Genomic DNA, 134,534 nt, shown 5'->3' with positions numbered 1-134,534 from the left:
AGATTCCAGCTTCATACATGACGTACGACTGGTTTCTCTGTTCCTCTGAGGACAAGCTAGTAGAAGAAAAAACAAAAATGGTGCTCCATAGTTCAGCAAGTCTAAGGATAGGTTCAGGAATTGTCCTCTCTCCATAAGGATAAATACTCATCCTGACTGGTTATGCCGGAATAGGCACAATGCTGTTGTAGGCATGTATGGTCCAATAAAAGCTAACCAGGGCCACTATGGCAGAAGAAGAATAAAACACTGGTCAAGAAGTCATGCGGATGAACTTTATTTGCTAACATTTGCATGTATGCTGTTTATTCAGGACCATTGCTATGCATTACAGGCACCTTCTTCAGGCATTTACTAATGCTAGAGTTCACGCTCTTCATCATTGGCACTTCTTGACCCCTGTTTTTTATTTTAATTATATAGTAATGTTTCTACACACCAGTGGAGATATATAAATTAGACTATAGGCTTTTGACCTATACATTAGCATGCATGCAGGAAAGTAAATATATTACTGGTGGGAGCCATCTAATGCGTTTACCTCCTTGTAGCAGTGGAGGCCGTCCACACAGACTAGCAACCTTTGTAGTTACAATATAGACTATATGGAGAGGAAAATTAAAACATTATTCTTTGCATGTATAGTGCATTTCATTAAAGGGGTTGTCCACTACTCGGCAACCTTTTTTTTTCTAAATCCCTGTTTCCCCCTTGTAAAATAATATCTATACTCTCCTCCGGCGTTATTCCAGCGTTGTTGGCACTTGCTCTCCCCAGGATCGCGTGACATAACAATGTTAGCGCTGCTTAGCTGCAAGGGTTAACTTCACTCTCCTCTCCTATGAACGAATCGGCAGCTCTCTCTTCCTCCGCATGTATGTGATTCGTACGTAGGAAAGGAGAGAGAAGCCAGTGCTGATTGTTATGACATGCAATCACTGTGACCAATGTCACGCAATCCCCGGGAGAGCCAGTGTTGATACTGCTGGAATGGTATTAGAGGTGAGTATTGGTGGTGTTTTACAAATGGGAAATATAGAAATTGAGAAGGGGATATCTGAGTAGTGGACACCCCTTTAATCTCACTATAATGACATTTAGTAAATATATCCCGATCTGTTCCCTAGAAGTAGAGCACTGCCGCTATGCTTAGTCTAGTTTCCTTCATACATTAGTGCTGTGGGTGATATGATTTATACATGTAGCTTGGTATGCAATATATTGTAATCTCACTGGTGTAGCTAAAACACATTACTTTGTGTAGAGGATACATAATGTTTTCGTTGTGACCATGCAGTGAAGCTGTGCCCAGTCAGTTGTGGTGGTTCTGCAGGCATTCACTTATATATTTTCCCTTCAGCTACTCTTTTTATCTCCCCTGCCAGGTATCTTGGAGAGACCCTCCAGCATTTCCACAACTGTATATTGCTTTGTTATAATAAAACTTAGAGTAGCCTGCATGGACGCTTGTACACAAATATTTTATGCATGTGTCATTACCATTTGGCTTGGTTTGGTTTTGCTGTATTTTTTATTTTATTGTAGGAACAGACAATATGCAGTCTTTTTAAACATTTATAACCGTTTATGTGAAATTCCCTTAACTGGTCACTAATAAGAATTAGTAATGTAATCTTGCACAAAATTATCAAATCACATTTTATGTTCATATTCCTTGTTTATATGCAAAACGTAATCATGAACAATGTCTCATGATTTCAGCTCTTTTTCTTTTATTCCCCCTTCGCCAGCCCTCTATTGTGTTGTCATTAGTCCACACATAAATCACCCTGTGTATGGCTTGTTTTATACAAGGCCAAGAGTAGGGCTGCACACCGAGCTGCAAGCTCTTCTTAGAATTCGGCTACGTTCACACCAGTATAAAAAAAAAAAAAAATCGATTTTATATATATATATATATATATATATATATATATATATATATATATATATATATATATATATATATATATATATATATATATATATATATATATATATATATATATATATATATATATATATATATATATATATATATATATATATATATATTACAGTACAGACCAAAAGTTTGGACACACTTTCTCATTTAAAGATTTTTCTGTATTTTCATGACTATGAAAATTGTACATTCACACTGAAGGCATCAAAACTATGGATTAACACATGTGGAATTATATACTTAACAAAAAGTGTGAAACAACTGAAATTATGTCTTATAATCTAGGTTCTTCAAAGTAGCCACCTTTTGCTTTGATGACTGCTTTGCACACTCTTGGCATTCTCTTGATGAGCTTCAAGAGGTAGTCTCCGGAAATGGTTTTCACTTCACAGGTGTGCCCTGTCAGGTTTAATAAGTAGGATTTTTTGCCTTATAAATGGGGTTGGGACCATCAGTTGTGTTGTGCAGAAGTCAGGTGGATGCACAGCTGATAGTCCTACTGAATAGACTGTTAGAATTTGTATTATGGCAAGAAAGAAGCAGCTAAGTAAAGAAAAACGAGTGGCCATCATTACTTTAAGAAATGAAGGTCAGTCAGTCCGAAAAATTGGGAAAACTTTGAAAGTGTCCCCAAGTGCAGTTGCAAAAAACATCAAGCGCTACAAAGAAAATGGCTCACATGGGGATCGCCCCAGGAAAGGAAGACCAAGAGTCACCTCTGCTTCTGAGGATAAGTTTATCCGAGTCACCAGCCTCAGAAATCGCAGGTTCACAGCAGCTCAGATTAGAGACCAGGTCAATGCCACACAGAGTTCTAGCAGCAGACACATCTCTACAACAATTGTTAAGAGGAGACTTTGTGCAGCAGGCCTTCATGGTAAAATAGCTGCTAGGAAACCATTGCTAAGGACAGGCAACAAGCAGAAGAGACTTGTTTGGGCTAAAGAACACAAGGAATGGACATTAGACCAGTGGAAATCTGTGCTTTGGTCTGATGAGTCCACATTTGAGATCTTTGGTTCCAACCACCTGGTCTTTGTGCGACGCAGAAAAGGTGAACGGATGGACTCTACATGCCTGGTTCCCACCGTGAAGCATGGAGGAGGAGGTGTGATGGTGTGGGGGTGCTTTGCTGGTGACACTGTTTGGGATTTATTCAAAATTGAAGGCATACTGGACCAGCATGGCTACCACAGCATCTTGCAACGGCATGCTATTCCATCCGGTTTGCGTTTAGTTGGACCATCATTTTATTTTTAAACAGGACCATGACCTCAAATACACCTCCAGGCTGTGTAAGGGCTATTTGACCAAGAAGGAGAGTGATGGGGTGGTACGCCAGATGACCTGGCCTCCACAGTCACCAGACCTGAACCCAATCGAGATGGTTTGGGGTGAGCTGGACCACAGAGTGAAGGCAAAAGGGCCAACAAGTGCTAAGCATCTCTGGGAACTCCTTCAAGATTGTTGGGAGACCATTTCCGGTGAATACCACTTGAAGCTCATCAAGAGAATGCCAAGAGTGTGCAAGCAGTCATGAGAGCAAAAGGTGGCTATTTTGAAGAACCTAGAATATAAGACATATTTTCAATTGTTTCACACTTTTTTGTTAAGTATATAATTCCACATGTTTTGATGCCTTCAGCGTGAATGTACAATTTTCATAGTAATGAAAATACAGAAAAAAAATTTTAAATGAGAAGGTGTGTCCAAACTTTTGGTCTGTACTATATATATATATATATATATATATATATATATATATATATATATATATATATATATATATATATATATATATATATATATATATATATATATATATATATATATATATATATAATATTCTCATTTGTCACTAGTGTTAAAAAACAAGTTGTGTTTTGTTTTTTTTGCGCAGCAGCGATTAATAGTTTACAAGACCTCTTACAGCTTCCTATGTTAAAGAATTGCAGTGCATCTGCTGTATGTATGTTTTTGTTTTTTTTGCACACCCATAGATTTAAATGGGCAAATCTCATCCAATTCATGGAAAAAAAAACTAGTGCATGCTGCATTTTTTTTTTTTTTTTTTCTTCTCACACTGATTTGGTCCGTGGAAAAAAAGAATCACTCGTCTGCACTACCCCATTGAATAACCTTGGTCCTAGTGTGATCCAATTTTTTCTTCTGACTGAGCCCTTTTAGAAGTGCTTTAAATCTCCTTGTGATAATTTGATCTCTAAAATGTTGGTGCGAGTACTTCTCCCCAACTATGGGTGTTTGGTTAAATGGGTTGTCTGATAGTTTAAAAAAACATGCAACTAGCAAAAGTTTTGAAATAAACCTAAAACGTACTGCTCCTGTGCCTCCTGACAGTTTTTGTTTTCTTTGATTGGCAGTTTGGTATACCAGCATATATTTCTTGCATACAAGCACTAATGTTAGCTGACTTGTGTGCAACATGTTATCATAGCTGATGACAGTGATCTTTTTTGCAGTGGTCCTGTGCTAGGACAGCAAACACTGAGTTGTACGAGTTAGACACTGGAGCAATAACACTAAAGCAATGCGGTAATAAAGCAGCACTTCCAGCAAAAAAAAAAAAAAAAAAAAAAAATGTATTCCCTGTGTGTGTATATACAATGCTCAAAAAAAATAAAGGTAACACTCAAATAACACATCCTAGATCTGAATGAATGAAATATTCTCATTGAATACTTTGTTCTGTACAAAGTGGAATGTGCTGACAACAAAATCACACAAGAATCAATGGAAATCAAATTTATTAACCAATGGAGGCCTGGATTTGGAGTCACCCCCAAAATTAAAGTGGAAAAACACACTACATACTGATCCAACTTTGATGTAATGTCCTTAAAACAAGTCAAAATGAGGCTCAATATTGTGTGTGGCCTCCACATGCCTTTATGACCTCCCTACAACACCTGGGCATGCCCCTGATGAGGTGGCGGATGGTCTCCTGTGGGATCTCCTCCCAGACCTGGACTAAAGCATCCACCAACTCCTGGACAGTCTGTGGGGCAACGTGACGTTGGTGGATGGCGCGAGACATGATGTCCCAGATGTGTTCAATCGGATTCAGGTCTGGGGAACGGGCGGGCCAGTCCATAGCTTCAATGCCTTCATCTTGCAGGAACTGCTGACACACTCCAGCCACATGAGGTCTGGCATTGTCCTGCATTAGGAGGAACCCAGGGCCAACCGCACCAGCTTATGGTCTCACAAGGGGTCTGAGGATCTCATCTCGGTACCTAATGGCAGTCAGGCTACCTCTGGTGAGCACATGAAGGGCTGTGCGGCCCTCCAAAGAAATGCCATAGAACACCTGGATTGGCAAAGTCTCCACTGGCGCCCTGTGCTCTTCACAGATGAAAGCAGGTTCACACTGAGCACATGTGACAGAGTCTGGAGACGCCGTGGAGAGCGATCTGCTGCCTGCAACATCCTTCAGCATGACAGGTTTGGCAGTGGGTCAGTATTGGTGCGGGGTGGCATTTCTTTGGAGGGCCGCACAGCCCTCCATGTGCTCGCCAGAGGTAGCCTGACTGCCATTAGGTACCGAGATGAGATCCTCAGACCCCTTGTGAGACCATATGCTGGTGTGGTTGGCCCTGGGTTCCTCCTAATGCAGGATAATGCCAGACCTCATGTGGCTGGAGTGTATCAGCAGTTCCTGCAAGATGAAGGCATTGAAGCTATGGCCTGGCCCGCCCGTTCCCCAGACCTGAATCCGATTTGAGCACATCTGGGACATCATGTCTCGCTCCATCCACCAACGTCACGTTGCACCACAGACTGTCTGGGAGGAGATCCCACAGGAGACCATCCGCAACCTCATCAGGAGCATGCTCAGGTGTTGTAGGGAGGTCATACAGGCACGTGGAGGCCACACACAATACTGAGCCTCATTTTGACTTGGTTTAAGGACATTACATCAAAGTTGGATCAGCCTGTAGTGTGTTTTTCCACTTTAATTTTGGGGGTGACTCCAAATCCAGGCCTCCATTGGTTAATAAATTTGATTTCCATTGATGATTTTTGTGTGATTTTGTTGTCAGCACACTCAACTTTGAAATATTCTCATTGAATACTTTGTTCTGTACATTCATTCAGACCTAGGATGTCTTATTTGAGTGTTCCCTTTATTTTTTTGAGCAGTGTATAATACATGTATCTGTGGAATACATGTGTGTAGATTTGTTTAAATACTGATCGATGTCTTCTCTAATTCTTCAGCACTGTTCCAATCTTCTTCTCCATCACTGACCTCATTTGAGAATAGCTGTCTTGCACAACGTCCTAAAATAAGTGTTTCATCAGAAAATGACCTATTTGTTCAAATTGAGTTTTTGTTACATGTAATTTAATATTTTCATGTGGTTGTTTGTTTTTTTTCTTTTATAATTTTTATTCAAAACCAAATTAGTAATCTTCCCACTGGGGCTATTCTAGAATTATACGTCTTGTCTTTTTAGTAAAGCCCCCATCACACAAAGCGAGATCGCTAGCGAGATCGCTGCTGAGTCACAAGTTTTGTGACGCAACAGCGACCTCAGCAGCGATCTCGTTACGTTTGACACTTATCAGCGACCAGGCCCCTGCTGTGAGATCGCTGGTCGTGTCGGAATGGTCTGGACATTTCTTTGATCATTGAGGCCCCGCTGGGTAGCATGCATCGGTGTGTTTGACACCTTACCAACGACCTTGTTAACGACTCAGACACAGAAACACATAGGCGTGCATCGTTATACAGATCGTTATACAGATCGTTACGGGTCGCCGCATCGCTGCTGCGTCGTTGGGAAGATCTGACTGTTTGACATCTCACCAGCGACCACATAGCGACGCAGCAACGATCCCTGACAGGTCGTATCGTTGTCGGGATCCCTGCAGCGTCGCTTAGTGTGACGGGGCCTTAAGAGTTTTCAGCAAGGCACCTTATCAGAGGCAGGATTACAATACAGGTAACTCCTCTATACTGAGCTGATAACACAAGATCCTCCAATCCCAATAGGCAATGTCATAGCTGACCCTGCTCCCACTTTCTTTACAATGACCTTTAGTGCATACTGACTACATGCTGCAGTACAAAAGAGATGATCTGAGTCAGTCTATTTGTAGCTAATGTACTTGTGGATTTCCTTAAAGAACAGAAAGGAGGGGATTGAGATATGGAAAAGGAAAATAAATTACAAATGTCAATTACATTTTATTTTTTTTTAACAAAAAAACTATTTTAAACAATGGGTCATTTTCTTAGACTTCAAGGGAATGTGTCATATCAGTCTCGATATGAGTCTCATAGACTTGCATTGAGAAGGCAACTACTGGTCAACAGCGATGTGTTAAGAAGATCAGAACATCTCTGGAAACTGAAGACTGCCATCGGTAAGTATTTAAATATGTCCACAATATACTAAATAAATATTGAATAGGGAATACGATTTTGCTGGGAGTGCTTCTTTAAAGCACCACTCAAGCTTTTTTTTTTTTTGCTTTTATTGCAGTGCTCCCACTAATAAAGTTCCCTGACCCAAGTACTATACTTAACCAACGATGACAGCAGCTGGTATCGGTGCAGCTGCGGTTAGTCTTCTGCAGGTTGGAGCAATCTGGCAGGACACAATGTTTGCTGGGCGATCTGGAAGTCACTACTCATTGTAAGTCTATGAGAGCCAGAACAAGGTTCTCATAGACTTATATTGAGAGCTTGTGATTAGCTGACTTCCGGTCAGTCAGAAGTTGCGATCACAAGATGGCAGATCGGGACCGGAGCAGCACCAGGAAGAACTGAAGACAGCGGCTGGACTAAGGGCTATATGACTAGGGGAAGGGAACTTCAATTAGTAGCACCACTCCAGCACTGAAATAGAAGAAACCCAGCTGTAGTGGAGCTTTAATGGAGGAGTAATGCTTTTCTTTTATATTTCCTGCAGGTAGTTTGTTTCTTAATTTTATTGAACCTTCTTTAAACTTGTATTCACCAGACAACCTCTTATCACTTGTACACAAAATAGGTGTTAACTTGTTGATCAGTGTAGTTCTGATGGTGAGACCAGGAAACTTTTAACCTCATTAGAATGGGACGGAAGTTCACATTCTCGACCATGCTTTCATTAATTTCCTATGGGGCTGCTGAGCGCTGCACTCTCTGGCAGCCCCGTAGGGAACGATTGGAGTGACTGTTGGGTATCTGACCTGCTCCTCCATTTTGTAATGGTGATGACTGTTCCCTGTCGAGAATTAAAAAAGGAAAAAAAAAATTCCCCTGCCGATCCGTGCAGGTCCCAGTGGTTGGACACTCACCGATCAGCAAGTTATCACCTATCCCCCTTCACCTTCAAAGGATTTTTTAGTTCTCTGTGTAATACCATTAATTTTATGTTCACACAGTGCTCTTTTGCATTGGGTTTTTCTTCAGCAAAATAAAACAGTGGGAATGTGATATATATATATATATATATATATATATATATATATATATATATATATATATATATATATATATATATTACATGCAGTGGTGGCCAAAAGTATTGGCACCCCTGCAATTCTGTCAGATAATACTCAGTTTCTTCCTGAAAATGATTGCAATCACAAATTCTTTAGTATTATTATCTTCATTTAATTTGTCTTCAATGAAAAAACACAAAAAGAATTGTCCTAAAGCCAAATTGGATATAATTCCACACCAAACCTAAAAAAGGGGGTGGACAAAAGTATTGGCACTGTTTGAAAAATCATGTGATGCTTCTCTAATTCGTGTAATTAACAGCACCTGTAACTTACCTGTGGCACCTAACAGGTGTTGGCAATAACTAAATCACACTTGCAGCCAGTTAACATGGATTAAAGTTGACTCAACCGCTGTCCTGTGTCCTTGTGTGTACCACATTGAGCATGGAAAAAAGAAAGAAGACCAAAGAACTGTCTGAGGACTTGAGAAACCAAATTGTGAGGAAGCATGAGCAATCTCAAGGCTACAAGTCTATCTCCAAAGACGTGAATGTTCCTGTGTCTTCCGTGCGCAGTGTCATCAAGAAGTTTAAAGCCCATGGCACTGTGGCTAACCTCCCTAGATGTGGACGGAAAAGAAAAATTGACGAGAGATTTCAACGCAACATTGTGCGGATAGTGGATAAAGAACCTTGACTAACATCCAAACAAGTTCAAGCTGCCCTGCTGTCCGAGGGTACAACAGTGTCAACCCGTGCTATCCGTCGGCGTCTGAATGAAAAGGGACTGTATGGTAGGATACCCAGGAAGACCCCACTTCTTACCCCGAGACATAAAAAAGCCAGGCTGGAGTTTGCCAAAACTTACCTGAGAGCCTAAAACGTTTTGGAAGAATGTTCTCTGGTCAGATGAGACAAAAGTAGAGCTTTTTGGGAAAAAGCATCAACATAGAGTGTACAGGAAAAAAAAAGAGGCATTCAAAGAAAAGAACACGGTCCCTACAGTCAAACATGGCGGAGGTTCCCTGATGTTTTGGGGTTGCTTTGCTGCCTCTGGCACTGGACTGCTTGACCGTGTGCATGGCATTATGAAGTCTGAAGACTACCAACAAATTTTGCAGCATAATGTAGGGTCCAGTGTGAGAAAGCTGGGTCTCCCTCAGAGGTCTTGGGTCTTTCAGCAGGACAATGACCCAAAACCCACTTCCAAAAGCACTATAAAATGGTTTGAGAGAAAGCACTGGAGACTTCTAAGGTGGCCAGCAATGAGTCCAGACCTGAATCCCATAGAACACCTGTGGAGAGATCTCAAAATGGCAGTTTGGAGAAGGCACCCTTCAAATATCAGGGACCTGGAGCAGTTTGCCAAAGAAGAATGGTCTACAATTCCAGCAGAGCATTGTAAGAAACTCATTGATGGTTACCGGAAGCGGTTGTTATTAGTTATTTTGGCTAAAGGTTGTGCAACCAAGTATTAGGCTGAGGGTGCCAATACTTTTATCTGGCCCATTTTTGGAGTTTTGTGTGAAATGATCAATGATTTGATTTTTGCTTCATTCTCTTTTGTGTTTTTTCTTTGCAAGCAAATTAAATGAAGATAATACCAAAGAATTTGTGATTGCAATCATTTTCAAGAAGAAACTGAGTATTATCTGACAGAATTGCAGGGGTGCCAATACTTTTGGCCACCACTGTATATATAATATATATAATTAGTGTGTGTGTGTGTGTGTGTGTGTATATGTCATTTGAATTGGTAAAAAAAAAACACCTGTTTGACATTCTGTGGTTAGAAAAAAAAAATGCACAGCAGCTGAAAAAAAATGTACTATGAGATTTTAGAAATGTCACTTATTTTGCGGCTGCTGGAAAACACTTTGTTTTTTCCCCCATTCAAAAAAACACCGCAAAAAAAAAACGCTACATGTAAACAATCGCTAATCAATGTATAATGAAAGTTTTTTCAGCTTTCTATTACCCTTCACTTTTCATGGCTGTATTACTATGCCTATAGACTGCTATGGTCCATTCTCACCACATCATGTATGCCTATGAGTTTGTCAAGTTCACATTAGTAAACCGCGGCCGGTCCATTCATCACGGTTAGAGCATAGAATGCGGAACATGGATGAGAAAAGTCTCCCTCTCGGTTCAGTGCATATTTTTTTCAGTGGGGAGAGTGGAGTAAGCCACTTATCTCCAATGGAAACCAAGGACTGGGTGTTGTAATTCAACATGTCAGATTTTTCTCTTGCTCGACAGATTTGAGGAACATTTGGGAGGTCTTGCCAAAATCTGTGAGTTTGGTCAACATTAATATAATGTGTACAGGAGCTTTTATACGTTTGGTATGTTCATATGCTTGGTTTTTGTAGCAGAAAAATCTGCTGCAAATAATAAAGTGTGGGCAGGAAAAACTCTGCATTAGATAAGTTGATTTTTGCGCATATTTTTTTTTTTCCATTCATTTGCATGGGGGGGGATGCAGAAAGAATTGACATGCTGCAGATTTTAAAAAAAAAATGCTTTGAAGGTTCATATCTAAGAAACAAAATAAATCTCATGCACATGTTTCTTCACTTTACTGGTACTGTAAAACAATTTTGCCACTTTTTTTCCCCAAAAAATACACCAATGTGTGAACAACCCCTTTTTGTCTTTGCATTCTTCACCATTTTCACTATTTGCCGTCCGTTATTGATCACATTATTTATTTTCTGCAACCTTGTCATTTGTTTGCAGCTGGGATACAGTTGTATCCAAGCTACTGTAGGTAGCTCTATGTGAGCGACTGATACATTTCATGAACACAAGTCATCATAACAGCAGTGAGATTTTTCCTGATGGTATGGTGATGTATTCCTAAATAAGAATGATGAAAATGGTGACGAATTGAAACAAAAAGTATATCTGAAAGCAGTATAACTTGTTATTATTTACAGGACTGAGGAGTCTGTGTCCATTTTCGTGGAGTCGGAGTTGATGTAAAATGGACCGACTCCAACTCCTAAAATATATAATAAATTGGTACAGTAGTTCAATGCAGTTTGTGGGGAATATTTTTTTCATAAGAATTTGGGAAAGTTATGAAATGTCCTATTCCTGATCGAAGGGTCTAGACTTTTAGCTGAGATGAATCTGTGCTACAGTAAATTTATCACTTAAACATGAGCCATGTATGAAGGAGTCAGAGGTTTGGCTTACCAACTCCACAGCCCTGATTATTTGCATCAAACAGGAGCCCCTTTCACCAAACAAACCTACAGACTTGAAAATTCAACACATTAAACGTGGTGTTAACCATCTCTGAGACGCATTTCAATGTCCTTCAGGGTAAAATCGTACTGGAACTGGACATCCTATACATTTCTCTTTTAGCCAACAGAGAAAATTCTTTATGGTGCTTTTGATCCAAGGAGATAGAAAATGACATCTGGTTTCCTTCTTTTTGTTCAAGTAATGTTTTACTGCATTTTATGTTGTATATTTAGAAATAATGATGTAATAAAATGTTAATGATTTACGGAATGTTACATGGTCAGTCATGTCTTTGGTTTGCAACATCTCGTATACAAAACGGCAGTCACACAACCAACTGAAGAATGAATATATTTACTTCGTAATTTTGTAGCGCCCCGAGGGTTCGGCCGCTACAGGGGTATTGCACCTCTGCCAGAGGTGTGATATTCCACTCCCAGGTAAGGATGGAGTATGGACCAGGGCTCAGTTAGCTGCATACAGCACACACACCCCATTTCCGAGGGACCGCTCAACGGTGCTCCCACTAGACAGAAGTGCAGGCACGACCGACTATGTCCCTGTCTGGAGTGGGGAGGGGGGTGGAACACCCAGTGCTGTAGGGGCAGATAGGGGTTGGTTCCTGAGCGTAGGTAGGAGCCCATTGGTTGCTGGTCACCTGGGCTCATGGCTAGAGGGAAGTATAAAAGGGAGGCACCATCTTAGATCTAGGTTCAGTCTGTGAGGAGAAGTTGAGAGGATAGCTGACAGGGAGCAGCAGCTCAGGCTGAGTGCTGCTCCAGAGGCAGGCCTAGAGAAGAGGCCGAGGAAGGAGGAGAAGTGGGAGCAGGAGGAGAAGGAACAAGAAAGGAACAGAAGGGCTCAGGAACAAGAAGGTGGAAGGGACCCTAAGAACCCACGAGAATCCAGGGTGAAGGGTCAGGCAGATTAAGGGTACCGGATCCCAAGTTGGTGGAGGAGAAACAACCCTCAGCCAAAGACCGGACGTCGTGATCATTTATTGGTGCGACACCTCATCAAACCTGCTAGGAAGGCACCATATAGGACAGCGGGGAACGGGGCCCACGTTTACCTGCGCAGGTCCGCGGCAGCTGGGACAAAAGTGGGTCACTGGTGAGGCAGGCCAGAGAAAGGAAAGAAGGGGGTCCTGTGCCATATTCCTGAACTGCCTGGGAGTTGACCGAGCCCCACACCTGGTGGACGCAGCACGGCTTGGGCAGTCATTGCCAGCTGAAGTGACTTGGATATTAACCGTGAGTAAAGACCCTGGACTGCAGTACGTTGTCTGTGTGCTTTTTCGCTCCTCCGGCCCTACCGGTACTGGGACTCTCACCACCATCACTCCCACCATCCACTACACTGCCCTGGGGCCGCACTCTTCCCGTGGGGAGTCACACTACCCCAGCTGCACACCTCATCAGCCCCAGCGGTCTGCATGCAGCGGCGGTTCCTAATAACCGCAATCCACGGGTGGCGTAGTCTGACATTATCTAAAGTACGGTAGCAGACTACCATTTGTCTGACCACCCTGAGCCGCGGGACCGGGCCGCCACTACTACTCCCAGCGTCTCCCTATTGCCCGGTTCCGCGTGCCCCACGGCCCAGATGGCGAGTCAATTTCATATTACAATCATGAACCATTTCATAATAAAATTACACAAGAAAGGAGGAATGTTTAGTGTACAATGGAAAAATATCAACATATAGCAATGCCTTAGAGAAAACCGTTCACCAGTTTTGTCTGTTATAAACTGAATATTCTTGTACATATTAACAAGAATGTACATAAAAAAAAAAAAAAAACTTTGATACGGGACACAGAATTTGCTGGTGCCTAATGTTTTCATTAATTTTTTTATTCAACTATGTGGTCCATTTTGTTCAGCTCTGTGGGTGTATGCTTTAATGCCACTATGACCCTGCCTAATCATAAAAAGGTAGGAAAAAGTAGTCGCCCACAGATCTGACCTGGATGAAACGTCCTTTGAGGTCTGGAACCGTTCCAGTCTGGTCAAGTGAGACTTTGTCATGTGACCGTGCTGACAGCGACCCCTGCCCTAGCAGTTACTGTGTGAAAATCAAGACGATATTTTATATGCTAGTCTGAATCCAGCCTTAAAGGGATCATACAGGACTATTTTTTTTTTTTTCTTATAGACATAAGCACTTACATGAACCAGATAGTTGCTAACTACCTGCCTGTTGTGCCCGGTGCCAATCTCTGCCAGCTGAGAGCGGTCACAGACTGCGCCTGCCGGTGATACTGCAGCTTCCACTGACGGTCATGTCGACAGAGCAGCGACTTCTCTTCTGCTCTATTGACTGGGCTTGACTACTGATTGACAACTGGCTTTCCGCTACATTACTGCATGACGTTGGCAGTCATGCCCTGTTGACAGAGCAGACCAGAACAGGAAGAGATGATCCATTGACGTGAAGCAGTAGAATAGTCAGCAGGAGCAGTATATGATCACTCTGCGTCAGTTATCAATTACCTTACTGCCCGTTCTTAGCCCAATGAAACCATGATAAAATAGTCCCAGATAACTCCCTTTACACTCAGAACTCAAATGTGCTGTCAAAATGTAAACTGCACACTGGGCTTTCTGCACAAAAATTGTTGTAGTAAACTCTTATGAGAAGCAGATTATGTTCCGACCCCGAGTAATCAAGACTGGTGATTTTCTTGCTGGCCTTGATGAGAGGGCATGATGGAGCCAGAAGATCCCAATTCATGAACAGGTGCACGCCTCTTCATGAATCAGGAGCGTCTGAAGAGTGGCGTGCGCCACGCCAGACCTCTCACTTCAGTCCCTTTATGTGCCGATTTTCTTTGCTCATAGAATTGCATTAGATGCAGAAAATTCGCAGGTAAAAAGAGCATGTAAGGTAAAACTGCAGAGTCAAAAAATGCAATGAAAAAAAAAATAATCTAATTTACATAATGGGTGCAAAAATGCTGCAGAAATTCTGCAACATCAAATACTCATGGTGGAAACCTAGCCTAAAAGGTTATTCTCAAAATCTCAAGTTATCCCCTAAGCATAGGCTAGGTACTAGGGCAAAACTTACTGATTGCTGGGGATCCAACTGCTGTGACTCCCAGCGATACAGAGATCGGGCCTCTGCAGTCACAAATACAGTGGCAGAAAAGTGCACAATGCTCATTTTTGCCTCCATTCATTGTCAATGAGACTGCCATGAATATCCAAATACTGCATTCAGCTTTCTCTAGCAGTCTTGTAGATGATGAATGGAGCATCTGCTCTATTCAAAACTGGAGTCCCTATGCATAGGGGATTCATTCTGCTTTTGAGAATAACCCTTTAATTTTTCCCAGAGGAGATTTTAAAATAAAGTGATCTTATCTAATTACTATGGTCAATTTCAGTTCTTAGATATTGACTGCACTAGGATATGCCTGTACATTTACAACTTTTTTCTGGTGGGAGGGCCACATTCTCAGATTCTGCCACTCCCAAGGGCTACAATAAAGCTTAAAAAGATACTTCCATCCAAGACATTTGAAGGGTTTGCCCACTTTACCGTAAACAATCAGGAAAAAATCATTACACTGTGACATTGTGCCTTCTTGTTACACCCCAACTGGGCCAATAAAAGCCCCTTTGTTCCATATTTGCACTGTGTAAATGATGGATATGGAGATTTACAAATCTATACAAAAAAAATAGTGGTCACCACTCCACGATAATAGTCCTCTATGCATCTGGCACTAACAGTCCCTGCTCCAACGCTGCTGATTTTGAACACACGACAAGGTTTACAAGTATCTTCCAAGACCTGCACTGATATCAAGAATCAGTATTAGGCTGTGTGCCCACTATGCGTTTTCCAAGCGTTTATGCTGCGGAATTTCCGCAGCAGAAACGCTTGGTAATCCGTCCCCCATGGTCCCAAATGACATCCGCAATGTCAATGCCCATGCTGCGGATTTTTCCGCAGCGTTTACGCTGCACTCAAAAATCTGCAGCATGTCCATTAATTTTGCGGAAGCACGGCGTAATCGCCGCCATTGACTTGCATTGAGACGCATATAATCCGTGTCTGTACATTTGTACACACGGATATTATGCATTTCTATGTGCGGATGGTACCCAAGTCTGGAGGAGAGGAGACTCTCATCCAGACCTGGGTACCATAGAAACTGTGAAAAAAAAGAATTTAAAATAAAAAATAAAGTTTATACTCACCTTCTGATGTCCTCCCGGTGTTTTGTCTGCTCCGTCCGGTCTCTTGCAATGCTCACGCTGTTGTGAAGGACCTGCCATGACGTCACTGAGTCATGTGACCCATCACATGGCTCAATGACATCACTGCAGGTCCTTCACAGCAGCGCGAGCCGCCCAACACACCGGACACAGCGGAGAGAACACCGGGAGGACAACGGAAGGTGAGTATAAACTTTATTTTTTTATTTTTTACCATTCTTATTCTTTTTTTTTTTTTTTTTTAAGTAACTTGGTCACACTACTATAAATCCATGCCTGTTGCATCTATTTATATAGTGTGAACAAGTTGTCAAGCTCTTTTCCAAGTGATGCTAAAATCACTTGGAAAAGCGCTTGATAACCCGCATGCGGAAATGCATGCAAAGACGCTTGACAAACGCTTCTATCTGGCGGGAAAAACACATGTAAAACTTTCCTGCCAGGGAGAAGCGTAAAAAATATGCAGCATTTCTGCATCGTGGGCACACAGCCTTAGAAAGAGAGAATGGATCTGCTGTCTAATGATGTGCTCTCTTCTCTAAAGAGGTAGACAGCCATGCCTTTATGGACTGTGGCTCAAACAAGCATTTCTGCATTGTGATGATTGAGGACATGCAGAATGGCACGATGTACATTGCCCCCAGAAAGTTGAATTTAAATATTTTGAATATATTTATAAATGCAATGTACTCCTATTTATGGAGAAACTGCAGTGAAAAGTATAGTGTTCTTGATTGAATTCTGACTTAGAGGGTTGTCCTTTTTCAACAAACTGTTGCTCATAGGCTCAGATATAGCTAAAAAAAACAAACAAACTGAGCGTTACTTACCCTTCCTAGGTCCAGTGCTATACAGTTAGGTCCATATATATTTGGACAGAGACAACATTTTTCTAATTTTGGTTCTAGACATTACCACAATGAATTTTAAACAAAACAATTCAGATGCAGTTGAAGTTCAGACTTTCAGATTTCATTTGAGGGTATCCACATTACAATTGGATGAAGGGTTTAGTAGTTTCAGCTTCTTAACATGTGCCACCCTATTTTTAAAGGGACCAAAAGTAATTGGACAATTGACTCCAAGGCTATTTCATGGACAGGTGTGGGCAATCCCTTTGTTATGTCATTCTTAATTAAGCAGATAAAAGGCCTGGAGTTGATTTCAGGTGTGGTGCTTGCATTTGGAAGGTTTTCCTGTGAAGTAAACATGCGGTCAAATGAGCTCTCCATGCAGGTGAAACAAGCCATCCTTAAGTTGCAAAAACAGAAAAAACCCATCCGAGAAATTGCTACAATATTAGGAGTGGCAAAAGCTACAGTTCGGTACATCCTGAGAAAGAAAGAAAGCACTGGTGAACTCATCAATACAAAAAGACCTGTGCGCCCACGGAAGACAACAGTGGTGGATGATCGCAGAATAATCTCCATGGTGAAGAGAAACCCCTTCACAACAGCCAACCAAGTGAACAACACTCTCCAGGAGGTAGGCGTATCAATATCCAAATCTACCATAAAGAGAAGACTGCATGAAAGTAAATACAGAGGGTTCACTGCACGGTGCAAGCCACTCATAAGCATCAAGAATAAAAAGGCTAGACTGGACTTTGCTAAAAAAACATCTAAAAAAGCCAGCACAGTTCTGGAAGAACATTCTTTGGACAGATGAAACCAAGATCAACCTCTACCAGAATGATAGAAAGAGAAAAGTATGGCGAGGGCGTGGTACAGCTCATGATCCAAAGCATACCACATCATCTCTAAAACACGGCGGAGGTAGTGTGATGGCTTGGGCATGCATGGCTGCCAGTGGCACTGGGTCACTAGTGTTTATTGATGATGTGACACTGGACAGAAGCAGCCAAATGAATTCTGATGTATTCAGAGCCATACTGTGTGCTCAGATCCAGCCAAATGCAGCCAAACTGATTGGTCGTCGTTTCATACTACAGATGGACAATGACCCAAAACATTAAGCCAAAGCAACCCAGGAGTTTATTAAAGCAAAGAAGTGGAATATTCTTGAATGGCCAAGTCAGTCACCTGATCTCAACCCAATTGAGCATGCATTTCACTTATTAAAGACTAAACTTCAGACAGAAAGGCCCACAAACAAACAGCAACTGAAAACCACCGCAGTGAAGGCCTGGCAGAGCATCAAAAAGGAGGAAACACAGCGTCTGGTGATGTCCATGAGTTCAAGACTTCAGGCAGTCATTGGTTTTCAACCAAGTACTAGAAATGAACATTTTATTTACAATTATTTAATCTGTCCAATTACTTTTGGTCCCTTTAAAAACAGGGTGGCACATGTTAAGGAGCTGAAATTCATAAACCCTTCATCCAATTTTAATGTGGATACCCTCAAATGAAAGCTGAAAGTCTGAACTTCAACTGCATCTGAATTGTTTTGTTTAAAATTCATTGTGGTAATGTCTAGAACCAAAATTCGAAAAATGTTGTCTCTGTCCAAATATATATGGACCTAACTGTATATGTGTTGCTGCAAAAGCCTTTGATCGACAGCAGGGGTGACGTAATGTTGACAGTGCTGCAGCTAATCACTGAGCTCAATGCCTTGTGTTATCTACATCTGCTGAGTCACTAAGCTGAGTGACTAGCTGCAGTGTTCTACATATGACTGTTGCCAATCAATAGAGACTGGGTCAGTGGTGAAGAACGCAGTGCTGGACGTGGAGAGGGTAAATTAAACTCTTGTTTTTTTTAGCGTGGACCTGAGCCTATGGGTAAAAGTTTTAGGAAAGCGTACAACCCCTTTAAATTTATTACTTGGCAGTAGCAATCAGAGAAACTAAAATGTGAAATCAAAGCTGAGAAATTTTGTTGTTCAATGCGCAGTTGAAATATACTGAATCTGAGAATACAAAAAGTATACTGAAACACTACAACACCCATCAATATGTATATACATTGCATTCCAAATTATTATACAAATTGGATTTGTGTCATAAACATGTAATTTATTTTTTCAAATAAACTTATACATGGTCTTGTGTCTCAGGGCTCTATGGATCATTGAAGTCCATCTCAAACACATATGATAATTAGTTTGCCAGGTGAGCCCAATTAAAGGAAAACTACTTAAGAAGGATGTTCCACATTACTAAGCATGCCACAAGTTTCATGCAATATGGGAAAGAAAAAGTATCACGCTGCTGCAGAAAAGTGTCAAATAGTGCAATGCCTTGGTATGAAAACATTAGATATTTCACGAAAACTTAAGCGTGATAATTGTACTGTGAAGAGATTTGTGGCTGAAATTTGGTACAGGTTTTACACAGACACCCCCTATTCACACGGGCCCAGGAAAGCACAGGGAGTGAGAGTCACTGATGTGGCACCACACTCGCTCATACCCCTGACAGGCTGAGAGGCCCCTTTCACTAGCCCCAGTGAAACAGAACCTTATCAGAGACGCCACCAGTTCCTAGTTCGATATAAGCCTGGTCCGTTAATGGGTATTACATTGGGCCAGAAACCAGCCCCAATAGCATGGAAAATTAAACCGAGCAATGGACGTTTGGATTCGTGGACCGAGATAAAAGAGCAGCCCCAAGGTTAAATTATATATTTAATCGCCTTAAGGGCACACTAAACAATACTCTGTATACACAAAGGTTATAAATATATAATGGTCAGATACATATCAAACACAATAGTGGTAGGTTACCGGTGCGATGTATGACTATGTGTGTGCTGGGCCTCATGGGGGCCTGAGCTTCCAGCGGACTCCTAGGTCCCTCACAGCACGTTATTTGACGTGAGCCCCCCTGTTCGAAGTGGACTGCATGCATCAGACATATCTGTCACTCAGTCTTTTGACTCTTGTTCCCCCCCTTCCCGCTGCTGCTAGCTGTTCTGGTACAACTGCACAATGAAGGGGTTTTTATAATAACATGCTAAATAGGACACCAATGATTGACGTGGAATTATATCTCCAATATTCTTCGCACCCCCAATGTTGGGCCTCCTTCACACATCTGTGTTTCCAGTACGTGTCATCAGTTTTTTTCACGGGTACCGCACATACCCATTATAATCTATGGGCTATGCACATGTCAGTATTTTTCCAAGGACCATGTGTCCGTGCAAAACACACGGAGACATGTCCTTTTTTTTCTGGCAGCACAGATGACAAGGGTCCATACAAATGCAAAAGAAATGAACTGGAGTATAAGTTGGTATACATGTGACGCGCCCCCTGGGCCGTGGGGTACCTGGTGCCGGGCCGGTTGATGCTGGGGAATGTCACAGTGGCGGTGACCCAGTCCGTGACCCAGGGCGGTCAATAAAAGGGGTTATGGATAGGGGATTTATAGCGTTTTTATAGAGTTTGTGACGCCACCTGTGGAATGCGGCTAAAGGGAGCCGCCGCTGCAAAGCAGTCCTCTGAAGCTGATGTTACTGCAGCAGGGATGGTGTGGCTCTCCACAGGAAGAGCTAGCTCCAGGGCAGTGTAGATGTTGCAGGTTGTGCTGAGCATTGTAGTGCAGGGGTTGATGGCGCAGCAAGAAACACAGAGACAAGATAGTGCAGTCCCAGGGTCTTTACTCACAGTTGTTGCAGTCCAGATTACAGGGATCCATGTAACTGCCCTTGTCGTCCTGTGTTTACTCAGGGAGGGGTTCAGTCTACCCCAAGATAAGTCTTGAGTACTTAGCAGGACCCCCTTCTGTGTGTCTTCGCTCTCTGGCCTTCTTCCTGCACCTCACACCTAGTGTCTCCAATCCGGTACCCGCGGGCCTTGGCGGGCGACGTCTGTTCCGTCCCCTGGGTCCTATATGGCTACCTTCTCGGTGAGACTGGCGTGGACTTGTGGCTACAGGACATAAAGTGCTGCAGCCTCTGGTTTCTAGTTGGGCATAAAGTCCTCTGCTAGTTGAGGGACCGGTTCCCTTTGTGTGGCCTGACCCCTCCACCGCCTGGCAGATGCGGGCGTACGGGTGGCCTTCTGCACGGCCCGTACTCCTAGGCTCCAGGATTCAAGAAAGGACCCTTTCTCCTGCTCCCTCTCCTCTCTTCTCTCCTTCTCCTCAGCCTTGGGCCTCACTGGCTAGGCCCGCCTCTGGAGCAGAGCTCCTGCAGAGCCTCTGCTCCCCTCACTTTCCTCCTCTGACTGAACACCCTGATCTAAGATGACTCCTCCTTTTATACCTTCCTTCTCATGTGCTCCCCTAAGTTACTTCCTCCACCCACACCCACTACATGGTTCCCCCTCTCTAGGTTCCCCTCCACTCCAGCCAGGAACCAGGGACTGTGCTCTCCCTTAGGAGCAATCTCGCCCTGCCCTGCTGAAGTGGACGTGTTGGATGCAGGTGTTAGGGTCCTGAGCTGTACTCCTTCCTTACCTGAGAGTGAGATGCCACATCTCTGGCTGAGATGCAACACCTCTGTGGTGACCGAACCCTCAGGGGCGCCAAACATGCAATGTGTAAGAGTATGTTCACCTACTCCATTTTCCTGAAACCCGCTACAAGATCAATCGGCGTAAGTGCTGACCGCAGCTAGGACAGCGCTAGAGCAAAACTTAAATCAGGAAGAAGATAAAGATACCAGAGGCAGCGGAGGCTATGGTAGAGCCGAAGAATCTACCCACAGTTCCGCCCCGATGCACGAAGAGAATAGGAAGCTAAATCTTCTAATGATGATTTAAATAGGCTCCATATTTCTACACTGGAGGTATCTATTATCCCTTTAACTCCTTTGATCTGAAGCCTGTTTTCACCTTCCTGATCCTGATCAGTCTAAATTTTCCAGTTCTGACCACTGTCACGTTATGTGGTAATAACTCTGGAATGCTTCAACGTATCGCACTGATTCTGAGACTGCTTTTTCATGACACATTGTACTTTATGGTAGTGGAAAAAATAGGCCAATATTTTTTGTGTACATTTGTGAAAATATTGGAAATTTGGCGAAAATTTTGCAATTTTCAAACTTTTAGTTTTAATGCCCTTCAATCAGAGAATTATTTCACACAAAATAGATAACATTTACCAAATGTCTACTTGACATCAGCAAATTTTTTTTTGTTAGGAGCTCAGAAGGGTTAAAAGTTGATCAGCATTTTCTCATTTTTCCAACAAAATTCACAAACCCATTTTTTTAGGGACCACATCACGTTTGATGTGCCAGAAAATGCCCAAAAGTGACACCATTTTAAAAACTGCACCCCTGAAACTGCTTAAAACCACATTCAAGAAGTTTATTAACCCTTTAGGTGCTTCATAGGAATTGAAGCAATGTGGAAGGAAAAACATGAAAATATTACATTTTCCCACAAAAATGTTGTTTTAGCCTCAAATTCTTAATTTTCACAAGGATAACTGGAGAAAATGGACCCCAAGCTTTGTTGTGCAATTTCTCCTGAGTACGCCGATAGCCCATATGTGGTGGAAAACTACTGTTTGGGTACATGGCAGGGCTCAGAAGAGAAGGAGCACTATTTGACTTTAGAAGCGAAAAAATGGCTGGAATAGATATCGGATGCCATGTCACATTTGAAGAGCCCCTGATGTGCGTAAACAGTAGAAAACCCCAACGAAATGATTACATTTTGGAAACTACACCTCGAGGTGTGGTGAGCACTTTGAACCTACAGGTGCTTCACAGAATTTGATATTGTTGAGCCGTGAAAATGAAAAATACATTTTTCCCACAAAGATGTTGTTTTAGACCCACATGTTCACAAGGGTAACAGGAGAAAATGGACTGCCCAGTTTGTTGTGCAATTTCTCCCGAGTACGCTGATACCCCATATGTGGAGGAAAACTCCTGTTTGGGCGCATGGCAGAGCTCAGAAGGGAAGGAGCACCATTTGACTTTGTGAGCGCAAAATTGTCTGGAATAGATAGCGGATACTATTTCGTGTTTGTAGAGCCCATGATGTGCCTAAACAGTGGAAACCCCCCACAAATTACCCCATTTTGGAAACTACACCCCTCAGGGAATTTATCTAGAGGTGTGGCGAGAACCTTGAACCCCCAGGTGCTTCACATAATTTGAGAACGTTGAGCCATGAAAATGAAAATTAAGATTTTTGCCACAAAAAAGTTGCTCTAGCCCCAAATTTAAAATTTTCACAATGGATAACAGGAGAACATGGGCCACCCAATTTGTTGTGCAATTTCTCCTGAGTACGCCGATAGCCCATATGTGGTGGAAAACTACTTTTTGGGTACATGGCAGGGCTCGGAAAGGAAGGAGCACTAATTGACTTTAGAAGCGCAAAAATGGCTGGAATAAATAGCGGACACCATGTCGCATTTGCAGGGCCCCTGATGTGCCTAAAAATTAGAAACCCCAACAAGTGACCCCATTTTGGAAACTAAACCTCTCGAAGAATTCCTGTAGGGGTGTAGTGAGCATTTTAAACCCGCAGGTATTTCACAGAATTGTTTAACATTGGGCTGTGAAAATGAAAAATTAAATTTTTCCACTAAACTGTTTTAGCCCCAAGTTTTTAATTGTCAAAAGGGCTAATAGGAGAAAATGGACATTAACATTTGTTACTCAATTTCTCCTGAGTACAGCAATATCCCATATGTGGGAGGATACTACTTTTCAGGCACAGTGATAAGCGCAGAAGGGAAAGAGAGCCATATTGCCTGGAATGGTTTGCAGGTGCTATCACATTGGCAGAGCCTCTGAAGTGTCAGGACCAGCAGGACCCCCATAAGTGACCCCTTTACAAATTTCACTTCTTAATGAAATAAGCTAGAGTGCAGTAAATCATATTGGCACCACATGTGTTTCACAAAATGTTATACCATTGGGCAGTGAAGAAAAAATAATTAAATTTTTACCACTAAAATGTTGGTTTAGCCCCAGATTTTACATTTTCGCAAGGGAAAATAGGTAAAAATGACCAAATAATTTGTTACACAATTTCTTGTGAAAGTGGCAATACCCCATATGTGGCTGTACAGTACTGTTTGGCTACACAACGAGACTCGAGAGGGAAGGAGCTCTATTTGACTTTTGGAGCGCAGATTTTCCTAGAATAGTTTGCAGACTCCATTTGCAGTGCCCCTAAGTGCTAGTAGAGCAGAAACCTCCCTTAGTTTACCCCAATTTGGGAATTACACCCCTCTGGGAATTCATGTATGGGTGTAGTGGTGATTTTGACTCCATGGGTGTTTTCCAGAAACGAGCAGCAATAGATGTTGCAGAGTGAAAATGCAAATATGCCATTGTGTGCCTAGTACATTGTAGTGCCCAGCTCGTGCTTCTGGAGACATGCGCACCCCATGAATTAAGTGGACTCTCATCACTACTATAATGCCAAACATTTGGACGCTAACTGTGGTTTAGGCACACTGTGGGGCTCAGGAGGAGGGGGCTTTTGGATTTGGAAGCGCAGATTTCTCTGGATTTGTTTTGGTGGGAGTCATGTCACTTATCCAGAGCCTTTGTGCTACCAGTAATGTGGACACCCCCTATATTTCTGTTAACAGGTGACAGACATGAGTGGGGACTTGTTTTTTTGTGGGTAGAGTAGAAGTCTTTAATGGTGACACTATGGATTCCAAAACATTTTGGATCAGTTCACATTTATCCTGTGTTCAAAGCTGAGCACTTACATTGGGCTTTCCATCTAAATCTAAAAATTATGTGATTCGGATGAAACCCCGAGGGATACATTCACTAATGAGAAGGCAGAGTTACTCTAGACGCTGTGTGGCTTCTATCTGAAAATAAGCTGTGTACTTCTTTTCTGAGGTGCACAAAACTGTGGTTGACCTCGCTTTTATGCACTCCTAAATAGACACTGCTAGATCACAGGGCAGACTGCATCCATAGTGCCTCCATCTATCTCATTATAGGGAATCTTGCACCATATGTACCGTCTGAATCACGGAAATTCAGAGATTAACACGGAAACCCCAATGTAAGCACTCAGCGCAGGATAAATGTTCGCCGAGCCATACTGCGATCTTTGGGAGGCAGAATGAACAAATCAACAGCAGGTCAATAATTGGTTTTATTTTATTTTATTTTTTACGCGGTTTTTCGTGCAGTATAAGTGATTAGACGACTTTATTCTTCAGGTCGGAGTGATTACAGCGATGCCAGATTTCTATCGAGTTTTTATGTTTGGCTGCTATCACACACTAAAAAACACTTTGTTTTGCAACAAAAATTTGTTTTACATTGCCATATTTTTTTAGAGCTATAATTTTTCTATATTTCGGCCGACAGAGTCATGTGAGGGCTTGTTTTTTGCAGGATGAGTTGGAGTTTTTATTGGTACCATTTTTGGGGCACATAACATTTTTGATCGCTTTCTATTTTGATTTTTAGAAGGCAGAATGACCAAAAAACAGCAATTTAGAAAAAAAATTTGGGGTGTTTTTACTGTTCACCATGTGGTAAAATTGATAAGGTAGTAATATTCTTCCGGTCAGTACGATTACAGTGATATCACATTTATATATTTGTTTTTTATGTTTTGCTGCTTCTACAAAATAAAAACAATTTTATTTAAAAAAATATTGTTTTTGCATCGCTGTATTCTAAGAGCTATAACTTTTTTTATTTTTCCGCTCATGGAGCTGTATTGTTTTTTTGCAGGACAAGATGCCATACATTCGTCTTTTTGGTTGCGTTTTATTCCACTTTTTTTTCAGTAGTTTGATGAAAAAGTTTTTTATTTTTGTACGGTGCTCACTGTAGGGGTTAAAAAGTGTGAGTTTTATAGATCAGATTGTTCTGTAATCGGCAATACCTATGTGCACTGACGCGCCCCCTGGGCCAGTGTTGTTAGGGATACCCGGAGCCGGATCAGATGGGGGTTGTAGTCTCCGAGTGGCTGTGACCCGGTCCGTGCCCAGGGTGTCAAGCTCAGTGTGTGGCAGTCCTTACTGATGTTACTAAAGTTCTTTATGTCGACTACGCCACCCGTTGAATTGCGGTCACTACGGCCGCCGCTGCAGCAGGGTCCGCTGAGGCTGATGGTGTTTGTGCAGCCCAGGTAGTATAACCCCCAACGGGAGGGGTATAGCCTCAGGGGGTCAGGTGCAGAGGATGGTGGTTGTGGAGGTGCAGTGAGGATGGTAATGAGAGTCAGAGTCGGGCTGTGCAGTTCAGGGTTTGTTTACTTACTGCTGTTCTTGTACCGGTCACTCCGGCCTTAAGTGACCACCCGAGCCGTGCTGCGTCCACCAGGTCCTGGACTCGGCCAACCCCCAAGTAGTTCTGGAGCGTGGTTCTGAGCTCCCTTTCTGTCCTGTCCTCGTCTCTGGCCTTCCCCACCAGGGATCCACCTAAGTCCGGCTCCCTCGGGCCTCTTGTTGGTGAACCCTTGTCTCTGGGTTCCCTGACCCTATGCGTGGTCTGCCTTCCGGGTGGATATAGTGGGTGGCCGTGGCAGATTCTGCCCACGGCCTCCGGTTCCTGGCTAAGGTGTGCTGTAGCCTCTGCCAGCTTGGGATCCGGTACCCTGTTGCCAACTCTTCACCCTCTGGTCTAATTTGGGCTCTTGGAGTTCCTTCTTTCTCCCCCTCTGGGTCTTTCTTTCTCCTCTCTCACTCTTGGCCTTGGGGCTGCTCTGCTCCTCTGCTTTCCTCCACTGCTCTGCAAAAGACTGACAGACTGACCAGCCTTCTGCAAAAGACTCCTCTGCAAAGACCCTGATCTAAGATGGTGCCCACCTTATATACTCCCTCTATGTGTGAGCTCAGGTGACCAGCACCCAATGAGCTCCTAGCACTACCCAGACTGCTCCCCCTATCTGCCCCTACACTACTGGGATGTTCCACCCCCCTCCCACTCCAGCCAGGAACAGACACTGTCGTACCTGCACATTTCTCTAGTGGGAGTACCGTCGGTCTGTTCCTCGGAAATGGGATGTGTGTAGTGCATGCAGCTAACTGAGCTCAGTTCCACACTCCATCCTTACCCGGGAGTGGAATACCACACCTCTGGCTTGAGGTGTAATACCCCTGTAGCAGCCGAATCCTCAGGGTGCTACAGCACTTTATTAGCTTATTTTTGTTTTTACATAAATGTGTATATTTATTGGTGTAATATTTTTTGTTCTTTATTTTTGGGGGTGGGGTTGTTAAATAATTTTTTTAATTGTTTTCTTTACTTTTTTACAACCAGAGGAAAAGTATAATAGACAGACGTGCACCACTTCTGCATGTTTCACCCACTCCTGGTTTTGGCCTTAGAAAAGGTGTATACTTGTTTTCACAGGAGAACCTCTGTAAGTGCATATTTGCTACTGTGTAATAGTCACATGACAGGGAGGGGTTAAACATCCAAATATTTAATTAACCCCTTTACCCCTGGCCCATTTTCCGTTTTTGCGGCTTTCGTTTTTTTGCTCCCCTTCTTCCCAGAGCCATCACTTTTTTATTTCTCATTCAATATGGCCATGTGAGGGCTTATTTTTTTGTGGGACAAGTTGTACGTTTAAACGCCATCATTGGTTTTACCACATAGTGTACTGGAAAATGGGGAAAAAATTCCAAGTGCGGTGATATTGCAAAAAAAGTGCAATTCCACAGTTGTTGTTTTTTTTGTACCATGTTCACTAAATGCTACAACTGACCTGCCATTATTATTATTCTCCAGGGCATTACGAGTTTGTATATACCAAACATGTATAGGTTCGTTTTTATTTAAGTGGTGAAAAAAAATTCCAAAGTTTGTTTAAAAAAAAAAAAAAAAGGTGCCATTTTCCGAGACCCATAGCGTCTCCATTTTTCTAGATCTGGGGCCGGGTGAGGGCTTTTTTTGTATGCGCTGAGCTGACGTTTTTATTGATACCATTTTAGGGTAAGTACAATATTTTGATAGCCTGTTATTGCATTTTATTGCAATGTTGCGGCGACCAAAAAAAATTAATTCTGGCGTTTTGATTTTTTTCTCATTACGCCGTTTATCAATCGGATCAATTCTTATTATATATTGATAGATTCTTAATGCGGTGATACCAAATGTGTATATTTGATTTTATTTTGAATGGGGCGAAAGGGGGGTGATTTAAACTTTTATATTTTTTAAATATTTTTAAAAACATTTTTTTTACTTTACACTAGCTTCAATAGTCTCCATGAGAGACTAGAAGCTGCGATAATCAGATCGCCTGTGTGTAGCAGAAATGCTCACTGCACACCTCCGGCAATGACAACCGCAAGGGTCTCCTGCAGAACTCGGGTTGTCATGCCAACCCATCGTCGACCAGCGGTCATGTGACACGGGCGCCATGTTAAATGCCGCCGTCTGTTAACAGACATGTTAACAGGTGCGGGTGGATCGTGATTCCACCCGCGGCTGTTAGGGGCACATGACAGCTAATCAGATCAGCTGTCATGTTCCTGGAAAGGTGCAGGCTCCGGCGCTGAAAGCGAGAGACCCGATATGTGCCGTACATGTACCAATAATATCACATACAAGGGAGAAATAAAGCCACAATGTCACCAGACCACATATCACCACCACATAATGATTGAATAATACCACATACAAGGGAGAAATAAAGCCACAATGTCACCAGACCACATATCACCACCACATAATGATTGAATAATACCACATACAAGGGAGAAATACCACCACACCATCACCGGACAATATATTATCACCACATAGCGACCGAATAATACCACATACAAGGGAAAATACCACCACACCATGACTGGAGTACATATTACCACCAAATGGTGACCAAATAATACCACATGCAAGGAACAAATACCATCACACCATGGCCGGACCACATATTACCACCACATAGTGACCGAAAAATGCCACATACAAGGGAGAAATACCACATCACCATGACCAGACCACATATTACCCAAACGTGGTGACTGAATAATACCACACACAAGGGACAAATACCGCCACACCATAACCACACCACATTGCAACTGAATAATACTACAATAATCGCGATCGCTATAGATCGTGGCATCTGGAGGGTTAATCAGCCTTGGTTGTTAGCTGTCAGCTAAGCTGAGCTCCCAGCTTTGATCGTGCAGGGAAGTGTTGTGATTGATTAGTCAGATTGACTGAGCAATCACCGCGATCAGAGAGCAGGGACCACTGTAATTGGTCTCCGCTTCTCTAGTCGTGTCAGTCAGCTGTCGGAGACTGCTGCCGGCATGGAGCTGTCACTATTGTGTTTTCACAATAGTGACAGTTTAAATCCATGATGGGATGCGGGAACTGACACCTTCTCATTATATCATTGGTCGTTAAGGGGTTAAATCAGTATGACAGCCTCAGTATGGCCATATCTTAAGTTTAACATGGATAATCCTGATGACAGGTTCTCTTTCAGATCAATATTGGATATGCCTTCACGATTTTGCATGGACCATGAAAAATCTGCGAAAAATCATGATCATGTCTGTGAAAAATCATGAACATGTGAACTGCCTCATTTCCAATTATAGGTAAGAGTGATAGCCATGAAAAATACAAATAACACAAGAAACCAACAGGTGAATGAGCCCTAAAGGCGAATTCAGGTGTCCATGAAACATGGACCGTCTAGCAATATATGAGAACCTCATTCAGACAGCTGTTCTTCAGGTTACGTGTTCGATCTGTCATTTTCACAGATGAAATATGTGCCAATTGTAGACTATGGGGCAGTTCACATGTCCTTGTTTTTTTAACTCGGTCCGCAATAAAAAAAAGACATGCCTGTTTTTGATCCAAGTCAAGGAACCAAATCACCCATACAAGTCTGAGGGTCCGTGAATAATCACTGACAGCTAACAATGTCAGCCAGGGTGCTGTCTGTGATTAACATTGTAATAGATAGACGTTTTGTCATTTATTTTTTTATACGAGAAAATCAGTGATGAAACACTGATGGTAAAAGCTGACACTGAGCAAACACTGATGAAACACTGATGGTAAAAACTGACACTGAGCAAACACTGATGAAACACTAATGGTAAAAGCTGACACTGAGCAAACACTGATGAAACACTGATGGTAAAAGCTGACACTGAGCAAACACTGATGAAACACTGATGGTAAAAGCTGACACTGAGCAAACACTGATGGTAAAAGCTCACACTGACCGAACACTGATGAAACACTGATCAAAAATGCTGATGATTAACGGTATTTTTATGTGGAAGAAAAATGATGGACGCCTGGGAATGAGGCCTAACGCCACCTGCTAATCCACCCACCAATCTGGCCTGTTTTCCCAACTATGCCCAGGTGAGACCCCCTGCGCCCACCTCTACGCAGCCATTGCTTATTAAGGGTCGGACCCTCATCACTACATATGGAAATACTGTGAACGTCACACTGTCCTACATTTTTTTTTTCTTATTTGGTGTTTTTAACAAACTAATAGGTTTGTCTTGTGGGTGACTTCTTGTCTTCCTGAATAATGCAGCTGCACTGGAGGCTGATTCCAGGTTATATGGTGTCTTCAGTACAAATAGCTCCTGCCACACTGCGGTCAACGTGTCCGAGGCATTGCTAGTGACATCTCTGGGAGAGAATAAGACTGGGCTAGTGGCCGGTGTGGCTTAGTGGCCCCCAGTGACCTCGCAATGTCAGTCACCTCACGATAGATAACTATGGCCAGCTACTGCTGTTCTGGGCACACGGTCCGCTCCTGTTGTGTGGACAACGTCGTCATGAGTGACAGTTCCCACTCGTGTGCCCTCATGAGTGTCAGTTCCCACTCGGGGGCCTCGTTAGTGACAGTTCCCACTCTTTGGCCTCATTAGTGACAGCTCCCACTCGGGGGCCCCCGGTATAGCGCTGTGCCGGTCACTAGTCACCCTCCTCCTCCTCAGCGCTGTGTTAGGCGTCTCATAGCAACAAGCCCCAGACTAGTCTGGACGGCAGCTCTGCCCCATCCTGCAGCGTACACAGGGCTTCCCGCACAAAACCGCAGGTACGTGTATGAACGGCTCCGTACCGGAGCGTCACCGAGTGAGGGAGCGTTATGTGCCATACTGACATCCTCCCATAGCTCGTTTATTACAGGTAACGAGGGACGGCGGCACAAAGCAGGGACTTCCCGAGTGTGGTGGGGGGAAGCCGTGCTGTCTCTGTATTTTGGACCTGATTAATGAGTCTGGAAATTGGGATTATTTTTAGGTTTGCCCTATGATATATTTGGGGTGGCTCTCTAAATACATGCTTGGCATCCAAGGTGGCCACTGACCGGCGCGTGCTTGCCACCATAGACCTCCACACTGCCGCAGATGGTATACATGTCAAAAAGACCCATAAGCGACGTTAAATGTATTCATAGGCCCCAATTAGCCATCATGTTCTTCATTGCTGTACATTTTTTTGCTATGTGGAATAGGCAGAGGTAGAGGGCTCCTATTTTTTACAGTGGGTGTGTGGGCGATAGATGCCCAACAGATTCACTAAAATTTATACCAGAAAGGGCCTTAAATTATTGCACAAATGATTCTGACTCATTCAGAAAGCTGCTCGAGCGGACTTTTAATCAAGACTGGCACATTAAGCCCTAGTCTCGATGCTTTACCACATTATGCTTTTATGTGTCATTTTTTGAAAACTAGCTTGCACTTTTCCAAATGTATTTTGTTTTTCAAAATTAGCACATCTTAGTTAAATGCTGCCCCCCAAAAATCTCTTTTATAACTTGCACCATATATATTACATCTTTTTGCCACTTTCTGCACCTTATCCAACAAAGGGGGGCTTAGTGAAAAGGGCACATGGCCTAACATGCAACACCATGCAGAAAAAAATGCTCCAAAATTTGGGTGCAAATTTTTGCCAAGAAGTAAACTTAGCCCAGACAGTCTAAAGATACACCACATTTATCAAACAGTATGAACTACTATGATAAATTGGTGCATTTTAAGAGTTTAAGGACACACATCCATATAAATGCACAAACCTTAATCCATACCTTTAGACACCCATACAAAAGCAGACACTGGCATATTTACAATCAACTCCTTTCTCTGTGGTTCAAAATCTTGGAGTCGCCATTATCTTCATCACTCCCATGGCTTACCTTGTACAGGAGGACAGAGCGATGAGGGTTTCTCAGGCTATCTCCACACTTTGCTATAACATTGCGTATTGGCCAAAATTTTTGGAAAATTAATTAAGATATGTGGAGATAGCCTAACTTGACGCTGGGTGCCTTCCGCACTCCTGTACCAGTGACAAGTGCCCCTTAGATCAGGAGTGGACACAGACAATAGAAGAAATACATGGGCCCTTTACAGTTACAATAGCTTATCATAATGCACAATCCCACTTGCTTTGGAGGTAGAAGTGGTCCTCTTTACCTATTGGGCCCCTGTGCGCCTGAACAGGTTGCACAATGCTATGTCAGCCCCTGCCTTAGATCCAGGGACCATAGGTTTCCAAACACTGCTATACAGGTCTTAAAGGTCAGAAAAGTGCCAATTCTGGTGTAAGTATACAAAAAGTCACAACACGTTTGTAGCTATTATCTATCGGAAAACTAGAGCAAAGACTTTGATGACTTTCAATCTAAGTATATTACATATCAATGTTCAGTTGACTTAAAAAAAAAAAAAAGTAAAAAAAAAATCAAACTCTTTTCTATGTTAAGAATGATAATGCCATGCAGTCATTGTAGGTATGTTTACACAGAAGAGGCAAAAGGCCTTGATATATTGAGAATTATTCTGTGTTGTACATAGGTCTGTAAGATGGTAAAGGATGCAGGAAATCTCAGATCTGTATGGACGAAGCCAAAAGACAGCTCAAACACACATGAGAACCTCGACAGCAAGAAACTGTATCAGCTATACAATGACGCCCTGCAGCCTCTCTCTATATTCTCCAGCCCCACAGAGCAGGGGGTATCGGAGCAGAAAGGTTAGTACTAAGACATTTTACTACTATGTAATTTATGTTTCTATAATACACATATGCCCCACCATTCCTTTACAATCTGCTCTTTTTTTTTTTTCATTTGCATTAACACCAGACATATTGCTGAGTGTCATTATAGTGTTACATTTCCCTTTATACAATCATTTATATGATTATTTAAGGTAAATTGCTTATTGCTTGAGTTTATATGTATACCGTGTATATATATATATATATATATATATATATACAGTACAGACCAAAAGTTTGGACACACCTTTTCATTTAAAGATTTTTCTGTATTTTCATGACTATGAAAATTGTACATTCACACTGAAGACATCAAAACTATGAATTAACACATGTGGAATTATATGCTTAACCAAAAAGTGTGAAACAAATGAAAATATGTCTTATATTCTAGGCTCTTCAAAGTAGCCACCTTTTGCTTTGATGACTGCTTTGCACACTCTTGGCATTCTCTTGATGAGCTTCAAGAGGTAGTCACCGGAAATGGTCTTCCAACAATCTTGAAGGAGTTCCCAGAGATGCTTAGCACTTGTTCGCCCTTTTGCCTTCACTCTGCGGTCCAGCTCACCCCAAACCATCTCGATTGGGTTCAGGTCTGGTGACTGTGGAGGCCTTGTCATCTAGCGTAGCACCCCATCACTCTCCCTCTTGGTCAAATAGCCCTTACACAGCCTGGAGGTGTGTTTGGGGTTATTGTCCTGTTGAAAAATAAATGATGGTCTAACTAAACGCAAACCGGATGGAATAGCATGCCGCTGCAAGATGCTGCGGTAGCCTTGCTGGTTCAGTATGCCTTCAATTTTGAATAAATCCCCAACAGTGTCACCAGAAAAGCACCCCCACACCATCACACCTCCTCCTCCATGCTTCACGGTGGGAACCAGGCATGTAGAGTCCATCCGTTCACCTTTTCTGCATCGCACAAAGACAAAGTGGTTGGAACCAAAGATCTCAAATTTTGACTCATCAGACCAAAGCACAGATTTCCACTGGTCTAATGTCCATTCTTTGTGTTCTTTAGGCCAAACAAGTCTCTTCTGCTTGCTGCCTGTCCTTAGCAGTGGTTTCCTAGCAGCTATTTTACCATGAAGGCCTGCTGCACAAAGTCTCCTCTTAACAGTTGTTGTAGAGATGTGTCTGCTGCTAGAATTCTGTGTGACATTGACCTGGTCTCTAATCTGAGCTGCTGTTAACCTGCGATTTCTGAGGCTGATGACTTAGATAAACTTATCCTCAGAAACAGAGGTGACTCTTGGTCTTCCTTTCCTGGGGAAGTCCTCATGTGAGCCAGTTTCTTGGTAGCTCTTGATGGTTTTTGCAACTGCACTTGGGAACAATTTCAAAGTTTGCCCAATTTTTCGGACTGACTGACCTTCATTTCTTAAAGTAATGATGGCCATTCATTTTTCTTTACTTAGCTGTTTTTTTCTTGCCATAATACAAATTCTAACATTCTATTCAGTAGGACTATCAGCTGTGTATCCACCTGACTTCTGCACAACACAACTGATGGTCCCAACCCCATTTATAAGGCAAGAAATCCCACTTATTAAACCTGACAGGGCACACCTGTGAAGTGAAAACCATTTCCGGTGACTACCTCTTGAAGCTCATCAAGAGAATGCCAAGAGTGTGCAAAGCAGTCATCAAAGCAAAAGGTGGGTACTTTGAAGAACCTAGAATACAAGACATATTTTCAGTTGTTTCACACTTTATTGTTAAGTATATAATTCCACATGTGTTAATTCATAGTTTTGATGCCTTCAGCGTGAATGTACAATTTTCAAAGTCATGAAAATACAGAAAAATCTTTAAATGAGAAGGTGTGTCCAAACTTTTGGTCTGTACTGTATATATATATATAATATTCATAAAATATACGGTACCTTGAAAAAGTATCAAAACACAGTGAACTTTTCCACATTTTTTCACATTACCCCCACAAACTTAAATGTATTTTAAGTGATATACCGACACAAAGTAGCAAGTATTCGTGAAGTGTAAAGGTAATGATACATGGTTTTCTAATTATTTAAAAAATCTAAGTCTGAAAACTGTGACTTGCATTTGTATTCAGCCCCCACCCCCCACCCCCATCCCCCACTGAGTCAATACTTTGTAGGACCACTTTCCGCTGCAATTACTGCTTCAAATCTACCTATCTCCCAGTCTCAAGTCTTTTGCAGCCTTTAACAGGTTTTCCTCCAAGATTGCCCTGTATTTAGCTCCATCCATCTTCCCAACAACTCTGACCAGCAGGGCTGCCATCACTACCTGGCACACATGGGCAAGTGCTGGGGCCCTGGACGAATGGAGGGGCCCTCTCGCCGTCGGGGACTCCCTCTTGCTATGGGGCCTGTAAGTCGGGGGTTCCCTGCTGCTCCGGTCTCTTCAGCGTCTTCTTACTCTCTATGACATTTCAGGGCAGAGGGTGCAATGACATCACTACAGTGCTCCCTCTGCTGAGCAGTACAGAGAGTCAGAAGATGCTGAGGAGACCGGAGCAGTGGGGAACAAGAAGAGGTGAGTATTTGATTATTATTATTTTTTTCAATGTATGGAGCATTATATAAGGTCTATTATACTTTATGGAGCAATATAGGGGGAATTATACTATGTGGAGCATTATATGGGGCCCATTATACTTCATGGAGCATTATATGGGGCCATTATACTGTGTGGAGCAATATATGGGGCCATTGTCTACTATATAGAGCAATATATGGGGCCATTATATACTGTATGGAGCAATATATTGGGCCATTATATACTGTATGGAGCAATATATTGGGCCATTATATACTGTATGGAGCAATATATGGGGCCATTATATACTGTATGGAGCAATATATGGGGCCATCTTACTGTATGGAGCAATATATTGGGCCATTATATACTATATGGAGCAATATATGGGGCCATTATATACTGTATGAAGCAATATACTGGCCATTAAGTACATGTGGAGCAATATATGAGGCCATTATATACTGTACTGAGCATTATATGGGGCTTATTATACTGTATGGAGGGCTATGTTGTGCCCATAATGCTGTATGGAGGGCTGTGTGGGGCCCATAATATTGTATGGAGGACTATGTAGTGCCCATAATACTGTATGGAGGGATATGTGGAGCCCATAATACTGTATGGAGGGCTATGTGGGGCCCATAATATTGTATGGAGGGCTATGTAGTGCCCATAATACTGTATGGAGGGCTATGTGGGGCCCATAATACTGTATGGAGGGCTATGTAGGGCCCATAATACTGTATAGAGCGCTATGTGGTGCCCATAATACAGTTTGGAGGACTAAGTGGTGCCCATAATACTGTATGGAGGACTATGTGGTGCCCATTATACTGTATGGAGGACTATGCGGTGCCCATAATACTGTATGGAGCAATTTATGGGACCCATTATACTGTATGGAGGACTATGTGGTGCCCATAATACTGTATGGTGGACTATACTTTCCGATGTAAAAAGAAAGTCTGCAGTCAATCTGTGTGACTGCAGACTTTTGAATCCCCCCAGGGCATGCACTGTGCGCTGCGGGGATTCGCCAGTTTCTGAGCTATTGTAGAATTTACAATAGATATCACTCATGTAATGAAGGAGTAAGTGAAATCTTTGCATTGTACTATACCTATATTTCTCTGCGGTATCTGTGCATCATGAATCGTGGTATGTGTTAAAGGGGCCCACTGAGACTCTTTCGCCTGGGGCCCACAAAAACCTAGAGCCGGTCCTGCTGACCAGCTTCCCTGTTTCTGATGAAGAAAAGCATTCCCACAGTATGATGCTGCCACCACCATGTTTGATGTTGGGGGAATGGTGTTTTGAGGGTCATGGGCATTGTTAGTCCATCATGTAACGTTTTGCATTTAATCCGAAAAAGTTCTACTTTGGTCTCATTTGACCAGAGACCGTCTTCCACATGGTAGCTGTGTCCCCTGTATGGCTTTTTGCAAACAAGACTTCTTATAGCTTGCTTTCAAAAATGTTACTCTTCCAAAAAGGCCAGATTTGTGGAGTATTCGACTAAGGGTACACTCACAGTAGCGTATATTCTCTCATTCGAGAGAATCGGGCTGATTAGGCTAATGACACTCGACTCAAACTCTGTCAGAGTTTGAGCTGAGTGTAATCTTACTGTGATCTGATTCTCTCGAATGAGAGATGCCATCCGAGTGCAGTCCGATGTTTTACACGTATCCATAGACTTGTATGAGTGCACGTGGTCCGATTATCAGAGGCACTCGCAGCATGCTGCGATTGTTTTTTCATGCCGAATCAGCATGAGAAAAAAACTGCTGATCTGCACTGCCCCGGAGAATAACATTGGGCCTAGTGCTATCTGATAAAACATCGGAGAGCACTCGTACAAGTTATATGCTAGTGTGAGCGAGCCCAAATAGTTGTCTTGTGGAAAGATTCTTTCATTTGAGCTGTGGATCTCAGCAGCTCCTCCAGAGTGTCTCTTGGGCACTTGGCTGCTTCTGTAATAAGTGGTCTCCTTGCGTAAGATGTCAGTTTAGGTGGACAGCCATGTCTCGTTAGGTTTGCATTTGTGCCATACGCCTGCCATTTTTTGATCATGGATTTTACAGGTTGAACTCGATGGACTTAAGTCTGCCTTCAACCTTTAAACCCTTAGTGACCGGACCAATTTTTTTAAATCTGACCATTGTCACTTTATGTAGTAATAACTCTGGAACGCTTCAACACATGGGCGTACCCAGGATCAAAACTACGGGGGACAAGCCATGGTTGTTCAGGTTGTAAAATTTTAAAACGAAAAAGGTGCAACGCTGGATACAGATAAGACACCGGAGGGTGAGTATAAGATGGAGCAGGAGAATTACATTTAGAGCACCAATCCAGGTAATCACATATAGAGGCCTCCCCGTAGTGTAATTACATATAGCCTAGAATAATGACGCTGACACTCGGGGTACAGGATAATGACACCGACATTGGGGGTACAGGATAATGACACCAACACTCGGGGTACGGATTAATGGCGCTGACACTCTGGGTACAAGATAATGGCGCTGACACTCGGGGTACGGATTAATGATGCTGACACTCGGGGTACAGGATAATGACACCGACATTGGGGGTACAGGATGACACCGACACTAGGGGTACAGGATAATGACACCAACACTCGGGGTACGGATTAATGGCGCTGACACTCGGGGTACGGATTAATGGCGCTGACACTCGGGGTACAGGATAATGGCGCTGACACTCGGGGTACGGATTAATTGCGCTGACACTCGGGGTACAGGATAATGACACCGAAACTGGGGGTACAGGATGACACCGACACTGGGGGTACAGGATAATGGCGCCGTCATTGGGGGTACAGGATAAAGACGCCGACACTCGGGGTGCAGGATAATGGCGCCGACACTGGGGGTACGGGATAATGGCGCTGACACTTGGGGTACGGGATTTTATTTATATTTTATTTATTTATATATAATAGTGCTATTGCTATAATAATTAACGTCCCCCCAGCTGGCCCAGCATTAACCACCTGTCCTTTCTCCAGGTCCGGTTCCTACTCCCAAGGCCCAGGCCCCAGGCCCTTCCAAATTTCAATAATTACACAGTGAGTGAGTGTATTGTGTAATTTACACTGGCTGGCTGCCACAGTCACTGGCAGCCGGCCCACAGTAACAGGACAAGCGCTCCGCTCCGGCGGGATTCTCAGAGGCAGGCAGCGTGCTACGTCAGCAAGCCTCAGGAGTCAGGACCCTGATCAGGTGACATGCGGCATTGTGGCGTGCTGTGTCACTCAGCGTGCGTTAAAGGTAATCCCGGCCGGACCCCATGCAGTGACACTGCGCAGTTCCGGCCGCCGGGTGCAGAGCAGAGCAGTCACCTGCGGCCGGCCGCAGAGGGAACTTTCGCCGGCCGCGACCGCCGGTGATCTAAGTGTGTGTGCGGCGTGCAGGGGTGGATTAAGAGTAGCAAGGGCCCTGCAGTTTAGAAGGCGCGGGCCCCCCCCCACACACACACCTGATGTATCACATGTCACATGATCCCCTGTGATAGATCATGTGATAGTTCACCTGAAATTAATTTGGCACAATATTAATTATAATAATTTTTTTTAGGCTGTGTGCCCACTATGCGTTTTTTTAGCGTTTCCGCAGCGGCAATTCAGCTGCAGAAACGCTTAAAAAACGCTATGTAGAAGGTCTGCCATGTTCCCCAATGATAATCCGCATGTGCTGTGCACATGCTGCGGAAATTTCCGCTGCGGATTATCATTGCGGAGAAATCTGCAGCATTACCAATAATTTTGCGGAAGCGCGGCGTTTTCGCCGCCATTGACTGGCATTGGAACGCATGGAATCCGCATCACTGCATCTGTACATGCGGATTCCATACGTTTCAATGTGCTGATGGTACCCGGGTTTGGAGAAGAGGAGGTACCATAGAACCTGTAAAAAAAGAATAAAATAAAAAATAAATATTATACTTACCTTCTGATGGCCCCTGGTGTCTTTATCCGATGCATCCTGGCTTGCCGGCAGCTCGCGATGGTCTGAAAAGGACCTGCCGTGACGTCATTTAGTCATGTGACGGGTCACGCGACCGCTGACATCGGCAGCCATCAGAAGGTAAGTATATATTTATTTTTTATTTTTTACCATTCTTTTACGGTCACACTATATAAATCCATGCTGGTTGCATGGATTTATATATTGTGACCAAGTTGTCAAGCACTTTCCAAGTGATGCTAAAATCGCTTGGAAAGCGCTTGTCAACCCGCATGCAGAAATGCATGTGAAGAACGCTTCACTTCCGCTTGTCCCTGGCAGGAAAAACGCATGTAAAATCCGCATTCATTTTTTCTGCCAGGGAGATGCAGAAACGCTCAGGAAAAATCCGAAGCATTTCCGCATCGTGGGCACATAGCCTTACATTAATTGTATGACTCAATATTGAGCACGCGTAGCCATCTATACACAGCAGCAGGGCGCACGTAGCCATCTATACACAGCAGAAGGCCGCACGGTGCCATCTATACACAGCGGGAGGCCGCACGGCGCCATCTATACACAGCGGGAGGCCGCACGGCGCCATCTCTACACAGCGGGAGGCTGCACGTAGCAATCTATACACAGCAGGAGGCCACGCGTAGCCATCAATGCACAGCAGGAGGCCGCACGTAGCCATCTATACACAGCAGCAGGGCGCACGTAGCCATCTATACACAGCAGAAGGCCGCACGGTGCCATCTATACACAGCGGGAGGCCGCACGGCGCCATCTATACACAGCGGGAGGCCGCACGGCGCCATCTCTACACAGCGGGAGGCTGCACGTAGCAATCTATACACAGCAGGAGGCCACGCGTAGCCATCAATGCACAGCAGGAGGCCGCACGTAGCCATCAATGCACAGCAGGAGGCCGCACGTAGCCATCTATACACAGCAGCAGGGCGCACGTAGCCATCTATACACAGCAGAAGGCCGCACGGTGCCATCTATACACAGCGGGAGGCCGCACGGCGCCATCTATACACAGCGGGAGGCCGCACGGCGCCATCTCTACACAGCGGGAGGCTGCACGTAGCAATCTATACACAGCAGGAGACCACGCGTAGCCATCAATGCACAGCAGGAGGCCGCACGTAGCCATCTATACACAGCGGGAGGCCGCACGTAGCCATCAATACACAGCAGGAGGCCGCACGTAGCCATCTATACACAGCAGGAGGCCGCACGTAGCCATCTATACACAGCGGGAGGCCGCATAGTGCCATCTATACACAGCAGGAGGCCTCACGGTGCCATCAATACACAGCAGGAGGCCGCACGTAGCCATCTATAGACAGCAGGAGGCTGCTCTCAGCCATCTATAGACAGCAGGAGGCCACATGTAGCCATCAATACACAGCAGGAGGCCGCACATAGCCATCTATACACAGCGGGATGCCGCACGTAGCCATCAATACACAGCAGGAGGCCGCACATAGCCATCTATACACAGCGGGAGGCCGCACGTAGCCATCTATACACAGCAGGAGGCCGCACGTAGCCATCTATACACAGCAGGAGGCCGCACGTAGCCATCTATACACGGCGGGAGGCCGCACGTAGCCATCTATACACGGCGGGAGGCCGCACGTAGCCATCTATACACGGCGGGAGGCCGCACGGCGCCCCCCCCAGAGACAGCAGGAGGCCGCACGCAGTCACGCACACACAAACATATACAGACATATACATACACGCATAAACACATATGAAACACAAAAATACATATAAACAGACATCACACAATGATATCTGCCTGCACACACACACACTCACACACACACACTCTCACACTCACACACACACACTCACCATCCCCCGGCTCCTGTTCTCCTGCTCCTCTCCGGTGCAGCAGTGCAGGCCGGGCGCGCACTGCGTGACGTCACAGCTAGGAGACACGGCCGCACACAGGGCCGTGTCTCCTAGCTGTGACGTGGCCGGGCCAGCACAGGGAAGTTAACAGCTGCAGTGCTGGCCCGGCCGAAGAAGAAGTAGCGGCCGTGCGCCGCTGCTGGGGGAGCGGTCCGGGGGCCCCGCCTTTCTGCCGGTATGTGCCGCGGCGCTGCACATATAATGAGGGCAATCTGGGCATAGACACCCCGGAGCCCCGGGCGGTAGCCCAGATTGCCCTCATTATAATCCGCCTATGGCGGCGTGCGTCCCTGCTTCTCCCCCGCCCCACTGTGGGTACGCCCATGCTTCAACATATCCGATTGATTTTGAGAATGTTTTTTTGTGACACATGATACTTTCTAATAATGGTAAATTAGGTTGATATGTTTTGCTTTTATTTATAAAAATATCAGAAATTTGATAAAAATGTTTTAAAAATTTCAATTTTCAAACTTTGAATGAATATCCCTTTAATCCCAATAGTCACACCACACAAAAACAGTAATAAGTAACGTTTCCCTTATGTCTGCTTTACATCAGCACCATTTGTAAAGTGTTTTATTTTGTTAACATTTTAGAAGGTTTAAAAATGTAGCAGTAATTTTTCATTTTTTCAAGGAAATTTACAAAACTTATTTTTCTAGGGACCTGTTCAGTTTTGAAGTGACTTTGGGGTCCTGTATGTTGGAAACCACCCTAAAGTGATACCATTTTAAAAACAGCGCCCCACAACGTATTCAAAATGGCTTTCAGGTAGTTTATTAACCCTTCTGGTTCTTTTCAGGAAGTAATGGAAAGTGGCATGGCAAGAATGAAAAAGTTTATTTTTACCACCAAAATTTTGATAACTTCTGAACAGGCCGCTATAGCCAGCAGACTCTAAGGTCGTTATTTGGCAGTTACCTGCCATGGCAAACATCAGGACCACACAATCAAGATCTCAGGGTGCCGATGAGATTAAAGAGGGAGCCCCCACACTCTGTTATCTATTTAGATTCTGTATTAACTATTGACAGCAGAATCTAAGGGGTTAACCGTCCATGGTCAGTGCCAACTCTGATCGTGGCTGATGCAGCAAGTTGTCAGCGACAGTGTACAGGTGACAGTTACAGGATTGTCAACTGTCGGGGAACGAAAGGTATCTTACATCACAGGACAGTAAAAAGATGTCTATTAGTCACTAAGGGGTTAAAACTTTAAACAGTGCTCTCTGAGATGTTCAGAGCTTGGGCTATTTTTTTTTTAGAACTTAACCCTGCTTTACTCTTCTCCACAGCTTTATCCCTGACTTGTCTGGTGTGTTCCTTGGTTGTCATGATGCAGTTTGATCCCTAATGTTCTCAAACAAATCTCTGAGGCCTTCACAGAACAGCTGTAGTTATACTGAGAATAAATTACACACAGGTGGACCCAAATTAGTAATTATATGACTTCTGGAGGCAATTGTTTTTTTTTTCACACACTGCCAATGATTCGTACACTGTCATGATTCTCCGCTATCCCCAGAGAGAGCAGGTGGTCAATTGATCAGTATGTGATTTTTATAGTTGCAGTCAAATGCCGACTAGATTCTCATCTGCTTCTCTCATTGTTCTACTGAGAGAAGAGCCTGAGACTCTAGTTGGGATGTGAACGTAACTATAAAAATCGCACACTTGTGTTCACTATGCCGGGAATAGAGGGGACTCATGACAGTGTGTGTATACAGAAGAGGAGTGGAACAACACTGGATACTGGAGAAGACAGTGGAAGGTGAGTATATTAACACACTGACACTACACTATATAACACCTGTAGGGTCACAATGATCTCCGTCACCAAGAGTGCGACCACGACCAGGCCTGTGGAGTCAAGGGGCCGCCTACACCTGCCCTGTCTGCAACTGAATGTGCTCTAGTGACCACTGGCCTATCAGAGGCGGCAGGTGACGTCGGGATGCCTGTTGTGTACGGTTCTTGACGTCACTGCCATGTGCCGCTCGTCCCCCCTACAACAGCTATGTAGGAGAAAGAAGACGCTTCTTGCCCCGGGAGCGAAGAAAGATGAGAGGAAGGCTGTGTGCCCACGTAGCGTTTTTCAAGCGTATATGCTGCGGAATTTCCGCAGCGTAAACGCTTGAAAAACGCATGTATATCCGCACCCCATGGTCCCCAATGGCATTCCGCAATGTCAATGCCCATGCTGCGGATTTTTCCGCAGCGTATATGCTGCGGTCAAAAATCCGCAGCATGTTCATTAATTTTGCGGAAGCGCAGCGGAATCAATGTGCGGATGGTACCCAAGTCTGGAGGAGAGGAGACTCTCATCCAGACCTGGGTACCATAGAAACTGTAAAAAAAAGAATAAAATAAAGTTTATACTTATCTTCTGATGTTTTCCCTCCGTCGCGCTGTTGTCTGAAGGACCTGCCACGTCATTGAGTCATGTGACCCACCACATGACTCAATGACGTCACCGCAGGTCCTGCACACAACAGTGTGAGCCGCTCAAGCCTCCGGACGGGGCAGAGAATGCATCAGAAGGTGAGTATAAAGTTTATTTTTTTATTTTTTACCATTCTGAACAAGTTGTCAAGCACTTTTCCAAGTGATGCTTGGAGAAGTGCTTGATAACCCGCATGCGGAAATGCATGCAAAGACGCCTCACAAACGCTTCTACCTGGCGGGAAAACCGCATGTAATATCCGCATGCGATTTTCCCGCCAGGGAGAAGCGTAAAAAATATGCTTCAGGTCCGCAACGTGGGCACATAGCCGAAATGTTTATTTTTTTGTGTTTAAATGTGTATGAAGAAAGTGCCAGGACGGGGCCATTATTACAGGACAGGGCCATTATTACAGGACGGGGACATTCTTACTTACAGGACCCAGGACTGGGATGTTATTACAGGACAGGGCCCAGAGCAGGGATATTATTACAGGATATGGCCAGGACAGGGGACATTGTTTCAAAGGCCCATAGATCTCATCAACATGCTGGTGGGGGCCCCAGTCTAAATTTTGCATCAGGGGCCATAGGACTCTGGTTACACCACTGACCATCTGACGTCTGTGCACACAGTACAGCACAGCCAGTATACAGATTAGTATATACTATACTGTAGCTACAGACATCAAATGGTATATAGTAATGTGTACACTGGATGGGTTATTCTGTGCACATATACAATGTTATATGCACTGACTGATCCTGGCTACAGGACCTCACATGCTATAATATATGGTTATAAAAATATGTGATGTCCTGTAGTCTGAGGATCAGTCAGTGCAGAGTGCTGTATACTCCTGTTTGCAGTTGCTTTATGTGACCCTCACTGTAAGTTGTTGCTGCACACTGAACTTCCATACAGATCGGGCGACGCTGGAGCCGATGACCCCATTGACAGCGCAACCTGATCTGTGTGAAATTTCAGGCTGCTGCTATAAATCAGACAGTGCCTCAGAGCGACTGCAGATAGACCAGATGACACAGTGAACATACCAAGAGATGAGCCTCCTCCTCTTAGCTCCTCACTGGGGGATATCAAAGATCTCCTGCCTCTGCTTGGGCCTGTGCTACTGACCTCCTGTATCCTGCTCACAGACTCCTCTCATCTCCTGCCGGCTGGAGGCGTGCTAAAGAGGTGAATTCTGCAGACAGTGTGGGTGTGTCTGCAGTGCAGGGATGCGGCCTCCAGCTGGCACTTGGCAAGTTTAAATGCCCGAATCAGCTGCTGAGGGACCGGCCCGGGGGCATTTGCCCTTCTGCCCCCCGGCCCAGCCCGCCCCTGCATACAGTGCTTAGCATAAATGAGTACAACTCAAAAGATTTATCAGAAAACCTTTAGTTTAGAGTCAACATTTTCTGTGGGATACCATACTATAAAATACTCCCACAAATGTATTTATTTTACTAACTTATATAGCGCCTTAAATTCCACCGCAGCTTTACCGATAATATCATAACTGTCCCAATTGGGCTGGAGTGTGGAGGAAACTGGAGAACCCGGAGGAAACCGACGCAAACACGGGGAGAACATACAAACTCCTTGCAGATGTTGTCCTTGGTGGGATTTGAACACAGGATCCCAGTGCTGCAGGGCTGTAGTGCTAACCACAATACTACAAACAAGATTTGTTATTTTGCACACCCAAAAAAAGTACCACTACCCTTGCTCCTCCTCAGCATGCTCACTGTCACTCACAGAAGCACGGGTCCCAGAGCGCCTGTGGTGAAATCAGACAGTCTGTAGCGGCTGTAGCATGCTCTCTTCTATACAATGGTGTATAGGGAAGAACACACTGCAGTTACAGTGAGAACACTGTGTGGACCCAGCACCTACACTGCGCTCCCTGTGGCTGCTATATACTGACTGCGCACAGCATGAAGACAGCTCTTCACCCACAGTTATAGTCAGAAGATCCGTACTCAAAATCCGTACTTTTGTCTGCATGAAAGCAACAAAATAAGGTATTCAAACCTATTACAAAATGTATCCAAATTACATTTCTAGTTTAAAAAATTAAAATAAAAAATATACAGTGGTTACCCTTTAAGAACAACCTGACATTTTAATATAATCCAAATACAAGTCAAACTTTTTAATAAGCCAACATGTATTTTTTACTTACAGTAGCTTGTATAATTGGTTATATCAAATAAATGTAATAATTTGTTATTTTTATTACAGACAGCAATCAGGAGAAGAAATATATCATAGAAAAGGAGATTAACCTAAAGGAGAAAATTGAAAAAAATGTTTTCAGTGGTAAGTTTTATATAGATGCCTGAGAGCAGCTAAACCCATCTAAGGGTATGTGCACACTATGTTTTTTCGATGGATTCCACCTGGAAAAAAAGCACTAAAAACAACGACAAAAAGAATGAACATATGCACAGTAATGTCAAAACGATTTGCTGTTCATATGTTCCGTCCCTTATTTTAACCGTTTCATTCAGGTGGCTTCCACTTGAAAGTTGCTGTTATCTTATATATAATTTTAAAAAAAGCCACCGCAAAGATGATGCAAAAAACATCAATAACAGATGCTTCAGGTAAAACACTGCCAGCAGAATAATGAAGATTTTTCTGCTTACAAAACGATGTACACTGGCATCTGAAAGACGTCATATGCACATGACCAAACTCTTTAACAAAAACAGCAATTAAATAAACATTAAATTACTGGATATCATGCATCAAAAACCACTGGCATCCTGCTCTGCATACTGAGGCATTAATGATAATGGCTCATTACGTGATCTCAGAACAAGGCATCCTCAGCTGGGTCACAATTGTCAGGATATTATTAGTTGGATCATTAGAAGCAAGGATTAGCACAATACTGCAGCTCAGGATCTATCGTTACAACCATAGTATGAGTATATCCACATGTACCCTTGAAATATATGAAACCTATACAGAAACTGTACACTTACAAATATGTATCCTATAGCCTATGGAGCTGTTCACATGTCTGTGCATCCGCAAAAAGATAAAGGAGACACATCCATTTTTATAGGAGTCATGCATCAAAATTACGCATACAAGTCTATGGGTCCGTGAGAATCACTGACAGCACAAGGATGGCTTCAGTGTCCAGTCCGTGATTAACGTAATAGGAGAAGCTATGTCATTCATTTATTTATTTTCATACATGAAAATCACTGTTGAAAAAATGATGGTAAAAACTGATACACTGACCAAGCTCTGATAAAGAAACTGATGACATTCAAACCATTTTTTTTCACACCTAAAAAATCCCGGATGTGTGAATGAGGCTTTAGTCCAGGGACTGACAGGGACTTGGCATACCAATGCATGTTTTGATGCCGAAAGCTGCGTCCGGGTGAACTACTTCATTTACCAGTTGCACAGGAGTTTACGATTTATTGGACTTTTATCTCATTGTATAGTATTATTTTATCTGTATTTATTATACTGACAATAGTGATTGTCTGAATACTACCACACTGTGCCAACACTATCCTACAATGTCACAGTAAAATGAACAATATCCTAGAATCGCCAGAAACTGTATAGCTGGATAAGAACATATTGTCTTGTCACAGAGACTGCAGAAAAATGATTAGACCAGTAACCAAATATAATAAACTCCTTAGGGGATTTAGACGCTGCAAAAATTATATACCAGTGGCCTACCAATAACTCAGCTTGGCTGTCAGGGATTTGCAAACTGATAATCTACTGTAGGGGTGCACAACCTTTTCTGGTATAAATGTTACATATTCCCATCTAAAATATTCAGTATATACAATAAATCTCTGATAGGTGGGAGTCTCACTTCTGGGACTTCCATTTATGTGAGAATGGGGATCTTCTGCTCCCTTGAAGAGGAAATGATGTGGCCGCACATTCGCCCTTCTATCTCCAGTTTTTCTAGGGCTCCAAACTAATTAGACATTTATGGTGTACCGGTACTTTGCGGAAATGCTAGAAATAGCTCAGTAGGGAATACCCCTTTAAAGAAGCAATCTGGGTAAAACTGATGCATTGTGTTATACAAAAAAAATCTAAAGAAATGAACTGGAATGTGAATTGGTGTGCATGCAGCATGTAAGTGCATGTTCACACATGGCCACTAAACAGATAAAAACAAAGATAGAAGCATAATAAGTAAATACCCTGCAGTAAATAAATAAACGGCAATAGTGCATGAAAATATTGTACAATACTTAGTTAACAGAATTTTGATTAAAAAAATGCAAAAGCCATCCCACCACTTCACGGTGACTTTAATCGGGACAGTCCTAACTGTAATATTTAAAACTTTACCGTTTGTCAAGTGACATAGTGCTGGGCCAGAGGGGATGCTGCATTACACACATAGTCAAAGAGCAGCAAGGAGACCAGTCGTGGTCTGCATCACATCTAACTCTATAGCACTTTTGCCCGAACGCTTGGTCTAATGGGTCACTGTAAATTCAGTGTATTGTCAATGAACTATCTAAAGGCATGAATTCACCGCCACTAGAAAACCTTGTCAAATGAAATTAGAATTAAAGGGAATCTGTCACCAGGTTTCTGCTACCCCATCTGAGAGCTGCATGATATAGGGGCAGAGTCCCTGATTTCAGAGTTATGTCACTTAGTGAGCTGCTTTCTGCAGCTGTGATAATATAACAGTTTTATCTGCTGCAGATCTAACAGTTAGCTGAACGTCGAGCTCTGTATAACATCACTGATTGGCAGCTTTCTGTGTACACTGTACACAGAGCAGCAGGACTACCTGGCACAAGGCAAATAGTCCTCCAGTGATAATCTTCTGCAGATGAAACAGTGATTTTATTGAAACTGCAGCAAGCAGCCTAGTAAGTGACACTTCGCTGGAATCAGGGTTTCTTCCCATACATCATGCTACTCTGTGATTAAATAGCAAAAATCTGCTGAGAGATTCCATTTAGATACAGGAGCACTGTACCTGTATGTATAGCTTAGTAGTATTAATACCAGCTTATTTAAGTATCCGGTTTCTTGAATATATATAATTAATGATATTTATATTTCTGTAGATGAGATATATGGACCCTCAGTTGCTCCATTTATGAAGGATGTGTGTACCGTTTCTGCAGATGTTCTGTGCGAAATTATTAGAAGGAGGCTACATCATATCTCAGCAGTGAATGCTATCTCCACAGAGATGCAGCAGATATTTGTATGTATTGTACTATGTAATCAGAATTAGTCTGATGTGATTGCATGCTGTTATAGCTCTGCACATATCAACAAATTTGGGTACAAATCACTTATCCCCCACCACACATAATAAATGGGAGAAATCATTAGCACATATACGTGTTGTCCTCTCATGTCAAACTGATACATGTTTGACAAGTTACATTTTGAAACAACCGTCATAATGAATTGACCCCTACTTGTGTCCATTTGACAAACGTCTATCAGGTTTTCTATTTTTTTTTTATTGTACTGATAAGTGTTGGATGCTGGGTCTTTTAAAACAAATCAATCAACGTTAAATGGATCCAAATGTATGCATATATATTAGCAGATTATTTTATAAACTGCACACTGAAGATTTACTGCTCTATGAGATTGCTATAAGGCAGATAAATACAAGATTATTAGTAAATATACTGATAAAAACGTTAGTTTTAAAATTAATCTGCCACCAGGATTTTGCTTCTCCATCTGAGACCCTGATTCCAGCAATGTATCACTTTCTGGGCTTGTTGCTGCAGATCTACCAGTTCTCGGAATTCTGAGCTCTGTATAGGCCCGCTAACATCACTGACAGTTGTGTGTGTACTGTGCATAGGTAGAAAGCTGGCAGTTAGTGAAGGGGCGGAGTTATACGAAGCTCATGAATATAGAGAACTAAATTGCAGCAGGATTGCTAGTCCTCTAGTGATAATCTCCTGCTGATAAAATGTCGTTTTATCAAATCTTCAGCAAGCAGCCCAGTAAGTGACAATTCACTGGAATCAAGTTTAAGTCTCTACATTATGCTGTTCTCAGATTAGGTGGCACAAACCTGGTGATGGATTCCCTTTAAACACTACAGGTCCCACATTGTCTCTTGAAGATCACACTGCTCCCCAGCCAGTCAACGTCCTGATTTCTAGAGGGTAGGCGCTCCTTTTTGATTGACAGTTCAGAGGTGTAGCATTGTTACGCCACTGGCCAAAACTGTGCACTCCCAAAGTTGCTATAAGAGGCAGCAGGATTAGAAGAACAGAAGCCGCTTAAGAGCAGTGCTTACAAGCTTAATAGAAAAGAGCTTGAAAGCACTGCACATGTTCTGCTACTGCTGTAGGCCATAAGAGTGGCCACTTCTTCTGGCAGTAGGCTGTAAACAAGAAAATATAAAATTGTAATTATCAGGGGAACGGAGGGAAATTTTAATAAATAGTACATTACAAAAGTTTTTACAAGCACTTTGCAACAATAGCCATCAATGAAGATGTGACGAACCCTCTGACTATGTGCTCCCTTTTCATCACTTACAGGAGGAGGTCATTCTCAGTGAGGTAAAGGTGGCCTGGGTCAGCATTCCACATGTACTGTGCACCGGAATAATTACAAAAAACGAGAAGCGACGACTTCACAAGCGTCTCATCACTCATATCATGATTGTCTCAGAGGAGCTGTTCTTGTACTACTTGCACAAGATGGAGAAGAACAAATCTTCCTCTGTGTTTTCTGCAGAAGCCAATCTTACGCGGTTTAAAGCCCAACTGTTACTTGACTGCTCCAAATTGTACGTCCCATCAGCCATCTATTTCCTATAGTAAAATGAAAGAATATTATTGAATTAAGTATTCGAAGAGTTCTGTTTACTTAACTGATGATGTTATCTATTAAGATGGTTCAGTCAGTACGTACAGGCAACCTAAAGGTATTCATACACATTAGATGGATGTGGGCCGACAGAACAACAATCTGATGTGTATGGAGATATCCAGCCTTTCAATTCCTGGACACTTCCACATCTGCTATCGTGGAAAAGAAGGATGAGGCATGTTGACTATGAACATTTCTGATCCAGTGTACTCAATGGGGAGTAGAGCCGTTTTCTGAGGTGTCTGGTAGTGCCAATGTAATGATTTTAATCTAACATTTTTAATCTAGCATATACTTTTCAGTTTAGAGATCTAAAATTATTCACCCAGATAGTGTTTTATTTATTCCCATTCTCTTTAGAGAAAAACTTTCAGAAATCATGTAAACAAGTGATGGTCCCTTAGTTGTTCCTAAAATGAGTCAATAAATCCTGTCTTTTTTGCTACAGTGTTCCGATGACTGCAGCAGCTGAATAATCTATGGGCATTTATTGGAGTTGTGACATACACAACCCATACACAACCCAATCAAGCGAGCAACCCCTTCACTTTTAAAATACTTTATTATCCTATGTACGCTTGTCTTCCTTTTCCACATTTTTGCCTTAGTATAGGCTGCTTGTCAGAATCTTATCTAATGTATATGGGTTACTGAAATTAAAAGTCTAAGGCTGCACTACTGCCCAGCTATGAAGATAGCATTTCAGTTCAGATTTCTATCAGGTTTAGTGTTGTCATGGAGATATTATGTGGATTCATTGTACTATATGTGCCATCTATGGACCTGTATCTGTAAAGCCTCCTATAGCTGTTGGTTGAACAAAGGTTTGGTCGGCATCTGTCTCACCCAACTTTTCCATAATCTGCCAAACACTCACGTGTTCTCTATGAGAGAGCCGATGTCAGACATATCTGGCAGTGGTTTATCTCTTAGAGAACAAAAGGATCAACAGTCCGAAATCAGACATGCTGGATCCTTCTGTCTCCCAACATCAGTATTGGGGGGAGAATCAGGATGTCCCTATACTCATGTCACGGGTGTGTTAGAAGGGACAGACAGTCACCCTGCAGTTGGTTGCAGGAGATCTCTACGTTTGGCATTACAGACATCTTCTTAGAAGCTGGCTGTCTCTAGGACCCAGCGGCTGCCTCTCTGGCTAATTAGCTCCCTGGCCTGGGTGTATAAATACCTGGTGTGTCTGAGAGGGAGGTGCGGGCGATATTCATTACTACTTGTGAGGCTTTAGCAAGAGCAGTACTTCGGCCTCTCTGGAGCTTGAGGCCGTGTGCGCATTTGGCTGGAGTCGTCTAAAGCGAAGCAATTTCCCCCTGTTTGTCTACCCTTGTTGTCTATAGAGTTTAGTGGAGATCGACTAGTGCTGATCTCCTCCCTTCCCTAGCCTTAGTCATACGCCAGGGAAAGACAGAGCGAAGCATGCGTGTGGTGATTGGGGAAGAGCCAATATAAGGACCGTAGTTGAGATAGGGTGACACTAGACCAGACTAGGAGATCTCCACTCCCCCCTTTCCCTTGAGTCTGGGCTCCCTTTCCCTCTTCCCTCTGTGTTGCACTAAGTCTTTCCCACACCCTGCGTGACAACTCATTATACTGTCGACCGAGCCTGTCAATATTAACGGGTTAGTCTAATGTGCATGGGGGCCTTAAGTCTTTAACGGTCATTAGTTCAAGTGACCACTAAAATCCTTATACACATTTAATTTTCTTTTAGTATGAATGTGTTTTCAGTGAGACATTTCCTGATTACTGAGATAAAGGAACTAGAGGAGAAACAGTTATTGCACATTGACACCAAAGAGGCTTTCTACAATCATGAAAGAAATATGAAGAAAGATCAAAATAAAAAGTGCACACCAAATTTTACTATGGAATATTTCATAAAACTGGGCAGACCTGAGATTACAGTGCACAAAGAAAAAAGAGAAACAGGCCTGATGCAGGTAACATCATATCTATCTATCTATCTGGTTATCCGTCCGTCTACATCAGATCTATCTTCTGACAGAGCTTTTAATGATTTTAGGCACCATCTCATGTAATCGTTTATTCTGTGAAACCTTTTTTTTTTTAAACTTGTTTTATTGAACATTTTACAACATAAAAAGATTACATCATAGAACAAAAGAACAAACCGTATTTCTCATTGCTCATTAATGCTGTCCGGCAACGTTAACCTTGCCCTTAACATACCATGGGTCCAATATCTTAACTAATAGCATAAGACACCCATGTCAGGCACCAAATGTCACATACTTTATCATGAGAGAATACTCCTCATCGCCTGGGAACTAATGTGAGTTCAAGGGGAATGGAAAACCTTTTTGTAATGTGTGTGATCCACCAGAGCCTGGGACATTCATGAATTTCAGTGACCACCAATCAATAATATACGTGTAGTTCAATAACATGATATTTGTTGATGAATTTTGGAATGAAGAAACTATACTGAAACCTCATTCAAATGCCTGATTTTTTTTTCCTAGTCCATAACCACCGTTCTTCAGTGTTTGGTCACTTTGTCCCTTCTAACCATCAATGTGTCATCAGTGATTTTGTCGTATGATAGGAAAAATTACAAAGCTTCTCCTACCCAGTACAATGTTAAAAACGGATGGCATCCATGTGCTGCCAATGATTTTCACAGATCCGCAGACTTGCATCGATGAGTTTGATCCGTGACCCTGATCAAAAATGGATATACAGCAGGTGAAATAAATATCGAACACCTCACCAATTTTCTAAGTAAATATATTTCTAAAGGTGCTATTGACATGAAATTCTCACCAGATGTCAGTAACAACCCATCCAATCCACATAGGGAAAGAAATCAACCATAGATGTCCATGAATTATGTAAGCGTGTTCAATACCTTTTCCCTGTGTAATTTCTCATTATTGCACATAACTTAATTTATGGACATCTATGGTTGATTGCTTTGCCTGTGTGGATTGGATGGCTCCTTACCAACATCTGGTGAGAATTTCATGTCAATAGCAGCTTTAGAAATATATTTACTTAGAAAATTGGTGAACATGTTCAATACTTATTTCCCCCGCTATATCTCTTTTCATTTTTTTTGCAGACAAAAACTTTGCAAAACACATGGACATTTGAACAGTTCCATAGATTATAATAGGTACATGGTCTGTCCCTGAAAACCATGAACAGAAAAAACGGAGGTCTGAATGAGGCCAAACACAGATATTGTCATTTGTCCGCAACGGTTACGAGTTTCAGCATTCGCTTCTGAGTAACTGACTTAAAAGCAAACTTAATTCCTCAATGCCGGCTGCTGCTTTACCTTTAGATATTCTAATACATAGCCAACTTTTCATTTTAATTTATAAATCCTAAAAGTATAACGTCAGTAAAAATGTAATTTACAAATATGATTGAATCTTTACAGCTTAGAAACATAAAGCGACTGGATTTAGAAAAGGTGCAAATGCTGATTCCCAAACAAGATGACTGCAGATTTCTTAAAAATATCCAATGTGAGTAACTGTAATGTAACCTACACTGTACCGTGTGCATTATTTCCATAGTGTTATAGGGTGGGATCACTATTATTTATGGAATGTTTAGTCTTGGCTTTTGGTAGCCCAATAAGCTAGCATACATTTCAATTCCTCCATTTCTTACATATTTATACTGGAGCAATGTACAATAATAACTTTTCAAACATCATTGTAATGGAAAAATGTGCATTATGGCCGATGGTAACATCACCTTGTCTGCTGATTTCCACACAGGTGAAGCAGTAACCACCCCATGTCCATTTCTACACGAAGAAGACCATGAGACAAAACCAAGCAGCAGTCATACAACGCTAAAGGTGGTTCTGTTGTTTCCTTTGGTTTGTTCCCCTGTGTTTTACATTATATTTCTCAGATGCCTAAGATGACTTTTTATAGAATCCCTGGATGTTTCACATTTTGGGAGATTACACCCTTGCTTAGATTTAGGCTTTGTACACAATGCAGAGCTGCATACATGAAGGCCGTACAGAGGCACATAGAGCCAATCCATGTGAAGAGAATAACTCCGCAATATGGGATATGATGTAGTCAGACCAGACATATATGGATATACACTAGGCCCCATATACTTCTGTTTGTGCTGTATCATTGTACTGTACTCACAGGTTGTACAGTACCATAATGCTAATATGCCCTTATTTCTACAGCTAAATAGCGAGTGTGACATTGTAAGAGTTTGTATTAATATAGAAGTCGATATCCTGCCCTAATTTGAGGACTGGTGACCTCCTGGTTGATGAATTGAGGATAACCTTTAAACATCGTGCAGCTGAATGCCCAGGGATTATTATTGCAGCAGAAGAAGCAGAAGTCAAGGGCAATCACTTAAAAGAAGATCTCCAAAGGTACCAACATTTTTGTGCAAGTGATCGTCCCAAAGATAAAGAGGGTTGTACTCATCAAGTCTTGAACTTATAGGACACTGGAGTAAGGTATGCCAAATTTATTAAGGGGTGCATGCCATGAGCCATCAGTGTATGCTAGCTTTCTGGTTTACGTTATAGTAAATTTGTAACACTGTGTTAGACCACAACCTCTATTTGCCCCTTTTAGAAAAGTGCTGCACATGTTGCAAAAGCGCAAAAAGTTGCAAAAGCTTATTATTTTATTTATGTCTGGCTGAATGCTAAAGCGTTATATTATAATTGCTGATACTCATGTCTTTAAGGTTAATAGAAGACTCCGTATTGGAGATGCCTTACCAAGAAAAAAGCTCCTGTACTGAAGAGGAGATTCCTCCCTTAATTAGAGCGACAGCTCCTGGATACACAAATGCAGCGAAACGACAGAAGATGGAAGCTTTACTACAGGTGGATCCACAATTTTCACTCATTTTTATAATATAATTAAGAGCTATATACTTTGTTTTATGGTACTATTCCCACTTTGGTATTCATTGGGGCAGTGCAGATAAGCGATTTTTTTTTCACTGACGTAATTCGCATGTGAAAAAAAAAAATCGATGCATGCACTAGTTTCTTCCGTAGTTTCTTCAAATATATGGGTGAGTAAAAAAAATCAGGTGCCCGACTTTTTACGGATACATTCCAGCTCTGTAAATGGTCTTGTAAATGATTAATAGATCCTGTGTAAAAGACATACTATATATAAACTGCACACGGCTAAAAAGTGAGATCAAAATCATCCCAAAAAATGTGTAATTTTTATTGAAGATTTTAACATACAAAAGGGAAAATCAGCAACTTCACAAATATATTTAAGTCCATTGACACAACAAGAGGCCCAACAAAATCAAACTTCCCAGAGTATACCAATATCAATACGTAGTCCAGAAATGGATGTACAGTGGTGTGAAAAAGTGTTTGCCCCCTTCCTTATTTCTAATTCTTTTGCATGTTTGTCACACTTAAATCTGTTTTGTGATCTGAAACATTTAAATATTAGACAAACATAACACAAGTAAACAAAAAATGTGTTTTTAAATGAAGGTTTTTATTATTAAGGAATAAATCCCCATGTGTGAAGAAGTTACCCCCCCCCCCCCTTAAAACATAAATTAACTGTGGCTTATCACATCTTTGGAGAGCTGAGTTCAATTTCCCTCCCTAGTCGCACACAGGCCTGGTTACTGCCACATCTCTTCTCAATCAAGAAATCACTTAAATAAAACCTGCCTGACAAAGTGAAGGAGAACAAAATATCCTCAAAAGCTAGACATCATGCTGCGATCCAAAGAAATTCAGAAACAAATAAGAAACAAAGTAATTGATATCTATCTGTCTGGAAAAGGTTATAAAGCCATTTCTAAAGCTTTGGGACTCCGGCGAACCACAGTGAGAGCCATTATCCACAAATGGCAAATACAGAACAGTGGTGAACCTTTCCAGGAGTGGTCGGTGGACCAAAATTACCCCAAGAGCGCAGCGACGACTCATCCAAGAGGTTAGAAAAGAGAACAACATTCAAAGAACCGCAGGCCTCACTTGCCTCAGTTAAGGTCAGTGTTCATGACTCCACCAAAAGAAAGAGACTGGGCAAAAATGGCATGCATGGCAGAGTTCCAAAATTAAAACCACTGCTGAGCAAAAAGAACATAAAAGCTCGTTTCCGTTTTGCCAGAAAACATTTTGATGATCGCCAAGACTTTTGGGAGAATACTCTGCGGAGTGATGAGAAAAAGGTTGAACTTTTTGGAAGGTGTATGTCCCATTACATCTGGCGTAGAAGTAACAAAGCATTTCGGAAAAGGAACATCATACCAACAGTAAAATATGGTGGTGGTAGTGTGATGTTCTGGGGCTGTTTTGCTGCTTCAAAACCTGCAAGACTTGCTGTACTAAATGGAACCATGAATTCTGCTAAAAAATTCTTCAAAAAATCCTGAAGGAGAATGTCCGGCCATCTGATCGTGACCTCAAACTGAAGCACTCTTGGGTTATGCAGCAGGACAATGATCCAAAACACACCAGCAAGTCCATCTCTGAATGGCTTAAGAAAAACAAAATTAAGACTTTGGAGTGGCCTGACATCTGGCCTTCTATACACCTGGGTTCTGGCAGATTCATATATGGTATTGCTTAAACTCTCTATATATTGTTGCTTGCTATTCATCTTCAGGCACATGCCTTTGTACTATGCACTTTATATTGTAAGCAACACTGTCATGATTTGGATATTGATAAGCTATGTTGTGTCTTAGCTTTAGATGTCAGCTGATGTATCTATATTACCGAATGCAACTAGGCAGTTTTTGTCAGTCTTTGGCTGTGTGCCCACGATGCTTTTTTTTAAGCGTTTCCGCAGCTGCAAAAACGCTGCAGAAACGCTTAAAAAACGCATGGTAGAAGGCCTGCCATGTTCCCCAATGATAATCCGCATGTGCTGTGCACATGCTGCAGAAATTTCCGCTGCGGGTTATCATTGCGGAAAAAAACGCAGCACTACCAATTATTTTGCGGAAGTGCTGCGTTTTCGCCACCATTGACTTGCATTGAATCGCTTGGATTCCGCATCACTGCATCTGTAGATGCGGAATCCAAGCGTTTCAATGTGTGGATGGTACCCGAGTCTGGAGGAAAGAGACTCTCCTCCGGACCCGGGTACCATAGAACCTGTAAAAAAAAGAATAAAATAAAAAATAAATATTATATTTACCTTCTGATGGCCCCCGGTCTCCTTGTCTTCCCTTGCCGGCAGCTCGCGGTGGACTGAAGGACCTACTCTGACATCATAGTCATGTGACGGCAGGTCCTTCAGTGTAGTGTACCGCGAGCTGCCGGCAGCCAGGATGGAGTGAAGCAAGACTGCAGAGGCCATCAGAAGGTAAGCATAGATTTATTTTTTTATTTTTAACCATTCTCTCGGGTCACACTATATAAATCCATGCCGGTTGCATGGATTTATATAGTGTGACCAAGTTGACAAGCACTTTCCAAGTGATGCTAAAATCGCATGTGGAAATGCATGTGAAGAACGCTTCACTTCCGCTTGTCCCTGGCAGGAAAAACGCATGTACAATCCGCATGTACAATCCGCATGTACAATCCGCATGTACAATCCGCATGTACAATCCACATGCGTTTTTTTCTGCCAGGGAGATGCAGAAACACTCAGGAAAAAATCCGGAGCATTTCTGCATCGTGGGCACATAGCCTTTGATGGATTTCTTTTCAGAAACTATTCTAATTCAATAGATACTAGTATATTATCTTAGTCAATTAACCCTTGTTGTCCCTCACAGTGTGAGTTTTTTTTATTGCTTATTTTTTCTTTTTATTGTATTATGTGATTACTAATAAATAATTTATAATTTTTATGAATGCTGTGGTTGCCTGGTAGTAATTTATTACAGTAGCCAGGCCTATTGATCTATATATCTTAATTTAAAAACTGCACTTTTTGTTTACTTGTGTTCTCTTTGTCTTATATTTAAATTTGTTTTGTGATCTGAAACATTTGTGTGACAAACATGCAAAAGAATAAGAAATCAGGAAGGGGGCAAAGACTTTTTCACACCACTGTATAGCAAGTAGTTGAACATAACCAACTGAGGGTTGCATCAAGACTGAGAGGGAAGGCTGAGGGGGAGTATTATTCTATAGAAGAAATAGAGGCAAAGAGTAGAAGAAGAATGGTACATAAATGGTAGGGTTGACACACTGGAAAAACGGAAACCAATGAGGCACAGGAGAAACCATTTGTTAGCAATTTAAATTCTTTCTTCCTGTGAGTGAGTCACCAACATTTCCATGCGCTGGGTAGTAGCAACTTCTAAAGACGGAGTATCTGGTAATTTCCAGTCATGGGGATGATCGTTTTGGCTGCCTGGGGCAGATGTTTTTAGAAGAGATTTTTTAAAGCTAGGTCCAGACGTAGGAAATATAAAAAATAAGGTTGCTTCAGTTTTTTGGGGAATAGCTACTCTGGTGACTTCCATAATTACTTTAAGAACTCCCCCCCTCCCCCCCAAAACATCTCTGAAAATGACCACCAAATGTGGGATAGTGTGCCTTTGCATGACCCACAACGCCAACATAAAGTTGAGGTACCAGGATACCATTTGTGCAAAACCGAGGGAACTCGATACCACCTGTAGACTATTTTATAGTTTGTTTCCTGGGCTTCAATTGCGATGAGCGATTTATGAGAGATAAAAGCATTTACTCAATTCCTCATCTGAAAATTTCAATTGTAATTCAGTTTCCCAGGACATGTAAAAATGGGGGGAGAGATTCTAGATCAGGTGATACACGCAACTTATATAAAGCCAAAATTGCATGGTCAGTGTTTGATGGGAAGTGCACAATGTTTCGAACGGGAAAAGAGGGCATGCACATTTTTGTCTATCTACTAGGGAAAGATAAAAATTCTGGAGTTGGATATATTCGAAGTTTTGATGCAACGAGGGAGGTCTACCGTATAAAATGGCTTTGAGGGGATGGAGGGTTCCTTGGGGGGGGGGGGATTGGTTGAGTATAGAATTATAAGAGTGTGACCAACACTAAATAACAATGGGACATTCCTGCGTCGAGCAATAGATGGCCAAATCCATGGTAGGGAGGGGATGGAATAGGAGGAAGTGTCCTGGGCAATAATGACCCAAAGCTTAGAATGTGAGCATTGTACTAAATTGAGGATTCAAGAATGGGCAGCTGTCAGTTAGTATCTACAGCAGTCAGGCATTCCTGTACCACCGGTGTCTTTACACCTAGTTAAAATATTGGCTCTGATCCTTGGATGGCCCGAGGAACACCCAAAGCGGTTGAGAATGCGCTGAATCTTATTCCAAAAAGGGGAGGGGATATGTATTGGGATGGTCTGGAAAAGGTATAGCAACCTAGAAAGGATTGTCATTTTGAGGATGTTAATCCTTCCAAACCAAGAAAATTCGGTACGGTTCCAAGAAATAAGTTCCCCTTCCAGTCTGGATAAGAATGGTAGAAAATTCATAGTGAATAGCCTGGAAATGTCCAAAGAAATACAAATGTCTAAGTAATTTATGGCATCGTCTGCGTCATCTAAAGGGGAAATTACGTTTCTGAGTTTTAATTGTCTGTGGAAGTAAAGAGATGTTGAGGCCTTCGGATTTGTCAATGTTTATTTGAAAATTGGACCATTTCCCAAACTGCAACAATTCCACCATTGGCGAAGGCAGAGATATATGTGGGTTAGAGAGATAGACCAAAAGGTCCTCTGCAAATACAGAACATTGGCGTTCCTGACCTTTAATCACAATACCACGAATGTCGGGGTTGGTTCGAATGGTGCCTGTAAGATTCTTCATAACCAACACCTATAAAAGAGGTGACAATGGACAACCCTGATGACTGTCATTATTAAGAGTGGGTCAAAGAGAGAGCCATTAATTTTAAGTCTTCCAGAGGAAGATTGATACAGAGCACATATTTTCGATTTTAGAGTTGGGCCTAAGCCTTTATGGTCTAAAGTTTGGCACAGGGTATGCCACGAGACCCTTTCAGAAGTAAAGAACAGTGGTGATGTTTGCCCTATGCATACTCCCAGGCAGAAGCCATCTAGTAGGCGTGTATGGAGCGAGAGCGTGGCCGTCCAGTGGGAGCAGCCTTCTAGTGGGCCCAGCCTCGCTCAATACACTTGTATGGAGGCAGGTGCCTGAACTTCTCCATCACCGGGGACGATGAAGTCTTTGCGCTTGCTCACACGAGCGTATAACATGGCAGAGTGCTCTCTGATGTTTTATTGCATAGCACTCGGCCCCATGTTATACTATGGGGCGGTGCAGATCTGTGATTTTTTCCTCATGCTGATTCGGCAAGAGAAAAATTGCAGCATGCTGCGAGTGGCTCCGCCATTCGGTTCATCACACTCAGATGTCACTTGGTTCAAATTCTGACAGATTTCGAGCCAAGTGTCATTAATGTGACGCGCCCCCTGGGCCTGTGCTGTGCAGGGGAACCCGGAACCGGGCCTGTTGTAAGATGCTGGGGGTTGTAGTCTCCGTGTGGCGGTGACCCGGTCCGTGCCCAGGGTGGTCAAACCAGTGGCAGTCTATTGGTGTTATAATAAGTGTCCGACTACGCCACCCATAGATTGCGGTCAGTGGGGACCGCCGCTGCGCTGCAGACCGCTGAGGCTGATGTAGTTTGCGCAGCCGAGTATGGGATAACTCCCCACGGGAGAAGTATTGCCTCAGGGCAGCTAATGTGGATGATGGGAGTGATGGTGTGAGCGTCCCAGTAGTAATGGTGCTGGTGCGGCGATGAACCACAGAGACATGCAGTTGCAGTTTTCAATGCTTTACTCACAGTTCTTTATCAGGTCACTTGTGCGCAGTTAGGACCGCCCGAGTCATGCTGCGTCCACCAGGTGAGGGGCTCGGTCAACTCCCAGGCAATTCCAGAGCGTGGCACAGGGCTCCCTTCCTTTCCTTTCTCTGGCTGTCCCCACCAGTGACCCACCTTTGTCCAGCTCCCTCGGGCCTTCTCTGGGCATGCTGATCTCTGCGTCCCTGACCCTATGTGGTATGCCTTCCTGGTGGATGTAGTGAGGGGTCGCACCAAGATGTGGTAACAACCTCCGGTTTTGGCTGAGGATTAGTCGCCTCCACCAATTTGGGTTCCGGTACCCTGCTCTGCCAACCCTTCACCCTGTATCTCCTGGGCATATGGGGTTCCTTCTGTCCTCGTGTCTCTGGGCCTTTCTCTGTGTTCCTTGCTTCCTTTCTCCTCTGTTCCAGTTCCTTTCTTACTTTCCTCTCCGTTCCTCCTCCTCTCTCTTTCTGCTGTTTCTGGCCTCCACTCCAGGCCTGCCTCTGGAGCTGGGCCCAGACTGAGCCACAGCACCCTGTCAGCCCTCTCTGGCTGAGCTCCTGTCTTCTTCTCCTCCTCTCTGAACTGAACCCTGTCCTAAGATGGTGCCCACCTTATATACCTCGCTCTATGTGTGAGCCCAGGTGACTAGCACCCAATGGGCTCCTATCTATGCCCAGAGACCCACCCCTATCTGCTCCTACACCACTGGGTTTTCCTCCCCCTCCCCACTCCAGCCAGGAACAGATGCTGTCATGCCTGCACTTCTGTCTAGTGGGAGCACCGTTGAGCTGTCCCCCGGAAATGGGGTGTGTGTGCTGTATGCAGCTAACTGAGTCCTGGTCCACACTCCATCCTTATCCGGGAGTGGAATATCACACCTCTGGTTTGAGGTGCAATACCCCTGTAGCAGCCGAGCCCTCGGGGTGCTACAAATGTAATTGGCCCGATTTCTCTCACATGAGAGAATATACGACCTTCTGACCGCAGCCTTACTCAATATACATTTTATATTGTAAAAAAAAAAAGGGTGATCTTTTTTTCCTCTGTAATAAAATATATGTATTTGTCTTCCCATTAGGATTTAAACAAGTGCTCAGAACAACATAAAGAGAAAAAAACAGAAGCTTGTGTCCATCCGCAGCCTTTCACAATTGATGTGCAGATTGGTAACAGGCCACTAGTCAGAAAAGCAGATGTTCGGGCCTCCGACAGAATATATACAGATTTAACTGAAATTCAGAAATACCCTCCACTGTACAATGATTTTGCTTCAGAGGTAAGTATTCTAAAGAGAAGATCAGTAGTGCGTAATATATTGGACAGCTAAACAACATTAAAACTTGTAAGGCATTTTCCAATTTGATTTTCTTGATACAAATCTTGATAAAAATGTATATTTGTTTTCACCATATAATATTTATGTGATTTAAACTTCGGACACAGTGGTCTCAAGCCGTGTCTTAGTGTGGGGGGCTACAGTCGTGATTGCTCTGGGAGCAAAATTCGTAAGGTCTAGTACTCATTTTTTTTATTATTATTTTTTTTAAATTTTCAACCTCTAAGAAATGGCATCACTAGCACAGAAGATCTGGGACAGTGCACATGCCCAAGACTTCTGCCCAGGTGCCCTGGATGAAGCAAATACAGTAAAATACTTTTGGTAGAGCAGGGAGTCTTGGGATCTCTACCCCACCACTCTCCATCATCTAGGGCTATAGGCTATAAGGTGTTAGGCAGTACGCAGGTGGTGCATCACTGCATTGTGCCAGCTGTGCAGGCCCTCTCTGTGTATAGGGGAGAAGAAGACTCAGTTGCTCAGATTAGTATAAACTTATTCTGTGACATCCAAGCTATTCAGTTTATCACTGGGAAGAAGACACAGGACTGGAGCTCCAGATCAGTTTCTGCACTAAAAAATTTTTGTTGTTATTTTATTAATCTTCTTTTTTTTCCCCACAGAAAGGACAACAGAGCTGGTTGGGCTTTATTACATTTGGAGGGGGCACTCAAAGGGGCATCATTACTTTTTAAAGGAGCACTAAGGGGACATTATTTTCTAAAGAGAGCACATAGGAGGCATTTGCAATTTAAGAGGACACTCAGGGGGCTTTAGTTCTTTTAAGAAATCACTCAGGTAGTGTTATTACTAGTTTAGGGAATATGATACTTAACTTTCCCCGGACCCTGGCAACTCATGCTACGTCACTAGCATAATTGTTCTGTTTTGTGGCACATCAGACCCTATTGTACCTCTGTGTGCCTCCAAGTTTTTTCTGTTAAATATTGTATAAATTTGACAGAAAATAAATCATTGCAAGGTATATTGTCCCCTAGTAGCAATGCAGATTGTAATTGTTGCAAAAAATATGGCTTTTGTTTGCAGTAGTGAGTGGAGCAATGTTTTGCATCTCCAAATTGAAAGTGTTATATTATTGATTATATGATTGAAGAAATAATGTTCCACTACTAGACCGAATTAGAAAACAAATTAGAAATATTTCCACTTTCAAAAGAAAAACAATTACAGAGAAGGACCTTGCACTACAATCATTTGTCTAAATCACTCTATTTGCAGTTTTTGCTATTAGCTCTCCGCATGGACTGCCTCAGGTTGTACTGCCAGTTGCACTAAACTATGCAGTGTCCTGTATGTCATTCTAAGGCTAGGTTCACATGTCCAGTAATCAGAACGGATCCAGCAGAAATCTGTTGGCAAAATAGTTGTGAAGACATAACTTTTTTTGTCCATTTTTAAAAAACTGATCTCAGCTGGGTGCGTTTTTTTAACATTCAAGTCTGTGGACAATGGATGCATTAAATAGGCATCCGTTATCTACTAATTGAAACTGATCCAGGAAGCAAAAAACGGATCCTTTTCTGCGGCTTTCAGATTAGGTGGCGAAAATCTGGTAACAAATTTCTTTTCATACACTTTTTTAAATACAATAGACAAGCATTAGAAAATTCTAATTTGCAATTCTTATATATGCCTGTAGGTGGCAGTAGCAATACACTAACGATAGAATGAATTAATTGCTGATCTGAAAGTGGGAATTATTTTTGAAAACTAGTGCAAAACCATTAGTTGTGACCATAACAAATAATAGGCCTGTGTTATTTTCCTTAACTTTAGTATGTGAAATCTTATCAGTATCTATTTCTACCACATTCTTTATGAAACATTGCAGAGCAAAAAAAAATTAGCAAGTCATTTCTGCTATACATAGCCGTGCATTTAAATTTAAATTAAAAAAAACAAAAGTTCAAAGTTCAAATCTCCTCCCTTTTGCCCCATTAAAAATAAAAAATACAATAAAAATACACATATTTGGAATCATTGCGTTCAGAAATGTCCGATCTGTCAACATATAAAATAAATTAACCCTATTGGTAAACAGTGTAACGAGAAGAAAAATCAAAATTCCAGAATTATTTTTTTTAGTTGCAGCAACATTGCAATAAGAGGCGATAAAAACATCATATCTACCCCAAAATGGTGTCAATAAAATGTCAGTTCAGGGTGCAAAAAATAAGCCATCACACAGCCACATATCCCGAAAAATGAGAATGTTACGGGTCTTGGAAAATGGCAACAACAGCGAAAACTTTTTTTCGTACAAATTTCGGAATGTTTTTTCACCACTTAAAGAAGAAACTATATATATTTGGTATCTATGTACTTGTACTGATCAGGAGAATCATGCTGACTTGTCAGTTTTACCATATAGTGAACATAGTAAATAAAACTGTTCACTACACTGTCTTTCCATACACTATATGGTAAAATCAATGGTGTCATACAAACGTCCAACTTCATATGGCTATGTGGTCGGAAAAATACCAAAGTTATGGCTCTTGGTATAAGGGGAAGAAAAAAAACGAAAAATGTAAAATGGCCTGTTGGAGAGGGGTTAAAAGCCAGCATGGGAGACTAGTCACAGGTGGGTCCCCAGCGGCTTCTCCTTGCCCACTGCCAATGACTGACAGTTCTCTCCCTATACAAGCACGCAGGGAAAGACCTATCACTAGTGTTTCAGTCAAACATACCTGGCTGAAATCATACAGCCAGTGATTGATACATGCTACCTGTGGATCGGACAGCATGTATCAGTTGTCAGGTTCCCTTTAATGGATCAATATTGACTTTTAGGGTGGCTTCATCCAATAGGTGGCACTAGAGTTCTAGTCTTCTTCCTCTCTGAATAAGATATGTGCACTTTCCTTATGTCATATGATACAATTGCAATCAGTGTATCTGAAATAACTAAAGGAGACCACTTTGCAAACAATCCTAAAATTTCTTATCAGTCTCTCTTCAGTCCTCATGCAGACCTACATATTTCCATGTTAACGACTATAAACAATCTCTGGGTAATCTGATTATGCAGGTGATTCAGTAAGTTAGCAAATAGGGGTCATATAAAATAGTATTACACACTACACAGGGTTTGTTTGTTTGTTGTGTGTCACCATTCATGTACAACCCTTGGCAAAAATTATAATTATGGAATCACCGGGCTCGGAGGATGTTCATTCAGTTGTTTAATGTTGTTGAAAAAAAGTAGATCACAGACATGGCACAAAACTAAAGTCATTTCAAATGGCAACTTTAGGGCTTTAAGAAACACTAAAAGAAATCAAAATTAAAAATGTGGTACTCAGTAAGGGTATTTTTTTTCAGACCAAGCAGAGGGAAAAAATTATGGAATCACTCAATTCTGAGGAAAAAATTATGAAATCATGAAAAACAAACACACAAAAGAACACTCCAATACATCAGTAGTATTTTGTTGCACCACCTCTGGCTTTAATAACAGCTTGCAGTCTCTGAGGCATGGACTTAATGAGTGACAAACAGTACTCTTCATCAATCTGGCTCCAACTTTCTCTGATTGCTGTTGCCAGATCAGATTTGCAGGTTGGCGCCTTGTCATGGACCATTTTCTTCAACTTCCATCAAAGATTTTCAATTGGATTGAGATCCGGACTATTTGCAGGTCATGACATTGACCTTATGTGTCTTCTTTCAAGGAATGTTTTCACAGTTTTTGCTCTATGGCAGGATGCATCATCATCTTGAAAAATGATGTCATCAACCCCAAACATCCTTTCAATTGATGGGATAAGAAAACTGTCCAAAATATCAATGTAAACTTGGGCATTTATTTAAGATGTAATGACAGCCATCTCCCCAGTGCCTTTACCTGACATGCAGCCCCATATCATCAATGACTGTGGAAATTTGCATGTTCTCTTCATGCAGTCATCTTTATAAATCTCATTGGAACGGCACCAAACAAAAGTTCCAGCATCATCACCTTGCCCAATGCAGATTCGCGATTCATCACTGAATATGACTTTCATCCAGTCATCCACAGTCCACGATTGCTTTTCCTTAGACCATTGTAACCTTGTTTTTTTCTGTTTAGGTGTTAATGATGGCTTATGTTTAGCCATCATTTATGTTAAATCCCATTTCCTTTAGGCGGTTTCTTACAGTTTGGTCACAGACATTGACTCCAGTTTCCTCCCAGTTCCTCATTTGTTTTGTTGTGCATTTCCTATTTTGGAGACATATTGCTTTAAGTTTCCGGTCTTGATGCTTTGATGTCTTCCTTGGTCTACCAGTATGTTTGCCTTTAGCAACCTTCCCATGTTGTTTGTATTTGGTCCAGATTTTAGACACAGCTGACTGTGAACAACCAACATCTTTTGCAACATTACGTGATGATTTACCTTCTTTTAAGAGTTTGATAATCCTCTCCTTTGTTTCAATTGACATCTCTCGTGTTGGAGCCATGATTCATGTCAGTCCACTTGGTGCGACAACTCTCCAAGGTGTGATCACTCCTTTTTAGATGCAGACTAGCGAGCAGATCTAATTTGATGCAGGTGTTAGTTTTGGAAATTAAAATTTACAGGGTGATTCCATAATTTTTTCCTCAGAATTGAGTGATTCCATAATTTTTTCCCTCTGCTTGTTCTGAAAAAAATTACCCTTACTGAGTACCACATTTTTAATCTTGATTTCTTTTAGTGTTTCTTAAAGCCCTAAAGTTGCCATTTGAAATGACTTTAGTTTTGTGCCATGTCTGTGATCTGCTTTTTTTCAACAACATTAAACAACTGAATGAACATCCTCCGAGTCCGGTGATTCCATAATTTTTGCCAGGGGTTGTAGACCCACATAGGACCAGGGGCGAACACACCATTGGTGCAACCTGTGCAGTTGCACAGGGGCCCAAAATCAAAATGCACGGGGGCCACTTCCACCTTCAAAGCAGCAAGCAGCTTTTGTCACAGATTCTTTATTGGATTGCAAAGGGCCCATGTTCTGTTCTTACATAAGGGCCCTGTTCTGTCTGTGTCTGACCCTCCTGTAGACAAAACTGTAAGTGATTTTTATTTAGGGTTATATGCAAAGTTACTTCTGTTTTGATTTTAGATGCATTGTGGCAATCAAGAAAGTAGTTGGTTGTGATGGAAGGTGTTGATATCAACGGGCACAGTGGGAGCATCAGCTTACGTCTCTCAGTAGCAGGGCCTTCCCCTCGGATGTGGCACTGGACCCAACTGGCCAACTGGAATTTCTCTTGGTAGAGCCATTGCCAAACTTGCCCCTGCATTGGTTCAAAATAAAGCAACCAGGGTTAATGTCCAGCTAGACAGGGCAATAATAGGAGTGCTTGTTCCCAATAAGCAGCCTGTGTAGACATGCCACCAATCACTAGGGTGATCACATTGCTTAAGCTGGCATAATGATCACACAGGGGATGTGCTGCCAACAACATGATGCTGTATGGGGGCAACAGTTGTGAATGGCCAATAAACCAAAATCAGTCCATCTAAATGGGTCTTAAAGGGAACCTGTCATCAGGACTAGGCAGGTTTGGGCATAAAGGCGCTGTTATAATGATTTAATAGGTACCTTCAGTGTAAAAATTTGCAGCCTGGTTGTTCTTTAATGATCATTAGAAGTTTGGGTGCAATAAGCTGCTTGTGCATTGGGGCAGGCCTGTGGGCCAGAACTGTGGGTAGGGTCTTCATCTCTGCCACGGCCCCTCAGCTGCGTCTGGTGTTCGTATCTTCACACTGTAAAATTTTGCCCTGGCGCCATCCTAGCCACTGGTGGCGCTTGCGCACATTCATCTTCTGGTGGGCTTCAGCTAAATGGCGCCGGTGTCTGCACATGTGCAGATTTAGATCTCAGCTTAATGACGAGCTGAGATCTTAACCTGTGCATGCGCTGCCACCGGCGCCATTTTACTCAAGACCACTGGGAGATCAATGTGCACCAGCTCTGACACCAGCGTATTTTACTGAAGCCTTCAACCAGATCAATCTGCGCAAGCACCGTCTGCGTCTAGGAGGGTGCCGGCGCAATATTTTAAAGAGTATGAAGATACAAGGACCAGAGGCAGCTGAGGGGCCGTGGTAGAGATGAAGATCCTACCCACAGTCCCGCCACACAGTCCCACCTCGATGCATGAACAGCTTATGGCACCCAAACGTCTAATGATGATTAAAGAACGACCAGGCTGTGGATTTCAACACTGATTAGCTGTGTAAGATTGACACAATTGTAAAGGAAATGCCCTGAGCAGATATTAGTTATGTTTGCAGCCTGTTGGATTTTATACTATGAATTGTTATCTGGGACATTCCTGTCTCGCTTCAGTTTTCCAGGTAAGGGAGTGGTAGCTGACTCATAACTGATTTACTGATACATTGTATTTATATACTAATCTTTTTTCATTTTCCTCAGAAAACTTTGAACAGCATTTTCTAGTTTATATTTACACAGTAGATATAATCATATAATCGACATTTAAAGAGATGACAGAGATGGCAGATATTTTGTTAACATTTTGTTGCATATTTGCTGCAAATTTCCGAGTTTACACGACATGATCCCTGCAGTTAGATGACCGCTGATCAGCTTCATCGGCTAATGTGTACTGGCCTGTTTACACAGGCTGACCACAATTCTATGTGCACACGCAATCGTTTATACGTTGATATGATCGTTCTGTGCTCCTAGAACATCACAAATATCGGCAGCACATCTCCTGTGCACATAGGACAATGTGCTGTTGGTAACAATGAGTTTTCAGCCTGCTTAAAATCATTGCACCCAACGAACGTTTGCTGGACTGTTTAGATAGGCTGATAAGCGGAGAATGGGTTTACATAAGATCATCAATCTGGGAGGTGGCGAAATGTCACCGATTTTACACTTTGCAATAGCTATTTCGATGGGCCAATAATCCGAGAGCGAGTGTTTGTTAAGATCATCAATCTGGGAGGTGGCCTATTTATATCAGAGAATGAGCGTTAATAAGAACAGCACATCTTAATGCGAGTTTAGTGCTGCAAAGTGTAAAATCTGTAACATTTCGCCACCTCACAGATTTCAAATTACCAGGTAAAATGATGTGCAAGCATCGAGATAGCAAGAAATAGGATAGAGATAGCAAGAGAGTCTGCAGAACTGTGAATGTTAAAGGAGTACTCACGTATAGTTTCATAGTTTTTAAAAGTAGACATAAGTCCCTCCAGTTCAACCTCTAGCCTAACGATTTGGCGCCCTTTTTAAACCGCTGCACACACGAGTTTCCCATGCCACCTGACAAAGGCTGGTTGGAAATGCGCATTGGGGTGGAAGCATTGGCAGCGTAGAGCCCCCCACCCCTTTGAATTGCGGTAGCTCCAAGGTATTGTACTATTTACAATGTTGGTTACCATGTAAATTTTGCCATCTTTATACCTTGGCTACTGATATTCAGTTACTATCATGTATCATAATTGGTGGGGTACCTGTGTATATATATAATATATGTGTGTGAAATACCACTGTGTTGCTACTGTATATTTTTGATTTGACTATTGCTCTACCTCCATGCGTCCCATGCACAGGTCGCCTTCACGTATGCACTTTGTTCTCCACTACCTGTTCTGTATTTTACTAAGAAAATTAGATATACAAATTGAAATATACTTTGGACGTTTGATTGTTGTTTTGTTTGTTCTATTTCTATAGCCTAACGTGTAGTATGAAACACTAGTCCTGATAACCCCCCCCATAGTATCTTGTGGGTGAAAGCTGGTAAGAAACATGAAAATGTCCAGGTTGGTTTAAGACATAATGTTTTTTCTAAGCAGAAAATCATAACTAAGTACTGAGTGCAATGTGTAAAAGAAAAATACCATGGTCCTGATAATAAGAAAACGCCACATTTGAAATAGGAGCTGACATATACAGAAGAGGCCCCTGTGCAAGAACAGTATATGGGCCCTTTGCAGTCCAATAGCTCATCATAATGCACAATTCCACCTTTGAAGGTAAAAGTGGGCCGACTTACCTCTTGGGCCCCTGTGAGGCCGCACAGGTTGCACCAATGGTATGTCCGTCCCTGCTTGATAACCTCAAAGATTTAAATCTGTGATTTTCAAAGCTGAAAGAGCAGTTTTTCTTTACAGATTGAGGCCGCTACTGTGAGGAAATTGGACAGAAACCTTTATGTTGGACAAGAACTTCAAGAAGTTTATACAGAACTCACTAAGAATATTTCCACAGATCACCTGAGATTTGACCAGGTATTTCATTTATGTTATGTGGCTGCATAAACATCAGAAAACCAAATGGAATTTATCCATACCTCCAAGCATTTAAATCCCAAACTTAGGGATATTTCAAGGCTGAGTGGACACAAGCAACTATAAACTTGTCTTTTGTCAATGTAGATAACACTTCATACATTCATATTATTTCTCTTACAAGGTTATTTAGCAACTCATGAAAAGAATGGCCAGATTTCCTGCCTCTACCTTCAGATTGATGTCTCTGTGGGTGCCATCCCTGCCTGATATTTCTTCTGTTTTATCATGTTTAAGGATTTAGACTTTGAACCCTTTGCAACAAAAGTGGATATTTCCTTATGTGCTGCTTCCTCAACACTGACAAAGAAGATGGGCCAGCGTGTAATTAACAAGGAACTGGACTCTCTGGGTTCCAATGAGAAGTGTGAAAGGTAATGTCTTAAGGTGCTCTTTATACCATCTCCCTACCTATCATATATTTGTACACTCAATTTGGACAAGCACGCACTTGTTCTCAACTGGGAGCTGCCAGACAACTCTGTTGGCAGCTTATTTTAACTAGGAATAAAAGGATCAGGCATTGAAATTCAACATGCTTGATCTTTTTCCTACTGCCATGCAGTATTGTGCACGTAGAATTGGAAAAAATGCTGCAAAGTAAAAAAATTTAAAAAATATAAGTGAATAGAATATTTTTTTTTATTCATCTTACAAATAGCAAAGTGAATGGACAGATCAGAAATGTAAGCTAAATCAATATTTGGTGTGACCGCCCTTTGACTTCTAAACAGCATCAAAGTATCAATTCTTTTAGGTACACTTGTATACAGGTTTTGAAGGAAATCAGCAGGGAAGTTATTCCAAACATCTTGGAGAGCTAACCACAGATCTTTTGTGGATGGAGGTTTATACAAATCTTCCTGTCTTTTTATGTAATCTTAGACAATTCTATTGGCTCTTTGGGGGCCATATCATCACTCCCAGGACTCTTTATGCTGAAGATAGTTCTTATTGACATATTGGCTGTATGTTTGGAACCAATTAGACACCTCCCTGATGTTATTGCATAATAGATAAGTATCTGCCTGTATTTCTCAGCATTGAGGACACCATTAATCATGACCAAGTCCCCAACTCTATTTGCTGGCAGACCAAAACTTGTAATGAATCTCCACCATGCTTCACTGTTGTCTGCAGACACTCATTATTGTACCTCTCTTCCGTCTTTGGCAAACAAACTGCCTTCTGTTACAGACAAATATTTCACATTTTGACTCTTCAGTCCAGAGCGCCTGCTGCCATTTTCCTGCAACCTAGTTCCTATGTTTTCATGCATAGTTGAGTCACATGGCCTCGTTTTCATGTTAAAGTTATGCCTTTTTGGCTGCAATTCCATTAATACCACTTTTGGCCAGACTTTTTCAAACAGTAGATTGGTGTAGCTGGGTCGCACTGGTTTCTGCCAGTTCTGAGCTGATATTTACTGATATGGAAGAGAAGTAAGCATGATGTGTCTTTCATCCGATACACTACATTTCCTTGGCTGACCACTGCAATTACAGTCCTCAACGTTGCCCATGTTATGGTATCTGAGAAATGTAGGCAGATACTTATTGATCATGTGATAGCATCAGAAGGTTTTGCATCCTACATCCACAGAAAATCTGAGGTTAGTTCTCCAAGATGTTTGGAACAACCTCCATGCTGAGTTTCTTCCAAAACTGTGTGCAAGTGTACCAAGAAGAATTGATTCTTTGATGCAGTTTTGAAGGCCAAAGGGTGGTGGTCACACCAAATATTGATTTGAGTTTAGATTTTCTTTTGGTCATTCACTTTTCATTTTGTTTAATTGATAAAAATAAAGTATTAACACTTCTGTTTATTAAAGCATCATCACTTTGCAGCATTTTTCCATACGTGCCTACAACTTTTGCACAGAACTGTGTGTCAGGGAAAAGACAGGAGGCTCCTATACAAAAAAGTTCTTGGCCAGTCACACTAAAATTGTCAGGCTCAACTCTCTTTTTAGGCGTATTGCAGCTCAAAATATTTTCGGACTTACTCACCTACGTATGTATATTGAGCAGAGATGAATATTTGCATTAAATGGTTAGTCTATACTATAAAAGAACAGAACAGTAACAATTATGTCTGACATTGTCCCTTTCCTTTTGGTAGTGTGGTCCAGCACATACCTACTGATAAAGATGGTTCCAGAATTTGCAATTCTTGGCTTGTCTGGTGGAAGTCTATCGTTAACACTGATGACTATATGAAATATATATCCACACAGGTATGTGAAATGTGTCAAAAATCTGTAAAAGTAATAGAGCAAAGATAAAAAGGTTAATTATTGAGACAAATTTGGTACTTACACACAAAGGATGGACTATTTGTATCTGTAGAACTTGTATGTACAGCAGCAATGATCAGCTTCCATTATAGGCTGCATAGTTAATAATTTTCATCAGTTTTAGAAAATAATCTGCAAAGTAATAGAATTCAATAATAACTGTTGATTTTCTTTTAAACACTTACAGTTTGCTAATTATTACGTTCTCTCTCTACCGCATATATATGCACGTTCAGCTCAGTTGTGCACGCATGTGTTCTGATTAGGGAGAGGGGAAAAAGTCGCTGCCAGGCACTTCTGGCTGTGGCTTATCTCCCCTAACACCCAAAGGACATGGCATGTTTAAAAGTGCATTTGTTATGACCTGCAACAAGTACTAAGGAAAGAAAGAGGAAAGCTATCCCTACAGTAAGACTAAGCTGAATCCCTACAATGTAGCGGGCTGCCTGTTCCTTGCGAACAGACCGGCCTTAGTCCTCGGCTAGTCTGAACGAAGACCTATAGCATAAAGGAAGGGGTCCCTAAAAGAACTAAGGACTGGAACAAAAATGGGACACCTCCTGAACAGAGAAAGTTGTTGCAGAACACTAAAAGATAAACTGACAAAAAGGTACTAGAGGTCCCAGAAGGACCAAGCAAACTGACAGAGATAGGCACAAAAGCACCTGGCTAGCAAAACAGTCAAACACTGAAGTCCAGCACAGCCAAAAGGGCGGAGCTGGAATATATAGGCAGATGGTCACGTGACCGCAAAACACAAGATGAAAAAAACAAACAGAAGGGTTCTAACTGTACCCCCTCTTTTATAAGGATCCTCCGGATCCTCCAGGCCCAGGCCTATCCGGAAACCTCTTGTGGAAAGCTCTAACAAGCCTAGGAGCAGAGACATCATCCGCCCTTACCCAGGAATTATCTTCGGGACCGAAACCCTTCCAGGAGACGAGATGCTGTAATCTCCCTCTATGCCATCTAGAATTCAAGATACGAGAAATTTCATATTCGCTGTCTTCCACCACAGGAGGAACTGTGACAGTGGCATCACTATCTGATACATCAGCCTTTTTCAACAAGGAAACATGCAACACTGGATTAATCTTCCAGGAAGTAGGAAATCCAACCTAACCGCAGACGGGTTAACAACCTGAAGCACTTTAAATGGGCTCACAAACTTAGGACCCAGTTTTTTTAGAGGGAATCCTCAACCGCAAGTTCCTTGAGGACAACCAAACCATGTCACCCACAGTAAACAAAACCTCCTTACGTTTCCTGTCAAAATACTTCTTGGACTTCTTGTTAGCCTTTTGAAGATTGCAACGTACATTAGTCCAAACTCTCTCCAAATCACCGGAAAAATTCTACTCCTCTGGAACCGCCGACCCCAATTTGGAGAACGAACCAAAAGACAGATGTCTCGCAGTACAACAAAAAAAAGGAGAGCACCCAGCAGAGGAGGATGTATAATTGTTAAGAGCAAATTCTGCAAGAGGCATAAACTCAGACCACACCTCTTGATTGTCCGCCACAAAACAACGCAAAAACTGTTCTACATCCTGGTTCTTTCTTTCAGTCTGTCCATTAGACTCAGGATGATAACCAGACAAAAATGACAAATAGACTCCCAACCAGTCACAAAAAGCACGCCAAAAGCGAGCCACAAACTAAGGTCCTGTATCAGAAACAATATCCATGGGAGCACCATGAAGCTTGACAATCTCCTTAACAAACGCCTTAGCGGGTGTCTTGGTGCAGGGCATCTTAATGAATGGACTCAAATGACACATCTTACTAAAATGGTCCACGACCACCCAGATGACAGTAAAACCCTCGGACACAGGCAGATCAGTAATAAAATCCATTGTGAGATGCGTCCAAGGCGCACTAGGAACCTCCAGAGGGCAAAGCAACCCCGCAGCAGGAGTATGTGAAGCCTTTGACCTAGCACACACAGTACATTGACGCACCCACTTGATGACTTCTTTCTGCCATCCAAGCCACCAAAAACTGCGACTGATAAGTCTCTTAGTCTCAGAAATTCCTGGATGACCTGCCAACCGAGACTCATGACACTCCACAAACAAATCTCTCATAAAGATTCTAGGCACGAACAACCTCCCATGGGCAGTGTTAGATGGGGCATCATCTTGAGCTTTCAGAATCCCATTCTCCAAAACGGAGTCCAATGCCGCCACCACAACTCCTTTCTGTAAAATGCTCTCCTCCTCCTCGGCACCAACAGTAGAAGAGAAGCTGCGAGATAAAGTATCGGCTTTAACATTCTTAGTACCAGGGATATAGGTAACAGAAAAATGAAACCGAGAAAAAAAAAGTGCCCACCTAGCTTGACAGGCATTCAAGCGCTTGGCAGTATCCAGATAGATCAAATTCTTATGATCTGTGAAAACCTGAATAGGAAATCTAGCGCCTTCCAAAAAATGACGCCAATGTTCAAACGCGAGTTTAATAGCCAGCAACTCCCGATTTCCAACATCATAATTCAGTTCGGTTTCCAAATTTTTTTTCGAAAAGAAGGCACAAGGATGTACGCCATCCCTGTTCTCCTGAGACAAAACTGCTCCGACCCCCACCGATGAAGCATCGACCTCGACCAAAAAAGGCTTGGTCTCATCAGGCTGCATAAGGATAGGGGCAGAACTGAACCTCTCTTTGAGATATTTAAACGCTTCAATGGCCTCAGTAGTCCATTGAACCGTATTTTCACCTTTCCTGGTGAGATCGGTTAGAGGCTTAACAATTACAGAAAAATTCTTAATGAATTTCCTGTAATAATTGGCAAAAGACAAAAATCTCTGTATAGATTTCAAACCAATAGGCCTAGGCCATTCCTGCACAGCCTGAACCTTCACCGGATCCATCTCAAAGCCCTCGCTGTAGACAATATAGCCCAAAAAACAAATTTTATGCACAGCGAACTCACATTTCTCCAGCTTAGCAAAGAATTATCACTCAATAACTGCAAAACTTCACGTACACTCTGCCAATTGGACTCGAGATCTGGCGAATAAATCAAAATGTCATCTAAATACACAGCCACATTCTTACCGATCAACAGTCTCAGGATGTCATTAATAAGGTTCTGAAAAAATGCAGGTGCATTGGTAAGACCAAAAGGCATCACCAGATTCTCAAAATGACCTACCAGGGTGTTAAAAGCATTTTTCCATTCATCACCCTCCTTCACACGTAACAAATTGTATGCCCCCCCGGAGATCAATCTTAGAAAACCACTTGGCCCCCACTAGCTGGTTAAACAAGTCAGGAATTAATGGCAATGGGTAGGAATTGCGTACGGTAATCTTATTAATTTCACGAAAATCCAGACATGGACGTAAACCGCCGTCCTTTTTTTTAACAAAAAAAAAAATCGAACTTCCACAGGTGACTTAGAAGGTCTAATGTGACCAGCAGCCAGGCTAGTCTGTATGTACTCCTCCAAGGCCTTTCTTTCAGGGATAGTTAGATTAAACAAGCGACTCTTGGGAAGAGTAGCTCCCGGAATAAACTCATTGGCGCAATCATAATCCCTATGAGGAGGTAAAACTTGCGACTCCTCCTCTGAAAAAAACCTCCAAAAATTTTGAATAGGTACAGGTAATTCCCCTTTTTCCACAGCCGCAATGCGACCATTACAACATTTTTCATAGCACTTCGGACTCCAAGACTTTATCATATTAGTAGACCAGTCCAGCAAAGGATTGTGCAGTTTTAACCAAGGCAATCCTAGAATGACCGGAGAGGGTAAATTATTTAATACAACCAAGTCCAAAATTTCTTGGTGAAGTCCATTGATAGTGAGGGGAAATGCAGCAACCGTGTGAGTAATACATTTCAAGGGAGTGTTATCAATTGCAATCACAGAAATAGGTGATGACAAAGGTTTGGATTTCAATTTAAGTTTTTCCAAAAACCCTTTATCAATCACATTAAGTGTTGAACCACAATCCACAAATACCTGAAATTCAATCAAATTTTCCTGCAAAGTAGTACTCCCTGAAAGAAATACTTCTGCAGAGCATAAACAAGCTGTAACGGGTCCGGGAGGCGGAACCTCTGAGCTACTATACAAGGGGGCGGCCCTTGTAAGGGAGCGGGTGGCAGTCTCTGGGTGAACGGACAGGGAGTTACGGCAAGTGATCAGGGCAGTCTCTGGGTAAGGGGTAGGTACGACCTGTGATGGCGGAGCCTCCGGGTAGGCTAGCAGGCAGATGGTAGATGTGTGCTCCCAGGTGAGCAAGCGAGAGTCTCTGGAATAGCAGGTGGTCACGGCACGTGACGGCGGAACCTCCGGGCTGGCAGGCAGGTAGGTAACGGAGATGCGCTCCCAGGTGAGCGGGCAAGAGTCTCTGAGATAGCTGGTGGTCACAGCACGTGACAACGGGACCTCCGGGCTGGCAAGCAGGCAGGTAGCGGAGAAGCGCTCCCAGGTGAGCGGGCAAGCTGGTCCATAGACAGACTGACCGGAGTTGTAAGGCAGACCGTCGGACCTCAGGCAAGCAGGCAGGTAGCTGATGTGCGCTCCCAGGTGAGCGGACAAGTTGGTCCTTAGACAGACTGACCGGAGTTGTAAGGCAGACCGTCGGACCTCAGGCAGGCAGGCAGGTAACAAGTATTCAGGCAGGAATCAGGCAGGTAACTAGCAGGAAACTGGCAGGAAACTGGCAGGAAACTAGCAGGAAACTGGCAGGAAACTGGCAACGGGACCTGAGGGCTGAAGCACAGGTGAGACACAGGTGCAAACAACATTGCTCGGGCACCTCCATTTTGGAGGAGGTGCCTTATATATGATGAAGTCCTCCGGCCATTGGCCGGGGACTCCTTAGGACGGCGCGCGCGGCCCCTTTAAGAGGAGGGGAGCGCGCGCGCGCGCGCCCTAAGCACAGGGGCCGGGAAGGAGCGCGCGCTGAGAGCAGAGCGGGAGGAGGACGCCGGGAAGGAGCGCGCGCTGACAGCAGAGCGGGGAGAGGACGCCGGGCACGGAGCAGAGCGGTGACAGCAGAGCGGGGAGAGGACGCCGGGACGGAGCGCGCGCTGACAGCAGAGCGGTGAGGGGAGCAGCGTCCCTGCCTAGCAGAGGGCAGGGACGCCAGCGCTACACAAGCTATACGGGCTACCTGACCTTTTTTATTTCTCTTTACTTAAACGAAGCTCACAATACTTAATCAAATGGTCAGCTTTACCACAATAAAGACACAATCCCTTGGCGAACCTCCAGTCTCTTTCCTGAGAGCGGAGTGACATCGCCCCAACCTCCATCGGTTCTCCGCCGTCTGAGCAGATTTTCTGGGGACTAGGACCTGGCATTACAGGAGTCTTTACCTCATTCTGCCTAGATCTCAGCCTCCTATCCACACGAACAGCTAATTTCATGGCATCCTGCAGAGTCTCAGGTTCGGGGAATGCAATTAGCAAATCCTTAACCCTTTCACTCGGACCAGCAAGAAATAGACATTTCAGAGCAGGATCATTCCATTTGACTTCTGAAGTCCATCTTCTAAAGTGTGTGCAATCATTTTCAACATCACCTGACCCCTGTTTCAAATGCCTGAGTTCTGTCTCAACAGATGAGATTCGATCAGGACCCAAAGCAGAAAAAAAATCTTCTACCGACCTTAAGCATAGATCATTAGGTTGGAGAGAAAAGGCCTACCCTTGTGGTTCATTGCTCAAAAGTGACATAATAAAACCAATGCGCTGTGATTCATTCCCAGAGCATTTTTAAAGGAAAAAAAAATCTTGCTGTTTACCATAAAAAACATCCGGCAGTCCTACCTTGGGCTCCACAAAATGCGCTCCAGAACAGCTACTCACGTGTTGCTGGAGCTCGGCCACCTCCAGAGACTATCCATGCAAGCGTTGAGCCAAATCCTGGACGGAAGCCACACTGATCCCCGAATTTCTTTCCTTTTAGTTTTTTTGGGCTGGACTTGCTGTCATGATCTGCAACAAGTACTAAGGAAAGAAAGGAGAAAGCTATTCCTACAGTAAGACTAAGCTGAATTCCTACGATGTAGCGGGCTGCCTGTTCCTTGCGAAGAGACCCGCCTTAGTCCTCGGCTAGTCTGAACGATGACCTATAGCATAAAGGAAGGGGTCTCTAAAAGAACTAAGGACTGGAACAAAAATGGGACACCTCCTGAACAGAGAAAGTTGTTGCAGAACACAAAAAGATAAACTGACAAAAAGGTACTAGAGGTCCCAGAAGGACCAAGCAAACTGACAGAGATAGGCACAGAAGCACCTGGCTAGCAAAACAGTCAAACAACACTGAAGTCCAGCACAGCCAAAAGGGCGGAGCTGGAATATATAGGCAGATGGTCACGTGACTGCAAAACACAAGATGGAAAAAACAAACAGAAGGGTTCTAACAGCATTGTTCTTTTGAACAACTTATTTTTACTTAATAGATAATGCCCAAAAAAGTAATTCTTCAAATTATTTTCATTAAAAATTTCAATGTTTATAGCCCTTGACAAAAAAACTCTCTGAAGTTTTGGCCACTAGGGGGCGCACTTTTTCTTAATTTACAGTCCATCCTCCTGTTGGTGCTTTCACATTGCATTCAGGCACCCGTTTGTTGGCTCCTTCGTGGCTTACGTCCGAACCTCCTGCAAAACGGGATGGGGGCGTATGCGCCAACGGGGCCATAGACTATAATGGTGCCTACAGAGCGAACGTGTGCTCTGACACCACTCTGAACAATCTGTAATGTATCGTTCAGCGCATAGGCTACCAATGTTTTTGCAGCGCGAGTCCTGTTTACACAGGGCAATGTGCTTCTTTCAGTCTATTTTTAGTCTATTTTTACCTCGATTATATGAAAATCACAGTATAAGGGATGCATTTGTGCTGCAATTTTGTAAAAATTGCATAAAAACTCATATTCCTTCTGTGAATCCAGGCAAAGTATACATCCCTCCAATATGTTTTTAGAAATCTAGGTTGAGCAGAGGTACTGGGAGGCAGAGTAGTGGAAATGAGTACATGGTTGAGAAAACCTGCAAACTTGGAACATGAGACCAAGGGCTCTTTCACACGTCAGTATCTCCGGTACGAGTGGTGACAGTTTCCACACGTACCGGAGACACTATCACACGCAGACCCATTCAAATCTATGGGTCTGTGCACATTTCAGTGTATTTCCACGGATCGTGTGTCCGTGTGCTCCACACGGAGACAAGTCCGATTTTTATCAGATACACAGTCCGCAAAAGTGCCTCACGCTGAATACACACGCGGATGATATCAGTGTGTCATCAGTTTGACACGGACCAGTGCCTGGGAATCAGCGCTCCAGGTAGCGCTGTTCCCAAGCGCCAGGTGCTGAACGTTGCTCTCATCATTGTTCCTGCAGGCGCTGCGATCAGCACCAGCAGGGAAAATGATGATGAGGGTAGTAGTGTCTGCTCCCGCAGTGTCCCCACCTGTAAAAATAAGAATAAAATAATAAAATCCATGTACTCACCTCTCCTAGGTGTCCCCCGCTGTAATCCATGCGACCTCTGCTGCAGAGGATCTAGGGAGAATGAGCCGCTCCGGCGATGCAGCTCAGGAGCGGTGTCCTGTCACTCACAGAGTGCAGCTCCGCAGCCGCTCATTCTCCCCGGCTCCCCTGCAGGAGCGGTCGCATGGATTACGGCGGGGAACACCTAGGAAAGGTGAGTACATGGATTTTATTATTTTATTCTTATTTTTACAGGTCGGGACACTGGTGGAGCATACTACTACCCTTATCATTGTCCCTGCTGGTGCTGATCACAGCGCCGGCAGGAATCATGATGAGGGCATCGTTCAGCACCCGACGCTTGGGAACAGCGTTAAATGTACCATTGATTCCCAGGCGCCATCCGTGTGATTCTGATGGGGCACACGTGTGACACACATGGACACACGGGACACGGATATCTCCGGTACCGGTTTTTCCTGTACAGCAAATATTCGGATGTGTGAAACCGGCCAAAGTGAGTGTGCAGCCTTTTTTCAACTTTAAAAAGTTAGCTAGCTTTACTGTTTAAATCCAGGTGATCCGCTCTGCCTTCAGGCTCCAAAATGTGTACCCTATATGTGTAGTGTTTTATACTGTATCTCTAACTGGACATTGGTACGAGATGTGTTTATATATTTAAATAGTAATAATTTTTGACCCCAGTTCACCATGACTGGCATTTTGCATGGCAGTCTTAATAACCAAGTGCGCTGGAATAAGATGCACCAAATTCATTAAGAAGAGTGCATCTCATAATAAATTTTGTGCATATTTCTGCTGTACACCAGTGTAATAAATGTGCTTCAGAGCCTGGAGTACATTTGTTTCATAATTTACTCCACTTTTGTGGCATAGATTCTAATGAATTTGTCATCCCAGCTCGGCTATGTCCCCAGGGCCAGCTCCAGGTTATCGTGGGCCCCGGGTGATAGAGTCTCAGTGGGCCCCTTTAACACATACCACAATTCATGATGCATAAATATGGCAGAGAAATATAGGTATTGTACAATGCCAAAGATTTCACTTCTTACATTACATGAGTGATATCTATTGTAAATTCTACAATAGAATACATACAGTTTAATGCATCTTATAGTCCTCCATATAGTATAATGCTCATCCCATATTCCTACTTATAGTATAATGTGCCCCATAGTCCTCCATATAGTATAATGCCCAGCCCATAGTCCTCCATATATAATGCACAGCTCATAGTCATCCATGTAGTATAATGCACAGCCCATAGTCCTCCATGTAGTATAATGCACAGCCCATAGTCCTCCATATAGTATAATGCACAGCCCATAGTCATCCATGTAGTATAATGCACAGCCCATAGTCATCCATGTAGTATAATGCACAGCCCATAGTCATCCATGTAGTATAATGCACAGCCCATAGCCATTAATCTAGTGTAATGCACAGCCCATAGTCATTAATGTAGTGTAATGCACAGCCCATAGTCATCTATGTAGTATAATGCACAGCCCATAGTCATCCATGTAGTATAATGCACAGCCCATAGTCATCCATGTAGTATAATGCACAGCCCATAGTCATCCATGTAGTATAATGCACAGCCCATAGTCATCCACGCAGTATAATGCAAAGCCCATAGTCATCCACGTAGTATAATGCACAGCCCATAGTCATCCATATAGTATAATGCAAAGCCCATAGTCATCCACGCAGTATAATGCAAAGCCCATAGTCATCCATGTAGTATAATGCACAGCCCATAGTCATCCATGTAGTATAATGCACAGCCCATAGTCATCCACACAGTATAATGCACAGCCCATAGTCATCCATGTAGTATAATGCACAGCCCATAGTCATCCACGCAGTATAATGCACAGCCCATAGTCATCCATGTAGTATAATGCACAGCCCATAGTCATCCATGTAGTATAATGCAAAGCCCATAGTCATCCATGTAGTATAATGTGAAGCCCATAGTCATCCATGTAGTATAATGCACAGCCCATTGTCATCCCTGTAGTATAATGCACAGCCCATAGTTATCTATGTAGTATAATGCACAGCCCATAGTCATCCATGTAGTATAATGCACAGCCCAGTCATCCATGTAGTATAATGCACAGCCCAGTGTCATCCATGTAGTATAATGCACAGCCCATAGTCATCCATGTAGTATAATGCACAGCCCATAGTCATCCATGTAGTATAATGCACAGCCCATAGTCATCCATGTAGTATAATGCACAGCCCATACCCATTAATCTAGTATAATGCACAGCCCATAGTCATTAATGTAGTGTAATGCACAGCCCATAGTCATCTATGTTGTATAATGCACAGCCCATAGTTATCTATGTAGTATAATGCACAGCCCATAGTCATCCATGTAGTATAATGCACAGCCCAGTCATCCATGTAGTATAATGCACAGCCCAGTGTCATCCATGTAGTATAATGCACAGCCCATAGTCATCCATGTAGTATAATGCACAGCCCATAGTCATCCATGTAGTATAATGCACAGCCCATACCCATTAATCTAGTATAATGCACAGCCCATAGTCATTAATGTAGTGTAATGCACAGCCCATAGTCATCTATGTAGTATAATGCACAGCCCATAGTCATCTATGTAGTATAATGCACAGCCCATAGTCATCTATGTAGTATAATGCACAGCCCATAGTCATCCATGTAGTATAATGCACAGCCCATAGTCATCCATGTAGTATAATGCACAGCCCATAGTCATCCACGCAGTATAATGCAAAGCCCATAGTCATCCACACAGTATAATGCACAGCCCATAGTCATTCATGTAGTATAATGCACAGCCCATAGTCATCCACGCAGTATAATGCAAAGCCCATAGTCATCCACGCAGTATAATGCAAAGCCCATAGTCATCCATGTAGTATAATGCACAGCCCATAGTCATCCATGTAGTATAATGCACAGCCCATAGTCATCCACACAGTATAATGCACAGCCCATAGTCATTCATGTAGTATAATGCACAGTCCATAGTCATCCAAACAGTATAATGCACAGTCCATAGTCATCCAAACAGTATAATGCACAGCCCATAGTCATCCATGTAGTATAATGTGAAGCCCATAGTCATCCATGTAGTATAATGCACAGCCCATTGTCATCCCTGTAGTATAATGCACAGCCCATAGTTATCTATGTAGTATAATGCACAGCCCATAGTCATCCATGTAGTATAATGCACAGCCCAGTCATCCATGTAGTATAATGCACAGCCCAGTGTCATCCATGTAGTATAATGCACAGCCCATAGTCATCCATGTAGTATAATGCACAGCCCATAGTCATCCATGTAGTATAATGCACAGCCCATAGTCATCCATGTAGTATAATGCACAGCCCATAGTCATCCATGTAGTATAATGCACAGCCCATACCCATTAATCTAGTATAATGCACAGCCCATAGTCATTAATGTAGTGTAATGCACAGCCCATAGTCATCTATGTTGTATAATGCACAGCCCATAGTTATCTATGTAGTATAATGCACAGCCCATAGTCATCCATGTAGTATAATGCACAGCCCAGTCATCCATGTAGTATAATGCACAGCCCAGTGTCATCCATGTAGTATAATGCACAGCCCATAGTCATCCATGTAGTATAATGCACAGCCCATAGTCATCCATGTAGTATAATGCACAGCCCATAGTCATCCATGTAGTATAATGCACAGCCCATACCCATTAATCTAGTATAATGCACAGCCCATAGTCATTAATGTAGTGTAATGCACAGCCCATAGTCATCTATGTAGTATAATGCACAGCCCATAGTCATCTATGTAGTATAATGCACAGCCCATAGTCATCTATGTAGTATAATGCACAGCCCATAGTCATCCATGTAGTATAATGCACAGCCCATAGTCATCCATGTAGTATAATGCACAGCCCATAGTCATCCACGCAGTATAATGCAAAGCCCATAGTCATCCACGTAGTATAATGCACAGCCCATAGTCATTCATGTAGTATAATGCACAGCCCATAGTCATCCACGCAGTATAATGCAAAGCCCATAGTCATCCACGCAGTATAATGCAAAGCCCATAGTCATCCATGTAGTATAATGCACAGCCCATAGTCATCCATGTAGTATAATGCACAGCCCATAGTCATCCACACAGTATAATGCACAGCCCATAGTCATCCACACAGTATAATGCAAAGCCCATAGTCATCCACGCAGTATAATGCAAAGCCCATAGTCATCCACGTAGTATAATGCTCAGCCCATAGTCATCCATGTAGTATAATACACAGCACATTGTCATCCATGTAGTATAATACACAGCACATTGTCATCCATGTAGTATAATGCACAGCCCATAGTCATCCAAACAGTATAATGCACAGCCCATAGTCATCCAAACAGTATAATGCACAGCCCATAGTCATCCATGTAGTATAATGCACAGCCCATAGTCATCCATGTAGTATAATGCACAGCCCATAGTCATCCATGTAGTATAATGCACAGCCCATAGTCATCCATGTAGTATAATGCACAGCCCATAGTCATCCATGTAGTATAATGCACAGCCCATTGTCATCCATGTAGTATAATGCGTAGCCCATAGTCATCCATGTCAGAGGACTACACACCTGTAGTATAATGCACAGCCCATAGTCATCCATGTAGTATAATGCACAGCCCATAGTCATCCATGTAGTATAATGCACAGCCCATAGTCATCTATGTAGTATAATGCACAGCCCATAGTCATCCATGTAGTATAATGCACAGCCCATTGTCATCCATGTAGTATAACGCACAGCCCATAGTCCTCCATGTAGTATAATGCACAGCCCATAGTCATCCATGTAGTATAATGCACAGCCCATAGTCATCCATGTAGTATAATGCACAGCCCATAGTCATCCATGTAGTATAATGCACAGCCCATAGTCATTAATGTATAATGCAAAGCCCATAGTCATCCATGTAGTATAATGCACAGTCCATAGTCATCTATGTAGTATAATGCACAGCCCATAGTCATCCACGCAGTATAATGCAAAGCCCATAGTCATCTATGTAGTATAATGCACAGCCCATAGTCATCCATGTAGTATAATGCACAGCCCATTGTCATCCATGTAGTATAACGCACAGCCCATAGTCCTCCATGTAGTATAATGCACAGCCCATAGTCATCCCTGTAGTATAATGCACAGCCCATAGTGATCCCTGTAGTATAATGCACAGCCCATAGTCATCCCTGTAGTATAATGCACAGCCCATAGTCATCCCTGTAGTATAATGCACAGCCCATAGTCATCCCTGTAGTATAATGCACAGCCCATTGTCATCCATGTAGTATAATGCGTAGCCCATAGTCATCCATGTCAGAGGACTACACACCTATAGTATAATGCAAAGCCCATAGTCATCCATGTAGTATAATGCACAGCCCATAGTCATCCATGTAGTATAATGCAAAGCCCATAGTCATCTATGTAGTATAATGCACAGCCCATTGTCATCCATGTAGTATAATGCGCAGCCCATAGTCATCCACGCAGTATAATGCAAAGCCCATAGTCATCTATGTAGTATAATGCACAGCCCATTGTCATCCATGTAGTATAATGCAAAGCCCATAGTCATTCATGTAGTATAATGCACAGCCCATAGTCATCCATGTAGTATAATGCACAGCCCATTGTCATCCATGTAATATAATGCACAGCCCATAGTCATCCATGTAGTATAATGCAAAGCCCATAGTCATTCATGTAGTATAATGCACAGCCCATAGTCATTCATGTAGTATAATGCACAGCCCATAGTCATCCATGTAGTATAATGCACAGCCCATAGTCATCCATGTAGTATAATGCAAAGCCCATAGTCATCTATGTAGTATAATGCACAGCCCATTGTCATCCATGTAGTATAATGCACAGCCCATAGTCATCCCTGTAGTATAATGCACAGCCCATAGTCATCCCTGTAGTATAATGCACAGCCCATAGTCATCCCTGTAGTATAATGCACAGCCCATTGTCATCCATGTAGTATAATGCGTAGCCCATAGTCATCCATGTCAGAGGACTACACACCTATAGTATAATGCAAAGCCCATAGTCATCCATGTAGTATAATGCACAGCCCATAGTCATCCATGTAGTATAATGCAAAGCCCATAGTCATCTATGTAGTATAATGCACAGCCCATTGTCATCCATGTAGTATAACGCACAGCCCATAGTCCTCCATGTAGTATAATGCACAGCCCATAGTCATCCATGTAGTATAATGCACAGCCCATAGTCATCCATGTAGTATAATGCACAGCCCATAGTCATCCATGTAGTATAATGCACAGCCCATAGTCATTAATGTATAATGCAAAGCCCATAGTCATCCATGTAGTATAATGCACAGTCCATAGTCATCTATGTAGTATAATGCACAGCCCATAGTCATCCACGCAGTATAATGCAAAGCCCATAGTCATCTATGTAGTATAATGCACAGCCCATAGTCATCCATGTAGTATAATGCACAGCCCATTGTCATCCATGTAGTATAACGCACAGCCCATAGTCCTCCATGTAGTATAATGCACAGCCCATAGTCATCCCTGTAGTATAATGCACAGCCCATAGTGATCCCTGTAGTATAATGCACAGCCCATAGTCATCCCTGTAGTATAATGCACAGCCCATAGTCATCCCTGTAGTATAATGCACAGCCCATAGTCATCCCTGTAGTATAATGCACAGCCCATTGTCATCCATGTAGTATAATGCGTAGCCCATAGTCATCCATGTCAGAGGACTACACACCTATAGTATAATGCAAAGCCCATAGTCATCCATGTAGTATAATGCACAGCCCATAGTCATCCATGTAGTATAATGCAAAGCCCATAGTCATCTATGTAGTATAATGCACAGCCCATTGTCATCCATGTAGTATAATGCGCAGCCCATAGTCATCCACGCAGTATAATGCAAAGCCCATAGTCATCTATGTAGTATAATGCACAGCCCATTGTCATCCATGTAGTATAATGCAAAGCCCATAGTCATTCATGTAGTATAATGCACAGCCCATAGTCATCCATGTAGTATAATGCACAGCCCATTGTCATCCATGTAATATAATGCGCAGCCCATAGCCATCCATGTAGAATAATGCACGGCCCATAGTCATCCATGTAGTAGTATGGCCACTGTGTATTCACTGATTTAAAGAAAAAAAAATACTCACCTCCCATCCGCTCCCTGACGCATGGTGTCCTCTTCTGAAGCTGGCAGCTGACTTCAGCGTGCAAGTGAGGGGAGCGCATGATGTGACTGCCATGCTCCTCCAGTCATGTGCACGCCGACGTCAGCTACTGGCCTCTGATTGGACCCAATGGGTCTGTGCACTGCAATACACTTCAGCTGAATGTGCGCCTGAGGACTCAGACGCACATCCACTAGAAGTATTTGCTGGCGTCAGCGGGCACCTCACCCGCTGGGCTCTGGGCTCGGTTGTCGCAGTGACCGCGGTTGTTATGCCACCTGCTGAAGGCAAGTGGGCCCCCCGTTTCTCCAGGCCCCCAGCACTTGCCTGGGTGCTCCGGGTGTTGACTCTGGCCCTGTATTCCCTTTCCCCGCTAAGCTCCATACACTTTTCAGAAGTTGGCAGAGCTGGGGAACCCGCGTAAAAACAACAAAAGTCACAACATTTTTCAGCAAATATGAGTTGCTTAAAACTTTTCCAAAATTTCAAAACCTTTGTGTTTTTTTTATTTTTTTTTATTTATTATAACATCCTCCACCCAGAATGTTTTCCACACCTTGTCATCTTATACATCTGTTATATAAAAAGTAATTGTAGATTACTACAATATCCTTACGTAATAGGACTTATTTTGAATGAGAATTGGGCCTCCTTCACACGTCCGTGTTTAAACACGTACGTAGAAAACAGGTACTGGTGCCATCAGAGTTTTCCATCAGTATGTCGTCTGTGTGTCCATGTTTACCATCAGTGTTTTTCCTGTATGATTAAAGAAAGAATTCAATTACAAAGCTTCTCCTATACTTTAGAATGTTAAACACAGACAGCACACTCATTCCATCCGTGTCCGTGTGCTGTACGTGTTGTTCATTGACCCATAAACTTCTATTGGCCATTGTCATCTGTTTTCCCCGAAAAAAACAGACATGTCTCTGTGTTTTGCATGAACACACGGTCCATGTAAAAACACGGACATGTGCATAGCAGCATAGGTTATAATGGGTACATGTAGCATCCGTGAAAACAATGGATGCCACACGTACTGTGAACACAGACATGAGAACGAAGCCTTAGATTAACCCTTTTATGACGTGCTACGTAATAGTACGCACCACGTCATAACCCCCTGTTCAGCGCGGGCTCCGGCGCTGAACCCGCACTAAACCGGGCACATGACAGCTGATCTATACAGCTGACATGTGCCCGCAATAGCTGTGAGTGGAATCGCGATCCACCCATGGATGTTAACTAGTTAAATGCCGCTGTCAATCTCTGACAGCGGCATTTAACTCGCTCATAGCATGTCACTTGCTATGAGCGGCGCTCACAGCAAGTGAGCAAATCTGCTACACACAGGCAATCTGCTCATCGCCTGTGTGCAGCAGAGGTGATCAGGCAAGTGCTGCTTCTAGTCTCCCATGGAGACTATTGAAGCAAGCAAAAAGTAAAAAAATGTTTTTAAAAATATTAAAAAATATATAAAAGTTTAAATCACCCCACCCTTTCGCCTCGCTCAAAATAAAACAATAAAACAAAAACACATATTCGATATCGCCAAGTTCAGAATTGCCCGATCTATCAATATAAAAAAAGAATTAATCCGATCGGTAAACGGCATAATGAGAAAAAAATTCTAAACGCCAGAATTACGTTTTTTTGGTCGCCCAACATTGCAATAAAATGCAATAACGGGCGATCAAAACATCGGATCTACGCCAAAATGGTATCAATAAAAATGTCAGCTCGGCGCGCAAAAAATAAGCCCTCACCCAGCCCCAGATCACGAAAAATGGAGACGCTGTGGGTCTCGGAAAATGGCGCAATTGTTTTATTTTTATTTTTTGCAAATTTTGGATTTTTTTTTCACCACTTAAATAAAAAAGAACCTATACATGTTTGGTGTCTACGAACTCGTAATGACCTGGGGAATAATAATGGCAAGTCAGTTTTAGCATTCAGTGAACGTGGTATAAAAAACCCAAAAAACAACTGTGGAACTGCACATTTTTTGCAATTTCACTGCACTTAGAATTTTTTTCCCGTTTTCCAATACAAGATATGGTAAAAACCGTGGTGTCGTTCAAAAGTACAACTCGTCCCACAAAAAATAAGCCCTCAAACGGCCATATTGACCAAAAAAAAAAAAAGTTATAGCTCTGGGAACAAGGGGAGCAAAAAACGAAAACGGAAAATGCTCCAGTCATGAAGGGGTTAAAAGTGCCACTCAAAGGAAATCTGTTATCAGGTTTTTGCCACTTAATCTGAGAGCAGTATAATGTAGAGAACGAAACCCTGATTCCAAGAATGTGTCACTTACTGGGCTGCTTGCTGTAGTTTTTATAAAATCACTGTTTTATGTACAAGAGATTATCACTAGAGGACTAGTAAACCTGCTGCCAGGCAGTCCAGCCGTGCCCCCACCACTGATTAACAGCTGTCTGCTTATGCACAGTGTGCATAGAGAGCTGCCAATCAGTGGTGTGGGCGGATTATACAGAGCTCAGCATTCAAAGAACTGCTAGATCTGCAGCAGATAAAATATTTTTTAATCAAAACTGCAGTAAGCAGCAAAGTAAGTGATATATCACTGGAATCATGGTCTCTGCCGCTACATCATGCTGCAAAAACCTGGTGACTGATTGCTTTAGAGGACGACACACATTTTACAGTTATGACCGATACATAATACTTTTGTCATCAATCATTTATGCACTTATATTGCTAGTTATTATAACTATAAAATTAGCTTGAAATCGCTCAGATGTCTGGGTGAAGAACAAATCATCATATCATTAAAAGCAGTGTGAGAGAAATAAAGCAAAGTGCCACACATTATGTAGGTTTAGGGCTCTGCTTAGTACCTGGACGACAGTGTCCGGAGCCTGCTCCGTCAGCCTCCATGTAGAGCCATATGAGAAATATTTTGTCAATGAGAATCTGCTCATATACTATATTAATTTGTGTGTTCATTTTCAGGATCTGGATTACTTAAAGGTAATATACCATCTATACAACAGTGATTCTGAGGATGAAGAACAGGCAAATATGGCAGCCAAACTAAAGAGCGAGGAACAAAAAAGGTCTGAAAAGTGTGGATGTCATCTGTTATAAGTCTCTAAAAGAAATCCTTAGTAGGGCGCGGTCAGGCCGCCGTATTACTCGCGCGAGGATCGCATGGCAATACTTGGACCTGCCGTTGGCCCTCCTGATCTGAGGAGACAGCTGCATAGAAATACATGCTGTCACTCTCAGGTAAGAACAGCTGACAGTCAGTCCGAGCATTGCGATGCTATCATCATCTGTGTTATACGGCCGTCTGACTGCACCCTTACCATGAGTGGAGAATACTTGAGCTTTTCCAAAATGTTTTGGGGAATAATGTAGCCAGTTAGTTCTCTCTAATGGTGATTACAGTAAGGCAGAATTGTGTAATTGAAAGGGAATCTGTCTCCAGGTTTTAGCCACCTAATCTGAGAACACTGAATGTAGGGGGAGAGACCCTGATTCCAGCGATGTGTCACTTACTGGGCTGCTTGCTGTAGTTTTGATAAAATCACTTTTTTCAGCAGGAGATTATCGTTAAAGGACTAGTAAACCTACTGGCAGGTAGTTAAGCATATTCATAAACTGTGTATATCCCCGCCCCATCACTAATTGGCAGGTCTCTGTTTACACTGTGCATGGGCAGAAAGTGCCAATCAGTGGTGGGGGCGATGTTATACAGGGCTCTGCATTCAGAGAACTGCTACATCTACCGCAGAGAAAACAGTGATTTTATCAATACTGCGGCAACCAATAAAGTAAATGATACATCTATGGCATCAGGGTCACTGCCCCTACATCATCCAACTCTCAGATGGGGTAGCTAAATCTGGTGACAGATTGACTTTAATTAAATGTTGTGCTGCGATTTGATGTTCTGTATTTGAAAAGTGGAGCTCTTATAACTGTATTTATTAAACATTTAGCACATATTTTAGATATTCTTAAAAATATAAAGGGGTGAACATTTAAGCTTTTTTTAGATGGTGATTGATGTGGAGAAACATAGAAGTGCAGTACGGAAGAGGAATAAAAGCAGGATATTGTGTTGTAGAAGAAAACCACATTATTTGTTTCACAACAAACTAACAGAAATTTAGGTTTTCCTATCTGAATTATCTTAAAGGGGTTGTTGGGACTTTTATATTGATGGCCTACCCTTAAGATAGGTCATTAATATCTGATCAGTGGTGGAGTGACACCCAGCATCCCCATTCAGCTGTTCAGGGTACCAATGATGGCGGGATGCGCTGAGTTGCGGAGCAGCATAGCTCAGCTTTGTCAATTGTATAGTGGCCGTGTACTGCTCATCCGCCACTATGCAGGTAACAGAGCTGTGCTATGCAGCCCCACAGCCACAACAGCTGATTGGCAGGATATGTTGAATGTCAGACCACCACTGATAAGATATTGATGACTATTGATGACAGGCCATTAATATAAAATTTCTGGACAACCCCTTTAAAGAGAACCTGTCATCTGATCCATGCTGCTTGAACCACAGGTAGCATTAATCAGTCTGGCTGCATAGTGGTATTGCTTGTGGTTCCTATATCTTATTGCTTTAGCAGTAAGGTAACGCAAGGTAACCTGACATCAGATTCATGTTGCCTGAACCATGGGAAGCATAAAGTAGACACTGTGATTGCAGTCAAGTATGTGGTGTATCAGAGAGAGCTTACGTTTAACAGCTGCCTGGGGACTATGTGTCTTTACTGACTGCTTTGATGCTGGCCCCCAGAAGCTTCTGCCTGCCCCAGAATACTAGCTTAACAGGTCTCTCCCTATGTGTGTGTGCTTAGGGAGAGCTCTGTCAGTCAAAGGAATTAGGGCAAGGAGAAGCCACTGGGCATCTGCATAGGTCTAGTCATCCGAGGCACATAGTCCCCGGACGGCTTTCCAAAGTATGTAAAACATACCTGGCTGCAGTTGCTCTAATTCATGCTGTCTGCGGTTCGTGTAACGTGAATCACATGACAGATTCCCTGTAAATAAATTATTAGACATTTGTAAGGCAATTTATAGTACGTTTAAGGCTCCACCATCCTTTCTATCAACTGATCTTAGCCATTTCGCACTATAAGTACTCTCTCAGTGATGTTGATAGCTGAGAACCAAGTGGTCGTGGTCCAAGATCACAAACTTCTGCAGTGTAATCTTTTCATAAATTTAGAACTCAACTCATATTGATTGGATTTACCCTTAAAGGGTAAGATGAGAGGGTCTGAGATGAGAGGTTCGTTCAAAGGAAGTGAATGCATAGCGGCCACTGATTGACTGCAGGGTTAACGTGGCATAACAATGTCAGGTGAGTCTTGGGAGACCCAGTGCCGATATCGGTGGATTGGCGCAGGAACGGGAGGTGAGTATAAGCTATTTTTCTTTTTCTTTAGAGAATGTAGTATTTAAGAAGGAGTTGTCTGTGTAGTGGACAAGCCTTTTAAAGGATGTTTAATAAAGGATGTGACTTTATGTGGTAGAAAATAGTTCTCTGTAATCTGACAGTGTGAAATATTACTCCCAAGCACTTTATTGAGGGTTTTAATTATTAATGGGGTTGTCTCATCATCTTTAATGGGTAAATTTGAAAAATGCTTGTAAAAACAAGCAACTTTCCAATTTGCTTCTTAAAACTCCATTCTGTTCTCAAGTATAGAAGAATTCTTAAGTATACTGTGTACTGCGAGTTGCCTAGCTTACCGGCCACCACCAGACTCCAAGGTAAGGAGTGCAGTCGTTACAGCGCTTTGCTTTAGAACGTGTAATCAATGCTCTGAAGCTGACCGGATTGTGGGTCCGGTTACCATCATAGCCCTGTGCTCTTCCATTGCTGTTGTGTGGGGGTTAAGCTGCCCCTGCATACAGCATCAGAGAGCTCAGCCATGCTGCTGGTCTGAACTGTCAATTATTCCGCTCATCTCCTCTTGCAAGCATTAAGCTCAGGAGTGGTGCGCTTTTATTATACAACTAAAGACTACTCCTTAGTGTTCAAAATCACTGCTATAGCATTACATCTGCACAAGGTCTCTTAAGTGGCATAGTAACATTGCTAAAAATAAAGTTTCTGCTGCTCAGTATATGAAAATGAAGCAGGACTAGTTCCGTAGGGCATCTCTTCCTCCATACCAGTCCTGCCTCAGGTCCTCTAATGACATCCCCCTGGGTGTGATTGATGTCCTCCGTACAATGCCCGTTTTAGTAAGACTGCTGGAAAATTGTGCATGCATGTGACATTCCAGTGGTCCCACCATGATGGGGATTGTATGGAGGATGTCAATCAAACTCTGGGGGATGTGATTAGAAGATCCGAGGCAGGACTAGTATATGCTAAGAGAAGCCTAGCCAAACTAGCCCTGGCTCATTGGCACATGCCGATCAGAAGATTATAACTTTCATAAAAGATAGCAACGTTACTATGCCACTTAAAAGTTCTAATAAGAATACAGGATTTGGCATGTATAACACCGTAGCCGTAGTTTAGGACACTTAGGGGACTTGACAGATTCCCTTTAATCCTACCACTAAGGTCATGTAGCTCCATGCACAAATTATTAATAAAATTGCAAGATATGCTGTATTAAAAACATACTAAAAAGTAATAATGTACACAATATATAAAAAACCCTCCCGTATTATTTGCGTGGAACACTACAATAACATACGGACATTTCCAGGCTAATTCCTGTGTCTGTAGATCATTTCAATGTATTTATTGCAGCTCGCATAATATGCTTTCACTACATAGATAGGACAATGAACAAACTATGTGACTACATATCTATGTGACTACAGACTTCTGAATCCTTACAGTGCGCACACTGCACACTGTCGGGATTCTCCAGTATTGCTGCCGAGATCAGGCGGCCACATGTCGGAATGTGGCCATAAGTATGTAACACGCATACTTGCGGTCATGTGACTGGCAGCAATGCTAGAGAATTCTGACAGTGTGCGGACGCACAGCAAGGATTCAGAAGTCTGCAGTTACAGAAAGTGACTGCAGACTTTTAGCAGAAGACTGGACAACTCTTTAAATCCAAGAACATGGTAAGGCTTTCTGTACTCTCAAAAACATTAACATAGACATATAGTTAATTCCTTCTTGTGATATTGTTTGTGGCTGGTAAAGAGACTTTGCACTGCGATTGCAGTTATCATAGGACACCTACAGTGGGTCCGGAAAGTATTCAGACTCCTTTAAATTTTTCACTCTGTTTCGTTGCAGCCATTTGGTAAATTCTAAAATGTTCATTTTTTTTCTCATTAAAGTACACTCTGCACCCCATCTTGACTGAAAAAAACACAGAAATGTAGAAAGTTTTGCAAATTTATTAAAAAAGAAAATCTGAAATATCACATGGTCATAAGTATTCAGACCCTTTGCTCAGACACTCATATTTAAGTCACATGCTGTCCATTTCCTTGTGATCCTCCTTGAGATGGTTCTACTCCTTCATTGGAGTCCAGCTGTGTTTAATTAAACTGATAGGACTTGATTTGGAAAGGTCTTGACAGGTGTGTGCCTGTCTGAATACTTATGACCATGTGACATTTCAATTTCTTTTTTAATAAATTTGCAAAAATTTCTGGATTTCTGTTTTTTTTTTCAGTCAAGATGGGGGGCAGAGTGTACATTAATGAGAAAAAAAAATGAACTTTTTAGAATTTACCAAATGGCTGCAATGAAACAAAAAGTGAAACATTTTAAGGGGTCGGAATACTTTCCGTATCCACTGTATGATGTCTAGTGTTGAGCGAGTATGTTCTATTAACCCTTTCGCCGAGTATGCTCGGGCCGAGCACCGAGTATTTATAGCTGCTCGGTGATATGGTTGAATTGCTCCCGTGTGCATGATTTGCAACTGTTTGACAGCTTTATTACATGTGAGGAATGTGTAAGAAATAGACATTCCTCACATGTAGTAAAACTGTCAAACAGTCGCAAATCATGCACACGGGAGCGATTCAAACATATCACTGAGCAGCTATAAATACTCGGAGCTCGGCCCGAGCATACTCGGAACTGAACATACTTTCTCAACACTAATGATGTCACATCACAGCTGAACCAAAGCGCTGCGGTCATGTCTATTAAATGGCCACATGCTCTAAGAATATGGAAACACGTACCAGCTGAGATCTCACACACGATTTGAAGTGAATATCTGAGTTTTGCCTGCAAAATCATGCAGACTTTAAACACCGCAGTGGCTTCTACATGTGCCTGTGCCATCATTGTGTTATATAGTAAGGTCTATAGGAAAGTGTATTTTAGGGTGTCTGTAGACGGACTTATGAAAAATCGTTCGAGTTTCATCCAGAAAACTCGGATGATTTTATTTCAAATTTTCATCAGATTTTTATCCATCTGCCATCCATGTGTCCATTTTTTACGTCTGTGTGACATCTTAGTGACGTCCATGTGCTATCTGTGTCCGATCTGTTTTCATACCACTACATTAAAACATGCACATGATCACAAACACCTTCCTGGGTTTATAATGGAAATCTACCTGTAAAGATCTGATGCCACTCCGATGGTCCGCCTGGGATCAGATTTTTTTTGTCTCGCACGTATAGACTTGAATGTGTGAGTCTCATCCGAGGCTCGGATGGAAGTTGTGTGCATGCTGTGATTTCCTTCCTCAAGGACAGTCAGGCCAGGAGAGGAATCATTCATCTGAAGTTCTGAACAGCACTATTGAATAACATGGGTCAGTGTGATGTCCGATTAAAAATCAGATAGCACATGTCCGATTTATATGCTCTTCTACATGAGCCCTTATGGGGATCTTCTCTTTGCTGGATGACAAATGGCAAGTAGCTGTGCTAGTCTGTGATCAGCAACAAGAAGCCAATTTTGGGGGCTCACTTATCCCAGAAGGGCAGCAGAACATACAGTATGTTGGAAACCCTCTGTAACGGGTCTGGGAGGCGGAACCTCTGGGCTACTATACAAGGGAGCGGTCCTTGTAAGGGAGCGGGTGGCGACCAGGCAGGCAGTCACAGCAGGTGACCGGGACAGTCTCTGGGTGTACGGGCAGGAGGTCACGGCAAGTGATCAGGGCAGTCTCTGGAAGAACGGGCTGGAGGTCACGGCAAGTGACCGGGGCAGTCTCTGGAAGAACGGGCTGGAGGTCACGGCAAGTGACCGGGGCAGTCTCTAGGTAAAGGGTAGGTACGACCTGTGATGGCTGAACCTCCAGGTAGGCTAGCAAGGCAGATGGAGGATGTGTGCTCCCAGGTGAGCAAGCGAGAGTCTCTGGAATAGCAGGTGGTCACAGCACGTGACGGCGGAGCCTCCAGGTAGGCAAGCAGGCAGGTAGCGGAGAAGCGCTCCCAGGTGAGCGGGCAAGAGTCTCTGGAATAGCTGGTGGTCCCAGCACGTGACAGCGGAGCCTCCGGGCAGGCAAGCAGGCAGGTAGCGGAGAAGCGCTCCCAGGTGAGCGGGCAAGCTGGTCCATAGACAGACTGACCGGAGTTGTAAGGCAGACCGTCGGACCTCAGGCAAGCAGGCAGGTAGCTGATGTGCGCTCCCAGGTGAGCGGGCAAGTTGGTCCTTAGACAGACTGACCGGAGTTGTAAGGCAGACCGTCGGACCTCAGGCAGGCAGGCAGGTAACAGGAAATCAGGCAGGATTAGGACAGCAAGCTGGCAGGAATCTGGCAGGTAACTGGCAACGGGACCTGAGGGCTGAAGCAGAGTAGAACGGTGCAACAACATTGCTCGGGCACCTCCATTTTGGAGGAGGTGCCTTATATATGGTAAAGTCCTCCGGCCATTGGCCGGGGACTCCTTAGGACGGCGCGCGCGGCCCCTTTAAGAGGGAGGGAGGGCGCGCGCGCGCGCCCTAAGCACAGTGGCCGGGAAGGAGCGCGCGCTGCCAGCAGAGCGGGAGAGGGACGCCGGGCACGGAGCAGAGCGGTGAGGGGAACAGCGTCCCTGCCTAGCAGAGGGCAGGGACGCCGGCACTACAGTACCCCCCCCTTTAGGCCCCCCCTTTTTTAGGCCAGATAGAAATTTAGCTAGGATGAGAGGGGCATGGATGTTCTCCCGGGGCTCCCACGTTCTCTCCTCAGGACCAAACCCCTTCCAATCTACCAGAAAAAAGGTCTTTCCTCTTACCCTTTTGGTGGCAAGAATGTTCTCTACCTCAAACTCGTCCTCAGCAGAAACCGGAGCAGGAGGCGTACCTGTAGACTTGGAAAAAGAGTTAAGCACCACGGGTTTGAGGAGAGATACATGGAAGGAGTTAGGGATCCGTAAGTTGGCCGGGAGTTTCAATTTATAGGCCACCGGGTTGATCTGACTGATGACCTCCAGAGGACCGATGAACCGAGGCCCTAACTTGTAAGAAGGTATCTTGAGTCGAACATATTTAGATGAGAGCCAGACTTTATCTCCTGGACGAAATTGTGGAGGATGCAGGCGTTTTTTGTCAGCGTGTCTTTTCATACGCTCGGATGACAGAAGGAGTGCGGACCGGGTACTCTCCCATATGGAGGAAAATTTGCTAACGAGAGATTCCGCAGCCGGGTTGTCCACAGAGGTGGAGACAGGAAAAGGAATCCGAGGATGCTGACCAAAGACTACAAAAAACGGGGATTTGGAGGAGGATTCGCTCTCGTGATTATTATAAGAGAACTCGGCCCATGGTAGGAGATCCACCCAGTCAGAATGGTGGGCATTAACGAAGTGCCGGAGGTAACTGGTCAGGTTCTGATTGATCCGCTCCACTTGACCATTGGACTGTGGGTGGTAAGCGGAAGAGAAGCCAAGGGTGACGTCTAGTAGTTTACAAGTGGCTCTCCAGAAACGTGAGGTGAACTGTACCCCACGATCCGACACGATGTGGAGGGGCAGGCCATGAAGACGGAAGATGTGGCGGATAAAGTCTTTAGCCAGCTCGGGTGCAGACGGAAGGCCTGGCAGGGGAATAAAGTGAGCCATCTTGGAAAAGCGGTCAGCGACCACCCAAATGACCGTACAACCGGCAGAGACGGGGAGATCAGTTATAAAGTCCATTGCTATATGCTGCCAGGGGGCAGCAGGTACAGGAAGCGGAAGGAGGCGTCCGGCTGGCAGATGTCTCGGGACTTTGTTGCGGGCGCAGGACACACAGGCAGAAACAAAGTCTATTATGTCCTTGTGCAGGGTAGGCCACCAATAGTGCCGGGCAATAAGCTGGAGGGTCTTTTTCTGACCGGCGTGGCCAGCTAGTTTAGACGAATGGCCCCAGTGTAGGATCTTCTCCCGATCAGGTACTGAAACAAACGTCTTACCGGGAGGGAGACGATTTAGACTCACGGGAGCCACCTGCATTACTCTGGCGGGATCGATGATATGTTTAGGTTCTTCCTCGAGATCGGACACCAGAAAGGATCGGGACAAGGCGTCTGCTTTGACGTTTTTGTCAGCCGGGCGAAAATGAAGAACAAAATCAAAGCGAGCAAAAAACAAGGACCACCGGGCTTGGCGCGGGTTAAGTCTCTGGGCATGCTGGAGGTAAGCCAAGTTCTTGTGGTCAGTGTAAATTATTACCGGATGAAGAGCCCCCTCGAGTAGGTAACGCCACTCCTCCAACGCCAGCTTGATGGCCAATAACTCTCGGTCTCCTATGGAATAGTTGCGCTCAGAAGAGGAGAAGAGTTTGGAGAAGAAGCCACAAGTTACCATTCTCCCGGAAGATGATTTTTGAGTAAGTACCGCTCCGGCTCCAGAGGAGGAGGCGTCAACTTCCAGGAAGAACTGCTTGTTGCCGTCCGGGCGATGCAGCACCGGGGCGGAAGAGAAGGCCTGTTTTAGGGAAAGAAAGGCCTCCTCTGCTTCGGGCGGCCACTCTTTGGGATTAGTACCCTTACGGGTGAGCGCGGAAATTGGGGCAGTCCGGGAAGAGAAGTGCGGGATGAAGAGGCGGTAATAGTTGGCGAAGCCCAGGAACCGTTGAATAGTCTTCAACCCCTCTGGTCGGGGCCATTTCTCGATTGCAGACAGTTTCTCAGGATCCATTTGTAGGCCGGTCTGAGAGATAATGTAGCCCAGAAACGGAAGCGAGGTCTGCTCAAAGAGGCACTTCTCATATTTAGCGTAGAGATGGTTCTGCCTGAGCCTGAGCAGGACCTGACGAACATCCCTCCGGTGAGTCTGGAGATCCGGAGAGAAGACCAAGATGTCGTCCAGGTACACCACTACGCAGGAGTAGAGAAGGTCCCGGAAGATGTCATTGACCAACTCTTGAAAGACGGCAGGAGCGTTACAGAGGCCAAAGGGCATTACCAGATATTCATAGTGGCCGTCCCGGGTGTTGAATGCCGTCTTCCATTCATCCCCCTGACGGATACGAACCAGGTTGTACGCCCCACGGAGGTCCAGTTTGGTGAAGATTCTAGCCCCCCTCAGACGATCAAATAATTCCGGAATGAGCGGAAGGGGGTACTTATTCTTCACCGTGATCTGGTTAAGGCCTCTATAGTCTATACAGGGACGGAGAGAGCCGTCCTTCTTTTTGACGAAAAAGAAGCCTGCTCCCGCCGGGGAGGTAGATTTCCGGATGAATCCCCTGGCCAGATTCTCCTCAATATATTCGGACATCGACCGGGTCTCAGCAGCGGATAATGGATAAATACGCCCACGGGGAGGAGAAGTACCAGGTAACAGGTCGATAGGGCAGTCGTATGGTCTATGAGGGGGTAGTGTCTCTGCCTCCTTTTTATTAAAGACATCAGCATAAGACCAATAAGGAATCGGAAGTCCAGGTAGATTAGCTGGGGTAGGAGAAGGACGGACGGGATGAACGGGAACCAGACAGGTCTTATGGCAGCCCTGTCCCCAGCGAAGGACTTCTCCGGTCTGCCAGTCAAGAACGGGTGCATGTTTCTGGAGCCAAGGTAGGCCTAGCAAGAGGGCGTGAGAGAGTCCAGGCAGAACATGGAAGGAGATACTTTCAGAATGCAGCATTCCCACCTGCAGAGTAATGGATTCGGTGATGAGTTGGATGGGGCGTGGTAAGAGCCCCCCATCCATGGCAGCAACCGACAAGGGTACAGCCAGAGGTTTGGTGGGGATGCGGTATTTCTCTACCAGGGACTGTGAAATAAGATTCCCGGCTGCTCCAGAGTCCAGTTGGGCTCGTTCGAAATAACGGTTCTCCCCGTAGACGATTGAAACTGACAACAGCAGGGATGGAGAGGATTTATTCTTGTCTAGGTGGACCTCTCTGAGCGAACCTAGACACAGGCGTTTCCCGACCTCTCCGGGCAGGCACGGATCCGGTGCTCCTTACTGCCACAGTAGAAGCAGGTCCCCTCGGCACGGCGTAAGTCCTGACGGGTCTTGACCATCTTGGTCTGGTCGACCTGCATAGGCTCAGGAGGGTGTACCTGGTTAGAGACAGAAGGAGTGACGGGTTTCTGAAAAGTAGGAGCTAGACGTGGTAACCTCCTCTCACGGGTGACCTCTCTGGCACGCTCCTGGAACCGTAGGTCAATCCGGGTGGCAAGAGTTATTAAGTCATCGAGAGTGGTAGGAATGTCCCGACCGGCAAGTTCATCTTTAATACGGCCGGACAGACCCTCCCAGAAGACGGAAACCAGAGCGTCGTTATCCCAGGCCAGCTCCGAGGCAAGGGTACGGAACCGTATGGCATATTGGCCCACGGTGAGACTTTCCTGACGGAGGCGTAGCAACGATGATGCGGATGAGGTCTTCCGTCCGGGTTCGTCGAAGACTTTCCGGAAAGCCGTGAGAAAAGCAGGCAAGTTGGACACCAGGGGGTCTCCTCTCTCCCATAGAGGATTTAGCCAGGCCAGGGCCTCCCCGGTGAGATGGGACATGATGAATGCAATTTTGGCTCGGTCAGAGTTAAACTGGTGGGACAATAGTTCAAAGTGCAGGGTGCACTGATTTATGAAGCCCCGAGCCTGGGCTGAGTCGCCTCCGAAGCGAGGAGGTGCAGAAAGCCGAGGTCCGGGGTAGGATATCATGGTGTTAGTGGACAGCGGAACTGCCGGATTGCGAGACATGGCACTGGCGGAGGTTGTTGGTGGAGCAGTCAGAGTGTCCAGGCGAGTATTGACATTCCGCAGGTGACCCAGGATGGACTCCTGTTGGGACCTTTGACGAGACAGTTCATGACACAGGTCCGAGAGCGAGGGAGCTTGGGTGCCACCGGGTTCCATGGCCCGAGCAAACTGTAACGGGTCTGGGAGGCGGAACCTCTGGGCTACTATACAAGGGAGCAGTCCTTGTAAGGGAGCGGGTGGCGACCAGGCAGGCAGTCACAGCAGGTGACCGGGACAGTCTCTGGGTGTACGGGCAGGAGATCACGGCAAGTGATCAGGGCAGTCTCTGGAAGAACGGGCTGGAGGTCACGGCAAGTGACCGGGGCAGTCTCTGGAAGAACGGGCTGGAGGTCACGGCAAGTGACCGGGGCAGTCTCTAGGTAAAGGGTAGGTACGACCTGTGATGGCTGAACCTCCAGGTAGGCTAGAAAGGCAGATGGAGGATGTGTGCTCCCAGGTGAGCAAGCGAGAGTCTCTGGAATAGCAGGTGGTCACAGCACGTGACGGCGGAGCCTCCAGGTAGGCAAGCAGGCAGGTAGCGGAGAAGCGCTCCCAGGTGAGCGGGCAAGAGTCTCTGGAATAGCTGGTGGTCCCAGCACGTGACAGCGGAGCCTCCGGGCAGGCAAGCAGGCAGGTAGCGGAGAAGCGCTCCCAGGTGAGCGGGCAAGAGTCTGGAATAGCTGGTGGTCACAGCACGTGACAGCGGAGCCTCCGGGCAGGCAAGCAGGCAGGTAGCGGAGAAGCGCTCCCAGGTGAACGGGCAAGCTGGTCCATAGACAGACTGACCGGAGTTGTAAGGCAGACCGTCGGACCTCAGGCAAGCAGGCAGGTAGCTGATGTGCGCTCCCAGGTGAGCGGGCAAGTTGGTCCTTAGACAGACTGACCGGAGTTGTAAGGCAGACCGTCGGACCTCAGGCAGGCAGGCAGGTAACAGGAAATCAGGCAGGATTAGGACAGCAAGCTGGCAGGAATCTGGCAGGTAACTGGCAGGTAACTGGCAACGGGACCTGAGGGCTGAAGCAGAGTAGAACGGTGCAACAACATTGCTCGGGCACCTCCATTTTGGAGGAGGTGCCTTATATATGGTAAAGTCCTCCGGCCATTGGCCGGGGACTCCTTAGGACGGCGCGCGCGGCCCCTTTAAGAGGGAGGGAGGGCGCGCGCGCGCGCGCCCTAAGCACAGTGGCCGGGAAGGAGCGCGCGCTGCCAGCAGAGCGGGAGAGGGACGCCGGGCACGGAGCAGAGCGGTGAGGGGAACAGCGTCCCTGCCTAGCAGAGGGCAGGGACGCCGGCACTACACCCTCATTAATCAATCTGTGGATCCTAATGCATGCAATACTTCAGCTCGGAAACAGAGACTTTGTAAAGGCCTAGTTTCTTCTGGTCTCATAAATGTGATACGCGCACGTGCTTCTTGCAGGCTTCTTTAAATTTCGGAGTTGAAGTGACATCTACATCCAGTTATTATTACGACTCATCTTTGGATTTCCTGTCTCTAAGCGAAATAAATAAATATCTGTATGGATGGACTATGATAGCATGTGTTACCCCAGAATGATTATTTTTCATGCCTTGTCCTATCCAGACTGTAGTAGAATCGTTGGTTGTTGGCTCCTGGGATTCTGATTTTTAATGCTTAGCTTTCACCAGCAGATTGATTTATCCTGCTGGAGTAATATTATTTATACCACCGAGTCTTTACTAATCAGATGGGAACACTTTACCAGCAGCAGCTAAAAGGTTTTTATTTTTTAATACATCCACAGGGCTGAGGTTGTTCAGAACATTTGTACTTTGCGTTAATTAAAAACCCCCGTGGAACAAGGGAAAGCTTTTAGATTGTAGCGTTCTCATTGTTTTCTCTTCTGACTTGCCCTTGCCAAACGAATTTATAGATTCAGCGGGGGTTCATAACAGGGCTGCATTTATTTTATTCATAGTCAAATAATTGTGTGCTAATAAGAAATATTCAACTGATTTTATACAGGAAACGTGACAAAAAGCTTGCAGATCTTAGAGAACAGAAGCAACGCTATTTACCTGGCATGTGGAATGTCAACAGCGTCATGCTTGGGGGGCTTGGATCAGAACCACCTTTACAGGGTAATCTTTTCTATTCATTACCATAATCTACCTATGAATTACCACAGTCAATTTCCATTGCTTTTTACAGGGACTGCCTAGTTTAGAAAAAACATTTTCAAATACTCTATTGGGGAATTCTGAGTTAATAAAATGTGCCATTCCTTCTCCTGTTTAGCCAGTGTGGAGAACACCTACAAGGCAGCCTTGGGTTCTCCAAGTGAAGAACCCAAGTTAGATGAAAACAGATTAGTATTTAGATATACAGGTGCTTCTCACAAAATTAGAATATCATCAAAAAGTTAATTTATTTCAGTTCTTCAATTCAAAAAGTGAAACTCATATATTATATAGAGTCATTACAAACAGAGTCATCTATTTCAAGTGTTTATTCCTGTTAATGTTGATGATTATGGCTTACAGCCAATGAAAACACAACAGTCATTATCTCAGTAAATTAGAATAATTAACAAAAAACACCTGCAAAGGCTTCCGAAGCGTTTAAAAAGTTCCCTAGGTCTGTTTCAGTAGACTCCACAATCATGAGGATGTCCAGAAGGCAGTCATTGACACACTCCACAAGGAGGGTAAGCCACAAAAGGTCATTGCGAAAGAAGCTGGCCGTTCACAGAGTGCTGTATCCAAGCATACTAATGGAAAGTTAGTGGAAGGAAAAAGTGTGGTAGAAAGAGGTGCACAAGCAACCGTGATAACCGCAGCCTTGAAAGGATTAAGAAAAGGCCATTCAAAAATTTGGAGGAGATTCACAAGGAGTGGACTGCTGCTGGAGTCATTGCTTCAAGAGCCACCACACACAGACATATCCAGGACATGGACTACTAGTGTCGCATTCCTTGTGTCAAGCCACTCATGACCAATAGACAATGCCAGAAGCATCTTACCTGGGCCAAGGAGCAAAAGACCTGGACTTGCTCAGTGGTCCAAGGTGTTTTCAGATGAAAGTAAATTTTGCATTTCATTTGGAAATCAAGGTCCCAGAGTCTGGAGGAAGAGTGGAGAGGCACACAATCCAAGCTGCTTGACGTCTAGTGTGAAGTTTCCACAATCAGTGATGGTTTGGGGAGCCATGTCATCTGCTGGTGGAGGTCCACTGTGTTTTATCAAGACCAAAGTCAGCGCAGCCGTCTACCAGGAAATTTTAGAGCACTTCATGCTTCCCTCTGCCGACAAGCTTTTTGGAGATGGAAATTTCATTCTCCAGCAGGACTTGGCACCTGTCCACACTGCCAAACATACCAATACCTGGTTTAAAAACAACAGTATCACTGTGCTTGATTGGCCAGCAAACTCGCCTGACCTTAACCCCAGAGAGAATCTATGAGGTATTGTCAAGAGGAAGATGAGCGACACCAGACCCAACAATGCAGATGAGCTGAAGGCTGCTATCAAAGCAACCTGGGCTTCCATAACACCTCAGCAGTGCCACAGGCTGATCGCTTCCATGCCATGCAGCATTGATGCAGTAATTGATGCAAAAGGAGCCCGACCAAGTATTGAGTGCATTTACTGAACATACATTTCAGTAGGCCAACATTTCGGATTTTAAAAACATTTTTCAAGCTGTTGTTATAAAGTATTCTAATTTACTGAGATAATGACTTTGTGTTTTCATTGGCTGTAAGCCATAATCATCAACATTAACAGAAATAAACACTTGAAATAGATCACTCTGTTTGTAATAACTCTATATAATATGAGTTTCACTTTTTGTATTGAAGAACTGAAATAAATTAACTTTTTGATGATATTCTAATTTTGTGAGAAGCATCTGTATGTGATACACTTGGAACAAGTTTCTTGTTATAAAGCAATAATTAATATAGACAACTGTTATATGTGATTCTTTACATATTGCCTCAATGCATTATATCAAGTCAGCTCCTGGTTTTTAAACCAGCCCTATACTAGTGGCCCTACCAGCACATGTGGGGTCTCATTTCTCATGAGGATTGCACAATAGTAAAAAGAATTTTCAGCATGCTAAGTTCACATAGCCATATAAAAATCATCTGATTTTCATCCAGAAAAAACGCACAATTTTTCATCTGTATTGTCATCCGTATTTATACATCGGCAGTAAATACAATTTACAAGGGCAAATACAGTTTGATATGTTAAGAATTGCAATGTGTTTATAAAAAGTGGACACAAGTCAGATGATCCATATGAGATCCAATTTTTGGCGCACCCATAGACTTGCATAGGTAAGTCTTACCCAAAATATGGAAGGGACTAGTGCACAGTGCGATTTATTTCACACGGACATTTGGTCCATGTAAAAGAAAAAACAGCCATCTGAACAGCCCAATTGAATAATATTGGTCTGAGTGCTGTCTGTATGATGTTAGTTTTTTCCACAAATAGCACTTGGACCGAAAAATACGGTCGTGTGAATGTAGCCTAATATTGAGCTTCTAACATCAATAATCATACCCAACATTAAAATGGGCCCAGCATTCAATGAACTGAACTCCTAGGTTACAATTTCTCTCTTGATTTCTGCCCAAGCTTAAACTTTAAAATTGCAAATTATACCCTATCTACATGGAATAGAGGAAAATTTCCTGTTTGCTAGAGGTCCACCCGATGGGGCCCTCATTGATCCCGAGAACAGGGCTCTCTAATCATTCTCTATGGGACTACCAGAGATAGCTTTTTCTGACAGTCCCGTAGAGAATGGAACAGAGATGTGCATACCCAACCTCCACTTCATTCAGACAGAGTTCTTCAGAGCTCTGTTCTTGGGATTCCTAGTGGTTGGATCTCGTTCTATCAGGATAAGGAGATATCTTCCAAAATTGGTGCAATAATTTTATTACTGCACTTTAATTTAACAGTTTTAGGAAATGTTTTAGGAATTGCTTTAATGGAAAACTGCTATGCAGTAATATATGTGAAAGAAAGTCTGCAGCTGACATGAATGAAGAGCAGAACAGATACTCAAGAAATAGCGCATGATGTGGTTTAAAAAAAGCATACTTTAGTAGAAAGCAAATTGCGGTACTCACCAATAAAAAAATGATTTCTTTGATTTCAAATGCATAAGCTGAGACAGGAGTACTAAGAACAGCACGTGGCCTACGGCCATCTCCAGCCACTCCTTTTAATTCTGTTTCATGTCACTCCTTAACAAAAGGGCAACAGGACATGAAAAACAGTTTTCATGAACAATTCTCATTCACTTTATAGCAGCATCTGGATACTGTGAAATTCCCACAGCAAAGATAAGCAGCAGAAATACCACAAACCTGTTAGCCAAAGCAGACAAACTCACCCCCTGTCAGCACAATTTTGTATTGTAAAGATATTGCCTATAATAGTGTTGTAATACTGATTACATTGTTACCTTTGGTGAAGAAATATGATTTCACAAGGCTGTAATGGTGCTGCAATACTGATTACATTGATACCATTGGTGAAGAAATCCGCTTTGTTGTTCTTCTTTAATCACCATTTGAAGTTTTCTGCTAATTAGATTTCAGTGCATAGGGCCCGGACTGTAGAGTGGATCTCCTCTTCCCTGTCTGTGACAAGCAGAGGGCTGGGGAATCACATACAGGGAGGACAAGACCGAGTTTACAGTCCAGCCCTTGTGCACGGAAATCTAATTAGTAGAAAACGTGCATCCCCTGACCCCGATGCTCGTTTTGCCACTAGCTTCTTCCGAGGGCATGTCTAAGTGAGGGGCTGTAGCCTAATTATGTGATCAATCCACCAATGAGCGCTAAATGTTGTCGAAGACCCGGTGATGTGAATGACATCACGGCACATGACGCGTCTGCCATGCCCATCACATGATCAAAGAGCTTCCTGGAGATGGCAAGATGTCAAGCACATGTGGAACACATGCAGTCATCTAAGTACCACTTCCGGAAGCTTGTGGGGTCGGGAGTCACTTGCCTACGATTTTTATGTATATATTGCCCCTTATATATTGATTACTACATTTACAATATCTTTTAGCATATTTTTGGTCTAGCGTCCCCTTCATGAGGCATTCCCTATGTGAAGAATATTGTAGATATAATCCCATGTCAATCAGTGTATCCTGTTTGGCAGGGGATTATAATGGTCTACAGTGTACAGCTGAAACCGGACACTGCTTCCGCTAAGAAAAAGGGAGGGGACAGAGAGACAGTGAGTGACAAATGTCTCACAGCAGCTCTCAGCCAAGAAGCTGCTACAGGAAGACCCCCTGTGGACCCAAGCCATGCGGCATCCCCTTTGTGTCAGACAATTATAATTCAACACCGAGTTATGGGAATACGATACATCCCAGCGATACACCAAATAGAATTTTGGAATCACATGGCACGAACATGAGGAATGTCACCCTGGCTTCCAGCACAGTCTAGCGCGTAGGGATGGGGAGATACACGGCACAGTCTTTCGGAAACCCCTAGGGCCACTGTGTTTTGTCTGGATCCGATGACACCACAACCGGCTCCCTAGGATCATCCATTAAGAAAATATAGCCTATTTTAGTTTTTGGAGCTTATAGCTGAGAGAGGCCAGGGGTGGAGATTTAGGTCCAGCCCAGGGAGCAGAAGGGGGAGTGACCCAGAGAGGTTAAGAGCTCCTGTAGCTCTGGCCCATGATCTTTTTTTTCTCTGGGAGGTCGCGTCGATACATCGTGTAAGGGAAGTCACAAAAAAGAGAGAGGGACCCACAAGCCTCCCATGTGGCAGCCACCCCCCCGCTCCCGCAAGCCTTCCATCTTACTGGTAACTGACTCTTAATATGTGCTTATGTCTTTTGTACCACTACTATTGTGTTTGCATCTCTGACCATTATGTATGTATAACCCTTATGTATATAGTGTATTGTCTAGCGTGCCCTTAATGCGATTAAATATCTAATTTAACCTTGGGCTGCTATTTTATCTCGATCCACGAATCCTCACATCCCTTGTTCGGTCCAACGAACACGCTACCGGGGCTGGTTCCTGGCCCGTTATTATCCCCCTATCCGCTAGCGGGAATTGTATTTAAAAGGAACTAGTCTACCAGGCCGACAAGGTTCTGCTTCAGTGGGGCTAGTGAAGGGGCCTCTTAGCCTGTCAGGGGTGTGAGCGAGTGTGGTGCCACGTCAGTGACTGAGTGGACCACCTCTTCTCACTCCCGGTGCCTTCCTGTACCCGTGTGGACAAGGGGTGTCTGTGTAGAACTGTACCAATCTGAAGTTACGTGTCCCCGAGGGGGTGCGGAGCATCACGTTGGTCCAAAGGGCAGATCCGTATCACGTGTTCTGTCTGACGTAACAGTGACGTCAGGTGGGTGGCGAGGTGCGGATCCTTCACATGTGGTGGCAGCAGTGGGATTCTGCGGGATCTCTCTTGTGCCATTCATCACACCCTATTTTATTAATTCTTGTAATTTTATTATGAATACTAAAGATTTATTTTTATATATAGATCTCTTCTTTATTCTGGACAGTACCAGAAGCAAAAATAGGTGTTATAATAGGTTCTCTTTAAAGCAGGGGTGTGAAGTCTTTTTTCTGCCAAGAGCCATTTGGATATTTATACCATCCTTCGGGGGCCAAACAAATCGCATAATAACTCCGCCCACAAACTACATCCTGACGCTGGCACTGGTGTCAGTACATATTCTTTCATTGTAGTAGTGAACACAGCGTGCATGTGCTCACAGAGCAAGAAGAAATTAATGGGCTGGTGGCCGTCAAAATAAAGCTGCCGGCCCAAGCACTGTAGTCCCCGGGAATCTGCCCGGGGGCAGGATAAAGGTCATCGAGGGTCGGGAATGGCCCGCGAGGCTGAGGTTCCCCACCCATGCCTTAAAGTCTGACGGACCTGCCAGTATCAGTGGGATCAGCCACCCCACTATTGTATAAGGGTTTCTTCAAATGCTCTGAAGAAAGATGACATTTATGTTATAGGGACATATGTGCTTGGCAGATTGTGAACTTGACTTGCTAAGAATTCAATATTTTTTTTTATTATTTCAACTAGAAACTTCTAAACAGGGCCAGTTGTAAACAAAGTAGGGCCCAGGGCAAAATTTAAAGTGGGGCCCCTAATGCTAACATATTGCACCATCACACAGAAACATTTTGGTTTTATTTACATGAGTTCAGGTCACTAAATGAGCTTGATCGACAATGTAGAAGTCGTTCGACGCTTGTTTCCCAGCCTCTTTACACAGGCTGGGGAAGAATAATGGGGACAGAACAATCACTAATAGATCAATCTGTGCCCATAAGGTATCATGTTAGAAGCATATCTGCAGTTTTCACCGGGCGATGTGCTGCTGAGAACAAAGATTTTTGTTCCGACATAAACAATTCAATCATTCAATGAATAGGCTGCATTTTGCTTCTATAGTATAATACACCCCATAGTCTTCCACATAGTATAATGCACCCCATTGTCCTCCATATTGTATAATGCACACCTCATAGTCCTCCATATAGTATAATGTACCCCATAGTCCTCCATATAATATAATGTGCCCCATAGTCCTCCATATAGTATAATGTGCCCCATAGGCCTCCATATAGTATAATACACTCCCCATAATAATCCATATAGTATAATACACTCCCCATAATAATCCATATAGTATAATACACTCCCCATAGTCCTCCATGTAGTATAATACATTCCCCATAGTCCCCCATATAGTATAATTCACTCCCCATAATCCTCCATACAGTATAATGCACTCCATAGTCCCCACACAGTATAATGCACTCCCCATAGTCCTCCATATAGTATAATGCACAGCCCATATCCTCCCTACAGTATAATGTACTCCCCATAGTTCTCAATATAGTATAATGCATCCCATTGTCCTCCATATAGTACAATGCACTCCCCATAGTATAATGCACCCCATAGTTATTCATATGGTATAATGCATTCCCTAAACTCCTCGATACAGTATAATACAGCCCCCATATGGTATAATGCAGCCCCACAGTAATGCAGTATTATGGCCACCACGTACTCACTGATATATATATAAAAAAAATACAATACTCACCTCTCCTTGTTCCCCCGCTGCTCCATGCTCTGCAGCATGTCTCAGCAGCTCCACCACCCGACAGAGAGTGGCACGTGATGAAGTGATGTCATTGTGCCCGCAGCGTCAGAGGCAGAGGGGGAATGATGGAAGAGGGAGCGTCACCTAACGCTCTCTCCTCCATCATTGCTTTCAACTGTATCGGTATCTATGATACTGATACAGTTGAATGCAGGGAGGGTGGCCTGGCGCCGGGCCCCCCTGATTCACGGGACCCATAGCGGCCGCATGGTGTACTACTATTAGCGGCATGCCACTGGCTGGGGGCCCCTGGGGGAATGGGGGCTCTAGACAAATGCCTAGTCTGCCAGCCGGTAACGCTGGCCCTGCTTCCAAATGTACTCTTTCTTCTAATAGACAGTCTTTCAATTCATCTCTTCCCTGTTTTCTTGCAGATGTGGAATGTGAAATAAAGGAATCAACAGATATCCTAAATGAGGTAATAGTGAAATGTGAAATAAATACACACAAACGTGTTAAGGCCCCGTCACACATAACGAGATCGCTAGCGAGATCGCTGATGAGTCACGTTTTGATGACGCAATAGCGATCTCGCTAGCGATCTCGTTATGTCTGACAGGTAGCAACGATCAGGCCACTGCTGTGAGATCGCTGATCGTTACAAAGCTTCCTGGACCATTCCTGGGTCGTTGCGCTCCCGCTGGGCAGTGTGCATCGCTGTATTTGACACCTTGTCAATGACCTCGCTAGCGATTCAGAACTGAGACACGTAGAGGTGCATAAATTGGACTTTTCTGCGTTCATCGTCCCCGATTGGTGGTCGCTACTGCGTCCTTGTTTTTGTGACTCCACTTTGAACAAATCAAACATCTTTAGCGAAGTAGGTATTGTTTGGGGTCTCAAATGAGTTTCCATTTTTAATTCATTTATAGGACATCTACCAATTATCTGCTATCATTGCTCTTCAGGGAGGGAGGGCTTGGCTTCAATAGCGATCTCGTTAGCGATCTCGTTATGTGTGATGGGGCACTAGGACCGTTAAAATACTGGCAGCAGTTGTCGCGGCAGGTCTTCGCATCGTGGGTGTTTCTGCCATGTCCCACTGGTTGAAGGCCTGCAATTGCAGGATCGTTTGCACGCTATTCACCGAGCTCCACTTCCCCATTGGCTCGGTCCACAGAGTCCACAAAGCCAGGCGGACAGTACGTAATTGCATCACGTCGACGAAGAAAGTTTTGAAGCGTGCAACAGGCCAAAAGAACAGAGTCTATTGATTTAAGCTTCATGTTAATTGGCGTATGAAAAACTCTGAAGTGGTTGGCCACGACAGCGTGTCAGAAAACGTGCTGTGTGGGTGTATGTGCACGAGACCCCTAAAATATCTGCCCATGCAAAAGCATATATATACAGATAGAAGCCAAGCCCTCCCTCCCTGAAGAGCAATAATAGCAGATAATTGGTAGATGTCCTATAAATGAATTAAAAATGGAAACTCATTTGAGACCCCAAACAATACCTACTTCGCTAAAGATGTCTGATTTGTTCAAGGTGGAGTCACAGCCGGAGAACGCTGGTGGGATCTGAAAAAACAAGGACGCAGTAGCGACCACCAATCGGGGACGATGAACGCAGAAAAGTCCAATTTATGCACCTCTACGTGTCTCAGTTCTGAATCGCTAGCGAGGTCGTTGACAAGGTGTCAAATACAGCGATGCACACTGCCCAGCGGGAGCGCAACGACCCAGGAATGGTCCAGGAAGCTTTGTAACGATCAGCGATCTCACAGCAGGGGCCTGATCGTTGCTACCTGTCAGACATAACGAGATCGCTAGCGAGATCGCTATTGCGTCACCAAAACGTGACTCATCAGTGATCTCGCTAGCGATTTCGTTATGTGTGACGGGGCCTTTAGAAGGATCACACTATTTGTTTTAGGATGAGTACAGGAGTGTTCATGTATACCAGTTATTTCTATTAGTGGAAGTTCTGAAATTCTTGCAGCTGTAACTTTTGCAATAATACTGAGGTTCTTATGGTCAGATGTGGGCAAGCATCTGACAATTCCTATAGAACTCATTAATATAGTGCTTCTACTAACATTCTTTATAGTATTAATTCACTGATGTCTCTGACAACCTTCAATTACCAAAAAATCAGTTATAAGTGAGTAAAATAAATAGTAAACAAATCAAAAGAAGATCACTGTTAGAAATTAAAATAGCTGTTAAAGTGGGTATATCTCCATAGAATGTAGTGCAGAGCCCATATATAGCCTGTAATGTATGGCTTGAGAGTTTCTGCCTGCTTGGTGCATTAGCACCAGGTGTAGCAAACAGCTATAAAGAGTAGGCTTCCAGTTGGCAACTTTTGTGAATAGCCCTGCAAAGAAGAGCAGATCTGGATGTGTACATCCTGGGGAAAGGGGGTAGGGGAGAGAAGTATGGTACTCTGGAGGTTGATACTGTCAGTCAGAGGAGTGCTTGAGGCTGGATACGATAGTGTGGTAGGAGTGCTTGATGTAAGAATACAGAATGAGAGTAAGGCTGTGTGCCCACGATGCGTTTTTTAAGCGTTTCCGCAGCTGCAATTCCGCTGCACAAAATGCTTAAAAAACGCTTGGTAGAAGGCCTGCCATGTTCCCCAATGATAATCCGCATGTGCTGTGCACATGCTGCGGAAATTTTCGCTGCGAATTATCATTGCGGAAAAAAACGCAGTACTACCAATTATTTTGCGGAAGTGCTGCGTTTTCGCCGCCATTGACTTGCATTTGAACGCATGGATTACGCATCACTGCATCTGTAGATACGCATTCCATGCGTTTCAATGTGCGGATGGTACCCGGGTCCGGAGGAGAGGAGAGTCTCCTCCGGACCCGGGTACCATAAAACCTGTAAAAAAAAAGAATAAAATAAAAAATAAATATTATACTTAGCTTCTGATGGCCCCCGATGTGCTTGTCTTTGCTTGCCGGCGGATCGCAGTGGACTGAAGGACCTGCCGTCACATGACTAAATGTACCGCGAGCTGCCGGCTAGCCAGGACGGATCGAATAAAGACTGCAGGGCCATCAGAAGATAAGTATATATTTATTTTTTATTTTTACCATTCTTTCGGTCACACTATATATATGCCGGTTGCATGGATTTATATAGTGTGACCAAGTTGACAAGCACTTTCCAAGTGATGCTAAAATCGCTTGGAAAGCGCTTGTCAACCCGCATGCGGAAATGCAAGTGAAGAACGCTTCACATCCGCATGTCCCTGGCAGGAAAAACGCATGTGCAATCCGCATGTACAATCCGCATGCGTTTTTTCTGCCAAGGAGATGCAGAAACGCTCAGGAAAAAATCCTGAGCATTTCTGCATCGTGGGCACATAGCCTAAAGTGTGAACCCCTGAATGTAAGATCTGGATGTTCTTTCTATAGATAAGCTTTAACTATCATATTGGTAATGGGGGTTCTGGGTGTCACTACTGTGGGGGGTGCAGACGCTGGATGTGACTTGATACCATCTCTCAGAGCTGAATGTGGTTCTCAAGGTAAGAAAGGTTGGGGACCACTGGTGTAGATTATAGCAGGTACCTAGTGCTTTAGTCTTGTTTTAAGTCCTCTTCTGTTGGTACACATATAAAAGACACTTTAGAAAGATATTTGATAACTTATTGGAAGTAAAAGTATTTTCAATAAAAAAAAATAAAATTACACAGACATTAGTCATGATAATGGCATTTAAAATAATTACAAAGGATGTTTCTCTAAAATTGCCCCATAAGAAAACTGCCTTATAGTTGAATTTCATATTATTTTTCATGGCTCAAAATAGTCTTGTGACTAAAAACCAAGCTCCATATCCCCCGTGTAACAAATGCCATCCAATAGTTATGGAGTTTTATGAAAGGCCAAACTTCTTAATACTTTTTTCTAAAATAAATATGTGACCAAGTCTAATGTTTTCTCCTTTAATATGTGTCAAATGTATAGGTAGAACCAACACCTTGCCATGAAGATATACAGAAAAAAATGAACGCCATATGGACTGTACTTTATGTGCCAGATAGCCAGAGACTAGACATGGCAATTAAATATAGTTCCTATGAGTACCGAGACCAACTACAAGAGGTAATGTGTAATGTGCACGTATAGTCAGTATGTAGCAAAATAAACTAATTTTGGGTGTTAGCCTACTCTCCCAGGACTGTAAAAGGGGTGCTTAGCTCCTATGTTACTAAGTAAATCCTGCATTACTATTGTTAGATCAGAATAGGTCCCACAGATCGCCAGACCTGAGGACTTATGTTGGTTTTCTCCACTGGCCTCATGTTGCACATGTGCCTTGTCCAAGCACTCAGAGATTTTATTCAGTGTCCTGGACTTTGAATGGAAAGGAAGGCACATGCACGATTGGCTGCTCTTGTCAACTCCTCTTGGCCATGGTTGTGCTGCCAACGAAGAACAAGAGGAAAGAAGGGGTCACAGACTTCCCGTTCTGGTGATTGGTACAATTCTAGTGAGACTCATACGGATCAAACAATTACCGCATATGCAGTGGGTATGTGATCTTTTTGTAGACTGGAATACCCCTTGTTTGGCTTGCACAAACCAATTTGCTAACCTAAGGAACATAAAATTCCACTAGTGGAACTGCCAAAATTTGTTGTTTATGCAAAGGGACAGTGAAACATGATTTATTTATTTTTATGCCAATGAGTTTTTTTTCCAGAGCACAATCTGTTAAAAATTATTAAATAGATATGTTGCAATCTTCACATTGGCCATTGGGGATTTATTAGACTCTAACTTTATGTTGTTTCAGGAAACAACAACTAGATATTAACCACAATGAACAGACTCTGACCCTATCTTTTGTATTGAAGTGTCTAATGAGCCTATGCAAAAGTGATTGTGAAGAAAGGAGGGGGGAGCTGGGTCAGCTGTCACATCACCTATTATGAATGGTGGATCCTATGTTATCAGCTGTGTATAGAGGTGTTACCTATCATTGTAATCCTGTAAGCCTCTGCTGATAAGGAGCCTGCTGAAAACTCTTCTTGACAGGAGAGGAAGTATTAGTCTAAAAAAGCCACAGTGGCCAATGTGAAAATTGCAAGATTAATAATTTTATTTTTTTAATAAACACTTTGTGGACTGTATTGAATTAACAGTCTATGGTAAAAAAAAATTACCAAACATTTTAAAAAAATACATGTAACACAATAACCTGATTTAAATAGTTCATTTTCTGATGACACATTCCCTTTAAATAAAATGTATTAATTGAACAAAGTTTTACTTACAAATGCAAATGAAAGTAAATGTTTCCACTATTTCATAGGCCATCAAAATGTGGGATAGAGCAATCACACTTATCAAGAAAAGAGAGAAGATCTTAGCTGAGCTGGAGACGTTTGAGACAGCGGCATCTGATCCTAGCAGATTCTTCAACAAAGGTAAGCTTCATGGTACTTGGCGTAATAAATGGTTATACAAGCCCTCCCATGAAGATTGTATTTTTAATACACTACACCACATGCATATATAAACAGGTTTAAGTGTATTGGTATCCAGCGTCGTTCCGCTCCACTTCTCAGTGACGTCACCGTTCTTCAGACTCTTTGGGTCACACTGTGTTGTACGTGACCCAAACGTTGCTTTTACAGTGTAAGTCTATGGAGCGTCAGAATGAAGCTTCATGGACTTACATTGTAAAAGCAGAGACACTTCTGTATTTCTCTTGCGAGGATCACATGGTAAACCTCGTACTGGCTGGCACCTCTCCTGATCTAACCTTGACAGCTGCATAGAAATCCATCACGCTGTAATACTCAGGTCAGGAGAGGTGTTGGCCAGTCCATGCAGTACAATGCGATCATCACAAGAGTTATACAGCAGTGCGTCCTTAACCTAAAAGAGACTTTTGGCTTACACAGAACATAGTGATCTGGATAGTCTGAAGAGCGGCAACGTCATTCAGAAGAGCTCTAGATCCTGGAGAAGGTGGCAGTAGGAGAGTACATTAACACATACACACTACACTACATATACAGATTTATTTAAAAAAAATCTTCATGGGAGGGGAGCCACATAAAGCATATTATGCATTTTATTACTGAGTTTCTTTACCATCGCTACTTCTGCCTCCAGATACTGAAGCGTCTACTTCTTACAGTCTTAGAAGAATTTGCATTGTATAGTTACTGTTACAAAATGTGTTTTGTCAGCCTTTGTTCTTGCATCATTGCTGCATTCTTTATTCATTTGTATCATTGCTTTTGTGAAAAACATGTTTATGACATATAACAACTTCCCTCAATTTACTGTACATTTATGGCAGAAAGTAGTTCACACCTCGTGCCATATGTGTATGGCATTAAATCAGGAGCCGCAGTCACCATTCACAGTATATTGTTCATTTGTTTCCTGGTGGAAAATTATTAGAAGTATCCCCACAATCATTGGCTAAATTGCCCTGTAGATGAGTGAAGTATTATATTAAAACCAATGGATAAAAGCAGTCTCACAAACCAGAAGATATATACTGAATATAAAGTGGTAAAGTAAACAGACTTATTAATGTCACAAATACAGAATATTTATAGATATTATTCTTCATTTAGGGTATGAAGGAACATCCATGGCAAGAATGGAAGAGAGTCGGAAAAGGAAACAGCTACACAAGCAAATGGCAGATATAGAACCTGAGATCTATAAAGTATTACACATTATAAAGAAGAAGTTTAATGACACCGTCAGCTACAAGGTGAGTTTTCTACACATAGGTGCTATGTACTTCTTGGTTACAGACTACTTATTTGTAGACTGTAATCGTGAGAACGCATAAGTGTACACACACAGATATAAATGGTAGTCGTTGGGGCAGAGAGGAGAAAGACACTCGTAGACTCCTTTGGCAGCAGCTTATCCCCTTAATAAAAAAGGATCGGCTTTTAAAATTTCAACAAACTAGTCCTTCTCTCCCATGACATCATGTGTCAGGGGAATATAGCTAGGCCATACACGTTAGGCCATGTTCACACGTTCAGTATTTGATCAGTATTTTACCTCAGTATGTGTAAGTCAAAACCAGGAGTGGGTGATACATACAGAAGTGGTGACGTGTTCCTATTATATTTTTCCTCTGATTGTTCCACTCCTGATTTTGGCTTACAAATACTGAAGTAAAATACTGACCTAATACTGAACGTGTGAACGTGGTCTTAGATGGTCTTCCAGTAGCGTTGAAATAGGCGGGTTCAGCAGACATTCATCTAATGTGTAAGGGACCTTTAGTATTACAGATAGGGATGGCATCGGGCCACAGAGCACCTTGGATTACAGCTTGAAATTATGGTTACATAGGTTTTTATATTTTCTTGTGACCCTTTATAATACAGAGCTATATGCAATTTGCCAGATTTACTTAATGTCATGTCTTTTATCTGTTTAGTCTGTTTTTCCTGTTTTCCGGCACAAATACATTAATGTATTTCCAATCCTTTGTTGTCACCATTTTCCATATTCTGATACAAGTTAGGAAAGTCTCTTAGCTCTTGTGCTTAACAAATACTTCTTTTTACACTCACATTTGTTGTATTTCAGGGCAGACCATATGCTGACAAGATGAAATGGGACAAAACAGAAATGCTCTATTGGCTGCAGCAAGATCGACGCAAAAACCTAATGGAAATTAAGCTTAGAAAATCCCTGTGTAAAACTGGAATCTAACAACTGAAACACTTAAAGGGAATCTGTCAGTAGAATCAACCCTCCTTAGTCTTCTATATGGGCATGTAGGTCATAGGAAGGTGAATAAAATGATACCTTGATATCCGCGATCCGATGTTTAATTCCAGAGAAATCCACATTTTTCTTCTATGTAAATGAGCTGTTAAGATCTATGGGCCGGACACTGATCTGCATGAGAATCTGCCTCCAGAGATTATTTTACATGAAGGAGAGTTACCAGTGTGAGACATGTAAATGACCGACAGACTGTCATTTAAAATAATCTCTGGAGGAAGATTCTCAGGGGATCTGTGTCAAGCCCATCAATCTTAACAGCTCATTTACATGTAATAATAATGTAGATTAAGACATATGGTATCAAGGCATCATTGTCAGATTCCTATGACCTGCATGCCCATAAAGACAGCTTAGGATGGTTGATCATACTGACAGATTCCCTTTAAAGGGGTATTCTCAGCTCAAACATCAATGTCCTGTAAATATCAGTCCCACATATGGGACCCTGCATCTGTCTTAAGAAAGGGGCCCTCTTTTGATTCACTGTCGGTGGAAAAGTGGACACCCATGTGTGTCTCTCTCCACTGACTAGTATGAGAGTTCTGGAAACAGGCAAGCAAACTAATTTGACTATTTTTGAAAATCTGATCGAAATGAATAATAAGAGCCATATATGCACCTCTTACTTCACATTGACACAAGAAAGAGCGCTATTTTTGAGCTGCAGTTCCCAAACTTCGGACTCGCATCTCTCTGTGGCATACCTTGCAGATAAGCCTTGAATGACTGAGGTGGAAATACCCTTTTAATAAAGATGTATGTAAATGTATTGGATAAAATGAGTGAGACATAAGATGGGATTGATATACAGTACATACTTGTAAATAACAATTTTTAAAAACAAACAAAACATCATCCTGCAGTGTGTTAACACCCTGACACATCTACAGGGTGGGCCATTTATATGGATACACCTAAATTAAATGGGAATGGTTGGTGATATCAACTTCCTGGTTGTTAGATATATGTAAATGGGGGTGCACCAGTGCCAATCATAGGGCAAAAAATGACCGGGTGCAAAATACCTACATTGACAAGATAATCTGAAGCAAAAAAAAAAAGAAGAAAGAGACAATGTAATATGGAAATGCACACCTATGAGTCAATAGTGTTAAATCAAAAAATTGCAAAATTTATTAATGTGCTCTGACACAAACATGCTAAAACCAATTAAAAACAGAAACCATACAGAAAGACCATGTCCACAAGTAATCAATAACCTGAAGGTACAGATAATGACATAGATCAATTGCTAGGTACACTCTTCCCATAAGAACATGTTACAAATAACCACCATACATCAAATACTGCAGTTTGGTTGAACAAAATAGCAGGTATAGAGGATCATATAGGCAGAAACATGTAGGTATAAAGTATAATAAAGATATAGAACTCAAAACCAGGCGTCGCTGGAGAAAATATTTAACCTCAGTATAGCACTTGCCCTGATGAAGCCGTATTGATGGCGATACGCGTGGGCTTTGCTCACTCCTATGGTCCCTCTCCCATTTTCTCGCTACATCCACATGCATTCCTCTTCATCCCACCACATGGGGGTCTATATGAGTAACACTGCCTTTGACAGGTTGGAGTGGCTACACTAGTCTGCATTTCAGGTTCTTTGCTCGCACACTGGATTTGTATAGTTATATATGTGTTATATGAGCCATTATATAGGTGCTATACTGAGGTTAAATATTTTCTCCAGGGACGCCTGGTTTTGAGTTCTATATGCATTTCCATATTACATTGTCTCTTTCTTCTTTTTTTGCTTCATATCAACTTCCTGTTTGTGGCACATTAGTATATGGGAGGGGGAAAACTTTTCCAGATGGGTGGTAACCATGGCGGCCATTTTGAAGTCGGCCATTTTGGATCCAACTTTATTTTTTTCAATGGGAAGAGGGTCATGTGACACATCAAACTTATTGAGAATTTCATAAGAAAAACAATGGTGTGCTTGGTTTTAATGTAACTTTATTCTTTCATGAGTTTTTTTACAGGTTTATGACCACTTACAAAATGTGTTCAAAGTGCTGCCCATTGTGTTGGATTGTCAATACTACCCTTAAAACCAAGCACACCATTGTTTTTCTTATGAAATTCTCAATAAGTTTGATGTGTCACATGACCCTCTTCCCATTGAAAAAAATGAAGTTGGATTCAAAATGGCCACCATGGTCACCCCCATCTGGAAAAGTTTTCCCCCTCCCATATACTAATGTGCCACAAACAGGAAGTTGATATCACCAACCATTCCCATTTAATTTAGGTGTATCCATATAAATGGCCCACCCTGTACATTATAATGGACAGTAGATCCAAAACAGAACAACTAGCACAGTATCCGCACTATTTTCTCCTGCATCTGGGGCTTTAATGTGGTCTTAGATGTAGGACAAAATCTATAATGTAGCCTTTCTAAGGGGAAGAACAAAAAAACTAAACTATAAATAAAATGGAGTTTTATTTTAGGCCTTTGTCCTTCATATTTTATCATATTATACTTTCATAACATTACAACGTTTGCACTACAAGCAACCCTCACGCATATGAATATAGTCCTATGGACTGTCATTCTATGCGAATACATTTCCTATCACAATTGTCAAGTTTGCATGTTGCCACAACCTTCGCTTCTTTGTGACTGGGCGATTTTCAATTATTGTTTGTTTTTTTCTTTGAGTCTTTGAAGAGTCATTACTTTTTACTTTTCCATCTACATAATAATTAAAAGAACGTCACAAAAAGAAGAATTAAAATTCCCAAATAAAAAGGGAAACAATATTTACCTGCCCAGGTCTCAGAACTAATGCCCTACGCAGCAAACCCATTTAATAAAGATTGCGGTAACAATGGTGCAAAATACTGATGAGACAACCACTCACAACCTTCCAATTCATGGAGGGGGTGATTGCTTAGTATTAAAATTGCACACACAAAAGGCTTGTATAGGCCGCTGTTCACACATATGTAGTGCACAGTGTCTGGTTTATAGCTTATTAGTGGTGCCTATACTATTACATTAGGTGGGCTGCCCAGCACGATCTAAGTGCACCCCACCAGGTCAGACACCCTAGTTTACAAGGCCAACACTGATGGGCTTGGCTGCACCCTGAATAAAGTCTCCGTCTACATAGCCATATGAGGGCTTGTTTTTGCACAACGAGTTTTAGTTTTGGAGTACACCATTTATTTTTCCAATTATTGTGGTGCCTTTTAGATACCGGCGTACCTGCCTTAAGGTGAAGACACTTCAGGAATACTTTGGCTGTCGTTTTTCTGAAGCGACTTTGCTGGCATCTTTTCCTATGTTTTTGCGGCTGCTGTCGCAACCGTCTTTAAACTATACTTTCAAGTATATAGAGTGGAAGCCTCCCGGAGAATAGACAGATCACTGCTTTTAAACGCTTCAGGGTTTTTGAACCTTTAAGTGGTTAAAAGATGAAATATAAGATGGAATATTTTCACAGCAATATCGTTTTGACGTTGCTGTGCATTAGGTTGATTTTATGCGGAGCTATTGCAGCAGTTTTTCAGGTGGATTCTGGGTGAATTCCACCTGAACATACACTGTCTGCACATTGCCTTTATAAGGTTTTTTTTATGTGAGTGGTTAAAAAATTCAGAGCTTTGTAAAAAAAATAATATTGGTTTGTGTTTGCCACTTTTTGAGACTTTTTTTTAGTTTTCTGTCAATGGACCTGTGTAACATTATTGTATTATTTTACCATATTTACTGACCATAGATCATTTTAGAAAAATCCAAGACACATCCTTTGAAACCTTTAAGTATTTTTTTCCCTCATGAATTAAGAAGAGCACATGTGAAAATAAGAAACTTTATAATATATCTTATCAGAGAAATCTGCTTCTTTTTCCTCCATGATTGACCTTTCATTGGGTAAAATCTAACTTCAATGAATACAGACTTTCCCATTACTAAGATAGGAGATGACAGTTGCTACTGACAAGGCTCTATGGCACAGGGAGGGGGATGAAAAGGGAGGAGCTGGAGGCAGACGCAGACATTCTGCAGCAAGTTCACCTTAAAGGACAGTTATACTTGGTGGTATACCATAAGCAGCTGTATCTAAATATGGGCTTACCACACAGGGCTGCCATAAAATGTATTACGCAATATTTCTCATTTAGCTTAGAGATGCATAGTGACCTCATGGTACCGCATGACAATTTCTTATCTGCTAGTCAAAACAACTGGGACAGCTAAGGTCAGCTGTAGACATATCAGAAATGAGACTTCACTATGCCCTACAGTAGAACAACTTGGTTTATTCTACTCATCCTGGCAAGTAAGCATTCAATATGACATTATGCCACATTTGTGTGTGTGTACATACAGTGGGGAAAATAAGTATTTGATACACTGCCGATTTGACAAGTTTTCCCACCTACAAAGAATGGAGAGGTCTTTAATTTCTATCATAGGAACACTTCAACTGTAAGAGACAGAATCTTTAAAAAAATCCAGAAAATCACATTGTATGATTTATAAATAGTTAAATCGCATTTTATTGCATAAAATAAGTATTTGATCACCTACCAACCAACAAGAATTCTGGCTCTCACAGACCTGTTAGTTTTTCTTTAAGAAACCCTTCCACTCTGCACTCATTACCTGTTAATTGCACCTGTTTGAACTTGTTACCTGTATAAAAGCCACCTGTTCACGCACTCAATCACACTCCAATCTCTTCACCATGGCCAAGACCAAAGAGCTGTCTAAGGACACCAGAGACAAAATTGTAGACCTGCACAAGGCTGGGATGGGCTACAGGACAATAGGTCTTGGTCTGGGGCTCCATGCAAGATCTCGCCTCGTGCGGTAAGGATGATTCTAAGAAAGGTCAGGAATCAGCCCAGAACTACATGGGAAGACCTGGCCAATGACTTGAAGAGAGCTGGGACCACAGTCTCAAACATTACCATTAATAGCACACTACGCAATCATGGATTAAAATCCTGCAAGGTACGCAAGGTCCCCCTGCTCATGTCCAGGCCCATTTGAAGTTCGTCAATGACCACCTGGATGATCCAGAGGAGGCATGGGAGAAGGTCATGTGGTCAGATGAGACCAAAATAGAACTTTTTGGTGTCAACTCCACACGCTGTGTTTGTAGGAAGAAGAAAGATGAGTACAACCCCAGTGTACAAGAACACTGTCCCAACCATGAAGCATGGTGGGGGAAACATCATACTTTGGGGGTAGTTTTCTGCAAAGGGGACTGGACAGCTGCACCGTATTGAAGGGAGGATGAATGGGATCATGTATGCTCCCTTCAACCTCCTTCCCTCAGTAAGAGCATTGAAGATGGGTCGTGGCTGGGTCTTCGAGCATGACAATGACCCGAAATACACAGCCAGGGCAACTAAGGAGTGGCTCCGTAAGAAGTATTTCAAGGTCCTCGACTGGCCTAGCCTGTCTCCTGACCTTTTCTGGACAGAGAGTTCAGATGTTACTCCTGGGATCTGTTGTAGCCATTCTTTCCACTTAGAGGTCACTGCTCCTATCACCACTGGAATCACTGTTGTCTTCACCTTCCACATGTTCTTCAGTTCTTCTTTGAGACCCTGGTATTTCTCCAGCTTCTCATATTCCTTCTTTCTGATGTTAGCGTCATGTGGCACTGCCACATCTATTACAATTGCTGTCTTCTGATTCTTATCTACTGTCACAATATCTGGTTGGTTAGCCAACAACTGCTTATAAGTCTGAATCTTGAAGTCCCACATGATTTTAGCCCTTTCATTCTCCACTACTTTTTCTGGGGTCTCCCATCTGGACTTATGGACTTAGGGGGACTAAGCCCTTACGCTGTACAGATGTTTTTCTATACAATTCCCGTTACATGGATTTGCCGTTCAGTATACACTGTTCCTGCTTGCATCTTGTATCCCACCACTACGTGTTGGACTGTTTTCGAAGCCTAATGTACGTACATATTGTAGGAAGGCCAGGTTGGCTATAGGTTAAATCCTAGCACTATAGGTCCTGATTAGGTTCACCTGGATAGCCATGACTAGAACCAGACCATGTGTTCTCTGGTCAGTCCGCTGGGGGAGCTGAGCAGAGTGGGTTGTGTTGGATCTGAAGTGAGGCAAGCCAGAATCTCTCTGGGAAGAGACTGCAAGCATCACTGATTGCTGTGGACTATAGCTGTTTAGTGTGACCAAGCTCGAACTAGCTCAGCCGTGTCTGAATAGCCAGGGTCTGTATTGTTTAGTTAGTGCCTGGATAAGGCAAGGGATTTTATGTTTATGGTTTTGTTTTTGGTACAACCAATAGAAATAAACACTATTCCATGTGTGATATAAAAAACCCTGTGGATTCGTGTTCCAAGTGGCTACCTGAGAGAGTGAACCCTTACAATACAGTATATGTATAGATCTATCTATTTTTCTTTTCAGACGAACTATATTCCTAGATTACTGGCAGCTTGTATTATAGAAGACCTTTCATCAGGTGAAAAGTGGCCAGTCATTGGTCTTATTTTGTTCCCATTATTCCCCTGTGAATTATGTTTTTTTTGTTCTTTTTCAAATCCGCCATACGGTTCCAGAAATATAATCCTTATTATGTGGTGCTACTTTTTATTGAAGTGAGCGAGGGGGTGTTGCTTACATTGTAATAATGCAGAGCAGCCTAAAGACACGCCCACAGAATCCTGTAAGCCACTCCCCCTTAGTAGAAAAGGTAGCACTAAATATAAAGGCCCGTATCTCTGTAACCATATAGTAGATTAAATAAACAACAACAGAATATTCAGGAGGAGCAGTGGAAATAAAATGAAAGCAAAAACTGGCTACTTTTGCCCTGTTGACCCGTCCCTAATTAGTAGTACAACAAAGAATATGATAAAACTCAAGACCTGGGTGTATCTATTAATTGTTACATCTGTAGAGACGACAGGTCTAATTTACCATAAGAATGGAGCTGCCTACCTCAGGAGCTGGGCACAGCGGGCACCGTCCATGCTTCCAGATGAATTGCTTATCTGCTTTTTTTCTCTATTTATTTAGAAGAAAATAACATAATAACCAGTGTACAGCACTAAATCTATAAAACTCTTGTTCTGAATTTTGATCCATTCAATCTACACTTGCTCTTTTAGTGCAGACTGGATCATGCATTATGGACGTATCTACAGTAGTGTTCAAAATAATAGCAGTCCGTTATGACTAACCAGATTAAACCCCTTTCCGACGTGGTCAGTAATAGTATGCACCACGTCGGAAAGGCCGGTTCAGCGGGGGCTTCGGCGGTGAGCCCACACTGAACCGGACACATGTCAGCTGATTCTTACAGCTGACATGTGCCTACAACAGCCGCGGATGGAATCGCGATCCACCCGCGGCTGCTAACCAGTTAAATGCCGCTGTCAATCTCTGACAGCGGCATTTAGCATAACCGCGCCGGAAGCACGGCATTAGCCCCGCCCATCAGTGACCCCGTCACGTGATCGCGGGTCACTGATGGGTGGGCATGGCAACCCGGGGATTGCTATGAGCGCCACCTAGTGGTCGGCGCTCATAGCACAGGAGCATTTCTCCTGCATACAGGCGATCTGCTCCTCGCCTGTATGCAGTTGAAGCGATCAGAAATCTGCAGCTTATAGTCTCCTATGGAGACTATTGAAGCATGCAGAAAGTGTAAAAGAAAGGTTTTTAAAAATATGAAAAAAAATATATATATAAAAGTTTAAATCACCCCCCTTTTGCCCCATTCAAAATAAAATAATAATAAAAAAACCCCACATACACATATTTGGTATCGCCGCGTTCAGAATCGCCCAATCTATCAAAATAAAAAAAGAATTCAATCGGTAAACGGTGTAGCGAGAAACAAATTCCAAATGCCAGAATTACATTTTTTTGGTCGCCGCAACAGTGAAGTAAAATGCAATAATGGGCGATCAAAACATCAGATTTATCCCAAAATGGTATCAATAAAAACGTCAGCCCGGCGCGCAAAAAATAAGCCCTCACCCGGCCCCAGATCACGAAAAATGGAGACGCTACGGATCTTGGAAAATGCCCCCTTTTTTTTTTTTTAGCAAACTTTGGAATTTTTTTTCACCACTTAAATAAAAAAGAATGTATACATGTTTGGTGTCTACAAACTCGTAATGACCTGGAGAATAATAATAGCAGGTCAGTTTTAGCATTCTGTGAACGTGGTAAAAAAAAATTTCTTGCAATTACACCGCACTTGGAATTTTTTTACCGTTTTCCAGTACACATTATGGTAAAACCAGTGATGGCGTTCCACAAAAGATAAGCCCTCACATGGCCATATTGAATGAAAAATAAAAAAGTTCTGGCTTTGGAAAGAAGGGGAGCAAAAAACAAAAATGCAAAAACGGAAATTGCTCCGGTCATGAAGGGGTTAATTACTGTTTTTGGTATAAATTATATTACCACATGCCAAACAATTTACCAGTTGGTGCAGTAAATTCTAAGAAAACCAACAAACTCAGCATTCATGATCTGCATGTTTTTGAGTCTGTGTATTTGAATATTTAATTGAAAGGGGGTGTGTTCAAAATAATAGCAGTGTGGAGTTCAATTAGTGAGGTCAATTCTTCTGTGAAGAAACAGGTGTGAATCAGGTGGCCCTTATTTAAAGGTGAAGCCAGCACATGTTGTAAATACATTTCTCCTTGAAAGCCCGAGAAATATGGGTCGTTCGAGACATTGTTCAGAAGAACAGCATACTTTGATTAAAAAGTTGATTGGAGAGAGTAAATCTTATAATGAAGTGCAGACAATAATAGGCTGTTCAACTAAAATGATCTCCAATGCTTTAAAATGGAGAGCAAAACCAAAGAGACGTGGAAGAAAAAAGGAAGACTACCATTCGAAAGGATCAAAGAATATCCAGAATGGCAAAGGCGCAGCCAATGATCAGCTCCAGGATGATCATAGACAGTCTCAAGTTACCTGTAAGTACCGTGACAGTTAGAAGATGCCTGTGTGAAGCTAATCTCTTCACTTCTCTTAAAGAAGTCCCACTGTTAAAAAAAGACATGTACTGAAGCGGATACAATTTGCCAAAGAACACATCAACTGACCTAAATAGAAATGGAGAAACATTTTGTGGGCTGATGAAAGTAAAATTGTTCTTTTTGGGTCCAAGGGCCGCAGACAGTTCGTCAGACGACCCCCAAACTCTGCATTCAAGCCACAGTACACTCTTAAGACAGTGAAGCATGATGGTGCAAGCATCATGATATGGGCATGTTTCTCTTACTATGGTGCCGGGCCTATTTGCCGCATACCAGGGATCATGGACCAGTTTACATATATTAAAATACTTGAAGAGATCATGTTGCCTTACACTGAAGAGGATATGCCCTTGAAATGGGGGTTTCAACAAGACAACAACCCTAAACACACCAGTAAATGAGCAAAATCTTGATTTCAGTCCAATAAAATTGAGGTTATGGAGTGGCCAGCCCAATCCCCAGACCTTAATTCGATAGAACACTTGTGGGGTAACATCAAAAATGCCATTTCTGAGGCAAAGCCAACAAATAACAAAAAATTGTGGGATGTAGTTAAAGCATCCTGGGCTGGAATAACAGTTGACAGGTACCAGATGTTGGTTAACTCTATGCAACATAGATGTGAAGCAGTTCTAAAATAAAAAAATCTGTGTTTATACAACTAAATATTAGGTTAGTGATTCACAGGAATGCCAAATACTCAAAAAAAAGTACATATTGTGAGTTTGTAAACACAAATTCAATGTTAATTTTTTATTATCTGTAAAGTAGTTAAAAATTACCGTATATTTCGGACTATAAGACGCACTTTTTTTCTCCAAAATTTTGGAGGAAAATGGGGGGTGCGTCTTATAGTCGGAATGTTTGGGGGGGTGTATATATATATATATATGGGCTGTGGGGGGGAGCGGTAGCGGTGGAGGAGCGGAGCACAGGAGGCAGCAGCTGCCCGCTCCAGCCTACACTGTCCCCGCTGCTAAAGAAAATGAATATTCACTGCTCCCCACGCTATAGCCCGGCAGCAGCAGGAGCCGCAGCGCGGCTACGCTGTGTACCGGCTATGAAGGAGAGTTAAGTCACTGCACTCCGCGCACACAGTCCTGGCGTGGGGAGCAGTGACTTCCGGCAGCTGATCTCTCCTTGTGAGCCGCGCATGGCAGTCACGTCATGCGCGGCTCACATGGAGAGATCAGTGCGGGCAGACAAGACGCAGCGCTTGAGGAGAGAGAAGAAAGGTGAGTAGGAGTGTTTATTTTATTTTTTATGTGCAGCATGATGGGGATTAGGGGGACCATGCATACTAGTATAAGGATGAGGGGGCCATACATACCAGGGTAAGGATGAGGGGTGCCATGCATACCAGGATAGGGATTAGGCGTGCCATGCATACCAGGATAGGGATTAGGGGTGCCATGCATACCTGGATGGGGATTAGGGGTGCCATGCATACCAGGATAAGGATGAGGGGTGCCATGCATACCAGGACAGGGATGAGGGGTGCTATGCATACCAGGACAGGGATGAGGGGTGCCATGCATACCAGGACAGGGATGAGGGGTGCCATGCATACCAGGATAGGGATGAGGGGTGCCATGCATACCAGGATAGGGATGAGGGGTGCCATGCATACCAGGATTGAGGGATGCCAGGCATACCAGGATGGGGATGGGGACCATGTATAAAAATATATATATATATATATATGTGTCACCCTACCTGGATGCCACAAGTGTAATAAAGCTGTGTCTGAGAGCAAGGGGGAGGTTCTCTGGTCAGGGGAACATTAGCATGCAATGCCTCCTGTCTCAGGCCAGTAGGGGGAGCAGGCTGCCCCTATAAAAGCTGGTACTGGGGACAGGGTTAGGGAGAACTGGATGGCCTGTCTCAGCTTTGAGACGTGTCCCAGAGTGGAGCAGGGACAGAAAGTTGATTGCACCTAAGAGGAAGTGTGGCAGTAGGAGAGAGCCACCCGCCAGAGACAAGAGGCGAAGAGAGCCTGTCTTGGCAGAGAAAAGACTTAACTTTACCAGACTTTGGTGTCTGAGGCTGGAAGGATTCCACATCCCCCAGCAGAGAACCAGTCCGCAAGGGACTGTACATTCCTTGGCCTAAGAAGCCTGGAGGCCCTGCCACAACCGAAGGGACCAGTAAAGCCGTACAAGGCTGGGAGCAGAAAGGAACCCACGTCGCAGGCCATACAGGCGAGAAAGCACGGAAAGCTCGGAAACGTGGGCTGTTATCCTATCAGGAGGAGATAGTCAGAAGGAGCGCAGAAAGCACGGTAGGCCTACACCCTCACCCTGACCAGGGCCAATTTCCCCGTTGCTCTCAGACATCCAGGTCCCCTCCTAGCTGGGACTGTTTGTGGGTCAGTTTACCTGTTTAGTAAAGACCCTGGACTGCAACCTGTTGTCTGTGTGCTCCTTGCTCCTCCAGCACTACCATCACTCCCACCATCCACTATACTGCCCTGGGGCCGCACTCTTCCCGTGGGGAGTCACACTACCATAGCTGCACCCCTCATCAGCCCCAGCGGTCTGCATGCAGCGGCGGTTCCTAATAACCGCAATCCACGGGTGGCGTAGTCGGACATAATCAATATAACGAACTACCACTGGCCTGACCACCCTGAGCCACGGAACCGGGTTGCCACTACTACTCCCATCGTTTCCCTAATTGCCCGGATCCAAGTGCCCCACGGCACAGGGGGCGAGTCAGCTTTGGCGTAGTCGGCAGGATTTCGTGCCCGCAACCACCGGGTACTGCGTGCCTGAAAAAGACTTTTGTAACTTACCTGTGGCGAAGTTTCCCGCCGTCCGGAGTCGTTTCCCGCCATCCGGAGCCGATTCCCGCCATCAGACGCCATCTTGGACCTTTTCCCGTCGTCTTCTGCCGTCTTCCCGCCATCCGCAGCTGCTTCCCGCCATCGGACGCCATCTTCAGGACGCCGCGCGGGAAGAAGAGGGGCGTGGACGTCAAACCCGCGCGAGATCCGAAGCTCCGCCCCACGCACCGACGCTGCGCAAGGTCCTGGAAGGGAGAGACAGCGACGCTGACGTCATCAGGACGCGACGCCAGGTCCTCGTCCATAGCAGCAGCAGCGGAGCCGCGGCCTACAGAAGAGGATCGTCGGAAGGTAGGCCACGGTCCACTATGGGGGTAGAAAGATGTCGGACACAGAGGCGCCCACTACCACCAACGCAGCTGCAGCAGCGGTGATGCCCTTTTCCTTGCCCTACATCCCTGGAGCGTCCTGGCTGCCCAAATACTCAGGGGAGCCCCATGCCCTAACTGACTTCAAGGAAAGACTGTATAGTTTGTTCCAAGTTTACCCCCTGACAGAGGAACAGAAGGTCAGCATATTGACAGGGCAGTTAACTGGCGCAGCCCAAAGGGAGGTAAAATCATGGCCCATTGAGGAGAAAGGGACTGTGAAGAGTATTCTGGCCCGGCTGCGGGGTACCTTTGATACACGTACCTCCGCTGAGATTAAAATGAGGTTCTATGGATGTAGGCAGCGGGCACAGGACAGCATCAGAGACTATGCCCTAAATCTGCAGGAAGCCTTGAGGGCTATTCAACAAACTGACCCTGGCAGTGTGCAGGAAACGGATAAACTGCTAACATAACAATTCATAGAAGGTCTGCTGTCTAGCACCCACAGGGCCCAACTGCGCCTCATGTTCTTCCAGAACCCCGACCTGACCTTTGCCCAATTTAAGGACAGGGCCATAAGGGTGCTCCGTGAATCTGCAACCAGTGGCGCTATGAACCCCCGGCGCCCTGCTATCACCTACCACCAGGAGGCGGCGCCCTCCTCTATGGACTCCGTGGAGGCTGATGCACAGGCCCTGAACCAAGCCCCGTCGAAAGGCCTGCACCACCAAGTCCAGGAGCTAACCAGGAGCGTCGCGGCGTTGACCAGGACCGTCCAGGCGTTGCAAGTGGACCCGTCAAGACCCATCAAGCTGGCTTCAAGTCCGGAGGATGTCCCGTGGCGTCGACAGAGGAGGATCCCGTCGTTCCGAGGGAGGCCCACAGACCGCTACGCAGAGGATGGACAGCCCATTTGCCGTCGATGCAACCAGCCCGGACACATTTCCAGGTACTGTAATTTAAACGGGTCCAACCTGGGGCAGAGGGCCGACCCCCAGGCATAAGATCACCAGGCCCTTACAATTGGCGTAATAAGTACGTTGGGGGGCGCCCGGTTTTACCCATGGTGCTGGACGATATCCCCATGAGCGCCTTGCTGGATACTGGGTCGCAAGTAACCACCATCCCTTATGTACTTTTTAAGCAGTATTGGACTGATGCTGATATCACACGGTATCCAGACAGTAACTTGAGCATCATCGCCAGTAATGGCTTACCCGTGCCGCAGATGGGGTTCAAGGAGATGACCATTAAAATTGGTAAAGTTGAACTGCCGGCACAGGGAGTGATTATTGTGGACATTGACCGTCATGAAAGTCACCCTAAAATAACTGTGGGTACTAACATAATTGAAAATTGTCTTTCAGAAGTAATTGTAATTCTACAACAGGTGGCGGTGAATGCTAGTTCCAGCCAACAGAGAGTCCTCAACAAGGAAATAAAAGCCCTGATGAGACGGCAGCAGGTAGAACTGTCTGGTGGTGAGATCGGTAGCGTAAGACTGAGTGACCCATTCCCCATTTCCATGCCTCCCAAAAGTGAAATGATGATCTGGTGTCGACTGCAATCGGGTTGAGAGGTAGAGACTACCAAGCCATGGTAGAACCCGTGTACTCAGACAGCAGGCCCACCATTTTGACAGCCCGGGGGGTGGTTGATGTCCGTCATGGGAGGGTGCCCGTCCGCATCCTCAACATTGGGGAGAGGGAAGTACACTTACCCAGGTACGCTACACTCGCCAAACTGTTTGTCGTCAAACACCAAGCTATCAGGGCCGTGGAACCCTTGCCTCCATCTCCACAGGCGGAGGGTAATGGCTCCCAGAAACAAAAGGAGGACTGGTGCCAGAAACTCCACGTGGGTGCTGACTCCACTCCCCTGCACCAAAAACAAGGGAGTCTACCGGGTGGTACAGGAGTACGAGAGAGTCTTTAGTAAGCACCCGCTAGACTTTGTCAGAGTAAAAGGGATAGAACACCACATCCCCACAGGGAGCCACCCCCCAATAAAAGAGAGGCACAGACCTGTACCCCCTGCACATTATCAGAACGCAAAGGGCATACTAAGAGAGATGAAAGAAGCTGGGGTTATTAGAGACAGCTGTAGCCCCTGGGCAGCCCCTTTGGTTCTGGTGAAAAAGAAAGACGGCACCATGAGAATGTGCGTGGACTATAGACAAATCAACCGTATCACCCACAAAGACGCATATCCGCTGCCTAGAATAGAAGAGTCTTTAGCTGCACTAAAATCTGCTAACTTCTTTTCTATTTTGGACCTTACTAGCGGGTACTGGCAGGTTCCTGTGGCAGAGGCTGACAAGGAGAAGACCGCCTTCACCACCCCGATGGGACTGAGCGAATTCAACTGTATGCCTTTCGGGCTCTGCAACGCACCAGGGACCTTCCAGCGGCTGATGGAATGCTGTCTAGGGCACCGAAACTTCGAGACGGTCCTCCTTTACCTGGACGACGTGATTGTCTATTCGAAAACCTACGAGGACCACCTAAAGCACCTGGCCGAGGTGTTCGAAGCCCTGGCAGGCTATAGCCTGAAGGTAAAACCATCGAAGTGTCACCTGCTGAAACCAAAGGTCCAGTACCTAGGGCACGTGGTAAGCGCGGAAGGAGTGGCCCCTGACCCTGACAAGGTCACGGCAATCAAGAGCTGGCCAGGCCCCTCGAACATCAAAGAGGTGAGACAGTTTCTCGGGTTGGTAGGCTACTACCGAAGGTTCATCCCCAGGTTCACTAAGATGGCAGCTCCTATACAGGACCTCCTGATCGGACAGTCCAAGTCCAGAAGTCAAAAGCCACCCTTCAAGTGGGATAAACCGGAAGAGGAGTCCTTCCGCCAGCTAAAGTTGGCCCTCACTGGGGATGAGATCCTGGCCTACCCTGATTATGGCCAGCCTTTTATTCTCCACACAGATGCCAGTAATGTGGGACTGGGAGCCGTACTGTCCCAAAACCAACAGGGCAGAGAACGGGTGATCGCATACGCCAGCCGGAAGCTGAGGCCCACCGAAAGGAACCCGGAGAATTACAGCTCCTTCAAGCTAGAATTCTTGGCGGTGGTGTGGGCCGTGACGGAACGCTTCAAGCATTACCTGGCCTCCGCAAAGTTCACCGTGTACACGGACAACAACCCGTTGACACACCTGGACAATGCAAGACTGGGTGCCCTGGAACAGCGGTGGATGGCCCGTCTCTCCAACTATGACTTTGTGATCAAGTACCGGGCCGGCAAAACCAATGCCAATGCAGACGCCCTGTCGAGGA

The 134,534-nt window shown here is 43.5% G+C and overlaps 1 protein-coding gene across 2 annotated transcripts; it reads left to right on the top strand.

The window, feature by feature from the left end:
• Positions 1-30,691: 30,691 nt before the first annotated feature.
• On the top strand, positions 30,692-120,910 carry CCDC87 (coiled-coil domain containing 87). 2 transcript variants are annotated; one of them, XM_073651446.1, is made up of 21 exons: positions 30,692-30,794; positions 32,563-32,740; positions 45,892-45,969; positions 48,735-48,877; positions 50,190-50,440; positions 52,253-52,481; positions 53,948-54,035; positions 54,294-54,376; positions 54,771-54,925; positions 55,249-55,390; positions 62,409-62,606; positions 70,811-70,927; positions 71,225-71,361; positions 73,109-73,223; positions 91,038-91,141; positions 104,151-104,266; positions 111,705-111,748; positions 115,256-115,393; positions 116,607-116,721; positions 117,889-118,031; positions 118,871-120,910. In XM_073651446.1, the coding sequence occupies exons 2-21, from the start codon at positions 32,572-32,574 to the stop codon at positions 118,994-118,996; spliced, it is 2,691 nt and encodes an 896-aa protein (XP_073507547.1). In that variant the 5' UTR covers positions 30,692-30,794; positions 32,563-32,571; the 3' UTR covers positions 118,997-120,910. The 2 variants fall into 2 exon arrangements, with proteins under 2 accessions (XP_073507547.1, XP_073507548.1); XM_073651447.1 differs by having other exon boundaries at positions 30,783-30,886.
• Positions 120,911-134,534: the final 13,624 nt, after the last annotated feature.

The sequence above is a fragment of the Phyllobates terribilis genome, unplaced genomic scaffold (assembly GCF_046119375.1).
Source record: "Phyllobates terribilis strain yellow unplaced genomic scaffold, ASM4611937v1 Scaffold_11__3_contigs__length_659146591, whole genome shotgun sequence".
Classification (NCBI taxonomy): Eukaryota; Metazoa; Chordata; class Amphibia; order Anura; family Dendrobatidae; genus Phyllobates; species Phyllobates terribilis.
Note: the sequence above shows the minus strand (reverse complement) of the source record. Positions and strands in the feature narration are given on the sequence as shown.

What these genes read in the sequence shown, in the direction of transcription:
- CCDC87 (XM_073651446.1), top strand. Translation starts at nt 32,572, where the DNA reads ATGGTAAAGGATGCAGGAAATCTCAGATCTGTATGGACGAAGCCAAAA. An exon ending in GCAGTCATACAACGCTAAAG is followed by an intron (nt 54,377 to 54,770) that starts GTGGTTCTGTTG and finishes GTATTAATATAG; the next exon opens with AAGTCGATATCCTGCCCTAA. An exon ending in AAGAGCGAGGAACAAAAAAG is followed by an intron (nt 91,142 to 104,150) that starts GTCTGAAAAGTG and finishes GATTTTATACAG; the next exon opens with GAAACGTGACAAAAAGCTTG.